This window comes from Taurulus bubalis (assembly GCF_910589615.1).
Source record: "Taurulus bubalis genome assembly, chromosome: 5".
NCBI lineage: Eukaryota > Metazoa > Chordata > Actinopteri > Perciformes > Cottidae > Taurulus > Taurulus bubalis.
In genome coordinates this window covers 15578789-15722967 of record NC_136593.1, presented here as the reverse complement: position 1 = coordinate 15722967, position 144179 = coordinate 15578789, and the positions used below count along the sequence as shown (strand labels likewise).

The 144179-nt window shown below is 41.2% G+C and overlaps 10 protein-coding genes across 11 annotated transcripts; 2 read left to right on the top strand and 8 right to left on the bottom strand.

Moving 5' to 3' along the window:
- Positions 1 to 27993: 27993 nt before the first annotated feature.
- On the bottom strand, positions 27994 to 34874 carry gata2b (GATA binding protein 2b; the record flags this gene model as incomplete). The annotated part of the gene is made up of 5 exons (XM_079218108.1): positions 27994 to 28272; positions 29106 to 29231; positions 31631 to 31776; positions 33489 to 34061; positions 34649 to 34874. The coding sequence occupies 5 exons, from the start codon at positions 34872 to 34874 to the stop codon at positions 27994 to 27996; spliced, it is 1350 nt and encodes a 449-aa protein (XP_079074234.1).
- A 14069-nt stretch (positions 34875 to 48943) lies between these two features.
- On the bottom strand, positions 48944 to 51866 carry LOC306737027 (fibroleukin; the record flags this gene model as incomplete). Its single annotated transcript, XM_079218732.1, has 6 exons — positions 48944 to 49286; positions 49609 to 49871; positions 49999 to 50111; positions 50189 to 50266; positions 50793 to 50988; positions 51588 to 51866. The coding sequence occupies 6 exons, from the start codon at positions 51864 to 51866 to the stop codon at positions 48944 to 48946; spliced, it is 1272 nt and encodes a 423-aa protein (XP_079074858.1).
- Positions 51867 to 55055: 3189 nt separating this feature from the next.
- On the top strand, positions 55056 to 64211 carry LOC306736908 (ras-related protein rab7-like). The gene is made up of 6 exons (XM_079218595.1): positions 55056 to 55362; positions 59065 to 59127; positions 60673 to 60799; positions 60986 to 61204; positions 62526 to 62654; positions 62818 to 64211. The coding sequence occupies exons 2-6, from the start codon at positions 59075 to 59077 to the stop codon at positions 62911 to 62913; spliced, it is 624 nt and encodes a 207-aa protein (XP_079074721.1). The 5' UTR covers positions 55056 to 55362; positions 59065 to 59074; the 3' UTR covers positions 62914 to 64211.
- A 1015-nt stretch (positions 64212 to 65226) lies between these two features.
- arpc4 (actin related protein 2/3 complex, subunit 4) lies at positions 65227 to 68969 on the top strand. Its single transcript, XM_079218619.1, has 6 exons — positions 65227 to 65318; positions 66959 to 67077; positions 67219 to 67330; positions 67483 to 67578; positions 67985 to 68155; positions 68446 to 68969. Exons 1-6 carry the CDS (start codon positions 65316 to 65318, stop codon positions 68449 to 68451), a joined length of 507 nt encoding a protein of 168 aa, XP_079074745.1. The 5' UTR covers positions 65227 to 65315; the 3' UTR covers positions 68452 to 68969.
- An 86-nt stretch (positions 68970 to 69055) lies between these two features.
- pfkfb4b (6-phosphofructo-2-kinase/fructose-2,6-biphosphatase 4b) lies at positions 69056 to 77770 on the bottom strand. Of its 2 annotated transcripts, XM_079217702.1 has the most exons (14): positions 77646 to 77770; positions 76054 to 76170; positions 75827 to 75923; positions 75204 to 75270; positions 75033 to 75107; positions 74886 to 74942; positions 74446 to 74567; positions 74157 to 74364; positions 73799 to 73945; positions 73594 to 73698; positions 73359 to 73488; positions 72770 to 72832; positions 72455 to 72519; positions 69056 to 70029 (listed from the first exon to the last, which is right to left on the bottom strand). In XM_079217702.1, the coding sequence occupies exons 1-14, from the start codon at positions 77755 to 77757 to the stop codon at positions 69970 to 69972; spliced, it is 1425 nt and encodes a 474-aa protein (XP_079073828.1). In that variant the 5' UTR covers positions 77758 to 77770; the 3' UTR covers positions 69056 to 69969. The 2 variants fall into 2 exon arrangements, with proteins under 2 accessions (XP_079073828.1, XP_079073827.1); XM_079217701.1 differs by lacking the exon at positions 69056 to 70029 and having other exon boundaries at positions 70704 to 72519.
- A 12920-nt stretch (positions 77771 to 90690) lies between these two features.
- Positions 90691 to 95366, bottom strand: LOC306736107 (MAP kinase-activated protein kinase 2-like). The gene is made up of 10 exons (XM_079217704.1): positions 95083 to 95366; positions 93753 to 93892; positions 92565 to 92629; positions 92394 to 92473; positions 92173 to 92299; positions 91878 to 91953; positions 91648 to 91772; positions 91310 to 91395; positions 91137 to 91217; positions 90691 to 91034 (listed from the first exon to the last, which is right to left on the bottom strand). The coding sequence occupies exons 1-10, from the start codon at positions 95332 to 95334 to the stop codon at positions 90807 to 90809; spliced, it is 1260 nt and encodes a 419-aa protein (XP_079073830.1). The 5' UTR covers positions 95335 to 95366; the 3' UTR covers positions 90691 to 90806.
- Positions 95367 to 96990: 1624 nt separating this feature from the next.
- uroc1 (urocanate hydratase 1) lies at positions 96991 to 106591 on the bottom strand (the record flags this gene model as incomplete). The annotated part of the gene is made up of 19 exons (XM_079217700.1): positions 96991 to 97427; positions 97525 to 97624; positions 97741 to 97822; positions 98115 to 98214; positions 98329 to 98427; positions 98528 to 98717; positions 98868 to 98940; positions 99046 to 99143; positions 99245 to 99424; positions 99549 to 99611; positions 99896 to 99984; positions 100089 to 100232; positions 100566 to 100632; positions 100738 to 100799; positions 101168 to 101296; positions 101387 to 101446; positions 101550 to 101643; positions 105638 to 105768; positions 106466 to 106591. 19 exons carry the CDS (start codon positions 106589 to 106591, stop codon positions 97287 to 97289), a joined length of 2028 nt encoding a protein of 675 aa, XP_079073826.1. The 3' UTR covers positions 96991 to 97286.
- Positions 106592 to 109179: 2588 nt separating this feature from the next.
- LOC306736108 (mitochondrial intermembrane space import and assembly protein 40-B-like) lies at positions 109180 to 110896 on the bottom strand (the record flags this gene model as incomplete). Its single annotated transcript, XM_079217705.1, has 3 exons — positions 110782 to 110896; positions 109656 to 109754; positions 109180 to 109532 (listed from the first exon to the last, which is right to left on the bottom strand). Exons 1-3 carry the CDS (start codon positions 110801 to 110803, stop codon positions 109180 to 109182), a joined length of 474 nt encoding a protein of 157 aa, XP_079073831.1. The 5' UTR covers positions 110804 to 110896.
- A 1123-nt stretch (positions 110897 to 112019) lies between these two features.
- On the bottom strand, positions 112020 to 118168 carry sec61a1a (SEC61 translocon subunit alpha 1a). Its single transcript, XM_079217703.1, has 12 exons — positions 118086 to 118168; positions 117383 to 117450; positions 117227 to 117292; positions 116161 to 116239; positions 115943 to 116074; positions 115748 to 115857; positions 114939 to 115092; positions 114667 to 114827; positions 114340 to 114537; positions 113748 to 113939; positions 113577 to 113653; positions 112020 to 113160 (listed from the first exon to the last, which is right to left on the bottom strand). The coding sequence occupies exons 1-12, from the start codon at positions 118090 to 118092 to the stop codon at positions 112974 to 112976; spliced, it is 1431 nt and encodes a 476-aa protein (XP_079073829.1). The 5' UTR covers positions 118093 to 118168; the 3' UTR covers positions 112020 to 112973.
- Positions 118169 to 130733: 12565 nt separating this feature from the next.
- On the bottom strand, positions 130734 to 136443 carry LOC306737312 (inositol hexakisphosphate kinase 2-like). The gene is made up of 5 exons (XM_079219031.1): positions 135999 to 136443; positions 133175 to 133406; positions 132907 to 133067; positions 132582 to 132757; positions 130734 to 132484 (listed from the first exon to the last, which is right to left on the bottom strand). Exons 1-5 carry the CDS (start codon positions 136210 to 136212, stop codon positions 131861 to 131863), a joined length of 1407 nt encoding a protein of 468 aa, XP_079075157.1. The 5' UTR covers positions 136213 to 136443; the 3' UTR covers positions 130734 to 131860.
- Between the last annotated feature and the right edge of the window lie 7736 nt (positions 136444 to 144179).

Below are 144179 nucleotides of genomic sequence, written 5' to 3'. Positions count from 1 at the left end.
AAATATATTTTTTAACAGGTTTCAACAGGCTTTTCATGCATGACCTTTGCTATATTGCACTATGTAAAGACATTGCTGTTTGTCTTTGCTGTTGTTAGGATGTTATAAAACCACACTGATAGACTATTGTCATGTAAATACAGGCTGCTGGTGGTCTATTGTCTAGTTTGTCAGATTGTCACACATCCTAGACAGAGATTGTATTTATTTAAGTAAATGTTCTTAAGGTTTAAATTATGCACATGAAGTATTACAATTGTCCACATTAGATATTTCCATGTTTTTATATTGTGTGTGTGTGTCTTCTTCATATATTATGTGTCAGAGATAGTAGTCAGTGATGGATGGATGGGCTTTGCTGTGTGGCATTTTAACCAGGTCTTTAGAAACAACTCTGCAGCTGCCTCCTGCTACATGGCACTGTGGGTTAAGCACACCCACACACCCGCACACACCCGCACACACACACATACACACACACACACACACACGCACACACACACACACACACACACACACACACACACACACACACACACGCTGCAGCCCTCCAGCTCTCCTCAGTCCAGGGGGCAGTAAAGTGGTTATCTCTCTCTTTCAGATCCTAATCTGACAGCAGCTCCTGCCTGTTGCCAGGTTACCCCTTGGGCGTCAATCTCCATTTAAATCCTTGCTGCCTCCCCGCCCACCCATCAACACCAGCCCCGTACACCCTCCACTGCCGTCCTCCACTCCCCCTTTCTCACCCCCCGGCCCTGAGGGTCCGCTCTCTCCTCCCTCACCCCTCCATACCCCCCCAGTCGGGCTGTGACGCTGGCATCAGGCTGAATTCACACGGGGCAGCAGGTGACGCATGGATGCTTTGGAATCAGCTGCTATTCAGGGAAAAGATGGATTGTGTGTTTTTACGACGTGAGCTCGCATGGTGGAGTTTGTTCGACATGCCCTGCGCTGTGGGCTGTTCCCAGTGTGCTTTGGCACAATTTCACTCACTGTGTACAACCTGGTCCTAGAGAGCAGGGGGATACGGGCTAAGTGGGTTTCTTTTAGAGAAGGGCGGCAGGCAGACAGGGGGTCTGGTAGCTGTAGGAGGATGTGGGCAGAGTCTGCTCTGCTCAGACAGATGAGGGGAAATGATGGAGAGATGGAGCGATAGGGAGTCTGATGTCTTAGAGAACTTTCTTCTCCTTCTTCTCTCTGTCCTCCCCTGACTTGTAAATGGAGGTCCATTGTGTGTGTTGGAAGGGACGTCTTGGATGTTGACCCTCACCCAGAGGTCATAAGGGGAGCTGGGTGGATGAGAGAGAGCGCATAATTACAGCACAAACACAAAGACGAGCCCACTGAGAGGCCCAGCCGTTGTGCCAGTTTGACTTTTGAGAAACTGTACAGTAGTGTCCGTCCACTATGTTTGTTTGATCAATTAACTATTGCCTGGAAATAAAGACAGTTAGTGCATTTTTTTCCTTAGAATCAAGAAGGAAGCACAGACAGCTGTTGACATGGAGGTGTGTTTACTGTGTTCTGAACTATTGTGGAGAAGGTTTTAGTGCTTTTCTAAAAGGGTTTTTATTTCTTTGTTGACAAGAAAATATTCCCAAACAGCCACAGATAAGAGACATGAAACTAAAAGAGCATGGCTCATGCAGGCACCTCTGAAGAGAGGAGTCAGGATGTGACGGATAGCAAGGATTGCCATCACTTACATTGAAGAAGGAGATTTATTTTACTACTTTCAATTTCAGCAACCAGTAACCCTTTTAATGTACATATGGACATGTCAGTTATGCAATACTCTTGGAAAAAGTGAAAACCTATCTTTTAAGCTTATTATATGCACTTGTGGATATGTGTGTCTGTTTCAATTCATGTTATATTTCTCCTTATATAAGCCGGAGCTGTGGCACATTATGAGAATTTTCCGACACGATTATAATGGCCAAAGGAATTCAGGATAACAATATAATGATAATATTAGCGCTATCAGTCAAATTCATGTTTAAGAGTCGCTGGATTATTTACACAATATTATCAGGAGGTGATTTTTTTTTTACCCAAAAGGGAAAAGTTGCTCACATGGACAGCACCATAGATTCATCAATACACAGCACATGGAGAGAAGCTTCTGGAGCACACTGCTTGGTGTCTGGTGGAATCACAAGCATTGTGCGTAGCGGCTACGTTGTCTCAGTACTGTGCGGCTACTCCAGGATAAGACTTTTAACTTGCACAAACCTGTCAGATAACCAATCAATGAGTCAGAATAGACTAACCCTGCTCTCTCTCTGCTGCTAGGGGATGGAGAGACAAGCCACGTTAACAAGAGGGATGCATTTTGGTCATTTTGCTATGGCATACCCCCTCGAATTGCCTAAGGATATTATCATATTTTACATATTAACATATTTTATGTGTTATAACATGATATCATAATTACATTTTTTCCTATATTGATATAATCATTATCAATACCGCTACACCGTTAGTCCTGAACACACATTTAATGACCAAGTGATGGTGATAATGAAAAACAGCCCGTCCCATGTCCATATTGGACAATTCTGCACCTCATGATTTATGTTCCGTGCCAACGTGGGATGTTAACGGACAAGATAACTAGCTTAGCTTAGCTAGCTAATTAGCAAGCCAGCTGTCTGACGAGCAGTGTTTGACACTGCGTTACAGACTCCTTCTGGTTCTGATTGTTTTTTTTTTCGGATGCGGTGTTTTTTTTTAATTTGTTCATAGATTATCTGTCTGGTGTACTACAGTCGGGGTATATGTTTCATACAAGTTACCATACCAAATCAAACCATACCATACCCATATTTTATTTGCCATACCCATCGTCGGTCTTCAAAATTAACCACACTATGTAGTTGCCGTGTGCAGATGTTGTTAGAAGCAAGAATTTTAAATGAATCTTCTAATTTAGCTGTCCATCAGTAGGGTTGGGAAAAACATACACGGGTAGACAAACCTGACGTGATGGTGAGATTTGTGTATATGTCCCTTGCAGCAGAGTTGACATTGAGCCATAATTGGCACTTCCAAGCCAGTGCTTGGTGCCAGCGTCCCAAAGGATCAGCGGATTTGGGTGGAGGTGTATGTGTGTGACTGCAGTCCAGTTGGCTCACTCCCGGTCAGTGTGTCATTCAGTCTGTCGTGTGGAGGGCATGCTCGGTGCATCTGAAACCTCTGGGCTGACGGCCGGCAGGCATAGCTCAGCCGCCGGTGCTCCACCTGGCTGATTGATGCGGTCCTGTTTGAAGTCCTCTCAGGGAGAATGAACTTCATTCATAAGCCGCTGCAGCCTCCACACTCCCGGCCCCACCTCTCGCTGCTATCCCTCCACTCTGTTAACAGCTGAAAGGCTACACGACTCAAAGCTCATCGTGGTATGAAACTGAGGTGGACAGAAAGCAATATGATAGATAGCCTCAGGATATTGTCCATCTGTGTGAGCTGCAGCCTGTTGTGGTTTTAGTCATCTGCTCCTCTTATTTGAATATACTGTATTCAATGTGTGTGAAAATATGACCTTCCCTAAACCTAGTTATTGTTGAAAATAGACCATCCCACAATGATTTAAGCAACAACAACAAAAAATTAAAAGCTGATTTATTTTCAATCAATCTCTACATTTCAAGATAGCCGTCACAATTTTAGCCCAATATGACATCTTTGAGTAGCTTTCTTGTAGGATCAACAACCCAATGATATTGAGTTTATCATGAAATAAGACAAAGAATAGTAAAGTCCTCACGTTTAAAAAGCTGGAACTAGTTTATTTATCACATTGAACCTCTAGCACGACTTTGACAGTTGTCAGTGCCGCTTAATGATCGATGATCTCAATCATCCGGACAATCTCTGCATACAAGAAAACAAATAACCTGAATCTATAAAGCCACAGAACTCAAAGCAATAGTTTGACATTTTGGGAAATATGCTTTTTTTTTGCAGAGAATGTCATTAAACGATTAATTAAATATGAAATATTCAGCTTAGCTTAGCATAACGAATGGGAACAGGAGGAAACCGCTCGCCGAGTTCTGCCCAAATCTAACAAACATATAGTTTACCTTCGGACAGAGCCAGCTGTGTGCCTGTTTTCATTCTTTATGCTAAGCTAAGCTAGCCAGCTGCGAGCTGTAGCTTCATTCTTACTGAACAATAACAAAAGAAAGCAACTAAGCGTATTTTATATGTAAATCCACTTTAATTTTCAAATAGCACAGCACACATGGACATGTTTCCTCTGCATTGAACCTATCCTAGTGTTAGAACCATGCAGTGGGCAGATACACGGTGCTCAGGGAGTTCAGTTGCTAAGGGTTCCTCCTGCTAACTGGCACCTCTCCAGCTATCAGCTGTACTTAGTCATTGCATCCAGCGACCATCCGGTTCCCAAGCCAAGTCCCCATGGACTGAGCTTCTGCCAGTAGTCAAGATGTCTACTATTCATTTTAGAGGAAAAGTGAAAACCTGTCATTCAAGACAACACAAGATCCGTAATCCGTTTCCTAAAGTGGAACAATTTTTAGAATGAGTATTTTTTTAATGTGTTGGCATGTGTGTGTATGTGTGTGTACATGCTGGTCATGCGTGTGTTTTTCTTGTGTCTTCTTGTATCATGCACATGTGAGTATGGGTCCCTTGCAATTTCTATCAGAGAGATCTGCCGTTGACAGGCAGAGCCAAGGTCAGTTCCTGGCCCTCTCACCACGCTTTGTCTGAGGGATCCCTGGAATGTGCAGGAATGTGGGCTCCGACAGGTGGAGAGGTCCTTCTCAGAGACAGACACCCAGACACAACCCCAAACTCCCTTCCCACCTCTTCCCCCCTCTTTTACTCCCTCGACTAGTCTTTGCCTCCACACTTCACCCGGCCTGGTCCCTCTCTTTCAAGTTTCCCCTCACTCTGTTTCTGAAGAATGAATGTCAGGAAGCCGCTCTTCTCTTTTCTCTCTGCACATGGTGAGCAGAAGAGAAAGGGAGGTAGACATACTCGAGAGGAAAGGTTGATTTAACATGGGAACAAGGGTCCAGGCATTTCCCTTTATTTTTTCCCCTTCCTCCTGCGTCTAATTGATTTGGTTTGGACACCATTGTCATCACATATAGAGAGATATTCCCATTCTTCTGCAGATGGACTGTCAGGGTGTTTCAGGAAAAACCTTGGCTCTTATTCGCAGCACTGGTTCATTCAGTCTACCTCAGCAAGAAGTTAGACAGGTATTTATCCACATTAAACTGGAGAAATAACCTGCCTCAAGTAGAGCTGGATAAAGTGGAAAAAAAAACCTTCTACTGTCAGCCTCCCTCATCCCCCATCCACCCACCACCCTCTTTCCTTCTCTCAGATTGTTATCGTCAGTTAGATTATTGCTTCCTGTAGAGACCTGGAGCTGCCTCTGCTCTTAGTTTTATGTTCCTCATGTTCCTGAATAAAGCGTAAGGTCAAATTACTATCCACACGCAATGAGATGTACCTAGAATATATGTCTTGCTGTATGTTGCATATGTTGTTCCTTCATGTGTTGTTCCTATTCTCTCCACTTCTATTGTTTTACTTTTTGTTGTATGTGTGGTCCTCTCTGAAGTTTTACTGCGGTTTTGGCTCCATTAAAAGAGGATTTCATGGGGATTTCAAATTCATCTTATATTAACTAGACACCATTTTAACAAGGCCAGTGAAGTTTTCATGTTTTATTGAATAGAAGTAGATTAAATGTGACTTGTTTAACACTGCTCAACAGAAAAAGACCCGAAAGTGGCAATGGACACCTGAGTCACCTGACTTGTGCTTTTCAATGACCTTTCTACTAAGTTTCTTGGATTGTTTTGCATCGATACTGACTTACAACCAATAGGCTGCACTCGTGATCATTTTGGTGTGTCCTGTGCACTTGCGCAAACATATTTTGTATTTTACAATAGTGATTAATTGTGATCACATTTTAGAGATTTGCTTTAACTTTGAAATTAAAGGGTCTTTTTTTCTGGTACTCAGTGTCAAAAGAAGACACATTAAATCTCTTTGGGTTTGATGATTTTAGAGAATAAAAGGAGATAACTTCCAAGAAAAATAAACAAAGATAAAACAACAACAAAACTTAAACATAGATGGACTTTGGCAAGCACTTTTTCAGATTTTTTTTTACTACTGTTTTTTATTTTCAAAGAAATTGTGATCTCAATACAAGTTTACTTCTGTGCTTTCATATTTTCCAGTAACTTTTGGGACTCTGGTGACTGGTTACAGTTGTATGTCTGTGATTTATATTTGAGTTTCAACTCTTTTTCAAATTGGAGCCATGTTACACGCTGTATAGCTACGACAGCCTGGGTTAAAGAAAAAATAACATGAAAATAAATTCAAACCATATTAAAAACAGTGTTTGTGAAATTGATGCCATCTTTCCGTTTGCATGCATCACATTTGTTTGATTACAACATAAACATAATTTCACATTATATTGCGCTGACAGAGACACTGGCATGAAACCTTTGCTTGAAAACAACCTCTGGACATATTTGCAATGTGATTTTAATTATTCTACAAATAGTTGCACACACACACACACACACACACACACACACACACACACACACACACACACACACACACACACACACACACACACACACACACACACACACACACACACACACACACACACACTCTACCTCCTCTCCTCCATACCCTAACTACTGGGTGGTGAAGTGGCCATCAGCTTCCCTGCCCCATTACTGCATCACTTCTGGGGTAACCAGAGCCATTCAGGCCCTCTGACACCCTCTTCAACACACTCTGTCCTGTAAGACTTCAGTGTCCTCTGATTAGATTTGACTCCGCAAATTGAATCTCCCTCTGAAACAAACACCCTTTTATGCACATGAGCATACACACAAACACACATGAACTGGACATTGAAACCCTACTTAGTTGATTGTTTACACGATGGCTCTTATTCTCAGTAAAAGCTGCTAATAGGAGCAAATTACTGCCAACAACTTGGAAATATCAAGTGCCTGACTGCTCGGCCGTAATAGAGTTAACTACTGACCAATCCAATTATAGGCCTGCAAGGGGCTCAATGGAGCCCGGGGAGGGACGGGTGGGATGGAGAGAGGGGCGTGTCGGCCTCAGGGGACGGGGGAGTGGAGGGTACCTGGCTCCTGGGCCGCTAACTGTCACTGTTTGGCTGTAATTGCATTTGGAGTGGACCATGGGGTAGAGTTGCCCCTGCCAGGCAGACTCAAGCAGGAGATGTGATCTGATCAGTATTTATTAGCAAACATAAAACAGCTGCTCGGCTCAGGGCATCTCTTATTCCCTGTCTGTCTCAAAATTAGTCTTCTTCTGTCTCTCTTAAACTGCTACAATTATTCAAAGTCCTTCATTAGCACTTCCTGAACAGCACTGCATGAAGGATTGACATATTTTCATTGAAGAATGAAAGAAATCTTGTCGAACTTAAATACTTGTAATGATTGAAGGTTTTATTGTGGTTAAGGACATATAACACCACTTTGAATCAGAGCAGTTGTAGCCGCTGAGGACCGCAGCGTGTTTGTTTTTGTTCTGCTCTGTGAGAGACATTAGGCTGGTCGTGACCTGGGAGGTCAGCAAGAACACAGCTCTCAGCTCGTTGGGGCAACTTTGCTTGACCTCTGGAAATGTTAGAAGGGTAACTAAAAACCAGGCCTGTTAATCAAAGCTAATGCAAGTTTGATGCAGTTGTATTTCTCCCTCTATCTCCACTTCATTTAACCACCATTACCTCGGCTTCGTTTCTTCGTTCCATGTCCCCGTCCTCCCTTCTCAACCCCTCTCCCTGCCCCCCCCCTGTCTCCTGTTGGTGCTCTGTTCAACTGGCTCCATAACTGGGACCACCCCTCCCTCCCTTTACCCCGAGTCCCCTCAGGCATCCCAAACCTCATTTACACAGATATGTTTAGCCAGCACAGGAAGCAACCCGTGCCCTTAACAAAATTACGGTCCAGCCAGCGAATGAGCCGCGGGGCTGGTCTGCAAGGACCAATCACAGAGGCCCTCGGCTCTACCACTTCCTCCTTCGAAAGAAGAAAGGGGGACTCCAAAGTGCTGGTCTTTTTTGTATCCTCCCTTTCTTTGAGACAACTTTGGACTAGACCAAATAGCTCACCTTTCCCAATGTGAACTAATGTACTCCATTACAGCTTTTATATGGGCTTCGTGTGCAGCTTTGAACGATGTTAATGATAAGGATGGTAATGATGGTGATGTAAATGCACTGAGTGCTGCGTTAACAGACCCAGGGTGCACGGCTGCGCTCTGATCACTATCTCTGCGGCGCCTCAGTAATTTGGCTCTGAAGTTTCCCTCTAATAATGGTACTCTGCTTTTCCTTTTTCCTCTCATATCCTTTAATTCTCCATGTCCCTGCATTCCTCTTTATGTCTGGTGAATCTCTCTTGCTCTACCAGCCACACGTTTTAAGTGATCACACTATTTATATTGAGGTTCCTTAACAAATGTGTCAGACATATTTTATTTATTTCAAGGTATAAAAAAAGTCTATTCATGTGCATTTATTTTTGCATTAGCGCCTCACAGCACGCCTCAACAATATTTACTTGAAACACTCCTTCATGGTTTTTATTGCTGCAGGGCTGCAGGTCTGTGGCACTGTGGGATAAAGTGTTTTGCCTTTGATTCCTGTTTAATATTCCAATGTTGTCTGTGGTCTTGGAAGGAGCATGAGGCCACTTAAAAAAGCCCCTCTTCCCACTCCTCCCCCTTAAATCTGTTTCAGTATGCATCAGGGACTCTGGAGGGTAGCCATGTGAGATATCTCTCTCTCCCTCGTTCCAATCACCTCTCCCTCCATGCCCTCTGCTCAGGTAATTAACTTCTCCCTCCCATCTCGATCCCCTCCACGCCTAGCCTCTCTCTGCTCCTTATCTGGGCTCCTTTCAGACTGTTAAAACTATCAGCCTTCTTTCCCGTCCCCCCTGTCTAATTCCTCTGACTGAAGGCGGGGAATAGGTAGAAACTAATCCAGACCTGCCCTCTCCACCACCGCCACCACCACTTCACCACCACCTTCCCATCCTGTCACTCCCCACATCCGCTCACTAACTCCGGCTGAATCACTTTCCACCTGTTTTGTCCCTTTTTTAAAAGAATCAGGGCTTTTCAAAGGTTCATCTTTCTCACCTTCAGTTTGAATGGAGATTTAAGAGCCAGAGATTGGATTAATTAGACATGTTATCCTGATCAGTGAAAGAGAGACTTTATCCATGTTCACTATATCCTGATTAGGACACACACACACACACACACACACACACACACACACACACACACACACACACACACACACACACACACACACACTCACAGGTGAGGTGAGCAAAGACAGGCTAAATCTTTGACTTTTGGAACTGCTAGGGATTAAAAGGAGATTGTAATTGCTTTTTCTCCCTCTCTCAGTTCATTTGTATTGACAACTTGTTAGTCCTCTGTCACACAGCAGAGAGCAGAAAGGTCGCAGCTCTGTGAATAGAGTCGGTCCGTCACTTGACAAAGACAGAGCACGAATGAGAGGACAAGTAAGAGTGAAAGAGGCTTTCATCTTTCCTCTAGTTAGGCTCCTTAGGCACTAATGCCAATTTATGATCTGATTCAGAGCGTCTGTAAATGGTGACGTGCACACAGTTGGCACATGTGAATGGAGAATACAAAGGCGGGTACGATCTTTGACAGATAATAACAGTCATAATTACCACAGTGTGATATTGGAAAAAGGGCTCAGATTGAATGTGAGAGGAGAGACACGTCTTCCTTCTTCCCCTTTTGCCTCTTCCCTTTTGCCCGTATCCCTCTCTTAACCGCCTATGGCTCGTAGTGTGTGGCATTGCTCGCCGAGTTACAGGTCAAGTGTTAAGCGTTGTGTGTGCCGTGAGGATGCGTTCCAGATCGTTTATGGTTAACCGAGACGAGGTGAAGTGCACTGTTGAAAATGAGCCAAACCCATGAGCACAAAATATCCAGCTCAAGGGGATCGTAAAAGTGAAGTCTGTGAGTTCTCATAAAACAAAAGGATCAGAAATCTATGATTAATGTTTGTAGCGTCATAAATCAGCATCTTAGAGGCTTGAAGATTATTATCTTATCAGCTGACAACTGAACTGTTTAATTGCAACACTTTATGTCATCTACATTATTATTAATTTATCTGATTAGAAAATTACAAACAGAAAATAGGGGTTTACGTTAAGGTTAATTGTGTAGCTCTAATGTTATGACTTATTTTAAATTATAAACTATTTATTATGTACTTCCATTTATTATATTAGCCTTCTGCCTTTTTTGCAAGAATAATGATCTAGAAGTAACAAGATCATGTTTTGTTGTACGGAAATATAATGACATTTAGATTTTATTCAGTTGAAATGTATTTTAGTAAACAAAGTTGTTTCTGATTACTTTGCTCACCAGCGAGATACCAGACATAGATGCCCATCCTTTTTGATGCACATATTAGGTCTTTGGCTACATGAAAGGTGTCAGAGGAAACATACACATACAGTATGTTATCATTGTCTACATTTAGAAGCCTGTCGTGTATATCCCCAAAGCCTTAGATATGATTACTAGTTTTGGGGAAATGTCAGGCTACAGAATCAAAGAGAATATTATTTCCAGTCAACATTCAGGCAAACCTCATGAATTCTGATCGGTTTTCTTTTCAAATAGCCTGTGACACCTTCACCAACATGTCAATTTAAATATGTATTTCAATTGTATTTTCTTGTTTGTGTAATAGTTGTGCAACTGGTTCATTAAATGAAGGGGAACCTCAGCCCCACACCTGGGCTTTTAACATCAGCTGATCAGAGGTGCTCTCTTGTTAACACAAAACCAGAGTCACAGTTCCCCTCTCAGCATTGTGTTTTTGCTTCCACTTAAAGAGCCACAAAAACAATCATGGAAAGTTTCAAATTAAACGATTTCCGTCTTGAAATCCTCCGTCACGGCCACGGCACATAGATACAGAACGGTATAAATTTCTGAATTGAGACCTCTTTCCTTTTTTACTCTGCTGGTTGTATCATGTTGCCAGGACAAAGCCGTGCAGATCCCTCCTCCTTTTACACCTCTGTCTATAGCCGGGGACAAAGAACTGATTCACACACCCTCTACACACTCTACCCTCGCTTTGAGTGTTTACTGTTTACCGCTCTGCACCGAGGTTGGCCTCTGACTCAGCCATCTTTGCTGCTGCGGTGAAAGCTGGAGGGTTTTAAGCTGTTTGGGACGGAGCTGTGCAGGTCTCGGTGGGGGAGCAGGATGGATGGAGCAAGAGAATGACTGTGATAAAAGTAGAAATGGAGAGACTGAGAGCTGAACATGAGAGGTTGCAATAGGAGAAAGGAAAGAAAGAGATTACTCGCAGTGCTTATCTCAAAGTGAAAGAAGGTTACGGTGACGAGAGGAGAGAAGGGGGGGATGGAGGGACATTTAGTGTTTTGGGCCGATTGGTAAGTGCAGTGAAGACGGTGACTGCAGCTCCATATAAGACCTGGACCACTGCTGGTGTCTGATCTCCCTGTGTGGTGATGCTGCATGAAGATGGACAAAATGACGGCCTTTCATCTTTCCCCATCACTCTTCCTCTCCTCCACCATCTCTTCAATCCTAGATAGGTGGTTGTTTGTAACGGCCGAGCAGAGTGTGCAGTGTTGTTTTTGACCACTAGTGAGTATGAGAGTGATATGCACATTCCTGCAGGTTTTTAGATTTTTTTTTTTAGGTTTTTATTTCACAATAGGAAAAGCAGGTGTAAATATTTAAATGTATTAAAGGTCCTAGTATTGTGCAGACTGGTTCACTGTTACGACTTACTGGGACACTTCAATATATCAATATTAGTGGGTTATTAAAAATACTTCGAAGCTGTTTTACCGAGAGTTAGATGAGAGGATTGATACTAGAAATATGCAGCGAGAATATTTTCGGCACTGTGAGCTTGCAAGTCAAACAGTGCAGAAGAAATAGTCTGGCACTGAACCCCCTCGTAATTTTTACTCTTTTACTTTTTCTACACATTAAACAAACAATGTATAACATGTTAATGAGTGAGCTTTAACATATTTGGGTAGATGGATTGTATTTCCTTTGGACTGGCTGGCTGTTGCCATAATTTTCCAGTCTGTGTGCTAAACTGGGAAAAACCTTTCATCTGGCTCTCAGAAAAAAATGAATACGTGTATTTTCGATTTTCCAAACTATTCTTTTGACATGGATGAGGATGCAGGTTTAAAAAAGGGTACACACATTATGTTTGAGTAAGACACACTGAATGTGAACATAACGCAACTCAAGTTATCACCTTTTTCTAAAGGCTTTCAGCCATGTCACATCGTCTTCATGCAGAATATGAAGTTTGTCCAACTGCAAACTTTAAAAAGTTAATTGGTATTGTTTAAGCACACTTTACATTTCAAGGCCAAGAATAAACTTTCATATTTATCTTTTAATAAGATGACACAAAATTAAGTTTTACAAGTGCAAAGAATAAAATCATTAAAAAAAACTACTGAGCTTGCATGTGAACAGATCCATCACTGTAACAACTGAGCAAACTGAATCAGCAGTTGGTGCTTATATAGCTGTGCATTACCGCATAACTTGTAATAAAAAGGCAAAATAAAAATAAATAAAAAGAATATCACTATAAGGAATCTGTCAGTGTTCACAGCTGTAAGGCTAAAATACCAGGCTGATATTTTATTTTCATGTTTGCTACATTTTTGTCACATTTCGTCTGACCGAAAAGGGTTCAATTACTCCGGTTCCCCATTACTCCCCACCTGTACTCAGTGTAACAACCAGCCCGGTCTAAGATTACCCACCATACCCCAGCAGCTTTGTTGGCATGACAAAGAGTGGAAGCAAGCACTCAAATGACAAACTATGTAGTTGCATAAAACAACCACCACCCCTATATACAAGCACAAAAACAGGCAGTCATGTTACATGCGCACCATATCTTTCTCTTTGTACCGGCTGTGCTGTTCTGCTCATTCCCAACTCCTTTCCTCCCAAATACTGAGTAGACCATCATCTTCCTCGCTATGCTGCATGTCCTTCTTCTGTATCCCATTGTTTGAGTAATTTATATGGAAGAATCACCATCTCGATGCACATCACTGTTTGATGTGCATCTTTCTTTCTGTTCATTCGTAGGTTACCCAAGTTACTATGTAGTATTCAATCCCATTTGTCACAAGATACAACAATGACATAAAGTGGGATGTATTTTTTGTTAAAATTTGTGAACAAAACATTGTCTCAGGGACTGTTAAAGGGCATCGGAGTAATTTAAATGCAGCCACCATCACTCATTCACTATGTGACAGATGCTACAGAGTGCCGTTACAAGCAAGTCTCAGGGGAGAGAACAGATAACAGAGCAGGATTCAGTAGGAAGGGGGAGCAATGGGAAGCATAGGGTTAGTGGACGCTATGATTTCTGTCTCAATCGACCACTAGCCATGCAGAAGGTATGACTTGTTAGCTGGCACAATCAGATTTATTTATTTTAACATTTCAATGCCCACTTAGAACATACCATATAGGAATGGCAAGATTATGATGATATTGATGAGGGAAGCTGAAGTAATGTGTTATGGATGGGTTCTCTGCTGTGCCCTTCTGGGTCTGTTTCATTGTGTCTAACTGGATTAGGATGGACAGACAGAGATGGAACCAGCAGGGAAATAATGGCATTAGTACCTGCAGACTGAGCCCTAATGATCCGTCGTCAATTCAAACCCACTCGGCCATGATTGACTAGTGATAAAGACTTTAAAATGAAGAGCACTTTGCCCTCCATGTGATAACCATACATTTTAACCTGGAGCATTCACAATCTAACGAACAGAGTACACTTTACATGTATTAGCATCGGTCGCTTTTAATGGTTTGGGTCAATGTAAATCAATCAGATCATATAATCTCATCGTAAACCAGCTTTCCATTGACCATCTTTGTTTTGAGCAGCACAATGAGAAGTGACTGACTGACTGGAATGTGTTCAGCGAGGAGTGTGCTTTGTTCCCAGAATACTCTGTGGTGGTGGCTGTTTCCTATAAATCAGCCAGAAATCCCCCTGTAAAAAGTAGAAATACCAGACACGAGAAAAGATAACAGAATGTAACGGTAATAGTGAATTTGTGGTCCCCAATCTACTGAGATCTCCATTAAGTGGCAGTAAGCAGAGAGCCAGTCTGATAACCTTGCTGTCTGGGAGCCTGCACTATCTGTTTAAAGAAGACATCATTGGATTAAGCATACCCTTCCACAGCCCAAAACATCTGATCTCTAACTGATACATGACATTATTAATTACTAAGTACAGTTACAGCTCGACAGATGGTACATTAGACTTGATCCCAGGCACATTTTAAAGTCTTACAGTAACCTGCACTGCTTTACTTTATTTTAGATCCTCCACAGCCCTGTACATCTGACTGCTGTGATGGACATTCTTGAATGAGCCGATGGACGTGCCGGTTATTCATTGCATGTAGATAACGATTATGTGTAACATAGTGGGAGTAGGAGTTCATTTGTTTTGTCAATACTTATTTATTCCGTTGAGTGTTGTCTGCAGAGTCAACCAATATTTCAAGACATTTGGAACTATTTCTTGGCATAAAAAAACAACACTCCTGCACGGAGTATAGGGTATGAAGTGGTTGCTGCCCACGTGAGTGCGCACAGGATTTGAGTTCACCGTGCTGAACTTCTGGCAGTAACCGTCTGTCACATTGATCTTGGTGTGTTTGGTAGCGCCGTATGTCCCTGGAGGGTCAAGGTGTTGGAGAATGTCGTGCTGCTGCATCATCCACTGTCCGGTTTTCCCTGTAGCCAAACCACTGGAGGTCCAATAGAAAATCATCAAATGTCAACTATTATTTAGAGTATTATTTGGATCTATGCAATTCTGGATCTAATCCTACTTTTCTGATAGTAGCACTAATATGAAAAAAATCCTAACTATGAACTATTTTTTGCATATGCTTTATCTGCGGGATTGCTCATTAGCTTTTATATTGTGGCTGTCAGTCTACACAAATAAATGAGCCAGCTGTATGGGTGCCAAATGTATGCAGGATTGGAGATGGACAGTGGCAGAGGACAAACAGACTGCAGGAGATGATTTATCAAAATAAAGTTGGAAAAGGAAAACGCCAACATGACAGCGGACTTCAGCATGAACGGGGATGTAATCTCTCATTGAGCTGTTGGGGGTAAGCTTGACGAATGAACACACCAAGTGTATTGAAGAACAAATGTGATTTGGCAGATTTGTTTTTTATTCCCAATATTACGTCTTTGAAATGTGATTGATACCCAGTATAAGTGAGATAATGTGCTGCTGGTATCAAAGCTGTTGCTTCAGTGTGGTTTAAAGGAAGCGTGCTGGCATGAATGAAGATGTCTGAATGCAGGGAGGGAGAACGTGAGCATTAACACAGTGGAAGTGGCGATGTTCATTTGTCAGGAGATGGATTGCAGCCATTGAGAGGAAAAGCTTTTAATTTGGCTCTGGTGTGGTAATTAGGTTTCAATTCGCTTCGCTCACTAAGAGGAATGGGGAGGGTAATGAAGTTAGTCATCTAACTGTGTGTGTTTAGAGAGAGAGGAAGAGAGGAGGGGGGTTAAGTACGCACAGTCTACATTTCTCAGTGGCTCTGTCTACCTCTCATACTTATTGTGTAATGCTGTTTATTGTGTTTATCACAGTGCTTTTATGCATTAGTTAAGTGGCCCCGGCACATTACTGTAATAGGGGAAACCATGAAAACACACTGAAACCTGATCCACCGGCTCTCTCCCGCTCGCTCATTTCCGTCTTAATAATGTCTCTCTTTACTCCGTGGAAAATATTTCTTCTTCTATATTGGTTGTTTGCCATCATTTCCCAAATGCCTCCTTTGCCTGATCTCCTCGTTCCGATGTCTGAACTGAGCTGATGTCCCTGATGTCTTGGTATAATATGCAGAATGAACAGAACATAAGATTCTCAAGTTACATGACTTGGGAAAAAGAGGAGAGGAGAGTAGTAGTAGTTGAAGTAGAAGAAGGCATAGACATGAGAGAAAAGGAAGTGTTACACGTGGTGTCGGTAAAGGGAGAAATTAAGATAATTATTGAATAAAATTAATGGGGACATTAGAGATGATAAGAAAAGGACATGTGTCTCATGTATGAATTATGTGCTCACCATCATGTGAAAAATAGATGTTCTGTTATCCCATTTATGTTGTTGATGTTTGTATTGCTGTCGATGTATGTCTGTTACATAAACTGTATTGTGTGCTTTAAGTGCTTTTGTGTGTCTGTGCACATTTATGCTTCATGTGTATGTGTGTTTGTTTGTATATTTGGCAGCGGGCACAGTAGCCAAGTGACGACCCCTGCGTGACCCCTGAAAAGTGTGTAGGCGCCGGGTTCAGTCTGACTTTTGTCACATGATCCCCTGCTGCCCTCCCTCTCAATTCACAAAGGAGTATTAATCTGAACAACACATGCACACACACATGCATCTATAAAAAAGATCACACGTACTTTTCACACACACACACACACACACACACACACACACACACACACACACACACACACACACACACACACACACACACACACACACACACACACACACATACACAAATAAATGCTTTCTTTGTCTCCAAGTGCAGTGTTTTATGAACATGGAGACAAATATTTGACATGCAGTTTTCTATAATCATCGTCATGCATCCTCTTCATTTATTTCTCCACAGCCTGGTTTTTCTCTAATCTCTTAATGCAGAGGCAGGTGTCCTGATATCTGGTTGCTTGCAACTATTTTTATTTTTTTAATATACGCGCACTCTTCGTCCGCAGGCTTTGCAGCGCTGCCGGGGCATTTCTGTATGTGTTTTGTTGTCTTTTCTCACTCCTCCTGTCTGCTGACTCTCCAGCTCACTCGTTTGTCATTAAGGGATTAGTGGGGTGATAGATGGATGAGATGGATGAGGTGGCCTGAGGTGGTGCTGGGTTTTGTGCTAATAGAGGACGTGTGCCGCCTGTCAGTCATGTCACTTCATCTTTTCCCCTGACTGGAATCAAAACCGTCTGCAGAATTTTGTTTTTCAAATCCTTATTTCCCTGACGGGCTGATATAAGTTGTTATACTGTTAGCAGAGCGAAGCTGACTTCCTCTTAGCTCGCCCGTCTCTCCCACGGTTGGGGCCCAGGGCCTCCAGCCTCCCAGCATCCTCGGTGTGTGGGCTGACTCCAGCTCGGCTTCCTGTTATAGAAATTCATGGAACCATGTTCCCCACACACACAGACACACACATAGTCCAGCACACAGCAGCCCTGCAGCCGTGTGTGTGTGTCTGGGATATACTGTATGTGTGCTGATTGCTCACACAATAGGGTCAGAACAAGAACAAGTACGGCCAAAATGTAGAATGAAAGGTGAAGTTGGTGTAGTTCAATGTTTCCTAATTTATTTTCTGGAGACACACTTTTTAAAAATGACAAACCATAGCGAGCGAATTTGTGCAAAAATTAACGTTCCTGAAATGTTTTACTGTAATTTCCCCATCAACTATTATCTTGAATAGGTAAACCAGCCTTTTCAAAGAGACATACGTTTGACAAATATTACCATTTTGGCGGAGTTAACAGGCTCTTGTTTTTTGCAGTCACGCATCAGTAAAACAACAGAATGTTCAATAGCTTTTCTTATTCCATTCAACGTTATACATTTATCCGAACAATACAAGCATTCAGGCTCCCTCGTTTGACTCAAAAGTGTACTGCAGATATACGTAAATGTAAAATAAAAGACTAAAGAATTACAGCCAGATATCGGTGGAGACCAAAAACAGAGCTAAAAGAAGAGTAAATATTGAACTTACTCAAGTTGATACAAACTCAACTTCAAATAAATGTTTAGGTTGTTCTGTATCTGCTAGATGTGTAGATAAGAAACTTCTGCTCGAACACTTGCTATGTGAACTTTAATGGTTGACAATAAGTCAAGCATTGTAATGGGGTCAAAAAGTATATTATGGATGCTTTAAATATTATTCCATTCTTTACGTGTTATATTATTTCTTATTAGGAAAATGCTAAGCAGGAAATGAGTCACTGTGAAAGACTACTGGAAATCTAAAGTATTCATAATCATGCAGAAGTACAGCACAGTAAGGTGTAATGTATAGGCGGAGATGAGTGGAGAAGGTGAGTAGGGTGAGGTTTCAGAAAATGGACTAATAACCAAACAGCGTCACTCAATCCACAGTGATTGTACTGGAGCTCCTTGGCTGCGATGTCACGGCTATCTGAGCGGCATTGTCCTCGTATGTGGCCTGGGGCAGTGGTTCATGAAGGAAGTATTTTCTTAAATGACAATAAAAAGCACAATATGAGGGTGTAAGCGAGCGGTTTGATCATGTTTATTTCTCAAAAGATCCAGTTTAGAGGAGACAGGCAGATTTCCTTACACCCTGTGCACTTGAGTACAAGGGCAGGATGACTGTGTGAAAATCTCAGAATGAATATTTGTGTTCACATGATGTGACGTGTGGCTGTAATTCACATGAGTGCCTCTGTCTCTGTGAGTGTTGTCTGTATTAATGCACAATAGTTGAACGGTTTATTTTTGGTATTTTATATGTTATTAGTCCTATCAGTGTATGACATTGATGTGTGTGTGTGATTGTCAAAGGTCAAAGTCTCAAGCTCAGACTGATGTAACTGGCTGAGCTTGGGCCCACATTGACTCTGGGACCCTCATAATGGTCGGGCCGCTACACAGTTACAACATTGTACTAAAACCAGTCTTCTAACCCCCACCCATCTCTGGTCGTAGTGCGGCGTGGAGGGAGGCCGCTTGGATGCTATCTAGCTCGCTCATCAGCAGGTCACGAGAACAAACCCCAACTTGAATGGAGAGGAATGTGAAAAGGCTTCAGTTGCACTGAGAGCTTGTAGATCGTCAGCTAGTAGGAAGAAAGAGTCAAGCTTGCTAATATTTGTATGTTTCAGTCGCTGATATCCTGCAAATCTAGCTCTTTTTTCTACCACCGTCTCAGCGAAATTACGTTTATCTCCACTAATTTGCAACGAAAATACTTTATATTTTTAGAAAAACATTGCAAATGTTCAATGACAACAAATATTATTTGCGTTTTCCTACAATATCTGCTCTTACAATACACCGACTCCAAACTTCAATGTGATTAAAATTTTGTATGGGTATGTCTAGGCGCTGACAGCACTTAGTTAAAGTTGTGTGTGTCTACTAGTTCTACGCTTTGTACACCCACCATTCACTAAAAAAGTAGCACTCTTGAAAGAACTTATTCAAAACTATCAAGTTGATGAAGCAAGTTGACTTTTAAGATTCTTGACTCTTTGTAGATAACACTCAAAAATAAAGTTAGTGAGAATACAGCATTTTTGTTGGCTCAATTTAAATTATTCTTAGTTTGAATGGAATTCTGGACAAAATATACTGTCGCTACATGTGAAGTTTTGCCTTCAAATATAATAAATGGACTTTCATTTGTTTTAAGAAATTAGACTCAATAACAGACATAAAATGACATGATAAGGACATGTTTTGCAGTGCATGATCCATCATTATACCCTCACGTGGCCTCATTAGATCGCAGATGTATGTAGATGTTGATGCATAGGTGTCTGTCTACAGGCGAGTGACTGGTTAATGGAGTTAAACTGTTTAGGATACACACATTATTGTCTACAGGCTCATTGAGTTGAAGCAGCTGCAAATGCCTGCAGTGATTTCTCTCCTCTACAGGTGACAAAACTGCCTGATTATATTGGGGCTGTATAAAGGAGAATACAACATGGTGTTGTGGCCGCCACAACAATAGCAGTGAAATTAAAGATGTGAAGAAGCTGTTGAGGCCGTGTGGAAATGGTTACAGAGGGTTGTAGTGGGAGCAGCGGGGTCTGCTGGTTATACGGCACTCAGACAGCAGCAGAGGCTGCAGGTGAGGCGGATCTATGTCGATCACTGTCTTTTATTTTTTCACTGCTTCTTTTTCTCTCAGCACTCATATCCATGTCTCCAGTTTCTCTTGGCCCGATTTCCACTCCTTGCCCCACCTAAGTGTGTGAAAGTGGTGTCGTTGGATGCATCTCCTCTTCCCAGAAAGCCTCGCTCGAATGAGATTGCTTGTATGTTTTTGATGATATAACTTGTGAGAAAAGAACTACTTTTAAAAGAGTATGAAGGAGTAAAGAATAAGCAGGATACATTAATTGATGGTGGGGGAAGGGTTAAACAGACACACCACGCAAATTATAAAAAAGAGAAAAGCAATAAAAAGGAGAGGAAATGAAAAGCAGCTTGATGGTGGAGGGTGATAGGAGGTGCATTCGTCAAAAAGGCAATCTGCTAAAATAATTTTAAAAAAAGTGAAGAAGAGAAGTAAGAAGAAAGAGATGTGAGGGACAAGAAAGAGATTGCAGCACACATGTCACATCGGGATACCTTTGCGATCAAAGTCTTGTGAGGAAGAATCAAAGCTTTATGGATTTGTGTGTGTAATCCTGTGTCGGTGTACTTGTGCATGTATGTCTGGTTTGCATATTTAGCTCATTATGAGTTTTGCATTTCCAGAGTACTGAGAGAGATATCAGGGCTGTGATCTGCCTGGGGGAAGTTAGTGCTGTAAAAAAAAATCTCTGGCGTTGCAACATATGAGCTGTTTGCTGTGGCATGAGTTCAATACTGAGCATGTAGCGCTGTTCATCGCTTAAATAAACTAACACAAGCCCAGCGTACTCTTCCTTCTTTTATAAACTTGCTGTTATTCCTCTCACAGCTTCCCTTGTTCGTCTATCATCAAGTCTTCTTTTTTCTGTCTGTTTTATTGTTTCGCGCCGCAACAACTCTCCTGGTACATGTTTCTCTTTCCGTCTTGTTCCTCCTTTCTGCATTTGTTTCTCTCCAGTAATTTGGTCGCCAGCCAAAGAAGGGGCCTCTGCCCTGAGCACTGCAGGTCACTGGAAGGTTAACTGAGAGGCAAATTATCAGCAGAGACACTTCACCTCCAGTTTAAAACCCTAATAATGATCATATCTATACTCTCTCTCTCTCTCTCTCTCTCTCTCTCTCTCTCTCTCTCTCTCTCTTTCTCTCATCCGTGCTCATTGCCATCACAGGACGCTGTGAATTGTACAAATCACACCGTCCATGTACAAAAGTACAAAACTGAGTATGTGTGCGTGCACCAGTGTCACATTATGGTCCATCACATGTCCTCTCACATTAAACACAATGAGGGAGATATACATCTACAGTGTGTGTGTGTGTGTGTGTGTGTGTGTGTGTGTGTGTGTGTGTGTGTGTGTGTGTGTGTGTGTGTGTGTGTGTGTCAGGATCAGCAGTCGCAGTATACTTCAACAAAGTGTTTGGCGAATGAACAGTGTGAGGAAAGGGGTTTCACACACTGTGTAACTTTGTTGGTCTCCTAACTTCTCATGTAGGTTGACACTGTATTTTCGTTAAATGTCTCAACAATCATTGTAAGGCTGCAATTTATTAATATTTTCCTCAACAAATTATCAATATATTATTTACTTGATTGATCGATTAGTTATTTTACATGTAAAATCATTGAAAAATGCCCATTAGAATTTCCTAAAACCTAAAGTGACATCCTTAAATTGTAGACGAAAAGCTAAAATAGCTGCAGAGGAAAACATCTGATCTGTGAGCTGATGAAGAGAGTTTTTGGCTCCTGATTAGAGAACTACCAGCACCAGGTTTCTCTCGATTGGGCCAATTTTCTGTGAGACTAAAGGGGACGAATGACATCAGAATTTTTGCTCCACCTCAACGTGTGGCCATCTGGTGCACTCTTGCCTTCCGTCGTGGTCTTATGACACGTTGTGCAAAGTTTGTTTCAAGCAAATCTCTGCGTTTAGGCATGTATGGGCCAGCGAAGGTGCAACGTACCTCAGGTGTTTTGTCCCTCCTTCCCTCTTTCCTGCCCTCCCGGCCTAGATACCCCGCCTCTCAGATTTCCCGAGGGCTGAGCCTTGGGCTTTTTGTCAACTCTGTCATAAGATAGTGGGGCCCAGACGCCCAGTCCCAGGGGCCCTAACACACAGGACACTCACCTAGTGCCTACAGTGTAGCTCTGTGGGGCAGACGTATTTCTCCCTCCCTCTCTCCTGGACCCTTCCTCCTTCTTTCATTGGTGCAAACTGCAGAAGAAAAGAGGTGATTGTTTGTAGACAAGAGGGATGAATTTGTCTGCCTCAGACAGGAGAAGAAAGGCAGTTTGAAAGGGACTTGTCAGTGGTTGTGGATCGGATGGTTGGAGGGTGTCCCACTTTTCAGAGAGAATGCACTGTGTGTCAGCATGTTCTACCTTTTCTGCAGAGCCAGATCTACAGTTAGTGTGTGTGCCTGTAAAGTGTGTGTCTTAGTGTGCACAACTGTGTGTGTGCATCACTGCTCCAGCATAGTTACATGAAGATACATACACCCAGATTACTCCCTTCTGTCAGAATTTCTCCTCATAGCTGTTTCCTGTAAATCTTCCTTTTCCTGTTTAGAGGAAGCTTCATCTGACTTAGTAGTGTCTACGTCATGATATCTCCTATTTTCTAAGGAACATCTGTACCTTGGAACAGCACATCTGTCGCACATCCCCATGTCCACACTCATGATGAGACTCAGCGAGAGAAGGCCACTTTGTCTCTGTGGACATGAAAGTTTTAATTCAGCGATGTTTTGTTCATTTTTCCTCTGGGACAGCAGATTCTATCACATTTTCTGCGCATCCCTGATAGCGTTCTTTTTCTCTTCCCTTTAACTGTTTTTTGTGCATGTTGGTCCTCTTGAGATCCCAGCAGAAGCAACAACTGTTGTGTATCAAACCCAGATCTCACTGAAGCTCATATTGAGTCCCGTTGGTTCAGATTGGACACATCTCGCATCCCTATAGTCCTCCAAGAGCACAGTGTGAGACCATGTTGTTGAAAATTAATTGACTACATCACAGGTTTATTTGTCTCTCGGTCCCCCAGGGACAAGAGTGTAGATACCATGCATTTTGTTTTAGTAATTGGGTTCATGTGGTCTTCTAGGAGGTGCATTGCTCCTTGACCCATCGACAATATAACTGTATATATATATATATATATATATATATATATATATATATATATATATATATATATATATATATATATATATATATATATATATATATGTGTAGTATGATTATAGCTTCATGAAAAGTTATGGGTTGCAAATAGTCTCTTCAGTTTGTTATAAAAATGCCACAGTTTTACTTGAACCTACATCAGCGAAATAATTGTTGCAGAATTTAGTCGGGGACAACTGATTGATTGGTTGTATCATCAATTAAAAAAACAAAAATACTCAAAGAAGAGACTTGTTATTGGCAGCAGAGCTTGAATTGTGCTGGACCTCCCATAACAGATAAGAAACTCTATGAGAAAATAATAATAATGATAATTTCCACTAATGCTCTTTATTACACTTTCTTAGAAGATTTATTGAAAATAATGAAATCAATACAATTCACAAACCTACAGTTTTGTCAAACAGTCCACAGTAGAGGACCTTTCACATGCAATTATTCATCTAATACCACTCAGTTTCTTAAAATTCTACTATTGGTCACCTTTATGCCACTCAGAAAATCATGGTCACTGTTACTTGAGAATATCGTATTCATTTTGATAAAACTGTTTCAACTCTCTCCTAATTGTGATTGGAGAAACAAATATCTGAATGTACATTTACATGTTTTACTCATAATGACCCAGATAATGTCACACTAAGACATGATTCAATCATTGGTTTTAAAATGATTATTAACACAACAGTCTGTGTAAACTGTTTTGTTCTGTTCACCTCTTAACGGAGTGAGACCTTAATTACAAAACCATCAACAGGAAATATTTAGTTTATCAAAACAGAGCGATAGCAACAATTTTACGTGTGTATTTGGTGGTCAGACATAATCTTATGAATATTTCTTTCTACATGTTTTACTGATCTGGGATCAGATTTTCTGTGTTAAAGGTTTTCTACAACATAGACCAGAGAATCCACAATAGTGCTAAAATATAATTTCTTAGCTTGTGTTTGATCCTGTTTTCACCACTTCCTGTCTTTAAGTTCAGTGGATGCTCTTTGACGCATGCAACCTTAACTTCTGAGGATCCAGACATCATGTGAATGTGTTGTTTTCTCCCACTTTTGGTCGACGCCTGCTCCCTTCATCATTATTAGGGCTCTGAACTGGATGAAACTATACTCCGTCCCCTTTCATCTCCGTTATCACCATCTCTCTGCTAACTCACTCCAATGGAGTCCCTTTTAGCCTTGTTCTCGATTCCTTTAATTGAGTTTGGTAGAAAAACAAATCGTCTAAGTAGCGGGCGCTTGTGCAAAGGTGGGATCCATAAATCTCACTGGTGATTTAGGGTGGCCACCCAGTCCCCAAAATTCCCCTCCACAAAGGTCCTCAAAGAGGTTCACCTTGGAAAGATACTTGGCTGCTTTCTATCTCCTTTTTTATTGGAAAATCGCGTTCTCTTGCTCATATTTACTGTGAGGACATGACATTTTAAATGTGTCTATGAATAAGTCTGAGTGTGGCGTGGGAGGTGCCTGAAAGAACGAAGAGTAAGTGCTTCCCGGGTGAGAGGTCAGGGAAGTCTTGTGAGGAGGCTGCATGCTGCACTTGGGTTGACCTTGCATGTTGTCACAAGGCCCACTGCCTTGGGGCAAAGACAATGTAGTATTTCTGTGTGTGTACTGGCATTTAATTGTCTAAGTAAAACACTTGATTATTACCAGTTTGTGTTATAGGGCGCGGTGGCCGTCCATATTTATTGTTCTTTTCTTTTACCCTACTACTGCTGCGCACATTGGTGACATCATCACAACCCAACAGTTACGTGAACAGGAAGTAGCCAAGATACGACAGACGAGACTGAACATTTTGAAAAAAAATGTCAATGGTTTTAGGTCATTTCCTAAATTGACTGTATAGTTTACATTACTGCTGATCACCAAATTATTCCACACTTGTTTACTGTGACAAAATAATTACTATGCAGGCTTCCACTGGTTCCCATGCATTTTAATCCTATTAAAATTAACATTCACATGCTTTTAATCTGCTTGGGATATGTCATATCTAACAGTGAATGTATTTCTTTTTTTTATTGTGTTTGAGGTTCAGTTATTGATGGTAATGCAGTTTAAAAATGTGACATGTGAACACCTAAGGGCAACACAGACACCGGACTCTTAAGACTGGCCTAAAAACCTTTTTATTCAGGAAGGCGTTTTTGACTTTGTGTTAAATCATTGTCAGCTATTTTTTTTTTTTTTAATAGTTTGTTTTAACTATGTTTTAACTATGCTTTTATTTGTTTTATATATTGGCTCTGTGGCACTCTGAGATTCTTTTGATAGAAAAGTGCGTTAAAGGCATTATTATTATTAAAAATGTGATATGTTTTAAAAGGTTTTGAACCACACAATGATCAAGTTTATTTGACCCTACAGCAGATGTGATGTTCACTGGGATGAATTGCTTATTTTAAATTAAGTTAAGTTTAAATTATTATAACTGAGAGCAATGGTGGTAACTGCTTGTAAAGGAGGTCATATCCAAAAGTATAAAAGAGCATGGTTAGCAGTGATGTAAAACCTATCTTTCATTGTAAAAGGACATGACTTACATCACTGTCGTAAGAGCATCATGTAACGGATAACGAGAAGACCCGTTTCATAAGAGTATTACTAGTGAGCAGATGCAACTGGTTAAGTAAGTAAGTGGGAACATATGGCTCAACCTGCTCAATTCCTGTCCGCAGCATAATCTCCAGTGCTCAGTAAAGTAACCTGTTAATTAGAAAGTGGTGGTTCGTGTCAACAAGGTTTAGAAGGGTAACTTGAAAACAGCATTGATACTGGACTGAGCATCACTAAAATGTTTTCCTGTATGACCTATTATGCAGCCAAGCAGGTTTTATGTTACAAATGCTCCTCCATGTTCAGGTCATTTTAGTAAATATAACTACCGTTGCAGCTTTTGTTAATGAGAAGATATTGCTGTATTTTTTTAGTTTAAGGAAATAAAGGTTCTCAGCCATAAGTGCTAGTTTTATATGGTTTCTTTATTATCAACAGTATACAATTGTCTCCAGATTTTCAACTTTTTGTGACAGGTAGCAGGTAATATAAGCATGGATTCTCTGAATCTGGTAGGATGGTAGAAGTGTTGATATAGAGGCTAATAGAAAGTTGTACATATATATAGTGTTTCCCCAGCTACGAAGCTGGATGTAAAGTGGCTTATACCCTATTAAAGAAATAGTCTGACATTTTTGGGGCTACGCTTCAAAACTTTCTCGCCGAGATTGAGATGAAAAGATTGATACCACTCTCATGTTTGTATGGTAACTAAGCTACAGCCAGCAGGTAGTTAGCTTAGCTTAGCACAAAGACAGGAAACAGCTAGCAAGGAGCTTTCCAAAGATAACAACATCCGCCTATCATCACCTCCAGAGCTTGTCTGTTTCATCCATTCAAATAACAAAGTGTAAACACGATGCCGTGTAGTTTTATGGAGGTTTATGTGTTGGACAATTTCCTGACCTGGAGCAGTAACGTCTGGGTCTCCAAGTAATTAGTCAAAGGAGGTTATAGGTGTTCGTTGTTGGATTTTGTTACCTTTAAGTCATTATGCTCGGCTAAACCGGCTGCTGGCTTTAGCTTTATATGTATACAAAAATGAGAGTGAAATCAAATATTCTCATCTTGCAAGAAAGCACAAAAGCATTTTTCTGAAAACGTATCCATGTGTAAACAAAGATGCGTAGAAAGCTACAGAGCAGTGTCATAATATAACCTTAAGATAGTTCTTATAAAGGTACAAAGAAACAAATAGCTGGCACTGACATTTAATCGTATTAATTAAACATTCAATGCGTTCATGACGAGGGTCAATTGTATCGGTTCAGTGTGGTACCATGTCCCATTATGGCACGGAAGACAGCACAATCAGCCAAATACATGTCTGTATGTGTTCTTATTATGAAGACTTAATTATTGAATGTTGAATATTGAATAGAAGGAGCAGTGGGGTAATGAACTTGATCTCTTTATTTCTTACGAGTATAAATGTTGACCAGCTCAAAGATAGCGCTTCAGCTAAAAATATATTCATAAATGGGATAACAGTATCCATATTATGATTCAGGTGATATAGTAAAAGAAAAAAAGGCAGGGAAAATAAATTATCTGAATAACAATAATAATTATAATAACAATAATTATAATAAACAGTGTCAAATTAGGATTTGTAAACCTTTTTTGTTTTGGTTTTTTTCTTTTGTGAAAATTCCTTTAAAATTGTCCATAAGCAAAAAAATCCAGCATATTTTCATTTAATGTTGCGAAGGTGATCTCCTTTGCCGGGGCGGTCCCCTTCAGTCTCACACATTTACAATATTCACAGTTACTATAAACCTGTTCGGCACATACTGAGCCGCACTGCAGTCCGTCAGGCTGCCAGTGGGACAAAACTATGAGGTGCAATGACATTTTTTGTGTTTACATTTTGGTGCCTGGACGACGGGAAGCAGAATACCCCTCTCTGACTTCCTCCATCAAAATAGGTACCTATATAAGGAGTACAAATATCACTTACTCCCATGATACATCTGTTCTCCAACATTCCATTGGCATAATCAATCAAGAGACAATCAAGATGAAGACACACAAACTGCATGTCTGTAACATTGCACACACTGTCCTCTAGTGAGACCCTCATCCCCGTTCACACAACTCTCTCAGGTTCGGCCAGCGGTACGTTAACCACTCTCCTCGCCATCTCAGCACATGGCCGACACCATGTTAGAGTGGTGCGGGTGCCCGAAGGAAGGGTGTATCGGGGTGGGTGTAGGAAGCATGTGTCCGGTGTGGCCGAAAGGCGGCAAGTGGCCCATGGACATGTGTCCGGCCAGAGAGCTAAACGGAGAGCTCTTCTCTTGTAGGCTCTTGGAAAACTCCTCGTAGCTGTCGCAGCCCCGCCTGCTTTTCTTGGATTTGCTGGACATTTTTCGGTTGCGTGTCTGTATTCCCTCCTTTTTCATGGTCATAGGGCGGTTCACCTGTGTAGAGAGAGAGAAGTGAGGATGTGAGTGATCTGGTTAAAGTTTGGAGTGAAAGTTAAAACCCAGAAATTATACATTTTATGGAAATGTAATCAAATACATTTTTTAACATGGGATTTCTGAGTTCTTTTATTAAGTTTGGTAAGTCCTTAAAGGGTACACAATTATCTATGTTGTTGTTTGTCAACAAATCTCATAAAAAGACCTACATGAAAAAAAACAGCTGTGGGCACTGTTTGTACCAAACATTACTCAAAGAGTAGTAAATAGTGCATTTATTGGGAACTATTTTCAGCTGCAGATTAATTTGGTGCTCTATGTATATAGGAATATGTATGTAGAGATGTGTGGCTCATCAATGATTTCCATAGACCTCCCAATGGAGGTCTATGGAAATAAATCAGCTATATCAGGCTTTGGCTACACAGCCAATAGTTTATTGATATAGGATTTGTTGACAGCAAAACATATATAAAGATGTATCCCTTATAAGTATGCGTCCCTGCACCTATTATCAACCTTGGTGCCTCCAGTCTTAATACTATTCATGTAGCCTTGTGGCTGTCCCACTCAACAACAGTCCCACCATTGTGACTCTCAAGGGGATTACGCCTACCATGGAAACAATAAAGCACAAAGAAAGAAAACACCAACGAGTCCGCCAGTGTCTGAGAGTAAAACAGCTCTCTCTCTCTCTCTCTCCCCCTCTCTCTCTCCCTTCTCTCTTTTCTGCCTCTCTTATCCCTCAACAATCAGTGTGACCTACCGGCCTACTTCCCGTCTACTTGACCCTGTCGGCCCAACTTGGCGATCTGCAGTCAAAGACTTACGTTATGCAGTTTATAGTAGAGGCCGCAGGCGTTGCACACTGGGTCTCCATTTGCATTGCGCCGCCAGAGCGTGGTGGTTGTCGTCTGACAGTTAGCACAACAGGTGCCTGCTCGTCTGGCAGCAGACTGTGGAAAGATATTCAGCTTTGATTAGAGCTCGGCACCAGCAGACATATTATGAGTCATATTAAGAATACATTCAGTCCACTTTCTATATTGATTTAAATTTGTCATGACATTGGGGCCACAAACAATAATTATTGTATAAATACATATTTTTTTTGATATGAGAATTGTTTAGCTCATGAAACCTCATGAAATTAACATGTCCATCACAAGTTCCTTTGAGGCCATGGGGACATTTGTCTTTTTGTTTTGACGGAGCAACAGTCCATGATAGTTGTTTAGTATTATATAAGAAAACAGAAAATACAGAGCCTGTAACTAGGACATTTTTTTAAAAGTTACTGAAATAATTAATTGATGATCACATTTGTTGTCACATGACACATTGATTATTCAACTAAACCTTGCAGCTCTGACATATTTGTAGACATTCTGCTTTTTGGAGTTACATCCTCAATATTTTGACCAAAGATTTAAAATGTATAAACAAGATAGAACATGTTAATTTGATACAGTTGGCTTTATTTGTTAGTACAGATGCTCAATTCACTGCATGCACAATGCTCAGTACTGTCTAAGATGAGGAGAGGAGCCCTAACAGCCAGAGGCTCATGCTGGATTCTTCACACCTGATTACTTCATGCTTTTAACTGAGTTAGGTCTAATTTCCAGGAAATTAATCTGCACCTTCAGTGGAAATGTTCTAATTAAAAATACTATCTAAACTTGAAATAACCTAATTATTTTTAGAATCATCATCAAAGCGTTTTTTTTCTTACTGTCAAACATCAGCTTCCATAACTTTCCCAATCCTCTTTTTTAATGTTCACTGTACTTTCTCTGTGGTGGACGGAGAGCCCGACCACTGAATGAGGTCTGAGCCCATAGTTAGGACTCAGGAGGCCGCAGGAGGAAACAGGCGCTGGCCGGCTCATTTATCTGGACCGGTCAGATATCCGGATAGGAAGCAACTGGAAAGCTGCTGCCACTGAACAAGGCGCGCTGGAGCGCTGCGAGCTCCGGCCGCCCAGGCCTGATATATGGCGGTTTTTTATGCTATTATAGCTGAACTAAAACACTTGAATATGTTGTGGGAGACAGGCAGCTGTTTGCGTATAGTCTGCAGGTCAGCGATAGATTGAGATCTGTTTGTCGCAGCGACGCAGACTCATCAGTTCGCATGCGGCAACACACAGACTGATTATCTGAAACTAATCTTCAGGATTGACTCTAAATTATAAGCACAATATTTGCAAAATAATGTATTTTGTCTATGAGCCTTCATTAGTTGCTCACCAGCAGCCTTTCCTCGATTGATTTGTTACGTATTTGTATCGCGTTTGCGTATTATATTAAACATTGTTTCTTTGATTCCAAAATGCCGCTTTAATTTGCACTGTTTTTGTTTATGTTGTCTCGTTGTTTCTCCATTTACATTCCTCCAGGATTCCAAAATAAAACTGTAGTCCTGGTTCAGAAGTCTGATGGCCCAGTGCAGTGCAGTTAATTGGGCTCCTGCTGATTTAATGAGCGTCTGTTGACTCTGCAAATACTGCCTTCATTTAGCTCCTGCTGCATTACGACACACCGTGTGCACAGGGTTACATGCATATACATCCAGGCTGCAAATGTATAGCTTTACTTTAAAAATGATTAGGATAATGATCAAATCGTATAACAATGATTATTTTATGTCTTTCATTATTTTAGCCATTGGCATTGGCTTGTGTGTGAAACAGTTTTAAAGTGATGAGTGAAGATGTCTGTCTGGCTTACAGTGCAGCATCAAGGACGTTTGAATCAGTTCCTTATGGGGAATAACTCCAAAGATGCTCTGTCCCATTACACTGAGACAGACTCACTGTCCTTTAATAAAACAAACACTCGTCTCCAAAATGCCAATTTTGCTTGGCATTTGTGGGTTACAAATGCACATTCATTCCTTCCGTTTATTTGATGAATTCAAAATCATGTGTTTTTCATTGGACACATTCCTGCCCTACAAATACAAATAAATAAATAAACACAGCTTTTATGAGCCATGAACTGTCAGTGCATGTGTTGTTTTGAGGCAGGGGGGCTGCTATCAATGGCCATATCAAAAGTGATAAGGATCAGAGAAGAAACTCAGACAGCCCCACTGCGAACAGCCCAGCATGAAGGAGCAAGAGGGGAGCGAGGAGCACAATTCCTGGAAACTGATTGGACAAATATCATATTTCCTGGAATTGTACCTTCTACCCCTCTCCCTTCTCCTTACACTCTTTTTATTTACTGCCACCTCCAACACACACACACACACACACACACACACACACACACACACACACACACACACACACACACACACACACACACACACACACACTTGTTCACTGCCTCTCTCTACTGGGACTCACCAGCCTGCGTTTGGGTTTGATGAGCGGTCTGTTCTGGCCGTTCATCTTATGGTACAGCCCACAGGCGTTGCACAGGTAGTGTCCGGTGCTGTCACGTCTCCACAGAGGTGTAGAGGTGGCTCCGCAGTTTACACACTCACGGCCCTCTGAAGAAGAACAAAGGTACTTTGATTACATTTGATACCTGGCTGGAATACAACTTTCTCCCGCTCTTTGCTCTATCTCTTTATATTAAATATGACGATTGTAGTCCAGATACTGTCTTATCTTAATCATCTTTTTTTCTAACAGGAATTAATTTTAACATTTACTTTTCTAAATGAGTTATGTGTGCATGCACATGTGGGCATATCAGATTATATATAATTTTAAATATAGAGAGTAAAGGAAGAAAACTAGTGTCTGCATGTAGTGTACTGGAATATAACGTTTACATTATTAAGCATGAGCAGAAACACTCAACAACTAAACGTTTAAGAAGAGTTAGCTGCACAATCAGTAATATATTCCCTCTGTGCTGTCAAGCGGCTATCTCTTAAACATCAACACCAATGCTTGACTTACATAAAATATATGTGCTGTAAAACAGCGCAGTATATTTATTGTATTTTATAAAAGTAGAGCCAATTAATTCCACTGGAAAAAATAAACAAGTATGCAGAAAGCCTTTTAACCATCCAAGCTCCTGAGGCAAACTACAACCATTAAAGACAAAAAAAATATCTTAAACTTAAATAAACTTAATAACAACATCAATCATTTAGTCATATAAACCTATAATTTTAGTAAAGTTGAAAAACAACATTTGCAGCCATTTGATATGCCAGGTCTTATTTGATAAAAACAAGTTATTCAAAGTGAGTTTAGGTTTCCCCCTGTTAATAAACAGGTTAAAGGCAGGGTTAATCTCCTGGTCTGTAGTCAAATAATCAGGACACTGTCTTAGTGTCTTATGTAACAGAGAAGTAACTCCTAGCCTAAATACTGAGGTTTTTGGCTCGCTGCACCTGCAGATCTTCCTTTCACACCTCTGGGCTGGTTCCAGTTCACTGTTCTGCTGCAGCCAGGAGTAATTACAGAGTCACGGTAACACAAAGAGGATTATCAAAGTCGCTCTGTGTCAGTGGACTACAGAGTGCAGGCTTAGGCCTCTGCAAGCATTCATTAAGAAAATTGTATTATCAATATTATTTATTAGGCTATTATTATTATCATACAATTTCCAAAATTAAAAGGATGCTCAAATCACAGCCTGCACATTATAGGTTGGCTGTGTTCATAGTCATGTTAAAATGCATTAATATTGTACCATTTGGAATATATTTACTGACTTTTACTGGATGTTTAAATTTTAAACAGTAAATTAAATTAGATAGCAGGAGAGTATTCTTCAATAATTAACATGTATTTTTCTTTGTTAATTGTATATCATCATAAAGAGTTGTGTGGTACTGATATTATATATCTGCTTAATGTTGCGCAGATTCATAAACCTCTTCAATATTAATATGCAATTTAATTGTGTATATTTGAGTGTGTATCATGTAACAATACCGTGAAATGGTCCTTTTAGGAATATTTACAGAGTAAAATGTGGCATATAAAAAACAAAACGATGCAAAGCCGCACTATTTGTACCATAAACTCATCCTTGCAGCAGAGATACACAAATAAGGTGCCATGGGATAATTAAAAATGCATTAAGTTATTTTGTATTGGCCTGAGACTGATACGCTATAAAACAACACACCGATTAGGTCACTAAATAAACTCACTAAGTCCAAATACCGTCTGACTATTTTCTGATTTTATTTACGTTATTTTTAAACTATTCTCTGGTGAGTTCTAGCGGACTCACCGATGCAGGACCGTGTCTTGCCTTTGTTCCTGCAGCTGAAGCCGGATGAAGCTCCCAGCAGGCTGCCGGGGTGGAACAGACTGCCGCCGTACTCGTGCGCCGCTGGGAGGGAGTAGGTGGGGTACGTCGGTATGGGATGGTGGGTGGAGGGGGTCTGGGCGCTCATGGAGGCCAAACTGCTCCTCAGCGGACCGCAGTCCTCCAGCTTCATCCCTTCCGATAACGACACGTGGTATTTGCTGGATTCCTTCTCGTCCATTCTGGAGGCGGAGGGAGACGCGGCCCCCGGGTCCGGTGATACGTCCTTTGGTGGTGTAGGAGGGAAAGTGTACAGATGCGGGCTGGAGTGGGACGGCGGCGTCAACGAGGAGCCGGAGACCGTGTTGGAGTTGCTGCTGCACGGGTAGACGGCGGAGAGGCCGCCGGGGGACGCGGAGCCGGGGTGGTGGAGGCTGGGCTTGCTGAAGGGGCTGACGGACCAGGCGTTGTGGTGATGAGCCGACAAGGCTGCTTTCCCTCCGTCCAGCCAGGAAATCCCCGGGCTGTGGATGAGATGAGTCCCCGTCAGTCGAGCTGAGGAATAATACAAAAGAGAAAGACTGTTTAAGATACAGATGATGTTCAGCATTTGGAGAAACGGTGCGGTGTTTTCTGTCGCATGCGAGTTTGAATGCAAAATGAACTTGTTGATTCACTGGCCTGATTTAAACGTGCAAATAAAGTAGCCTGATATGTATTCACAAAATAGACCATAATTAAACCAATATGTTCCTCATTGCACGTTATCTAAATATATGTTTTTTCTTAAATGTGGATGTTTCGTGAAATGAAAAAAAAAATGTAATCCCAAATGTGTCGGTTAATGTCTTAAAATGTGACAGCGTGAATGCAACAACCCACTTTATGAGACTCGTGAGGCAGCAATTATTCACAAGGCCAAAATTAACGTTTCAAACAGCAGAACACGGAGGGATGATGTTTGACCCTGATTGTTTTAAAATATACACAATGATCTGACAATGATCCTAAAAAATAAAACACGTAAGCAATTGTCTGCAGAAATTAATATATACTTTTTCTTAGTTAACACTTGTCATACTACAAAGCCAACAACGAGTTTGTGGCCTATATGTGAAGTTGCACCCTATAGCTCATCTCACCATGCGCTTGGCTGTAGGACACTCTGGCCCTCGCGGAGTTGTGGTAGTACGGGTTTCCTTGTGAGTCCAGGTGATTAAAGAAAACATCCACCTCATCCGGAGGCAGGAGTTGCGCCGTGGGCTCCATGTAGTTGTGTCCCAGGCCGTGGTGATGAGAGTCCGGGTGCTGCCCGTTCAGCATGGCGTGGTGATGCATCCAGCGGGGCTGATCAGCCGCCACATCCATCGTGGTGGCTTCTGTGTGTCGCGCGCTTTGGAGTACACGAATATCCAGGGAGAGGATGCTCTAAAATGTGTGTGTCCTTTTATATCTTCACTGTGTCCATTTACAGAGGCTGGCGAATACTTTGCTGTGGTTCCTCTGACTTAAATTCCCTCTGTTCTCCTGAACATCGAGTCGAATATGGAACCTGCAACAAGCAAACATCAGATGTTACTATTTTTAAAGTCAGGGGTGTTGCGCATCGGAGTATTGATGCCACTTAAGACAATCACCTCCACCCAAAGTACTTACTACTACACCACTATCCTCTCCACAACATAATACGCCTTTTTCACTTCAAACGCTCAATAACCCAACGTGACACGAACATAAACCTGCCGTACCTTTGCCAACGCTATTATATCCGCCGCGTCCGATAGGTTCGCGCGTCTTTGGGAAACTGTCCCCTTTCAGCTGCTGCAGGTCCTCTCGGTCTTCGGCTGGTGTTTGTCAGAGTCAACTCCGTCCGCTGGGACTTAAAGCAACACGTATAACTGTGGCTGACAGCGCGGGGCCAGGCTTGTCAAACTCCTGGGCGGAGTCTCCAATAATGCTTTGACTCAGCCAATTGCGCACCGCCTCTGCACAAGCTCAGAGGCGGTTCCTCCACAACAGTCAAAGATGCTTCTATAATACTCGCATGCAGAGACATGGCTGCTCATGGCCACTGCACTTTATGGAGTTGAATGTTTGAGTGTTCATCACCAGTGTAATATTCCCTCAACCATAATATATAATCCATTTATCATATTAGGCTGTATATGTATAGCTGATTTTCCCAAGCATGCCTGTGAATATGTTTTTCAAATGGGCACAACATAACAACCAGACACATTATTATATACATTATATCTGATAACATTGCATTTTAATCTACTTCTTTTAGTCTTGGCTTTTGCATATTTTGATGTTTATCGAGAGTATATGGAGACAATGGTTTATAAAAGTGACAGTTCACCATCAAATCAAAAATCCACATTTTCACCTGTACTGCTATTTATAAATCTACATTGTTTTGAGAGTTGAAAATATCGGCCATATATGTCTCAAATATAATGGCACAATATAGCATTCAACTTGTTGTGCTCAAAGCACCATACAAATACATTCAAAAACCTATAATAGCAATGTCTATCCAAATAATAACTGGTTACTCAACATAGTCCACACACCTTGTTGTGAGCGGTTCATGTGGACTATGGTTGGCAGTTACCAAAACAATTTAGATTGATAAGAGGAAAAATGTTTGAAATGTGGTGTGAGCTGTCCCTTTAATGAACCATTGTCTCCATAAGTCAAGATAAACACCATAAAGACAGACGCCAAGACTCAAGTGTATATTACTGACATAGTTCTGGTGTGTTTACATGTGTCAGTGACAATTATATTTAAATTCAATGTCACCATATAATCATTTGTATTTGTCGTGGTTTAAGTAAACTTATATCAGTGAATAACATGTGTAACAGCAAGGACCCCTAAATTATACACGGAAAATGAAGAGTTTTAATCTTCACGAAAAATTCACTACCGATGTTAAGATGTGTTCAGGGTTCATTAATCACCCATTTCCTTTATATTTACGTAAATAAACAATATGTTGTGCTCTCTCTCTCTCGCTCTCCCTCTCTCTCTCTCTCTCTCTCTCTCTCTCTCTCTCTCTCTCTCTCTGCCCTCGCGCGTGATTGACAGACAATAATTGAAGAGGGAGCGAGTGCAGCCCCGACCGGCAGACACTGCCGCCTGCTTGACGCCGTCTCCTGACGTCAGTGCTTCTGAGTGAAGAAAAAAAACAGTCAGGACATGAACTTTTTCTATAGAGAGAGAGAGAGAGAGAGAGAGAGAGAGAGAGAGAGAGAGAGAGAGAGAGAGAGAGGTGGGGTTGCCCGTAGTCTGCTTCAGTCCCAGCGGATGATCTCGAGGAAGGACACTGCAACTGATATTTACACTGGCAGCATTAATAATACATCAAGTACTTCATCCTGAACGCTGTGATTTCGAAGAATAGGCCAACAAGCACTGCGTGGCAAACTACTGCCACGGTGGACTATTCATATTAGATTGGATTAGATTAGAAAACTCTAATGTTTTCAATGATTCATTATTTTTGCGGAACCACACCTTCACGAACAGAACATTTCTGTGATCAAGAATTTATTTTTGCCGTAAAGCATATTCTCGGTTATCTTGCAGCAGCTTATGTTGATGCAGTCTGTGCTGAAGAAAATATGCTCGCTATCCGCTGTTTGTGTGAAACTGTTTCTTTAGAGTTTGTATATTGCTTAAGTGGTTGATTTAATTCGGTTTTCTGTCTTGCCTTTTGGCAAAATAACTGCCATATAGCTAAAACCTCTCTGAAGCAATTAACATTAACACTACCAACCTTGTAAAAAAAATGATGGTCAACAATGCCCAATTTCTGAAATGTGAAAACACACAACACACAATGAGTTTGAAATGTATTCTCTTTAATCAGGCAACAATTTAAAACTACAGGCCAAATCACAACGCACATCGAGTTATTAGAGCTCTTTATCCTGATGTAGCCTCCATTTGGATGGCCAAATAAGAAAACAACAAAAATAAAGAAACCACGTGTCTGATCATATCTATCTATCTATCTATCTATCTATCTATCTATCTATCTATCTATCTATCTATCTATCTATCTATCTATCTATCTATCTATCCTTCCATCTATCTAATATCGTTCTCTCTCTTTTGCTGTTTCTTTTTTTTTCTTACGAAAAACTCAGTAACATTTACTAAAACATTTATATCAACAACTTCCCGTAATGTCCCACTTAAAGTGCATAATGAACTGTAAAATGATTGAAAGGCCTATATATTTAGATACATCTGATTGTTTTTTTAATCAGACTGCAATGTAAAGAACTGAAATTCATCATTTCACAGAGACAGCGATTCCTTTCGAGCAGCATTAAGAGTAAATCCGCCGTAGAGACTGAAGAAAGCAGAACATACCGGAGGGACAAGTGTGGCAGCATTAGAGCTCATCAGCATGATAATGTGGAAATACACATGCTTTGAGTGTGAGCCCTTTTGATCTGGCGTGGCGATAAAACCTTATCGGCAGCGAACATCCACTTCCATTTTAGGATTTGACATTAATTCAATCCGCCCTTCTTTTTTTTACAGGTCTTTTTCTCACACGAGCGCAAGAGAAAGAGTGAGGTCACAGCCCGTTTCAGCTCTGAGAATCTCATTATAGGACAGCTATTGAAAGGAAGTGGTTTTACCTCATAATAAAGATGAAAATGAAATGTCACTATGGTATATAATACAAAAATCACAATAGATAAGTAGGCTAATATAGACGTGTATTATTGGTATTAATCTTAATTGAAGCCGAATTAATGTATGATTAGTAATTATTGTTTAGGCTGTATATAGTGGTTGTATTATTATTATGATGATGATATTTTGTTTTACATTTTGTGTAGTATTTTTTTTTCATTGTGTATAAAATGTATACTTTTCTGCACAAGCTTCTTACATTTACGCGTGCTTATGTATGTGTGTGTGTGTGTGTGTGCGCGCTCGCGCGCGCGCGCGTGCGTGTTGAGTCTCTCCCCAGATTGAAAGAGAAATCCAATGCTGGTAGGATCCTTGGGTCCCACTGATTATAACCCATCCCGGGATAATTTTTCATCGGTGCTGGCTAATCTTTGTTCTTTGTGAAGATAATAAATAGCCTAATCGTTATCAGCGAGCTGCTGGAGGTGTCGGGGAGAATGGGGGCTGATCGGCCCGGGAAATAGGCTCCAAAGTGCCGCGGAATAAATGGCATTTCTTATCTCCCTCTCCCAGATTATCGCCGCCTTTTCAAACACGCACAACAAATACATCTAATGCAGCGAATGCATCATTTACTGGAGCAGATCTGTGTAAATGATAGATAGATAGATTAGAGGAAGGGGGCTCAATGGAGGGGGGGGGGGGGGGGGGCATGGCATTGGCTATTATTTACAAGTTTAATGTTCTGCATGTGCAAAGTCTTTATTCAGTGTATTTAGACAGCATAAATACAGCTCACTTTTCCATTATTTTTAAGCTATCTGCAGGAGCCATCTGCGGTTCCGGTTCTTTGTTGTGGGATCTTATTTCTTTCATGTTGGATTTTATTGGATAAGAGTTAAACAGACTCAGCGCTTCCATCCAGGGAGAAAATATATTTGAATAATGTTTTCAAGTGTTGGGAATTTTGCACACAAAATAAAATCAAATGCAAGCAAGAGTTATTAAACCAGAGGTGTAAAGTGGTCTATCACAAACAGGCCATGTTAGATATACTGGATATTTGAAACAGAATAGTGGGTGTTTGATTTTATTTGCATTTCATTTTTCATTGTCTCTATATATTTGGTTGCAACCCTGCAGCATGGTGTTACTTTAAAAAATGAAAGCAGTGAAGATGGTTTAATTAGGACATTGACCAAAGTCTAATTTTACCTAAATCTCATTAACAGCATCTCCTATTTGAAAAAAACTATTTAATAATGTCCTCAAAACATCTATTGATCAAATTCTAATGAATGAAAATCGGAAAACTTTTCCAATTTCTAGCTTGTGTTGAAGAATGACAAAGATATAACTTCACAATGTATTTATTTTAAGAATGTATTTATTATAGACTTAATGTTTAAGGGGAACATGTTGATATTAAAAAATAAATCATGTTTTTCCCAACACAAAAGCTGTAGTTGTGCTTGACACAAATATGAAAAGATGTATCCTTTATGTTAATAGGCAGAAAGAATGAAGAGGAACCTCATTGTAGTGTTCAAGCATTGTGTATGAGTTTGTGGCGATTGACCAGTTATGGCAGAAAAGGTATTTTTCCATTATATACAAACTGGATGCTTAATAACTTGGCAGCTGCAGCTGCCCTGGGTGCTGCTGATGGTCTCCAGGGTAACACAGATAACAGCGCAGTCATTTTCCATATCTTACAGTCTATTATATTCAAGGATTAGTTCTCCTTCCTGAAAAGGTCAAACGTAAAGTCAAGCCAACGAGGAGTGCTGCTCCTCCTTCACCCTACAGTGACAGAGCATTTACCATTTCTTCATATTATCTAGTTAAACCAGTGCAATGACCTTTGCTGACATGCTTTGATAGATGCAAACCTCCCACAGGAGGAAACACACCTGCCTGAATTTCCTTTTAATATCATAACGACTCATGCTTGTGATGGACAGTGATTTTCTTTGGTTGTCACTGTGCACTGTAATACATTTTTATGTTGCACTTGTCTCTTATGCATCTAAAATCCTAGTTCCTTCCTTTGTTTCTTCTTTTTTCAAGAGATGGCAACAAAGATTGTATTTAATACCTCTTCAGTGGTATGCAGGATCGTGCAGCACCTCATCAAAAATATTTGAGAATTTCTGGGGTAGTCCAAGAGTCGTAATCACAAAACATCTAACCGGCAGAGTTTGGAGGAAGGCCTAAAAATAAAGAGCGCATCAGTCCAAACTTCAAGAGTAATTCAGGCAGGTTCAGGCAGGCCGAGGACTCTTCTTACAGTCATAGCTGAAGCTAATGTGCCTCATCGGTCAGTGTTTAAGAAACATATGCAACAATAATCAACCGTTAGAAGCATATTCTGATGGTCGGTGAGTTAATACAAATCAAATCAACTTAGTAACAAAACAAAAGCAATCCAATAACACCAGAGATGACAGTTTGCACATCTCTCCACTTGGACACTGAAAATGTTGTTTGTCTGCAGTGCTGATGAACTTGAAATATTTCACCTGTGTGTGAGAATTATTCTATTATTATATAATAATTATAAGTTTTACATCTGCCTGACAAATCATTGCACGTTCTAAATATTCACCAAATGAAATAAATGAATAAAGGGGATTTCATGACGATTAGAGTTCTAAGGATGTCTAATTGATCATTAAAATTTTTTTTATTCAAAATGTATTTAAATTAGATTAAAAAGTGAATTAAAACCTAATTAATTAATCTATTAATGTAGAATTATTGTTATGTATAATTTGCTTCAATTAAATTATCTATGATATTTTATAAAAAAATATTTGTTTGATTTAAATCAGTAATTTTTCTTTTAATCTCTTGTATGTTTGTATTTAACATTCACTGACTATCTAAATATCATAACACATCTATAAAGTGGCCTATCTTGCCTAACGGTAAAGTTTTCCCCTGAGTTTTTATCCTGAACCAGAGCGTACTTCACTGGTGTTTCTGACCATGATTATCCATGACTTGGGTATGTGACGAAACTATGTCACGGCAGGTGTATTGCTAAGAATCCAAGGAAGCGCAGTGTTGAATATGATGTTGTGTATGTGAGCCGTTTGTATGCAAGCAGCAACACCACAGGTGCAGCATGCAGTCCGTTCTGGACTGGCCTGATCTGAAAGGGTGCTACTGAGTAAAGAGTAAAGGTCATCCAGAGGACGCAACATATTAACTGGTATGAAGTAACTAAGTATACCTTTACTTACCTTTAGTTACTGTTTAAGTACAACTTTGAGGTACTTATACTTAACTTCAGCATTTCCATTTTCCGTTTTACTTTGCACATTTTCTCCAAAACAAGCTTTGGCTCAAGAGGTGAAGCGCTGGTCCGCTGATCCGAAGGCCACAGCAGTCTACATGTGGATGTGTCCTTGGGAAAGATACTGTGTGTGTGGATGTTTACTGCTCCTGATGAGCAGCTGGCACCTTGTATGGTTGCCTTTGCCACCAGTGTATGAACGTGTGTGAATGGGTGAATGCTGGCTTGTGTTGTAAAGCGCTTTGAATGGTCCCTAATAAATGCAGTTTGTTTGCCATTTACAAGTTTCAATTCTGAGGCAGTTATGGTATTTTACTGTGTAACATTCATTTGGTGACTCTACTTACTAGGTATGAAACATAATCAACAACACACATTATACAATATATACTTTATTGATTGCAGGGGGGGGGGGGGGGGAATCACAAGCTAACCAGAAGTATATAAAGTTATTCAAACTCTACACAGAAAAACCCTGCCGGAACTGGGGATGGTACCCAAGACCTTCCTGCTGTGAGCACCATGCCGCTCTATTTTCAAATTATATAATATAACGTCATTCGGAAATTGTGGAAGGCAGGGAGGTTTTTACATAGTCCGTAAAATGAGTAAAAGGAGTCCATGTTTTTTCAATGTTTCTCGGTGAACCTTTTGAGGAAAATCAAATCTTCTCTAGCTTGATGTGATATAATCTATCCTTGATCAATATGGGTGGCGATACACATTTTAAGAAGTATGAGGCGTCGAGCTAGATCAGAGGTAAAAGACATAATTTCATGAACATACAGGGGTTTATTATTCCCGGGGGAGGGGCGATGTTGCAACCATCATTCCTTTCATTAACAACAAGTTCCATATTATGAAGATTAAATTATACTTTATTCATACTTTTTTCCAAACTGGACTCAAACTGGTGCATACATTATATTCTCCTGTTACTGCTGGTTTACACATGTCTTGCTGAAAGTTTCCAGTATCTTCTGAATGTCCCTACTGGATCCCTGACTTCACTGTGTGTAGTCTTGAGCAGAAACTTTACAAAGTCATTAGAGGTCAGAGGTCCACTACTTCACTTCCTACCCAGAGAGCAGCAGGAAGTGAAAGTTTACAACACCTTGTCACTAACAACCTGTCAGTCAAACTCGCTGGAGCTGTCCAGGGAGTTGTAGAATTCAAAACACCTCATTTTTTTCTCAACCTGTGAGTGTTCATCAATTTCAGACATTGTGCTTTTATTTTGTCTTTATGTGAATCCAGTTCCTATGGGAGCAGGACTGTGTGAGCCGGTCAGCCATGTGTGCATGTTCAAATGTGTTTAATAGTGTGTGTAATAAGGATTACTGGTTGTTAAAATATGTGCTAACTGGCTAGATAACTAGAAAAGATGCATATGATCACTTGAACTCAAATGTTTATGCAAGTGTTTGTGCTAATTCATATTGAGATATTTCACAGGATGAACAACATGTTTGACCTGCTGGTGGCACTAGATACAAAGTCAAGGGATCGCTTGATGGTGGAAACCATGACTTGAATCGACCAGACTGACTGACATACCGACGTCCATAGAGCCATGAAGCCATCATAGAGCTCAGATAGACATTGTCGCTTGCTTTTCCTCATGTTTTCTTTCAGTCATCCATATTATTTTAGTCCATGTCACATATGGAAAACTGGGTGACAGCGATGGCCGCCAGCAAGAGCTTCAATATAAGGTGTCCACATCTTAATTGACAACAACTTTACTGCAATATGTAAGAGCATCCGTGTGCTTTATATGTTGAAAGGTTTAGTTTCCGTGTGTGTGCATCTCTTTGTTCTTTCTGTGTTTGATCCTCAGTGATTGCGAGTCTATAAATCCCCTGACTTTCCTCTTCCTCCTGTGAAGAAATGTTTACCTCTTTGGTTTAGCTGTTTCTCCAGAGCTAACCCGTCGTCTGTCTAACACACACACACACACACACACACACACACACACACACACACACACACACACACACACACACACACACGCACACGCACGCGCACACACAGAGAGAGAGAGAAAGAGAGAGAGAGAGACGACGAATAAACAGGATCTAATCCATCTCTGCCCTTTGTTCTGCTCTGTCTCTCGCTCTGTTCAGTCAAAAGATTGCAGTTACAAAATGTATGTGTGGTGTGTGTGTACAGCATGAAGGATGTGGTAAAGCAGCCTAATGGTCAGCTTCTTCTCTTCTGTTGCCTTCTCTCTTGCACCTGCATAGTCGAGGCAGGGTAAAACACACACACACACACACACACACACACACACACACACACACACACACACACACACACACACACACACACACACACTTTTCATGTTTCACAATTTTTCACAGACACAGTTTGCATGTTTGTTGATTTATTAATTGTCAAATGTTTTCCTGGTGTTTGCGGATTACTATGAGCAGCTTCTGACCTGGTGGTTTCCTTTCATCTGTGTTTATGTCAGTCGGCATTATCAGATTAGATAATCCTTTGATTTCAGAAATGGAGTTTGCCTGATCAGCATTCTCAATCTTGTCACCTTTCCTCTCGCTACAGTGTTTTCTCCTTCTCCCCTCCGTATCAGAGTGACAGTTTAGTGGATTATAATGAAAACAGTCAACACCACAGACTCTTATTCAAACGGGAACAAAAGCGGGCAACTGATGATTATTTTCAACAAATAATGTCTTGGGCTTGAAGGTTTTATTTTGTATTCTTGGCCTCAAAATTATTTTTGAATCTGCACATATTTGATTGTATAGCTTGTTTTTTGCAGACATAACATTGACATTTCATCACCTTACAAAGTTGAGAAGGATCATATTGATAATGATAGTGGGTGGGAAATTTGCTAAGAAATGGCAATAAAGATGAAAAGCTGTTGCACCAGGAAGCAGTGAAAACCTAAACAGTTATTGGTTATCTGTGCTCCAGAGAAAGGTTTTATGAGATGGTTTAACACTTTGTTATCTTGTCTTTTCAAACCTTGACAACATTGTAAGGCTTCTTAAGGCGTCAGTCTATACGGCTTATGTTGAGGGTCAAAGTCACTGCCGTTTTATGCCACTTTCCCTTTCTGGTTTTCTGTTGTTCACAGTCATTGCTCTCATAATGAACTGCTTGTAATCTTATTATTTTACAGGTATCCAAGCCCTGATCATTCAAGTATTCTAGCTTTGTCTCTGCAGTGGCACGAGTGTGTGACACTGCAGGGACTGCCACATGCAACTACAGAGGGAAAAGAGCACACTAGCATCAAGCAGACAACAACCAGATGATGCACATGCTAAGTGTGAATTACATAAATGTATTTTCATTAAAATGTTACTCAGTGTTGCAGATCTTCACACACAAAAGTGTCTTTTCACCTCCCTGGAGAAAAAAAAAAAACTTTTTCACTTTCTTATGCAGATCTAGAAATGACACGAGATGGAGTGAGGCCTGCCACATGGCGCCCTGTGCGTCCTCCCTACTCCCCCCTCCTCACCACATCAGGATACACTTGTTCTGGTGAATTCCGGTTTCAAACGGATCGCTGCTTTGCTCTGGTTTTCTGCAGGACCAGTATTAAAAACAGGCACAGGCTGTCTCTTGGTGGCCCTGTGGTCAGGGAGGGGGAGCCTCCAACGGCCTGTTGCACTCACACACCTTTGAAACCTCACCCACTCCTGCTTCCTCCCCCTGAGCCTTCCTCCCATACTCATCCTCGAAAGCCCACATGCGCACCCTTATCACCATGAGAGCAGATTAAAGAATGAAAAGTTCCTTCCACAGGACGCAGAGGTCACCACCTGCTTCTGCCTCTTTCACGCTGTCACATCACTGATTCCTTTGCTGCTTTAGACACATCACTTTTTAACCTGTATGGAACATATTCTAGATATTCCATATTATAACTGTATTTTGAAGTTATGAAAACAATTTTAATTCCTCTAACTCTTCTTGTTGTCGTATGTTTTTTGTCCTTTGACCTCTAACCTCTTTTATGCTACCCTAGTGTTGAAAAGAAGAACTGCAAAGAGTTTTGGGGGTTGAAGCTAAAACCCCGAAAAAACAGTATTTTAACGTTTTGTAAATCAAAACTGTCTTGTTTTTGCTCTTGTTCGGGTACATTCATCCGCCTGATGTATCAAAAACACTGAAATATATCACGTTTTACTGAAACATATAGCTTTGACACATATAACATCATTCACCTTCTCATGCAGTAGTTTTCACATAAACTTGACCCAGTTATTCTTTTCAATTGTTCACTTTTACATAGAGCACAATATATATTGTCCTGTAGTTTAAGTGTGCAGAATGTTTCTGACTCTTTGTGTTTGGGATGGAGTTGCAGTTTCTCTTGTGAAAGTGCCAGCAAGACGTGAGGAAAATCATATCCCAGATCACCTCTTTGCTAAGCAACATTGCCACCTGGTGTTAATCAGAGACACACTGGCTTTCTTACGTCTCACTCTAAAAGTAGTCAAGATGAAGGCAGATGTGTTTCAAACTGTTTATCGGTGAAAGTTGGACATATTCATGCTCTTTATGAAATGCCCGAACATCTTGTAGGTCAGCTTTTGATCAATGCAGGTCCTCTCTAACTGAACTAAGTCTGAGGAAGGACTGGAACTTGTATTTTACTAAAGTGAAATTGCAAAGTGTTTACTGAAGTCAAACTAAGCCTTCACATATGATGTTTATTTATATTTACACACAGTGAGGCTGATAGATGATCAGCTTTAGTGGATTTATGGATGGATATTGCTTGGGTAAATAAATGACGAGACCAAAAAATTCAAATAAAATGTTTCGCAATGGCCATTTGGGGATTTTGTTCATTGTCTCCAACGTTTCTGTGACCATCATGACTATACAGATCAGCCTGTGCATCAAATGAAGCAGATATGCAGCAGATAGCCAGATAAGACATCTTGTGAATGTCTGCATCCAGACTGCTCTCGGCACGCTCATGAGGGCCAACAAAAGGGGTCAAAGATGAGTTAGACGTATGTTTTTAATCTGATGTCTTCTGTTGGCACACTGTAATGAATGACACAGGTCACAGGGGAACTTCCCTCAGAGGAGCGCAATGTTTCTCAGAGGGATGTGCTGGCTAACCGCTGCCCAGGCTGGGCTTCCGGCCCTGGGGCAGCAGAGCCTGCCGGTACCCCTCACACCCTGCAGCACCACCTCTATCACCCCACTCCAGACACTGTGCCAGGATACTGTGGTGACACAACCCTGGGCCTCTGTTCCTCCCTTGTCAACAAGACTGATGGATGCAGAGAGGAGGAGAGGAGAAAAGAAGAGGTTGCATTGATCTATAAAGTGACTGCAGCTCAGAGTAAGAATTACATTCATGAATGTATCTATTTATTTATTGGGGGGATGAATTGAGAAGGAGGGATGTAATGCAAGAAAGAAGGAAGGTGACCATGAGTAGAGTTGGAACAAGTGATTTATTTTCATATCAGTGATACATTTGATTAGGCTATTGCGCCTATTGAGCTGCATTTGAGAGATTGATCATGATGAGTATTTTGCAAATACTTTATTCAAACCAACAGCACAATGTGTTCATTCTAATTTGACCCACTGCAGATGATACCAGCAATCTTCAACAAAAAAAAGATTTTCTCTGACTATCCATTATGATCAGGAGCCACCAGGGGGCACAACATGGAGCCTTTCACCTTGCATTGTTTTCTCTAGTATTACAGTGCACACACACACACACACACACACACACACACACACACACACACACACACACACACACACACACACACACACACACACACATACACACACAATCAAATGAGAAAGCTGATATGTATAATGGGTTTTATGGATGATTGGTCTTGATTACTTATGATTAGCTGTCTGCTGTCTGTGTGTTTGCATGTATGTGCAAGTATATATGTGTAAGACAAAGAAAAGTGGAAAAGGAGCTTGTGACTGCATAACAATAATTAAGGCGGCATGATCAAACTGTCCGCAATGAAAGCCATTTTATTTCTAATGTGTACTTGTTTTAATGAAGTCAAGCACATCATGCACCTCCTTATCTGCGGAGAGAACAACTGAGTCTTCTGTTTGTGTGTGTGTGTGTGTGTGTGTGTGTGTGTGTGTGTGTGTGTGTGTGTGTGTGTGTGTGTGTGTGTGTGCACGCACATGATTACGGGATGTTCCAGTCTGTGTATAAGTAGTGCATGTGAAATACCGTGGCTGGTCTGGAGTCTACCCGCGGTGAGTCTGTGTGTTTAGATCAGAGCCTGCTGAGCCCCCTCGTTGGTTAATATTAGACACCCCTGCTTGTCGGAGAGAGACTGACAGCTCACCGTGAACACTGCTAAAATAGGTGCAGCCATCCACACACTCACTGACAACACCACCTCCACACAAAGACACAAGCATCACACATGCACGGCCAAAGTCAGTGCTCACACACCGACTCTAAACTCCCAGAAAAGCCTTTGTGAAGCACAGCCAGAGAGGGAGCAGCCTGCCTGACGCCAACTCCAAAAAGCAGGTGAATGTGTGCTCCGTGTGTGTTTGAGTTGATAGTGGTGGCTGCAGGGCAGTTTTGTGGTATGACGACAGAGTAAAGCTCCTAACGGCCAGCATCAGTGTGTCAGGCTTAGACTGGGAAAAGTATGAGCAAGGCAAGGTGAGAAAAATGGCCTCTACAAAACTGGGCTTCTCTCTTATTAGTGTAAGCTTTTAGTGTGTCTCTATTAATACAGTTGGAGGCCTGTGAGTAGACAGAGACAGGTTTAACAATCCATATCAGCTCCCTGAATAACATGGTGATGAAGTTTGATTTAAAAAACTGCTAGAGCCCCCTGCAGAGTCACAGTGACCTCTTTGCCTCATAGAGTGAGACATTTTCTCTCATCTGACCTAAAACACATGTGAGCTGTTGCAGACAGTAGCCTATTTTAATGGATCATGGAGCTTAGGCAGGTAGGGGCCCATGCATTCTTGTAGGATCCCTTTTATGAACAGTTTATGTTCTAATAATGTTGTACATGAATGTGTACTATCACTATAAAATCACCCTTTACATCTAAACAATGATTGCATGTAGACACAGCCTCAGCGTCCTAGGGATTCATTAAAGTACAACAGAATATTACTTTTAATGCACAATAAAGATTCTCAAAATGTACTACGATAACAACTTTTGCAAGCGGTATTTTCACGATCTATTTCTTTCTATTACTGCTATGGAGAAACGCTATAAATGTGGTTTTGCAAAAGAGAAGCCTCTTAATAAACAAAATAATGTTGATATATTGATTGTAGCTTCAAACAGTCTGCTAGTGAATGTTTAGACAATATCTCTTGTATAGTGTTTTCATCTATTAGCTGCCAACTGCATGTAACTGATACGTGACATGAAAGCTGCTCTGTCCACACAGCGACTTTAAAGAAAACTGACATGATTATCTGTGAGAATTGTTGCCATTACTTAGGATTTTCCAACAAAGTTTCTGGGTCTCGTCTTCATCTCCACCCTTTTGAAAGAGTAGCGTTCTCCAGTTCGTCCATCTGTCAGGATGTACCATGTCCCCCAGTAGATCCCGTTGGTCACCCCACTGTAGCGCCCACGGTAATACCGTCCATTAAGGTTAGCTGCAAGGCAGGCATCGAACCACCAGCCTGCACCGTAGTACTGACCACAGTTTCCAGCTGCATAGCGGTCGTGGTCTCGGTCAGCCGTGCTGAAGGCTCTGGTGTCGTGGTTGTAACGTTTGCTGTAGCTCAATGCATTGCCTGCATCGCCAGAGTACTCACGTGCTGTTAGACGGTATCTGGAAGAAAGGGAAACAACATATGGAACATTTATGAGGGTTGTGCATAACATCCGAATCCTTTTTTTGTGTGCTGGGGAACCAGGTGGATACACATCAAAGCCTAACGACATACTTGATGTTGTTTCCTTATCTTGCAGCACTGTCAATAAAACCTGATACAACTACAACCAAATAATCCTAATGAAGCTGTTATAAATGATAACCAAAACATATCTTTCTAAACTTTGATTGTTGCCCCATTTCAGGGGTTTCAATAGTTAATTCCACCCATCTAACTGTTTCAGAAAGTGTGTGTTTGTGCCTCAGCAGTGTGTCTCACCTCTGTGCCTCTGAGGCCACTTTGAAGTGGTTGTAGATAGCATGGCGTTTCTGCTGGTGCCAGTCCTCCAGCTCGATGCGAAGTTGGTGTTGGCCAGCGGAGGAGAGGGCGTGCAGCGCTGTGTTCCCCAGCCAGTGCTCTCCCTGCGGACTGCCAAAGCCCTCCCGGTATTCCTGCCATGTCCTGTTGAAGTTCAGTGAGCCGTCCCGACGATTCTGGATCACCGTCCACCCACCACCCGCCGTCTCCATGTCACATTTAGCCTAAGCCAAAACAAAGTCTTTGATATTATAAAGCCTAGATTTTAGTGATCCACAGATAGCACATGCATCTAAAAGAATAGGTTGGGGTCCGTCTTTGTGTTTTATGAGTGTGGTGAATCTGAAATACCTCCAATGCCGGCCTGTGCAGGTCAGGCTGAATGGTGTAGATTCCATTCTCTCTGATCCCGAGCCTGTAAATCTCTGCACAGTCCTGAGGATGTAACCTCTCCAAGGGGGCAACTGAGAACCACACAGTATATTTTTATTCAACTTAATAAGCAACAACTTTTTCATGTGGGCCCTCCTGATGCCCTTACCTGTGGGTGGATATTGTGTGATGCTCTTCAGGAAAAGCAACAGGTCTCTCTCCCCCTCTCTTCCCACGGCTGCACTCTCTGTCAACCCAGAGAGAGATTGACTTACCAGTAAGACAAGGGTGGGAAATAAAAGCTTTGCCTCTACATACAACACAGAGGGGTTCAAGTTTGTATAATGCATCTTCCTCACATATGAGCCATACAGTATGTGTGTGTGTGTGTGTGTGTGTGTGTGTGTGTGTGTGTGTGTGTGTGTGTGTGTGTGTGTGTCTTTGTGTGCTTGTAAATTCAGTTTTTGTCATCCTCCTCAGTGCAGTTAAATTCCTATGCACTCACCTATGACCGACACTTAGCAGGCCTCATTGAGGTTGTGTTTACTATGAGTGGGGGAGTGACTTTGCTGGCATTTCTTTGTGTGTGTGTGTGTGTGTGTGTGTGTGTGTGTGTGTGTGTGTGTGTGTGTGTGTGTGTGCGTGTGTGTGTGTGTGTGTGTGAGAGTGTGTGAGTGTTTGTGTGTGTGTGTGTGTGTGTGTGTGTGTGTGTGTGTGTGTGTGTATTTGTCTGATTGTTGCAGAGGTGGAGGATATAAATGTGTACTACTCACCGAGTCGTTTGGCCATCGCCCCAAGGGCCAGGCTGTGACAGTGGAGGTCACACTCTGTCAGCACAGCTGCCATTAGTGCCAGGATGGCTCCTAGAGAGTTGTTCTCCTGGCCCCCGTGACTCCAGGGGCCTCCTGTTTCCTGGAGAGAGCGCATGCAGCGCTGCAGTTGAACAAGGCGCTCTTTAACGCCTCCAGTCTGCAAAGACAGGGCTCACAGGTGATTCTTGATAAGACACCAAATCCTCTTTATTCATCAAGGAAGATTCATGTCGTTGTTGAGTGAAATAATGCTGGGATTTTAAATAACGAAAATGAAGCTGTGCATGTGCATTATCATGCATCCTACCGTTTGAAAGGAAAATTCATAGCTCAGTAGCATGTTTTGTGTCACACTCAATCTGTCTCTTACACTTACATCAGGCATTGTAGTCATGTCCCTCACACACCTGTTTCTGCATGAGCTCAGCACAACCATATGATGAGGACATTTTTAAAGCAGATCTAATTTTATCCCTCCTTTGATTGCTGACTGTCATTGCTCCATGTCTGTTCAGTGGTGCCAAGTTTAGTGTGCCGACTGTCCCGTGAGAAAGGACCTGCTGACCTGTGCCAGATAGTACGCTGTTCGGTCTCCCTGACATATGTGCAGGAGTAGACAGGGGTCTGAATCATCTCACTATTACATGTCTGAGATTAAAAGTTGCCTTATCTGGCTTTTCTTAGAATAACATTTTAAAATGTGTAAACAATATGTCTAATTAGGACTGCCACTACACTGTAGGTGATGTCACTCACCTTAGGCTGAACCTGGGGAAGCTCGTATCTGTGCTCCACCATCTGAGGAACGTCTGAGATTGCTGGAAGTGAAACCCTTATCTTGCAGGCGGTTGTGCCAGTTTGACCCTCACAGGCCCCAATACCCACTCCTGCTCCCGTCCTGGGCTGGATGGGTGCAGCCACCAGCATGTCTCTGCAGGGAGGGTGCGTGCAGTCCGGAGACGCATCCGGGGACAACAGTGCTCCCACATACAGGGACAGCAGAGGGAGCAAACTGAGAGAACCGAGTGGAACCATGGGAAAATGCAGAAATGCAGGATTGACCTGTCCTTTGTCTTAAACTCTTGAGCAGTGGTCCAGAAGGAACACCTTCTTTCTCTGAGTTGCAAGTTGTTTGTCCTTTTGTTTTTGATGATTCTTAGAAAACTTTCACTTCATTTTCCTTAATCTCAACAACTGCCTCTTCAGGTGGAAAGTGTTTGCTGACCTGTCCTTTTTGTTTAGATCTTTCTATTGTCGTCCTCGTCTGTCTTGTTTTCTACTATTTGTGCTTCATTCATCCTCTTCTTCCTTCTTTCCTCAGTTCATCTCACTCCCCGTCCTCCTCTTTCTTCTGCTCTCTGTCTGTTAGTGAGGTTGCTTTGGCTCAGATTCCTAGATAACTGCGGCACTCTTTGCTGTCTGACACAGACTAATGCACCCACCCCCTGTTGCGCACACACACACATACACACACACACACACACACACACACACACACGATCTGTCCATCTCATTAACTCATCTCATGCTCTCTCTCTTAGACTCCCACACAGCCACACACAGAGGTGCATGTTTACACACACGATTACACCCACCCACATGCATTGTAACATTAAGCAAATGTAAACCAGTCTTTCACAGATGAATTGGCTTGTTGTAATGCTGTGGATGAGCTCTTCACCTGCTTCACATGCACGAAGAATACCTTTTTATTTCTCTGAAGAATCCCATGCCAATTCTGAACAGACTTTCACCTTCTTAGCCTTACCCCTTAAGGGGCATACGCAGCAATGTTTGTAGAGATAGAAAAGCAGCAGATGCCTAAAGTATGTGGCTCTTTCCCTCCTGTGCACCAGTTTCTCACTCACATCCTTTTGTGTCACAGTGTTTGTGTTTACAAACGGAGGTCCAAAGAGACCATAAAGACTCTACATTCAAAAGGAGCGAGAAGGCAGGAATTCCTCTATAAACACCAGTCATCAGGAATCTGCAGAGGCACACTCCTACTAACAAGGAGCGCAAACACATACATGAAGACACACTCACACATGAACATGGAGCAGGACAACATCAAGATGAGGTCTTTGTTAGGCTTGATGAGGAAAATAGCCTCATTATGTGAAATGGTTGTTCTGATGAGCCAATAGCAGCGCTGTGTTCTTCAGAAAAAAAATTTAGTTTAAATAAAGATGTTAAAGAAGACTCAAAAGAGAGTCAATAATCGTATGTTTCTATATTCACACACTTTTCTCTTGGCAAATAAGTCTGCTAAATAATCATTGCAACACTGAGAATATGATCAAAAATAAGATCTCTATGGACGCAACAGTTCTGAAATTCTCAAATAACTAATTTTATAGGGGTTTATTTGTATGTATTCATTGGGCAACAGAAAATAACTGTAAATTAGTTAACTTATATGACAAATGTCAGTCTGTTGTCTCTGGCTAGATGTTAGAAATGTGCCCTAAAAATAGAACATAACAACATATAGAGCCACTATATACGACATTATAAATATCACACACAAGCTAGTAAAGTTCACCAATACAGCCACAATAAAGCCAATGAAAATACTAGCGGACTATTGTGAGTTATTTAATTTTAATTTTAAAAAAAATTGAAACTTATGTAGGGCAAGTTATTCTGTGTACTTCTAATGTGTAGCAGAGCAAAAAACATTGTTGTAAATTTAAGGCATCTATTATTGAATCCTGAAGCACTTGTGACTCATTTCAGATGTTTTGAATACAGTTATCCTTTTGAAAAGGTCTGTATTCTTCATTTAAAGTGTGTCTGTGTACTCAGAATATTTGCACCAAGTGGAATTTATGTCATCTTTTTTTTTTACATCTTGGTATCATTATTAGATGTGTATATATCAATACCACACATTTGTTATCAATTTAAAGTTCTGTAACAATTTGAAAGCTATTTTTGTGACATGTCATGGTATCCTTAAATGTTTTGTCATATTTTGTAAGTATACATACATGTGTGTTTTCATTGGACAAGAAAACCAACATAACCTTTCTGTAATATATATGTCAGACAAGCATTTTTTTAAGATATTACATGACACACATACTGTAAAGGCTGGCCTGCATCCTAATCATCCTAATCTAACCTGTAACACTGTTTTGTTGTGCTTATAGAGGAGAGAGACAATCTTTTATGTATCAGACAGAAGCAGCTCATCGGGGCCTCATGATGGCCCCCAGACACCAGTTCACTTGATTCATTCATTCAAAGTGGGCTGATTCTGTCCTCTAGTGGTGGATCCTCAGAGCTCATCCGTTTGGCTTTGATTTGCTGCAATTAATCACACAAAACCATCTTGTCTCTCTCTCTTGTTCTGTTGATCACATGAAGTTGAAAACGTGTCACTGGTCGGGGTATTAAAGTAAGAGGGGCCCTGAGAGCGGTGAAGTAATGTGCACACACATATTTGCTGATGAAAATCATGTAATATGCTCAAAATCTCCAGAAGGGCAACTAAATGTACCTTGAGGTTGTTTTCTTAGTAGCTGTTTTCAGAGTCAAGAATAAAGTGTCAACCGCTGCTTTTAAAGTGGAGTATCGTGTTCATGTGGAGTGCTAGCACTCAGCCAAAGTCTATGTGTATAATCGTGATGATGTTGCCAGAGTTATCTCAGTTTGGGCTAATGGCATAAATATGTTACCAGACCTGTGTTTTAAACTGGGTGTGTGAGGTATGAAAACAGTGGGCATTTAAAAGGCGGGTGCATTGTGTTAATTGTTTGGTACCTGTGTTTGGATATCTCAGCCTATGCTGCTTTGATCTTGTTCTATCTTTTATTTTTAATCTGTTTTTGTGAACCCTCCATCGTGTATTGCTGCAATACTACTACTTTTACATCCACATGTAGAGGGACCAGATAACACTGCACCTCCATACTAATCATGATATAATGGAGGTCAATATCTCTACATGCCTTCTTTAACTGTGGCATTGATGACAACCCCCTGGAAAGCCTGAACATTGAACTGTTTTCAAGGGTTCCTCTATCCACCAAAGACAAACATGCAATTATTTCTGCAGAAATAATACAGAAAGTTTAGTCTATGCTAAATCTAAAAAAAACACAAGTGGGCTGAGCCAGTCGATGCTCTGCGTCTGACGGAGGACGCAGGCGTTGTTTTGGAGGAGGAAGTGAAAGGGGAAGACAGGCGCTGGGGGTAGCACATAGTTAGCTCGCTGGGAGACTATAGCCTTGAAGAAAAGTGCCAAATTTACACACCAGCTGTAGATAATCTGCTTCGTCAATTTACGACAAGAGTGCTGTTGGTGTTCACGCAGAGGGCAACATCTTCTCCTCAGAATTTGAAACGTGGTATTGCCAAATTAACGCTAGCTAACGAGTTCAGTGACAGCGAGCTAGCTAGCTAGCTAACGCAACGCCTAGTGAGCCAGTAACGCCAACTGCCCTGAACAACACCAGCTCGTCCGCTCGCCGCCGGATCGATTCCCGTCGATAAAGTCGTCGTTTCGGTTTGTTACAAGTCGAAGGTAAGTTCTCAACACGACAACTGTCTTGACTATATGCATACTATGTGCTCATTCATCAATTCAGCCAGTGTCACGTTAACGCTGTGACGTTAACGGGGCGAATGGTGCAATGTTGTTCGAGAAGCCGGCTGACAAAAACAAGGCCGGCCTGGGGCTCCTCTGGGTCGGCTCCAACGAGGAAGGAGAACCGGGCAGACGAGGTCGGATAAATCGTCGTAAACAACGTGTCAACTGTTGACAGACTGAATATTGTTTTATCTCAATACTTCAGAGGAGTAGGGCGCGTGGGGCATACGACTACCACTTTGTGTGTTTTATTGATCATGTCTCGAGGTGTCATGGTCGACTTGACTCCTGTCAACAGTCTGTCTGAGAGGGACGTCCCGTGTCTCTGCCGGTGTGTTGTCAGGCAGACATCGTGACACCATGTTGTTCTCGTGAAACAGTTTTGGTTATGACTCACACATCACGCAGGTACATGTCCTTTTAGATTATTTGTTTAAAGGAACTTTGTACAACGCCCATTAGCCTTCTTTTAACAACTTTATGTTACCTGCAATCTATTGCTTTCCTTATTCAAGTTGTAACTTTTCCCTCTTACTTCGTTTTCATTGGCTTTCAAAATCATACTTATTACATACAATGTAGATAGAGTATGATGACTGAACTGCTATTAGATAGATAGATAGATACTTTATTCATCCCCAGGGGGACATTTGTTTGCAGCAGCAGCAGCAAAATTAAGGTTTGATGCAATCCTGAAAAACATCAGATGTTCACATTTTACTGTGTAAATGAAGGTAAACAACTAATTTCGAAAGCATCTAGTTAAAACAAAATCTGCACATGATATTGTGTAGCATTTACGCTGTAGTATAGTGCTTTAATCCCACATTATTGTTTACATGATTTGTTTATTGTTTTCTATTCTATCAATATGTTTTATTTTGACTATACGACTCTTCTCTTTTTGTTGACTCTGGTCAAAACATGCATCTTTGTTAGTGCCCATGTGATAAGCAAAAGGTTCAGTGCCTTTTTGCTTATCAAAGGGGCACTAACAAAGATGCATGTTACGTAGCTAACCAGAAAACTTAAATATGGTCTGATTTTATATGTGGAGATCGGTTTGAGCATTGAGAAACTTCTGAAGCAGTCAAAATCTATTTTCAGTCTGGAGTTTGTCTGTGGGTGTGCCTGCATAATCCATATCAGAAGTGATCTGTAAATTCTAGCTGCTTGTGTGTCAGACAAAGAGGGAAATAGGGCCAGACTTTTAATTTAGTACAACACTCGTGAGTCTAATATCAAGTTGTGTAGTGATGGGTAGTTGCCTCAAAGAAAATCATCTTATTGGTGATGCCAATTTTTATATTATGTTTGGTTTATTTTTAGGGAATCGAGCAGAGCAGCATACATTAAACTCCTAATACTATACAGGAAATTAAATAATACCTGGAAGAGATGGTGTTGGTGCAGAATAACTGACTGTTAAGTGAGAGGCATCCACTGATTTCTGAACCTCTTGTCTGAGATGATAGTCATGCACATTGGTGCTTTTATCAATGTCTAAAGCTCTGCTGTTTGTCACAGGTTAAATACCTGAGTTGAGTTTCTAGACTTTAGTGTTGTGCTGTTGTTCATGCTTCTGTCGGCTAATCAGTCACTCGTACTGTTCACATGCTGTGGCTCACAGTATGGTGGCCACTGGAGTGCTGTGCTCGTTCCTTTCAGAGAATATTCAAGTGTACTTTCCAGCTTGGGTTTGTCGTGTTTGTGTTTTTCAAACTTAGTTTCGTAATCTGAATTCATTTTGAGGACTTAGGTTACAAAAAAACTGTTTGAGCTGGCAGATTGGCATGTCTAAAAATGTTTTTGTGCATGATGATGTTTACTTACGTGAAGAGCTGAGAGGAAGTGGTCATGTCTGTTAAACTGTTGTAAAACAGGTTATCGTTCCTCACTGCCAAAAAAGGATGAAAGTAATAATTTGTATTCCCCCAAATCCAGGATTTTTATTTGCAAACAATATTAGACTAACAAATACATTTGCTTATATACTGTAAATACCTACCATATATTATTATGGCCAAAGTGACAGTTTAAACATTTTATCATAGGCTACATATGTTGTATACTCAAACAGCCACGAGCACTTTCACATCACTCCACGCAGAATATCTCATGGCACAAGCAAAATGTAAGCTTTATTTCTTCTTGACAGTAAGCGGGCGGACCCAGTCCCCATTGTATCACTACATTTCTAATCCTCGTTTTTTGATTGGCCAGATAGCACACCCGGCACAGTCGAGGTGATTTTCTCCTTGCGGGCTTCAATAATAGCATATTTTGTAATTCTGCACAAAGTGATGTGAAAGTGCTCGCAGAATTAATTTGCCGGCGCGTCTGTTTGAGTTGCACGCACAGGATTTCTACAAACACACACTAAAACACACACAAGTGCACAGATCTCATTTGTGTTTGTGGATTTTGACATTGATTTACCTTCATATGATGCACACCTTTAGCAGGCTTTCTGAGTGTTTCTTCATTAGCAATATGCTGGACTATTTACTTGGCACAGTTGAGACAAAAGTGTGAAAAAAGATAAAGCAGCCTCAGGAGCAAATCAAGGGAATATCTTCACATTTTGCACAAAGCTCGATTTGGAAGCAATTATGAATTGATTAAAATGTGGTGGTCTAAGGTCACTGTGACCTCACAAAACTCGATTTGGGCCGTAAGTCAAGATGTCATATGCTAATGTATTTTTTTATTTAACTTCCACACAGTTCATTTTGTAATAGGCGTTTACTCCATGAAAAGATAAGTCATTATATGTTTGTCTGCCATGATGAAGGTTGGGAGAATACTGTAGATGGGTTGTCAGAATAAATAATAGGAGGATGGACTAAAGAAGAGCCTCTGTCATCTTTCCATAGCAGACACCAATCAGCTAATTTTATTTTAACAGAACATCAAGGAGTGATATATAATGCATCTCATTGCTTTTTTTCTGTTATTCTACAATTGTACTGTTAACTTCCTCTTGTGAAAAAGCGGTCGTATGAATCATTTCCCATCTGCAATTTAGACATTCTCTAAATGAATCGCATCAGCTAGAGGAGGGTACTATATACTTTACTCACTCATTTAAAGTCTCAAGCGATCACTTCCTTAATTTTGATGAGATATGGAAGAAATGATTCAATCCACTGCTCACCACTGCATTGGAGAGCGTGTGTGCGCGTGCGTGTGTGTGTCCTAGCTAGTGTTGTATTTGAAGTTGTAAATTTTACGTAAACATTTAATCAGAATGATTGAGAGTGTACTAACATCAACACATGCAGTAGTAGGTTTTATTTGTGTTGCGATAGCAAAATCACCAAAAACTGCTCCACTTGGTTTGGAGTTGTAGTACAGAGAAGCAGTCCGTCGTCTAAAGGGGAACTTCCTGGTGTGCATGAAAGAGAAAGAATGATGTGTTCCTCGTGATTTGTCCAACGGCTTAAAAAGCACATGACTGGAATGAGTGGTATTCAAACCTGATTGGTCAAGAGGCATACAACAGATTTACCTTTGTATCAATTTTATTGTCCCTGAACAATAAGAAACAAGGTTTGACTTGCAATGAAGAGGCTAGCAAGGCATTGTCTAGTGCTGTCTGTATGCTGAACTTTTAGTTTTTTCGTCTTTCTGCAGCTGTGGAAAAATGACATCCAGGAAGAAAGTGCTGCTGAAAGTCATCATCCTGGGAGATTCTGGGTGAGTCACAACACGGGTTTCTCTGTAAAAAAAACAGCAAAGGGTATGAAATAATTGTTTGGTTTGTTCTAAAAATTGTTAGGTGGGGGAAAAACCTAAATGCAAAGGTATTATTTGAGTTTTGAGTCAAATCATTGAGACTGTTCTGATTAGTGTTACTCCCTTGAAGGAGTTATTACTCCGTTATACAACTCCGGGCCGAACAGCCTTACTGTTTTTCAACCACAGGTTTTTATCTGCAGACCTAATGAGACATAATCACTGTCATTACCTTTAATGCTAAGTACTGCATGCAAAGACTATTGTATCCAAATACTATCACAAGGACACTTGAGGTTTCACAGCATTTTTTAAAAAAGTTTTACAAATGTTGTGATATTAGGTACTAGAGCTGTGTGATAATGGAAAAAGCTAATGTTTTTTTTTTTTTATTATTTCCTCTTCTGACTATGTGACAATGTTTTGACTGTGACATGTTCCTAAATTTAAACTATAGCGTGGTAATGTTTTCTTCATGGCTAAACAAAATGTCAACAGCAAAGTGAAAATGATGGCCAAGAGAGTGAAAACATTTACTGTTCTGAAAGTCAGGAAATTGCATAACTTGACAATATTGGAGCCTTTCAGACTTTAAGAATGGGAGATTATGCCACAGTATATTATGAAATTACTAACTAAGATCCCAGACAGTATCGCTCACAAGATTGGACCTCTACAGTGCAGCTACAGTGCAGTATAAGATATTTAAAAAGTCCAAGGTTTAACTGAATTTATTGTCCCTTTAACCCCTTAAACCTCTTCAGACCCAACATCTTCAGCAAAGATGGCAGCCTCTGACTCATATTCTCTATGTGGCCAAAACACATGCATCTGCTTCTTTATTCTTGTTTACAATCATTTACATAATATGTTCAGAAATATCCAACATGTATGGGAGCTGACAAAATAGGTCACGCTTAAAATGTATTACTGTGGGGGAAAAAGACACGGTCAAAGATGTGGTGCACCTAAATGAAGAAGTTGAGCATAACAGTACAACCAATGTAAAAGGTTAGTCTGGAGCCAAGCACTGAATAGTTTAGGGCATTGATCTATTTACGCCTCCTGCATGTACCGATCAATGCTCTACCACCCACACAGATCATTCAGTTATTGCACTGATTAGGGATCAGATTAAATTAGCTGGAGCCGGTTTCAACCTATGGCTTTATAGGTGACAGGGAAAACTGATAATCTCATTGTAATTTCAGGGTAATTGGCATTATCACATGATTGAAGTTGTTAAACTTGGAAGGTGGTGAGAGAAATCAATTTGTCTGTAATGCGTCTTGGTTGCATTTATACTTATTTGAGATGACATGGACATCCGATTCTTTCAAGACGCATGAAACGATTAAAAAGTGTACATAGACTCTTAATTAAACTAGGTAATCTAATTACTGCCCATTTCATACAAACTCGACCTGTACCACCTTTTTTATTTTTGCACTTTGTCTAGCATCTACAGCATCTGTTACCCTGCTGTCTCTTGTCTTCTGTTCTCAGTGTTGGAAAGACCTCTCTAATGAACCAGTATGTGAACAAGAAGTTTAGTAACCAGTACAAAGCTACAATAGGAGCAGACTTCCTGACCAAGGAGGTGATGGTGGACGATCGGCTCGTTACAATGCAGGTACCGTACACGTTCAGCTGGAAAGGTTACATCTGGGAGCATTCAACTTGTATTTGTTCTTTTACTAGACACATACCACAGCATCAGTAATTTGCATTATTTCCACAGTTATTTGTCGCAGTCGTCTCAACTGCTTCTGTGATTTTGTCCATTTACTAAAGATGTTGTCTCCTCGTGGTTATCTAGATCTGGGACACAGCTGGTCAGGAGAGGTTCCAGTCTTTGGGTGTTGCGTTCTATCGTGGAGCCGACTGCTGCGTGCTGGTGTTTGATGTGACCGCACCCAACACCTTCAAGACACTCGACAGCTGGAGGGATGAGTTCCTGATCCAGGCCAGCCCTCGAGACCCTGAGAACTTCCCCTTTGTGGTGCTCGGCAACAAGATTGACTTGGAGAACAGACAGGTTGGTGTTGGTGGACAACGGCTCCATGTGGACCTCATTTTATTTTCACACTATGCTGCAATTATTTATATTTTATATGGACAAATGTTCATTGTTAATGGCTATTGAGAGCGATGTTGAAATCCTTCTCAGCACAACAGCGTGCTGGTTTCGGTGGCTGATGAACAGAAGGAATGAGAACTGAGCCCTCAAAGACTTAAGTGGACATCACAGTTATAAGCGAGTGAAGTGTACGCAGGCTCAATCTTAGAGCACTTAGTGAAAACACAGCTGCCACTTTATCTTCGGCAACTTAATTTCTATTTGTAAAGTTTAAGGCTCAAAGTCGTGTAGGTCAGTAAAGATCCGTGTTTATTACTCCCTCGAGTATGGCTCAATAATAGCATATTAGTAGTGTTTGATAGAACAAAGAACTTGGCACAGTGCTAGCTGGTAGATCTTGCCATCTTTTTCTGTGTCTCCAACATCTGTGGCCAGAGGCTTATGTTTTGTGTTCGTCCGGTCCATTCTCATGAACACGATTTCTCAGAAACACCTTTAAGGAATTTCTTCAACTTTGGAGATCTGGAAATGTGAATGAACTTTCTGAGCTTAAAAACTGAAAAGAAAAAAAACCTTAGTTCCAATGTTATCGCGGGTAGTTTGCAATGCGCCCTGAATCCAAATGGTTAAATCCTACTTCTTGTGTGTCTTGGAGGCCAATGGAAGATGACATGGAGCACCTTTACAGGTTACAGGATCTGATCTACTCCAAGATTTCACTCAAACAATCAAGAAAGAAACTTATTACTGAAGTAATCTCCACCTCCCAATCTTCACTCTCCCGTTTTTCATAGCGATTCACAGAACATGCGTCATTCCCATCAAATAAAATTAAATCTTTACCATCACCAAACTGCATCATATGCACTCAAAATATGTTGGGTATTTTCATACGGTGTGGGAGTGCACAAAGGTTGCAGAGTTCTAGGAGAGGGTTTCAGAGATGCTATTGTCCAAAACTATTTCTTACTTGCCAGAAGTTATGTTACCTAACGACAGCTCCAATTTAGTCGTATAGACATAATGGAGCATAGACGCGTTTGGCTAGCTGGCATCTCTTAAGAGTCGATAAGGATGGACATTGCAACTTAATTTTTTTATCTGGAAATACTTCTTATGGTGTACAATGGTCTTAAACTACCTCACTCAAAAGAGAACAATGTGAAATAACATTAAGTTTAACATCTCTGACTTCATTATGTTTTTATTTATTTTTGTGGAAAGATCCATCCTTGTATATTCCAGCTCACTGTATTCATGCATCTCTTCATACATGCAGGTAACCACCAAAAGGGCTCAGGCTTGGTGTCAGAGTAAGAACAACATCCCCTACTTTGAGACCAGCGCCAAAGAAGCCATCAATGTAGAACAGGCATTCCAGACAATTGCACGCAACGCCCTCAAACAAGTGAGTTAAAGTTGCTGGAAATGAGAAACAGTGCAGACGTGTGCTTTTGTTATTTGAATATTTTAAGGCAGTGATCGCTAAATTATTTAAAACCCAGTCTTAATGACTTAGTTATATTTTCTCCCATTCTGATTTTATTTTTATTTTTTCTGCTGCCTTTCAGGAAACAGAGGTGGAGTTGTATAATGAATTCCCAGAGCCTATAAAACTGGATAGGAATGACAGAGCTAAACCTTCAGCAGAAAGCTGCAGCTGCTGAGGGACAACTTGGACCATCTTCTCTCTTGGCTTTCTGAAACACCCTGTCACCGGTTACATCACCTGCACCTTGCTCCCTGGAAGAGGACTTCCTCCTTCACGCCACTGTTTATTCCATCGACACAAACCCTCACGCAGTACACTGCACATGGATGTACCCCCACCCCCATGCAGTACACCAATTAATACACTAGCGTACACTCGCTGATAAATCCAATGCCCAAAGATCACACGAGAGAAGAATGACACCCCTTCTGACCACAGAGTCCCTGACTTGATCGTGAGTGATCTCCTGTCCAGCTCACCCATTTTTCTGACTTTGGCCCCTGACTCTCACACTGAGGGGGAAAGATGAAGCCATGTTCAAAGAGTACAATTGGAAACTCTAGATAGCCTGGCTGAAGCGCTGTAATGTGAGATGATGTTTGCTAATCTCAGCATCCCAAGTATCTTATTCTCTCTTTATGTTTTCTTTTTGCTTTCTATTGCCTGTCTGTTAAACGATAATCAAGTTGAACTATATATACATATATATATTTTAATTGGCTGATGTTATTTCTTAAGCCTGAAAAACAAACGTTTTTTGCACTTTCTTTTCATGTTTTTGCCTTTTTAAATATTATAGAGGGATGACTGATTTTGGACAACATCTGCTACCACATGCGTTTTGGTAAGCTTCAAATGATACGCCTCCTCACTCGTTTTTCCTGTCAAAAATGTCCCCTGAGAATCTGTTGAACACTATGGTGATGGTACTGCCTTTTCCCTTCCAGTTTGTGTGTTAATGGGTTTATAATGGCCTCACACTGCAGAAGAAATGTTCCTAAGTACACATTAAGTAAAAGCTGATAACGCAGTCACGGTGTAAAACATGGATTCATTCCTTGATATATTAATATTTGCCTTTTATGTAACATTACTTGTTCTGCTACTATTACTGCTGTATATGTTATGTCCTTCATCAGACATCTTTCAACGCTATGGAATTATTATACGTGTCACCAACACCGCATACACCTGTCTTCTGTCATGTCTTTGTTATTGCTGTTCTCTCTATCTGCTTGTAGCTCAGGTCGGCTAAGTACTTCATATTTTTAACGGATTGTGCATTACGTTGTATAGATGGTAAAGGTAAATAGCAGATGGATCCAACTGAAATGGATGTTCTCGCTTCCATTCAAAGAAAAGATCCAACGTGTTGCCCAGGTATTACTCTTTCTTTCTCCTTATAGAATAAAATCACTGCAATGCCAATGATGTTGTCAAAGAAAATTGGAACGTCAAATAATAAAACTCTTGAATATATCAATGGTGTAGCATTATGTGTCTCAATTTGTGTTTGACTGTGAGGTTAATCTCATTATTTATAGCTGTGCTGTTACTGATGTGAGATATATTCTGTGTCAAAGGCCAACAGCCCCTTTTCTCAGCAAACCTTTCTGATTGTCATAGCAGGAAACCTATTGATAATATTGTCTGCATTCCATTTAGATGAGCTAGTTCCAAGGCCCTGGTTTGTGTATGCTGGCTCACTGGTATGACTTACTGGTATGACTTACTGGGACACTTGATGAAAGTGAGTCATCAATGTTACTCCCATGTGTTTCCTGCTATGACAATTAAAAAATGTCTTTCATGAAAAAGGTCTTCCCATGGATGTTCAAGATGAATCTGTTATCCTGCACTTTGTCTAACTATTGAATTTAAAGTCAACATTGGCAGTAATTAGAAATACTGAGGTTATTAGTCCAGAATCCCCCATCACAACTTCATACTTGAGAAACGTATGACAATCCAGTGCCATTAACAAAACTGCACAATATGGTCTAAGTGGGTTTTTAGAATTTAAAGGTTTTTTTTGTTTGGATTGCAACGTTTTATAAGTGTCCCTACAGAGAGCTACATTTCTGTAGATGCATAATCTGTGGCATGTTTATACTTGAGAAAAGTAATTCTGGCACACAGCTAAGCACTGGCATCTAAAAAGAAAACCTGACTCATCTCAACGTCCTTCAATTGTTAATTTCATAATAATTTAACTATGTGCAAGCCTAGTACTCAAACAACCTCAAACTGAAAAGTTAAATAACCTGTTCAACAAATATTTGATTAGAGTAATAAGCAGGTAGACTGGTATTGCACGTTTTGTCTCCAATGCTATTTATTCTGTGAAAGGAAAAAACGGAATTATTCGGTTTTTTCTTTCATTATAGTATTACTGAAAAGCTCACATTTTAATGACAGGGAATTTTGAAATATCGGTGTTTTATTTTTCATCTTGCTAATTGTGCCTAAAACCTGAATCCCCTCGGAGGCGGAGTTGAGTTCCGGTATGTTCTCGGAAAAACCCTGACCGACAAGTGCAGCTACTTCCGCCTTTAGCCGCGTCCATCACACAGAGAAATGGTAAGAGACATTTAGACGTAATGTGCTGATAAAACCGACAGAGTTAAAACGTTACACATACCTGACCTTGCTGACACGAGCCCGGCTTCTCGGTGACGCTTCGTACACGCGGGAAGCCGCGGCTCGTGTTTCATTTCGGCTTATTTGGAAGAGCTAAGCAGGTAGTTAGCTAGCCAGCATGCTAACGCTAGCTAGTCTGTTTCCAAGCAGAATTATTATTATTATAGAATTATCATTCGAGATAATACATCCACACTGCGTCACTGTGCAGTCATGTGTTATTATGATTGACCTTAGCTCCTCAGTAACATGGCTCAGTAATGATGGACACATCTGTGGAACCAGCTAACTCTGGACCCAAATTAACTGATACACTATGTGATGCTGTGCTGCCCTGTCTGGAGCTGTGTAGTCCATCATGTGTAGTTTTTTAGGGACATTTTGCAGATTGTCGTGGAATCATATAGTTTTATGTTTTACATGACAAAGTGCTTCAGGTCGAGTACAGAAACAAATTAGGTTTAAAACAAGATGGAAAGATGTTTGAGTAAGTTCTTTGCATACGCCATGTCCAGGGATAAACACTGGTCTCACACTCAGCACTTCCACATGTGCATCTATACACACTCTACTACTGTATGACATACAGTATGTGTGTGTACATAGTGTATGTACACACACACTGTCTGTACACACACACACACTCATACTGTATGTACACATACATAATACACCCACCAAGTGAGAAGTTGATCAGATGAGTGGTTGTTTACAGAATCAAAGAACAGACATGCATACACAGACAGAGACTACTCCCATTTTCGTTAGACATATTTCTGTATACACATATATTCTTCTACTGTCAGGACAGGCAATGCAGTTATATATTTGTACGTTAATCTGAACCCAAGTTTTGTGAGATCTGGTATATAGAGTTAGACAGATTTTGTATTCATGTTGTTGATAGTATTTCAGTAAGTGGCTATACTTCTTTATAAATCCAACAGACCCAATCTTTTTATTTTTTTTTTAAGTGTGGCTGAATGTGAGTTGCTACAACTATCCACTAACTGGAGTTTGTCTCATAGCGAAGTAGTCTTCTGGTGGTCGGTAGGGCGACACAAAATAATTATTATCTCATTTCCCCCACTTTGAATGATAAACAAACTTTAACACAGATGTACTCAGACTCTATTCCTTCATCGTGATTGCCTGTGTCTTTTGCACGTGATTGCCTGTGCCAGGCTGCTGCTTGTGTAACAACTGACACAGTGCGGCATTTCCATGCCCAGTGTGAACCCTGCATTACAAGACGAGCCGGGGCTCGCGGTTTAGCATGCTCATAATCCTCATAATCTCTGTTATCTGAATATATTATATAGTGGAACGAGAGGGATGTCTAAATATGGTTTTGTGTTAAAAGCAATTTCCTGGCACCATAGAATTAAGAAGAATTTCTGGTTGGGTCATGGAAAGTCTCAACAGAAACAACTAGAAGCACTCTAGGTTGAGACGTAAAACAGTCAATGCCCTGTAGACTGTAGACTCATCAGGTGAAGGCCAGTCGTACCTGCCCCTAGATTCAGACATTCTTCTTTAGGAATGTTTCTCATCTCCTCTTTCTCGCTTCCCTCCCTCAGACGGCTACCTTGCGCCCATATCTCAATGCCGTTCGTGCTACCTTGCAGGCCGCCCTCTGCCTGGAGAATTTCTCCTCGCAAGTGGTGGAGAGACACAACAAGCCAGAGGTGGAAGTGCGGTGAGTCTGTCAACGCAAACATGTAGTATGACCTGTGAGCGGTGAACAACACCCAGCAGTGCATGCAATTTGAGTTTCACCTCTACCTGCCAGTTGACTGATAGTGTAACCAAATGAATTGTGTGTTTCTCTCGCTTATAGAAGTAGTAAAGAGTTGCTCCTCCAGCCTGTGATCATCAGCCGTAATGAGAAGGAGAAAGTTCTGATCGAGGGCTCCGTCAACTCGGTCAGAGTCAGCATCGCTGTCAAGCAGGTCGGTCAGGCTGCTGTCTGGGTGCCAATGGTTGTGTTTAGTACCCAATACAAAACGGGTGGTTGCTGAGCAATTAGTGAGGAATATGATTGATTTAAAGATTAGAACTGTATCTGTAATCCTGACCAATTTTCAATATTCTGCTGCTGCAGGCAGATGAGATTGAGAAGATTCTGTGCCATAAATTCATGCGTTTCATGATGATGAGAGCGGAGAACTTCTTCATCCTGAGGAGGAAACCAGTGGAGGTAAGTGTGCGTTGAAAGTGTGTCACATTTACGGGGTCTCCACATATACTTATTCAGTGATGGAAAATCCTTCAAAATAGCCTGATAAGCAATACATTGTTGTGTAAAAGATAATGTGGGAAAGCAATATGTTTAATATTGACTGTTGGAAACATAACAAATAGTTAATATAGTGTCCTGAATTACCTTGAATGGTTAGGGCTATGCTTCAGTTAGTGGAGAAGAGAGCAGAAACAAAACAATGTCGACAGTTTCCTTTTTATATTTATTCTACAAATGTTTCCTCAAATATTCCGAAAAAAAGATTTGTCGCAAGTAGTGGGAACCTTGTTTTACATTAGCATCAGTTATTGCTGTTTAAAGTTTAACATCCTCTTTTTTTTTTTTCTCCATCTTCATTTCGCAGGGCTATGACATCAGTTTTCTCATCACCAACTTTCACACGGAGCAGATGTACAAACACAAACTGGTGGACTTTGTCATTCATTTCATGGAGGAAATTGACAAGGAGATCAGTGAAATGAAGCTGTCCGTCAACGCCAGGGCTCGTATTGTTGCCGAAGAGTTTCTAAAAAATGTAAGTCGTAGTTTATCTCAATTCTTCTGTGTTTAAATGCTTACATTGATGCAGCATTATGAACAAGTGGTTTAGTTTTAGCATTTTCTTTTTACCTTTAGTGTCTGTGTTTTATATGGTAGGACTTTGGTTCATGTCATGTATCATGCTATTATTTTTGGGCTATAATGTTCTTAATGTTGGAGGGGATTGAAGTTACATTATTAGTAGAAAAAAGTGTATATGATTTCTTCTTTCTTTTAGATTTACTGCAGCTTAGACATTGCTTTTTTTTTAATTTACTCTTGCAGTTCTGAAAGAGAGGGAACACCGGGGAAAACATTTCTTTTGCAATCTTGGCCGTCACTGGAGCCTTCACATCACAGAGCAGAGAGGAGGGAATCCAATCAGCCACGACAAGTTGAAAAACATAAGACACAAATGGGGTTTGGCCCTTTAACCTTAACATGCCCTGTTGCCCAAAAATATAGTTTTTTGTACATAATGAGTTTTTCGCACCAGATATTCATTTCTGCCTTTTAGAACATTAGAAGTCAGGGCAGGTCCTTTTAAAAAAGCAATTTGTAATCAATATTCATGAGCACAGGGTAAAATGGATTTCATTTTAAATGTTTTTTTTAATATATATATATTATATGAACATAAATTTAATTTAGCTATGTTTTGTTATGACTGACTTTAAACAACGAGGGCAATCAATTGGTGCATGTTTCTTGTATTAGTCCAAAAGTCCACAGAATAAATCCTATTGTAGATGGAAATAATTAAAATAAATATACTTGCTTAAAGTGAAGATAAATAAAGAGCATTATTCTTTGTATTATTGTGTGTTTTTTGTGGGGGGGGGGGGGGGTTATGTCATGAAGAGCAGCTGTCTTAACCCCAAACATTGAAGGTTTATTCAGATTCTGACAGCTGGAGACGAACAAGGCATTTGGAATGATATTTCCGGTACAGTAATATACAATATCAAATGTATAACATTACATAAAGTGTACAGCGTTCTTAAAAGAATGGCATACCGTATAACACGTGTTGATTTACACACACACACAACTTACATCAAACAACCATGTGTAGTTTGCACAGCACCAGGCAGGCATTCATTTGAAAGAGAAAGTCATTGGTCAATCAAACGCCTTTTTAAAAGACAGACTTACGACTGCAGATTCGTCATAACATGTCATTGTAGGTCTTAAAAACTGAACCCCACAAAGTCCATCTTAAAATCTTTTTTGGTTTAAATAAAAGAGGGAAGATCTCATCCCAAGATTTCTGATTACAGAACGTGAGCTACATATGTGAACCAGCTGCATTTACAATGCTATTTCTATCCCATGTGGAGAAAGGATTTTATGTTTTAAGATTTATAATTAATCTGTTTGCATCTGTGTTTCTCAAAGGAAACTGTCAGGAATTAAGGACTGAAGTAATCTCGAGTTTTTTCCAGGTTTATGATACTTGTTTTTCTTCTCAGTAAATTCTTCCAAAACACTGAGAGCATATGGCAGTATACATAGTGCACAATATACAGTAAATATTAAATATAATCATGGAAAAGGTGCTGAAAATGAAGGGAATATTATCATTGCAACAATAACAGTAGACACACTTATCAAAAATATTGGCATTTTTTCTCTCTTTCTTCACTAGGAGTTGAGCGACAGAACAGATATATAAAAATGGATTACATTTAGTGAAAGTGCTTTACAGTTTTAGACTGGGCAGTTGAAGAGCACCGCTCCCATAATGCAGTTCAGAGGTCTGAGCAGAAAGTCGGACAAGGTCGCAGCTGGAACAGGAAGTGCAGGATATTAGAGGTGAGCTGGGACCGTCTGCAGAGCGTCTTCAGTGGTGCGCTTCACTTTCACATTCTGAAACAGCAAGGAGAGAGAAGGATCATTACTTAACTGACATTTACTTATTGTTTTATTTCCTTGAATCCTCCCTTGACAGTCATGTGTCTACAGTAAAATGACTCCGATATAATTAGTTTAATGAAATCAGAATTCATGCTTTCATCTGGTATTCCGAGAATAAATTAATAGAACGTATAGTCACAGAGGATATGTAATTCCTTTTTTTTTGTCATAAAATACATTTCTTAAAATGTAGTTTGACACAGAAGCATCTAAAAGACTTTAGGGCATAGTGGTGTAGTGCAGGTGTATGCACGTATACACGCCTGTTTTTCTGGTGGTTTACAGTGTACCATGAGCCAAACAGACATTGGACTATATAGGAGATAATACCCACTTTCTCCTTGGTAACCTAGTCATCTACCCAGAAGTACACCCACCTCATCAACAACCACTACACCACGGTTTAGGAGGAAACACAGAAGTCAGCATTTTACTGTAGATTACTATTCAGACATGATTTACTGCTCTACTAAGACAAATCATGTAATGTCTACTTAAACACCAACTGATGTGTGACATATTGAGAGCTGTATAATGTGTTTTTAGATACATTATAATCATTGTCTGAGAGACAAAATATCTGAGCATTGATGTGTTCACCAAAAAAAGTAACAGGAGAAAGAGAATGATTTTTTTCCCAATCTGGATTTTTATATTTACAATGACCTTCACAAAGACAAAAAAAAAAGTTACACTTGATGAAATGATTCAAGCATGGGTATTCTCCAACTACCAGTTTATACTATTAGCGGTAATTTAAACAGCAGACATCTTGAAAGTGGAGCTTTAGGGATCAAACTTTTGGTAGGCCATTGCAGATTAAGCCTTAACATTTGAGCAGTAAACAATGGTTAATATCAAAATGAAGTTAAGTAAAAAAACAAATCTATTACGAGAATGAAAATTACATTTCAATGAATGTGCAGAAACATGTTGAGGTTAAATGTATTTGTCACTTGCATACATAATGTATAAAAGAAACAGACTTTACGATAATATAATTAAGCTAACATTCATTATGTAACCGAGTCTCAATCCTCAAAAAGCCCTTTGAAGGTCCAGCTCAAATGACCTAAAAAATGTCCTCACTCCAAAGGTTTAAGTCGAATTGAACAAAAATAAATAAACTGTAAATGCACAAGTGTATGTACACACATACGCACAACTGAGTAATTTGTTCCGTCTCTGGATTCCAGTTATGGAGTCCCAACAACGATGTGAAATGGATTGAAATGCGGTGGCCCTGAGATTTCAATGCACTGCAACTCATCAAAACCGTAGACTTAAAGAGCATAAAATATGGACGTACTCTCACTATCGTCACACATGGGTTTTTGGGTGGCTCCAGCTGTTGCCATCTTGGCAGTGACGACAGAACTCAACCTGTCACCTAAAGTGGCCACGCCTTCAATTAGGCCTACATTTAAGACAACAGGTGAGTTATATAAATATCCACGCCATCAACAGTCGTCGTGAATGTGAAAATAAGCCATATAGACAAAAAACATTTTGTACCAGGGTTAGCATACGTGTTTACAGACATTGACTCACTTTTGGAGCCAACCTCAAGTGGTTCCTCAAGAGGAACTGCAGTTTTAGGCACTTCTGCGTTGGCATTTCTTGGCACAACATTTCAATTGCATGATTCAGATAATATTTCAGAGTTCTGCTGTTAATCTAGCGATAGGCTTTCGCCGATTACTAGTTTACCAATACAATTCTGAAGCATGCAATGAGAATGTGATGGTTAAATAACAAATAAAATAAGACAAAATACATTTGTTTATTTCTATTAAGTGAATAGAACAGTTTTTTGTTCTACTTATTTTCATTGTGTTCTGTGTGATTTGCAGAGTTTCTGTATTTGGTTGTGTTTTCTTACTTTGCAGAATTTTGTCTCATTTCAACTTCAGTCGCAGTGCATTGAGCTCTCAGGGCCGATGTAGAAAAAATGTAACAAAAACTCTGCTTCGACCTAAAAAGTAAATGCTGACAGGACAGAGGTAGCAGTATCAATGGTAAGTCACAGCTGTCTTGATCACTGGTGGGCGGAGTCTGAACACAGTTTCCTCTGCCATGTGTGAAAGATTTACATTCTCTGTGCGATAAGAAGAGCGGGGCGGATCAGCACCGACGGCTTTAGGACGGACACACACACACTTAATGCGATGGAACACATACAATGTGCCTCTCTAGAAATCATTAAAGAAAGTTACACACAGCTTTCACAGTTTAAAGGTTCTCCTGAATCCAAAGGAGTCCCCGGTCACAGACGAACTGGAGGAAAACGCAGTGAGGGGAATCACCCCTGAGGTGGATTGAAGTTGTCTATGTCGTCTGCTGAGAGACATTTCTGTGTGCTGCCTGGGATACCTACCTCTGGTCTGTCTCTGTGCGTGTTCACAGAGTCCACGCCTAAATAGACAGACTCCACTTTACATCCTGAGGAGAAGCAAACAAAGCAAAGATTATTAAGAGATAGACAAAGTGGAGATGATTTATCATCGATGGTCATAATATCTGTCTCTAGGTGACAAGTTTACTTTGATTACCAAATAAGAATATTTTAAAAAGTTATCCTGTTATGTTTCCAACAGAATTGATGCATTTTTGGGGTTAGTTTGAAAGAAGAAGAATAGTCAATACTATTTATGAAAATAAGCCAAGAAACCAATAATAAGAAATCACTCACCGTAAGCCATGGGAGTCAACTTCAATACCGTGTGCAAAGGGCACTTAAGATAAGGCAACTCATCTGTGGAAGCAGAGATAGAAAGTTATGCAACATGCTGCAAGTTCAGGGTTTAGGTGTACTGCATATTTTCATTTTAGGCTCATTTTCAATATGGTTTTTAATGTCTTTTCCATGACTTAATATGTCAGTAACAGCCGTGGTTAGAGGCATTATGTTTACAGGTTGGTAGTACATCTGTCCCATTCTCCTTAACGTAATATCTTAGAATTTCTTCAAATGTGGCGCAAACATCCACCTGGATTTATCAATTAACTGTGTAGAATTTGGTGGCCAGAGGTCACTGTGACCTCACAAAACACATTTTAAATTATGACAATTTCACACAAATGTCATGTAGAATAAGCGGATGAAGTGATGACATTGTAGACACACATGAGTGTAAACTACAACTTTATGGACAGAGGCATACAACTGCACGGTGATATTTCTAGTTTAAAAACTATCCTGATTTACATCCTAAATCAGCAAATAATCTAAAAATGCTTATACAATTGTGTTTATATTGTCTGCTGCAAGTCCTTCATACCTGCAGTCTTGTCCAGGAAATATGCAAGAAGACAACGCATGACGGCCTGGTGACAAACGACCAGGACATTCTCCTGTCTCTCCAACTCCATGATCACTGGCTCCAGTCGCTGCACCAGGTCTTCATAAGACTGACGGAAGAATCACAGAACGATCAAAAACGCACAGTTTACAGGAAACAAGCAAATCCATTCACCTCTAAAGAATAGATGTGACACATTTGCTCCCATTCTCACCTCTCCTTTAGGATAGCGGTAGCGGTACTTGTCTTGGTCTCGCAGTGCAAACTCCAGAGGGTAACGCTCCTGAATATCCTCGTACCTCATCTCCTCACACACACCCTTTGTAAAGAGAGGAGAGAGTGTGCTTAGCTTGAGTCCAATTTTTTTTTTAAAGGCCGTTATTCATTATTTATTTTGATGAATACAGGAATCAACATACAGCATCAATTTCGTTGAGGGACTTCCACTGTTCGTATGGTACTCCCAGGCACTCCGCTGTCTGGATGGTCCTCTTCATCTGGCTGGTCCACACTTTCAGATCATTGATGTTCTGGTCCTCAATGAATTTCATCAGACTTTTGGCATACTGGAATGCAAGAAAACCAAACCCATCCAATGAAAACAATAATGTATCTTCAATACTTATATATATTTTAGACCAGAGGTTCTCCATTTTTCTTCATTTTCGTAAACAGACGTTTTATAACTACTGTTGTTTTAGACTCACACATGACAATTGCTTTAGAACGGACTCACCACACACACACACACACACACACACACACACACACACACACCTCTTTTCCTCTGGGGGATAAGCCAGAGTCTCCTCCAATCCGGCCCTTGATGTTGAGGTCGCTCTCCCCGTGGCGACACAGGTAGATGGAGCGTGGCGTGATGTGGATGTTCATCAGGTAATAGACGATTCGGCTTTGGATGTGGTCAAGGACACGGTTCACCAGGTAACGACAGCCCACGTCAATGATCTTTATGTAGGAGAGATCCCTGGAGCAAGAGAGTCAGTCAACCACCAGCGGTCTTGATGAGGTCGTTAAATCTGATCATTTTGCCATTGTGTTTCCTCACCTGTCCAGGACCTCGTCCAGAGGCTGATAGGAGGACTCGTAACACTTGATCCTCTTCATGAAGTCCTCAATGGCCTCCTCTGTGTTGCAGTGGATGTAGTCTGGGCTGCCCAACTTAACTTGCTACACAGGTAGAAACAGAGGGAGAGGATGTGAGCCCCTCTGAGTTTGTTTGTATAGATCTGAACAAGTCTTCTTGGTCTTCACAATAACTCTGAGAAAGCCTTCTTATGAGCACATTTCAAGGTAAACTGCTCTTGGATTGAACTTGGAATGAGTGAATTGGAGTGTGAACATGCCCAAAAAAAACATACAATGTCACACTATCCTATGTAAGAAAGAGGGATTTGTGTCTCTTTAAATAATAGTAATAAAATACAATACATGACCTGCTTATAGTATTTTCAATTAGCTGTACTCTCAAAAAGAGAAAAGACTTACCACTATATTTTGTGCAATGACATCTGGGTCCTCACACACAGACTCCACAAAAAATACCTGCATTGACAAGACAATTTAGTAAACTTAGAGGCCATCAAGTCAACATGGCTGTTCGAATGAAATAACACATTGCCTTGGTTAACATACCTTGAACCCATTCTGCTCAGCAAACTTGACAATAGTTCCTCTTCTTTCTCTTGTTGTATTTGTGGCATCAAACACCTGAAAAAGCAAGAAAAACACTTCTTCAGCTCAGTTAATGTTTTGATATGATGATAATTTGCCGTGTAGAATTTAGGGACGAAATCAAGGACTCACCGCCACCTGTCCTCCTTCGACGCTCAAGTACTGCCGGACGTCATTAAGCGCTGCCAACGCACACTGACTGTGAAGGACAGCAGGCTCAGAGTCAGTGTACAGTTCAAAGATTTCTAACATTTGTAACCTAACTACATCGACTGCTAAATTTTGTCAACCTCCAATATCTACCACTAGATGGTGTTTTTTGGTAGAAATTTGTGACGTAAAAAACTATATGAGGCATCCTGGAATTAAAAATAGTTTACAGGTCCTAAAACATATGTTTTCTAAAAGGTGCAAGAACCGAGTTTGTTCGCATTTCGTTAGCCTCCTAACGGCTCTCTACATGGTGACGGCAAGCCGGCGGCTCATAGCTAACAGTGCAAACTACGGCGAAGGTGCAGACAGAGCGACAGTGTTTCACTGACAGGGAACCGGAGGGTGGGTGCTACCTCATTCTCTGCTCAGGTACACATTACTCCTCTACATCTTTACGTAGATAATAGTTGTTTGTTGTTATATTAATGCTCTGAATCGGGGGGAGCCAAAAGTCTGCAGGTTTTCACTCCATCTGATTACCTGAAAACCTGCCTACCGTTGGCTCGTCGTTGCTTTTGGTTGGCTGATCAGTATAGACTTACCGTCTGATCTTCAATCCCTCTTCATTATCTGGACGGAAGAACTCAAAGGACTTGTAGATCTTCAGACACTCCCTCCGGTACTGGCCAACATTGAACTCTGTTACAGATGAAAATATTGTATTTTTAAAAATATTGGAGTATATCTGGTTTCTACTTAAAGGTAATATGTATTATTATGTATTACATGTTATGTGTGTGTGTGTATGTATTGAGGGTGAAGCTGGTACCTTTTGTTGGGACACCAATCCAGTTCAAATAGCGAGTGAGCTTCTTTGAAATGTAAGTCTTCCCTCGAGCTGGAAGTCCAACAGTCACAATGAGGGTCGGGCAGTTTGTCATACACACTGTGAGAGAGGGAGAGAAACACACTTTCAATGGATTTAACTCACACATTTAATTGACTGAAAATGGCTTGTTGATAGTATTTAATTCAACAAGAGTTTAATTATGCTTGAAGGTTGCTCATAATTTCACTAGATAGTCCTCTCCTGTGGGTCCTGATCCAGTCTTTGGGAATGACTGATCTGGACCATAAAACAACTGATCAGCATTTGGGATGTATTTACTTTCAGGGCTCGTAACTAGCGCTTAAGGAGAGTAAGAAAATATGATGGGATGACAAATAAACAAACGACTGAATACAAGGATGAACTTGGCATGACAGCAGAGAGTGAGGTCTCCAATTTGTACACCCTCACGTTCTTATTTAAAAGCTGGCCGGAGGAACACGCTGGTTCATTAGGGCAGCACTGTGCTGCAGAACAAGGTCAGGTTGAACAGCACGCTGCTGGGGCCCAGGTTTGGAGAAATTTGGAAGCTGTATTTCTGAATGTTGAGGATGTACATTAAATCTGTTATCACAGTATTTTTGATTCTGTAGACACATTCCTGTAGCCCTTTATTGTGAAGGTAACCATATATGGCAATTTCCCTCACAAAGTATTTCAATGAGTGCCCTATAAAGGGTTAATTTATTTATTTTTGTATGTTTTTTTTTTATTAATACTTAAATGTTTAGCAATGCCCCTTTTAGTTGATTAGTCACCTAAACATTACTTGTTGTCTTGGTCGACTAAGATTTCTTTAGTCAATTAGTGTTCTTTATGCTTGTTTTATGCTGATTGGTTTAGTTTTAAGAAATGTATGAGCACATCTCTTGTAAACTAAAGACTTAAAGTGGTGCTTTTGTGGGATTCTTTGCGGAGAAACTCAGTGTTACAGAGCTGCAAACTAAATCATCTAATTGACAAAATCCTGTGTTAGTCGATTAAAAATGTTTTTCTTTTAAACTGTTCCTGAGTAATGCTTGTTTCAAAAGAAACGACAATGAAACAGCACTGAGGAAAGCCGCCAAGCTTGACTCAGCAAAAAACAAGTCGACCTGCAGAGAGAGTGCAAACCAGACTGGCTGAAATAAAACACAGCTGCTCAGCTTATCCTCCCATCCCCGAAGATCAACACCCATCACACATGTTGGCTGTGGGAGGATTTTGGGGTAAATTGATGCATGTGGGTCATGTGTGTTCATATGACACAATTAAATTCATCAAGCCCCTTGACCCCTCCAAGTGCGATTCAAATGCACGTGATGGGGGGGGACCAGATAAGCTGATGCAAGCACCAAAAGGCACTAATATTCATGACTTTATTTGTGCGCAACATCTAAAAACAACCGCGCGTAAATGTCAGAAAACGTAATATCTTTAAGTTCAAAGACAGACCGCACTCAAACCAGGAAACATATAAAATATAAATTAGCAGGTGCCCATCGACTCCCAGTCGCATCCCTTGCGGCTCTTGCCGGCCGGCTGTGTCTTACCCCCTCTCTGCGCTATATGGCCGTTCTTGCACGGCATCCAGGTCTTCTTGAGCGGGTTTTGCGTCAACTCCCGCGGAGATGTCTCTAACATGAACTCTTCGTTGTCTAACATCCTGGCTGTTGGATCCCTGATGTTCCCCTGCCTGTGTGAGAGTGAGGCGGTGGGCTCTAGCCCTGCTAGTCTGATTCAGCAGACTGCGGATGGGATGGATGTCATCAGCTCGTTACCGTAACGACTGGAGACGAAGCGCACCGCAGAGTCAGGGAGCAAAACAAAGCCAGGATGTAACTTTGCTTAAACAGCATTTCAGCGGTGTCATTTGAACCTCAACTAACTGCCTCATTTTGCATTTTATATTATTCTACTAATTTAATGTTACACTATCCCAGGCATTTGTTCCAGAATTGTCGTCAATTTAATTATAACAGCACACGAATGCACTAGTATTTTAAGACTGGAAAGGCTCAGGAAAATCACAGCAATTACTTATTTACTCCAAAGATAAATAGATACTGTATATGTTTGTCTAAATATTCAGAACTCAAGTTACTATACTTTTTAGAGCTTTGCAATACAAGGGAAATTTGACTACTACATGGAATATGTAAAACAACAACAATGCTCAACTCACAAATAAAGGTTATTTCATTTGTCAATCATATTAATCAAACAAATATACAATCATTCATTGGGAAATATATGTTGAGGGCATTGCTTTTGTTATCTTTGGTATTGTTGTCTTTTGGACAGTCTTGTTTTGCTTTATATTTTACTGAGCTTTCTGTGGGGTAAATGCAACAAAAAACAAATCTTTGAATTGTTTTCAATATTATTTCTAGAGTATAATAAAACATCCCTATAGCTCACTCATTTCTAAGAAACCGTTAACACATTACCGTAATGACACAAGAGAAGCGCAAAAGAGCAGATGATCGAAAACAAGCCTTCAGACGCTCACATGCAGCACACATGGGCAGCGAATGCAGCTGAGAACTGAACCAATCAGATACAAGACGAGAGGTCCAGCAGCCAATAGGAAGAGGGGGCGGGGATAGAGAGGTCGTGCAGGCTGCTGGGAGCATCGAGACAACGGTCGTGGCCACAACACCACTCAGTCACGAGTCCCACACATCACACTCAACTTCAACATCACATAATGTAAATGTTTTTCAACCAAGGATTTCAATCAGTGGCTGTTAGCGTGGTCTTCTTCAAGCCAAAACACGTGAGATTAACAAAATAATAGATGCAAATTTACAAGAAAATAAGTCCAGTACAGCAGCCTTGACCAACACGTACCAGAGACTGGTTCAAGTTTCATTTCCAAGTAACGACTGAATCATGTCAAATATAAAACATCCTAAGTTGTATTGTTCTTGTTACAGTTTTCTCAATTGTTCACACACTAACACTGGTACTTAAAACACAATGATCCAAACCTGAAACTCACTTTCTTCAAAACTATTCACACATCCTAATCTTAACGAAAATCAAGATCACATGGAACACGCTGACTCAAAATGCAAATACCTAAATGTCCTCCATTTCTCCTGACTCCTTACACGGGCAAACACAACACAGTATTTTAATAAAAAATCAAATAAACAGTAACAGTGTGTACACAGTAAATTTGAGTTTCTTTATTTAAGTATAAAAATATGTAAAATATTTTTACAAAAGACTCCAGTACATACGTATGTGTAACACTAAACATGCAAAAGGCATCTTCTAAAAAGGCATTCATACGAGAGTTGTACATTCATAAACATGTTTTAAATTGAGCACACCCGGGGCGGCACCTTTTCATGACACGTGGGGGGCGGCACGACCACTTAAAAAAAAAATAAAAAAGTCATCAGGGCCTGAAGCGGTTTTCCAATATCTATCATATCACTGTGTGGGGAATTGGCCTGTACTCTAATGCAGTGGTACCCAACCTTTTTTGAGCCACGGACCGGTTTTGTGTCAGACAATATTTTCACGGACCAGCCTTCACGGTGTAGACGAAAAATATGACATAATAAATATCTCACCACAACGCTGCATTAGTGGAGCCGTGAGCTTGTTTCTCTGCTACGAGCCGGTCCGTCTCGGGGTGACGGGAGAAAAAGACCGAGCCCCTACGTCTGTTGTTTATGTCGAGTCTACTGACTCTACTCCGTACCTTAAACCTTTATATGCAATCTGTCACTTCATTAAAACCTGCTTCACAAAGACAGGATGTTGAAATGGAGGCAGGGTTTCAGAGCTTTTTTGCCGATCTCAGTATACTCTGCCTTGATTTCAATCCAGAACACACCGGGGTGTAATTACATGTAGAACCGCTACTGAGTGGAGCTTTACTTTGTGTGTCTTTTGACTGTTTTTGTAGAATTCTAAGAATATACGGTTTGTTTTTAGAAAAAGTCTGTAAAAAAAAGAGAAAAACTATAATACAGTAGCTTGTTCTTGGCCCAATGAAACATAATGCAATGCCGACTTTGTAACACCAGGTGGCGCTGTGTACTCACTTTTAAAGACCATTAGTTTGGACGGCAGCAATGCAAAGGAAATTAATGAAAATCTAGTTGAGACAAAGATGCATCTTACAGGCTGCTGTGTTATCAACTCAGCATCTACGACAGTAAACACATCCAGAGGTCAGAGGTCACCAAGTCAGAGAGAGTCAGCATGTCAGCAGGACTAATTCCATCAGCAAGACACCTCACTTCAGAGCTGCTAGTGACACACACACACACACACACACACACACACACACACACACACACACACACACACACACACACACACACACACACACAGTTATGAAAAGGATAAGTATACGACACAAAACATATCCAGTATTGAGCATTAATTATATTAAAGGCCAACAGAGCCAGATCCCTTCAGCTGCAATTCAAACCTTTGTGTGTTGTTGTTGTCTATAACCACTGCAAACACTGCTGGGATTTTCCAGATACTGACGTTGAACAATGAGGCCTGGCTCACAGTCAGCATTTGACCTCACCCTAAAGGTGTTGGATGGGGTTGAGTTCAGGCCTCTGTGGAGGCAGTTCAACTTCCTCTGCAACAAAACAAACACATTCATTTAACCCTCCTGTTGTCTTGGGGTCAAAATGACCCGTGTACGACTGTATATGTATGTGTGTTGATGGGTCATTTTGACCCCAAGACAACGGGAGGATAATTTGGTTTTGGGGCAGAAGACCCCAAAAAATACAGCACACTATTGCCTAAATTATAATTAAATACTGTACCATTTTTATGTCCATTAACAAGAACCAAGGGATCTAGCACTAACCATGAAAAACAAACTCAGAGTAAAAGTATGTGCACAGGGGTGTTCACAGACTTGACAACATACAAAATATGGTGTTGCCCAATCAACAGTCCAGAACACAAAGATATTCATTTTACATTTGTATCACTCAGAAAAAGAGCAAACCCCCAAACTGAAGAAGCTGCATACAGAGAATCTTTAGCAAATTTTGCTTTAACGATTACTTGATTATCAAATAATATATTAATTCTGTGTTGATCAACTATGAATGCATAATTTATCTATAGGCCACGTTTATGTTGCTTCCGACAGAGGATGGCAGAAGAGGCGGTTTCATAGAGCCTGAACAAGCAATATTCATTTCTCCATCGTACAGAAATGTTGCTACTTTTGCCATCATAAACAAACAGAAATAACACAAAGAATGCTGCACTTGAATGCTTCCAGATGCAAAACATCAGCAAGATCAGTGCACTGAGCAGGCGTACAATGACTGCATAGACATCACACACACACGCAGGCTGCAGCCGCTCTGCCTGAAGCCTATAATGAGATTCTGAGCGAGCGGGTGAACTTTCCCCCAGATAGAGAGCAGACACAGGGAGGGAGGGAGCGAGGGAGGCGCAGTGAGCCAGCCAGCGATACGATGAACAAGGATGAGAAAGAGTGATTTTTTGTGTGGTTATTCAGAGAAGGGATCTGGAGGAAATAAAGACAGAGAAAATAAGGATTGCTAGGTAAAATAGAGAGGATACAATTAGTGGGTGGGAGAAGGTAGATTCACTGCAGCTGGCAGCATCTGAGGCATGGTGGTAAATATTGTGTGCGGTGCCATCGTGAAGTACACGCAGGGATATAATCTGAGTTGGGTCTGCTGCACCCACTGAAGCATATTTCTCTCCGTCTGCAGTGATAAACACATAAGTGGGCCCTCCAGAGACAAAGCTAACTCAATGCTTTCACAGCCAGTGTCTTCTTAACATCATGTTTACATCACTGTTAATAGTGACGTAAACATGTTTAAGTGCAGTTTAATAAGCTTAATAAACTGTAAACACCATACTGAATAGCTGAAATACAAAGTTTCTATCTGTGTTTGTTCTTAAAATAACTAGCTCAGCATCCACAAATACACACGCATGCTAGCACGTTTTTCTTGTTTTTCTGCTTGGCCCCACCTCTCTGAGTGTTGGCAGGCAGACAGCTCACCAACACAGCCTGAGATCTGTTCATCCCTCATACATCTGCCACAACATTTAAACCACTGTGGCCATATTCGTACAAGAGACAGTAATGAATCCGTCCCTCGAGATGCAAAGTCTATCAAAGACTTGGTAGAGTGTGTCCTCTCTGCAGGCCGCCTATCGACATGACAGCACAGTAACACAATGTTAAACAGGCCATGGCGTCATGACATATAGAGTTACGTAATAACATATTTGTATGAACACTGAGTCACCGGATTATATCGGCAATAGTATTAGCATTGGTTTAGATCCGATTCGTATGCTCATAATCCTTTGTAGCATGTGAGGTAGTCTCCATAAGAGACAAAGTATAGTTGGCTAGGATTGACAGCATGCAAAAGATAACACACACAAGTTCAAGCTGAAATGTTGAGAGCAACATTAAGGCACATTTGACACAAGCCAAATCTCAATCTGTCCCACTCACTTCTATCAGTGGTTACTTACAATTGTATTCAAATCAATCTTCGTGATACACACATTTAGTGGCTACAAGAATCTCCAAACCAATAATAAATGGAATTTAAAAGCAAGGCTACAATATCCTCTGAGAACCAAACTGGCCTGGAGGTCAGGGTGTGCAGAGATGACCACCTGACCAGAAGCTTCACCCTGTGGTCCCACCACCTGACATGACCTTTGCATCGTTTGAGCAGACCCAAAGCAACAACTAGCTCTGAACATCTCTAGAACATTCTGGAGAACCAACTTGACCTCGCAGATCAGGTTGGGGCTCTTTGACACAGCATTACACTGTAATACGTGATTATTACGTGTTTACTTCCTCTTATTGACAGCCAGTCCACCAGTTACGTTAGCTTACAGGCTAGCTAAGCAGCAGCCATGCAGGCTCATGAGCAGACAGGAAGATACTAGTCCACCACAAGCATCTCTTTGCATTTTGCAAACTATTTCTTCGTGACGTGAAAGCTGAAATATAAACAGTCTGTCCCACATGTCCCGCCTGTGTCCCGCAGGCTGCCCCACTTCTCCCCGCTCGCAGCCCCTGTCCGCTCTGAAGCGTGCCTACGTGACACAGACTTGTTTACTTCATCCGCTCGCTCGTCCAGCTGCTCCGTAGCACTCACTGCACACACAACTAGTGTCACAAACACACACATCATCAGAAAGAGACACGCGCGAGAGCTCCGCAGGCCTTTGCACCCTACCTGCCCTGTCCCGGATGCTTCTCGGGCAGCAAGAGCCCCTCATGGTCCGGGTTTAAAGCCTCTTCCCAGCGTGCTGTGCAGCGCGAGTCCCTCCAGCAGCACACCAATGAATGAAGTGAGTGTGACGCTGTGAGAGGCGCGCGCGTGCGTATGGACGAGCGCGCGCCCAAGCACGTCCACTTGTTATTGTTCAGCCATGCTCATGAAACTCCACCTTTACCTCTTCGCCTGTGTATGTTTTAATCCCTTTTATCCAAATGAGCCATCGTTAGACACGTACTCACCACCAGCCCAAGACCACAAATGAGCCCCAAGTTGGGGTTTGGTCATTTCATTTATTGTAAATATTGTTAGAGAATTTGAATTACGTAAACTACAGAACCAACCAAGAGGAGTCCTGCAGTAAAAAACGATCTTCAGGTCGTGTCTTGCTGGGGGATCATGTGTAAAGATATGATTTATTATTTCAGTTTATAAATCGTGCTCACTTGAATCGTACAGATTCTTAAATGACTGAATAGTTGTTTCAAATGTTCTTGTATTTACCAGTTTGACGCCCCATGAAGGAAGAAGAGAAACAACGTTAACAGCATCTGTACAGTACACATCTGTCCAAGTGTGATATAGATAGATTTGAGCTCTTTTTGTGACCAACTAATAATGCAGGAATCAATGACCATGCTGTATTAAACATGAACAAAATAGCCATTTAATCTTCATCACTGGCTCTTTTTTTATTGTGTGTGTTTGTTTGTTGACCTATGGCCAGTTGCCTAAAACTGAAATATAGTTGTAATGAGTAAACACAGTTTTGCACAAACAAACTGACACAAAGCAAACCATGGCCTCACAGCTGTATCACACCATTTTTATTGAGTGCATCGTACATAGCACAACTGAAACCAAAGTTTATTTAGATGTGCTCCATATGACTCACTGTACCCATCTGGAGCAGCTCCTTTTGTCTGAATACTTCTCTCATTGCAGTCAGAATACGCTCACCTCTTGCTGCAGCTGTTGATGAGCCCACCTGACATTGCAAACAAAAGATCATTCAGACCACACATTTTACATGTTCAAATTTAAGAACTGTAACGGCATGTGTCCTGGTCCTATTACAGAACACAAGCGTGCACTCCTTCTGATCCTCTCTGGGAGAGCTGGAGCAGGCAGGGGACGCGGAGGATTCTGAGAAGGACTCTGCCTCTGGTGTAGTGAGTCTGTTTATTGCGGTACTGTGCTGGGAGGTGGTGCTGGCAAGAGGTTCTTTATTCAGAGCAAAGGAGATAGATGATCCTGCAGCTCCCAGCAATGTCTGAGATACTGGACCTGTCAAAATTATATAAAGTACTGCCTCAAAAGATTCAATATTACTTTGACATGTTTATGTTTGAAGCATTAAAGACCAACATAAAAGGAGCATCCACTGCTCAACATTTAGCATTTCACTGTATAGTTTGACATACTGAACTGGTGGTTGGTGTAACTGTTGTAAAAGCGGGAAATGTTGCTCTTTGTCCAAATGGTAAAGTGGCTTAATGCTTCAGAAAACAAAGTAAACCATAATGATTACTTTAAACCTCTGCTCTCTTCTATTTTTTACGTCTATGGAGTCTTAACATTTTTGTCCCCCTGAATCAGGTGGTCCACTTGTTTTCGTTCACATAATTTGTTATTCCCCTCATCATGGTCATACTTTCTGTGAAACAGAAGAAGTAGAATTAGAGGAAACAAGAGCCATTAAAAGAAAAGACCAAACACACCATTGAAATGTGTTGATACATATGAGTCATATATTTATTGTTCTTCTAACCTTGGTTTCTTTGGACATCATCCACCGTCAGTTAAATTCCTCTGCCTCAGTCTCTTTTGCAAAGTTAAGACCTACCTGGTGGCTCTATGCAAACACAGTAAATCCACCTTAAACCAACTCTTGCTAAATCTCTGATGTTGCATATACTGATACTTTTAAACTGGATTGCTTACACCTACACCTACACCTACAGTATGGAAGAATGTGCGAGTTGCAGTGTACTTGAATGGGATGTGCAGTTGCTGTTCCCATATTAACTTGGCATGCTGTGTTCAAGGAAATACAAAGGAAATATAAAAGGAAAGAAAGAAAGGAAAATCAGCTATTATAGTAGTTACATCAGGAAAAGTACAGGCACCGAGCAAGACAATTGTTACTAGAGGAAACTTCAAATCAAAGGAAACTATAGCTGTCCGATACATGCAACCACTCCTACACACAAAAGGAAGCTAACACATTAAGGAAAATAGATGCAGTGTTGGGGTAGTTACTCAGAAAAAGTAACTCGTTACAAGTTACTAGTTACTTCTGAAAATTGTAACTAGATTACTTTACTAGTTACTGCATTTGAAAAGTCACTTCACTACTAGTTACTTTACTTTCCATTTTTTTAAGCAAATGTCCAAATTAACCGCAAAGATACATGGACAAACATCATGGCCCTTTCATCACTTTATTTTCAATGTTCAATAAAGGGCATCTCTTAGCCTTTCCACATAGTGTATTGTAAACATGTAAAACAAAATGGCATATAAGACTCAGCCATTAACTTGAACGAACATTAACCCTGTTCACACTGTCTGACCAAAGAAATATGCCTCACTTTAAAATCCACAAACAACAGGATACAAGAGGCTGCGTATGGTGGGGACATTCAGGTCAAACAGCATAACACATTAAAAACAGGCTTTTGGAAACATGAGACCCCACTAAACCAAATGGGGGCCGACTCCGAAGAACAAAACCAGCTTGTTATAGGAATCATTGTAGTGGTTTAAGAAAAATAGAAAAATGAATGGCACTTTTCCCCATAAAATAGAAACAGAAATGCACTTAACCCAAAAAATAGAAACTGAAAATGCAATTAAATAAACAGAAAATCCACTTCATCATTGCCTAAATAAACAGAAAGTGCACTATATCCTATGAAGTTTATCATTTTTCTCTATTCTTCAAAATAGCAATTGTATCGCATGAGTAGAAGTCTCTTGAATCTTTTATCCGACAGCCTGTTCCTCTTTGGGGTCTTAACAATACTGCCCAGGCTGAAAAGCCTTTCGACAGTGTTGTAACTTGTTTTATTCCATGATTTACTCTTACTGTGAAGAGCATGTAAACAGGAAGTGCTTTTACTTTGAAGGCAGACAGTACAATGATACGTGCTTGTTGACGCTAACTAATGTTGATGTTACGTGTGGAAAATATATACATGTCGGGTGCAAGAGCGCGTTCTCAATCGCTTTAACAGTTGTAATACTGCAGTGCACCAGTAAAGTGATTCCGTTCATACCAGACGTGTCTTGTCCTCATTAGAAGCTCCACGTCATTACAGACAGGTGCACTTGATGGTATTGGAGTGTTGTATTGCTTTGCAATATCCTTAATCCTAGGGAACCTGGAGAGAACCTCCCAGTTGGATCCGGGCACTCCGTCTCCGTCTCCGTCTCCTCCATTCCCCGCTTCCCTTCTACGCACCAGCAGCTACGTCACTCAAATCACTCAGATCGAGTTCTGTGATAGACTGTTCATGCAGGAAGTGTCGTGTGACTCGCGCGCCGCTAAAAGAGAACTTTTCGGACTGGTACAAATGTCTTGAGTAACGCAGGAACGCACGTTTCTGAGGTCTAGTAAAGTAGTGTAGTTACCAATATTTTGAGTGTAATGCGTTACTTTACTTCGTTACCTATAAAAGTAATTACGTTACTGTAATCCGTTACTTTGTAACTCGTTACCCCCAACACTGAATAGATGTTAGTAGAGTCAATGAAGTATCTCTAATCAGTTTTGCAGTTCCTCTTACAGTGACACAGTAGAGCTGCAGGAAGTGGGTGTGAATGGACTTATCCTCAATGAGACACACCCAAACAACTCCAGCCCGGACTCTTTGGCCACTAGTATCGTGCTTCTGTAGTTTTGAAATGCACCAGTACAGATCTAAAAAAATGGAATACAATTCAGACCTGTTTAAAAATATATATTAATCAATATCGTGGTTGTAAAAAAATAATGGAGTTTTACACATTATCTTATATTAACAAAGCAGACTATTGCACTGTGCTGAGATGTTTTAAAGCCTCTTTTCTGCTGGCAAATACTTTCAAGTCCCAACAAACTTTCTTGATTAGGTATATGGCTCAGTCAGTGTTTGTGCACCTTCCCCTTTTTCCTCTTTTTCCTCTAACCCTTCTTTTAGAAAGTTTGCCACCAAACTGCTCTCTGAATGTATGAGAAGTTTTTTATTATTATCTAAACCAACCATTTCTGACTCAGAGTAACCTTTGAGACATTCTGGTTTAATTTCAGAGTGTTACATAGAGAGAGAGGAAGCTCCTCCGAGAGATTGTGACCTCTTTTTAGAGGCTGATGATGCTGGGAAATGATCCATTTAACTTTCCATTATATTTCAGACCTGAAAATTCACTCAGGTCCTATACACCATCCCCATAGGTGCAATTGCAAATCATCGTCATACACAAAACTGCTGGGTCACCGGATTAGAGTCTCTTTTCCCTATTAATGATACACTTTAACATCTAATGTTCACCTTCATGCTGACAACACACAGTTATCCCTGCCTATAAAACCACCAGCAATCTCTTCTTTCATTTAGGCCAATTTTTTTCCCCAGTGATAACGTGCATGTTGTATGTTCTCCTCGTGTCAGTGTGGTTTCTGTCCGGGTTCTCCAGCTGCCTCCCCCAGACCAAAGACATGCAATTTAGGTCAATTGATGACTCTAAATTGCACGTATAAATGCAAGCTTGAGCATAAATGGTTGTCTGTCCCTATGTGTCAGCCCTGCGATAGTATGGTGACCTGTCCAGGGTGTATCCTGCCCCCCATGAACGGGATAAGTGGTTTTAGATAAGATGGATGGATGTTTTATCTTTTTACAAATTAGTGCAACTCTCTGTAGTCTATGTGAGTCAAGCTTTTTTTAAGATGGCAGCCACCCTCACGTTTCTTGATCGATTAGAAAATGAATCATAGATTCTATATCCAATGAAATCAAGTCATATGCATAGACTGTATATACAGCAAGTATAGTTGACCAAATGTACATTGCTTTTTACTTTCCAAAATTAACATCTTATTGTAGTAGTACTGTTACCAACCCCCTCCCCCACCAAATGTTTCTTTATATGTTTTCATTATTTGAGTCTTTGCTCTATTTAAGTGCTAAAAAAGTTGTTTTGCAACTTGCAGCACCTGCTTTTGGAACAAACAACGTGGTCGTGCCGGAAATATACGAGCAGCAGATACTAACTGTAAACAAAACAGCTCTCATAGAAAGACCATTCATCCACCAAGCTTCCTCTGATAAATGCTACTGATAACACGTAGGTAATACAATACCCAGTACATTCAGCAGATGAAATCTTACTTTTCAAATATTTTACATTTACAACACACAATCAGTTTTTGTTAGCAAAATTGTTTCATTTATACTTGGTGGTAATGGTTATTTATGGCAATGACAGGTATATAACAGTCTCAGACAGACTTCATTTGGCCGATCACTGATTCAAATTTTTATTAATACAGAAAAACCCTAGTTACATTATTTGTATATTGTATTTCAAGGATATTCATTTAAAGTGACAGTAATGAACATACCTTACTCTGAGGTTCGAGCAGAGTGTAGTGGACACTTTTCTCACGGACAGTCAGGAGATCACTCATCACTTTACATCAGGAAACAGACTTGACGGCAACACGATATCTTTGTTTTCACATTCTACTCACCACCACTGTCACTACCTCGTCCTTTCTTTAGTTACATTCAGTCCTGACTGTAACTGTTTTGAATGGAAATATCTCCAGCTGGTTATCATGCAAATGTATTTGACTTGTTGTACGCTGTGTATGCACTGTGGCTTTCCTTCCCTAACTGAACCATACAGTCAATGAGACATTTGTTAAAAATATGTATTCAAAATGTATGAAATGGGGGCAGAATCCTTCATCAGGAGCTCTTCCTCACTCTCCAAGTCCTCGTACTCCCATGAATCGATACCAAAGCCACTGATGTGACATAGCAAAAAGAACTGCAATGACTGGCATTACAGGAGCATATAAGTCCATTTTACATGTTTCTAATGCAATTCAACCATAAATATTAACATAAACCGTAAATATGACTCGAAGTACTCGAAAGTGCTCCCGAAGTTATAAAAAATGATACTTTTATATCAGACAAATCCTCAGCAAAATATTAACCACATTCCAGGCAAATAACTGAAATATGACTTACTTATGGAATAAACGATACTTGCTTGATATGTATTGGTGCATCTGCTTGAGCATAGACCCTTTGTTGTGGAACCAGAGGCATCCAAGGTCCAGGAAGAAAGTTAGGGCATTTTTGCTTTCAGCTGACCTAAACCTACGGTTCCCGAAATCTGCACTAAATTAATTACTAAAAATATTTAACTCCACTTAATCAAAGTCAAACTTTGCAGAGATACTGGTAACATATAGTGCTATTTTATAGTAGAAGAAAAAAAGTTATGATATGCATAATTAAAAAGAGGAAATACATCCTGGAAGTTTAAAAGGTTAAAGAAGATAAAGTAGTTATAATTAGCTGCATCCCAACCAGTCAATATTAAAATGATGATTATGTATATTGCGAATGATATACAATAATACAACAATCTTCTTCTTACTTGACACATTAATTATATTTGTTCATACTATATAGTTGTACGGAAGTAAGACTTTAACTGCAAGACTGTTACTTGTAATGGATTGTTTTGATTTTGTTCTTCCACCACTGGTTACTTTTGCTGTGCACATGAAAAATGAACAGTGGGTGTTGGGTTTTCTCACTATAGCTACTACGCTTCTATTTTCCTCAACAGTCTGACAAAAAAAGTGAACATTTATCTTGCAGCTATAAACTCAGTGAGGGAGTATTAATGATGTATCAGAGGCTCTCACAGGAAGAAATGTTAAAGTGTGTGGAAATGTCTGGTGAGGTTGATAGATTATACATGTTATCACCTTGACCTGCCAATGTTGAAATGCTCCTTGAATGCACATGTTACAATACTCACAAAACTAGTCCACGAGAGGACTATTTATAGTTGGATGGAATCTTGCCTTCTAAATATACTTTTGGACTTCCACATACAGTCCTTCTTTGTTTACAGCAAGAATAACCAATTTTCACTCTGATGCAAAATCTCTGTACTCAACTATTATAATAATAACAACAGTCTCCAAAGAGGTTTTATAATTATTTGTGTCAAATACAGTTTCCTATCCACAAGAACCACAACATGTTGAAACATAAAAAACAATGTAGTTTTAATGTGAAGAGTGGTGACATGATTAGACTGAGTGCAGTGATACAAAGAAGGGAAGTAAAATACAATCAGCAATATGTTGGTGGAAAAACTGCTCACTCAGGCTTTCGTGGTTTTAGACTACTTTTGTGCAATAATCATTTCCCCATGCTCTTCAGAAAATGTAACTTCTTTGTGGCTATTATACACCTCATCTCCTCTACCATCGTCTCCTCCACTGTCGGCTCCTCCAGGCACCGGCCTCTTCCGCCTCTTATTGAGCAGAGGGTTGTTGGACGTGTCCAGGTCCTTGATCTTAACCTGGTCGTAGTCGACACGCATTGTAGCCAGGGCGCTGGTCATTTCCTCCTGTTGGGAGACGAGATGTTTCTGTGCTGTAAATCTGGTGCTTTACTGCCGACTTGTGGTCATATTCTGCAAATAAACGGTTCTAAACACAGCGTGTCCCACCTTCACATCGTCCCACAGCTCCTTGTCCTCTGTCAAAACACGTGAGGTGTGGAGGGGGGTCGGAGGGACCACCATTGATTGCTGCAGCATAAAAATAACACACACATTTTTTTTTTTATAAAATGGGATAAAACATACAGTTATATAGGCGAGGTGACAAAGGGATAATTTACACTAATCCAGGGATGGTTCACGAACTGGCCGATGGTCATCCTCTCATTGGGGTCCGTCTTCAGTAACTGAATGATGAGCTGTTTTGCTAAAAAAAACACAGTTAAATAATATAAATATTGCAATATGAACCCTTATAGAAATCATTAAATTGACACAAACTAATGATTTAGAAATTATTTTTTGTTTTAGACATTGTTTTGCAAAAAATGCTTGATATGATTTATTGTATGCTGTGTTTATTCCTGACTTTCTGCTGGTTTTCATGCAAAGTAAGAACCCCATTACCATTTTGAAATTTTTCCCTTGATATTTATGAATTGTATGCCCAAAGTCTGACCTTCCTCCGAAACGTCAGCCCACTCAGGGTTGGGGAACTCATATTGGCCCAACCTGATCCTCTGCTTCATGCCTGGAGAGATGGCCTGACCTGTGTTTGAGTAGAACGGAGGAAACCCACACAGACTAGAAACAGAAAAAGAGGCTCTTTTACTTTGATGTTTTCTTTAACCAAACTAGTTGTATATGTTTAATTAAGTCCAATCCGTTGCAGACGCACATGATACTCACAGAATGTACATGATTACGCCCAGAGACCACATGTCACATGATTTGTCATATTTCTCTGGCCCAAGCACTTCTGGGGCTGGATGGACAAATAGATACAGAGAAAACCAACGCAATGATGGGGAGGATGAAAGGCACATTCACACAAAAGCAGGTAAATATGCAGACACACATGGACAACATGTGAGGGAATGACTTACCAAAAATATATCTCTATAATGGCACATTTATAATACTGGCACAAACACAGTGCAGCAGATTTCACTCAAACTCAAACAGCTGGACAGTAAACACTCACCAACATAATACGGAGTGTAACAGGGGGTTTGGAGGGAGTTTAGCAGTGTCGTCTCCTTAGCAAAGCCAAAGTCAGTCAGCGTGAGTGTGGTATTGCTCTCCTTGGTCGTATAGAGCAGGTTTTCAGGCTGTATGTGTGTGCATGGGAATAAAAAAACAATAAGAAATTCAAAACAATGTAGTTAAGTTAGAAATGCTTTCTGACTATAGCAGTAACAGCACCTTCACATCCCTATGAGCGATGTCCATGTGGTGGAGGTACTCTATGGCCGTGCCGATGTCATGCATGATCTCTGACGCCTCTGATGGACAGACATGACATAGATGTAACACATACAGAACAACGTAGAGAGACCCATACATTAAATCTGCTTCAATTGAACTCTAACCCACCTCTTTCTGTAAAAGCCTGGTCCCCTCTGGCCTGAATGCGACTGAACAGCTCCCCTCCCTCCATACTGTGACAAGATTAACAAAGACATCAGAGTTGGGGGAGCGAGGGGACTCTTGGCAAACAAACGCAGTTCTCCACTGCAACAAAGCAAGTCATTGTGAGTCACAATTTACTGTTGAGATGAGTCCAGTCTTCTGAGCCACTGCAGACCCAGAGGACTCAAGCAGTAGGGAAGACGATTTAAAGGGAATATAACAAACTATTCATTTCATACTTATAAGGTTTAAAACAAATGCTGTGACGTTTTTTATTCAGGACATTACAGATTCAAATGAGCTTTATGTCAATGTGCACTTATAATGTAGCTGTGCATCAGAAAATGTTTCCTGATATAACCAAGATGTAATTATGTCTGACTGGTGATGTGAAAATGTGTTATCATTTGCTGTGGTTGTATAAATAAATATATATATATATATATATATATATATATATATATATATATATATATATATTAAAAAAGATATATCACTGCAGATGTGAACACAGCCCAAAACACAACAGGGTTATAGTGGCATTCAGTCACTGAAGCCACTTTTACCAGAGATGCAAATGGAGTCTGTTGCTCTGCATTGTCATGTCTCACTTCAGTTTACACTTTGTCTTTTAGTCTCAGTTTAATTATTTAGAGTTATTTAAAAGTAGGACAAAATAACAATAGAAAGTAATGTACATAGACAGGAAAAAATACCTAAAAGGGCATATTTGTTATCACTACACAAAGAATATAGCAAATACATTTATATGTGCAGGTTATGTAAGAAATACAAGTATAAACAATATATATATATATATAATAAATATATATAATTATATTCTGATCCCAAGTGATCACAGATGTATTTAATTCGCATTCTTATGCCACATGTGTGCTGAAGTTAAGCGCAGCTGGATCTAGATACCATCCAAACATTTCTAGATACAAGATAGCCTGAACATCATTGTGGTTGTTCCATTATTCACATATAAGGCAGCTTTTGGTTGTAAGACTTCACAAATCTGTTTCTCTTCCTATATGAATGCAAACCTCTACCAATTAGAGAAAAAACACATACAATCTATTTGAGCTTTCCTGTAAAGGCCTAAATCAAGCAGACCATACATAACGTAGTGCTGGTAATGCTCACCACTCCATTATGATGAGGAGACATTTCTTCCCCTGGTGCATGTTCTCATACAGGCTAAGTATTCGGACGACATGGGGACCTCCGGAAACTCGCCAGTGCAGCTCGACCTCCCGTCTGGCTTTAGGAGTATCATACAGGATCTGCTCCACATAACGAAAACATGAATAAATTAAATGCCACCGTTTCATATTTGTCTAAAGGTATCTGCATGTTTGCAGATCACAATCTCTAAGGTAGATAAACCCTAATGTATTTGTAAAATACTTAGTGTGACATCTTTGTCAAGAAATCAATAAACCGACACAGAGAAACAAATGATCTGTTGTGAAGACACTCACGGTTTACAGCACTGTTAGTGGCCGCTATTAAAACCATTAATCTACATTTTCTGGGAAGAACATTAAGAGTGAATTGTAAGAATGCATTTGGCGATGTGCTTTATCTTTAAAGACACAGTGCTGCAGTTCTGATATCACAACCAGGGGAGGAGGATATCCTATTTTCATAGACATGCAGACCCCAGCTACATCCTTGTGGACATAACAATGACTTTTCAGCACTGCAGGAGGAAAGGGGCTCATATATGAGTGTTTGGCTTTCCTCCAAAGCCTCTAAGCACAAATCACAGCTTTACCCCTCACAGAATATAAGATTATTTCCACAGATTTTCCATTTCCTTGTAGCTTGGTTTACCACGAACAACATTCCAAATAAAACATGCAGAGACACTCATGGGGCTGCTCTTCCTGTTTGTGTTTTCTTACAGCTTTGCAGCAACCCTACAGCCAGCTGTTGGTTGACTTAGAGCACTGCATTTCTCACAACTCATTTTTCCCAAATTGGCTTTTAATAATCACTGTAAAACATTTAATAAACTGGATACTAAATGTTACGTAGAGGAGTAATCCAATCTTTTAAATGTCAGATGATTATGTAAAGTATTAACAGGGGAGATCATTGTCCATACAACAGTCGTAGAACACAGTGGAAACTGTGTCAGAGCATCACAGACAGCACATCACTGTCTGACAGACACGTCCACTGTCTGGGTAGCTCAGGAAGTGCATTTGCAGATACTTGCTTCATCCACCCATGGTTGAATTCATGTTTCATCTGCGTCACATCAGATAACTAATCATACAAATTAAAAAATCCTCACTAGACCTTAAACCTTACATTAAGTAGAAAAAACACATTTCCAGTATAAGACACTGTAACATGGTGGAGATCGAACACATGAATAATGGATGGCTGCCCTCTTTCCCTCTGACAGCAGCCTCCAGAGAACTCAGCTCACACAGATAGGGTTAAGAAGCAGAGAAACACACACCTTGAGGGCACACTTCTGTCCCGTTTTCTTGCAATAACATTCCAGCACTTTGCCATTGATGCCCAGGCCAAGAACCTGAGCTGTGATCTTATAGTCATCTGTCACTGCATGCCTCCTGAAGTCCAGTTTGGAGTAAGCAGGCGGCTGGAGGTCAGTGGGGCTGCTGCCCGGGCTGTTGGAGTCACTGAGGTGCCCTGTCCCGTGCTGCGCAGTGATTGCATTTACCGACTGTTCCTCCTGGTTATGATGCATTTTTGTTGTGTGAAAGCAGAAGAGTAAATGTCATCAGTGTCTGCAACAAGAAGTATCCGGTGTCATCCTAGTTCATTCGCGTACGTCCACAGGACTTTCGTGCTGCCCGACAGAACATCTCGCCACTTTTGCCACTGCACGAACAAACTGAGGTAATCTAGAAAACCTCCTTGTAACAAAAAAAAAGGGCGGCGGTCTGGAGCCACGCCGTTATACCGGCGTAGAGAAGTTCTAAAGATTACAACTGATCTGGATGTAATTTGATACGATATAGTGCAGCACACTAAACGACTGAGAGATAGAAAACAAGCTTCCCAAATCGGTGCCCCTGCCTGGTCCTCATCCCGGTTATCTGCGTCTTCTCCCTGCAGGGTTCTCTGAATCTCTCCAACTCCCTTACGTCAGCGCGGAGCGCCGAGAACGCGTTTTCTTAAAGGAACAACCACGCGTAAAGACGCACGGCAGGGTACCAGTGAGACAGAAAGGACTCAAAGCCATGACCAGCGATGTATGTATTTATTATGTACATGGGCCTCCGTCAGAGAGTATCGTTGTGTACCTTTCATAATGTTTTTGTGGAATCCCCCAAGCTGTAGTGTCCTCACTCCCTTATTGACGCTGAATCACACAGATGGTCAGTAAAGTTATTAACTGAGCAATCGAGATGACGTAGGGGTTGGCCCTGTTTTTGTTTGTCTTTTATAGTTGGCTGTGCTTTTCTTCTTCCACACACGGATATACCACACACGGATATACAGTCTACAGTTAGCCTTACAGTCTCGCCTTATTTGTACTTCATGTAATTAATTGAAATTATTGCATTATGTAGGACATGGTCTCTCCTCTTTAAATGTTTTTAGCCAGGTTGTGACAGCAGAGGAAATACTGAGCGACTTGATAATATAAATCCTTATATTCTGCAGATATTCTCCATTACTCTTCATGAATATTAAAGTTCAGGTTAGCGAGGTCAGTATAACACAGCTATGCAGCTGGAGTTGGTTGTGTCTATGAAAGGTCCAGTTCTCAAGGGAAGTCAGTCACACGCCTGCGCACTTCAACACTCACAACTGTTTATCAGTATATTGACATTAGGGAAGCAGACGGGTCGTTGCACGGTCTAGTCTTGTGAGAAAAGATGAGAACACGGGATTCTCCTCCTCTTGACAGGATAGAGCGAATCAGATGTTAGGACGAGGCGAGACGAACCTGTGACGATAACCTGTGTATGAAAGGCCCCACTTCCGTTTGTGGGGCAGTTGTTCTTGACCCAACCTGCGTGTTGGCTGTACCACTCACTGCTTTTGCAATTGCAGCGCTGACTACTTTGCTTGTGATCATTTTGTAAATAAATATAGAGAACGAGAGAAGTTGTTGAACTGAGTTCTTCCGGAGGCTACACCAGGCATCCAATAATTAGCACGCATTAACAGACTGTCAGTGATCGGTTTCTGGTTGATTAATAGCATGTTCCTTTTTTCAGCACTGAAAACTTGGCTGAAGAGGTTGTCAAAGCGGAAAAGAAACAAACAAACCAGGTAGCTGTGACAAAAGATTGCTTTCACATTCTGATTGATTTATTTTCCCTTTTTCACAACATAAACTTATTTATGTCATTGACATTTTTGGACAAACAATTGAGTAGATTACTGACATACAAATGACTGTATCATGGCGTTATCATGTATACATACTTGTAGTTTAATTTTCAGCACACAAAAAATAAAGAATATACAGCCTATCACAATGTTGTACTCTACTTTGCATGTTGTGTATTCATTGCAAATAATGTATGTCACAACATTGCCAGTGTTTCCTTAACTAGTACTGAAAGTCTGCAGTGTATCATTTCCCCAGCTGGATAAGCCCCAACTGAAGGGATGACAGCTTCAGGTGTCCTTGCTGTGTTGCTATATGTAGCTGGCTGTTGCTAACCTGCGCTAAAATGTTGGCTAGCCCTGCAGGGCACGGTCCAGCACGCACTCATCCTGCACAGGAAAGGGCATCGTGACACGCAACTGCCCATTCTCCTCCATGGTGTGCTGGATGGTCTCATACGCGTTTGAGTTTCCAGACCAGCACCGACGAGCCACCTGCAGCACACAGAAACAGATTGGAGCCATTAGAGCACATTGTAAACAAAAAGTGAGGCTGGAATCCATCATGCTGCTCTCCTCTCAGCACTCCCACCCCATTGGAGACGTCCCAGTTGAGCACCAGTCTGGCACGCTTTGATGCCTCCTCCGAGCCGTCCAATAGCAACCCAAACCCTCCATTCATTACCTCGCCCCTGTAGGTGAGACAATAGATACAGTAATAAACACACTGATTTGGTGACAGGTAAGTATTGATGAGTAAAACACTTTTAAACATATTACTGCTTACTGGATGACCAGACAGACTTACCAGCCAACCCCACCACCGTTGTGCAGGGCTACCCATGTGGCGCCCCTGAATGCATCACCAACAAAGTTCTGGACCGCCATGTCTGTAAGGGGGAGACATTGTGAGCTCTGAATTTCTAAAACGATTTTTGCAGTTTTACTGGTTTATATGAATGAAGAGTGCATTTTTACGTTCGTGGTAGGAACAAAATCTGTGTGGACTGTAGTGACGCTCTCTCATTTTGATCGTCTGTCACAATGTTGGCATTGCGTCCACTTTCAAGTCAAGTTTCATTGCCCACAGAGCAAAGGATAAAACTGACTATGAATGATGCACGCTACAGTGTTTTTGTCCTGTGTAACATCTGAGCCACTGGTTTCCAACCCACCACATACCTGCACAGAAGGCAGATCCGTCATACACATTGGAGGTTTCTCTGAAGGGGCTGTCTGTGCCACTAACATCATGATGGTCTCTGCTAATGACCACAGGAGCCTGAACAACAAAAAGAACATTGATGAGACTTCAGTGAAAACTTTGTATTACTATTATTATGCAGACTGTAGTAAACATGAACTGATTTATTTAGCTGACAATGTATCCCCTTACTGTAACTCGTCCATCAGCAATAGCCTGGTTGATAGCCAAAGCAATGCAGACTCTTCCCTTCTGGTCAGAGTAGAGGATTCTGGCTTGAGATCCCACAACCTAAACAAAGAGGAAATCCTGTCATTGCAGATGCATATCTTTTCGTCAGATTTTCATTTTTATTGAATGACTGGCATTGGTTGCCCAGAAAGTTACTCACCATTTTGTGTTTTCCAGCCTCTCTGATCCAGCGGATGTTATCATTGTACTGCTGTCTGATGGGATCAGTCACATTGGCACTAATTTCCTCCAGGACAGTAGCAGCGATATCATCCGTTGTAGCAAGATCTTTGGGGTCGCCAGATGTGCACACCCAGCGAAATGGGCCAAACCCCAGAGAGAAAATGTCCCTGCGGCCGAGGTGGAAGGTGAGTCATTAAAAACTATTAAGAGCAAGAGGAAAAGCTCTGATCACAATTCACAGTCATGGCTTTTTCTAGACTTACACATTTTCTACTGTTCTATTACATGATCAATGCCAGATTGAATAAATGTCTCACCCCATAATGTGCTGGACATAAGAAGGGTAACGGAATTCTGTTTCCCCTCCGCCAACCTTTTCTACCTCGGCTCCTATAAAAAACAAGAAACACAAGCCTCTCTATAGGTCTGACATGTACTGAATGATAAGCATTATATATTGAGTGAGTGAGTTTGTATAAGTGTCAAATTACTGACCGGCTCTCTTGGCCTCCAGTAGGAACGCGTTGCCGTAGTCCCAGAAGAACATACCAGCATCAGACAGCTTGTTGATGGCCTTAATGTGTCTGCGGAGGCTGTGATCACATATAAAACACATTATTTCAACTCAATAGACTCATTTATTGCAGAAGGTTTACCGTAGAAAAATCCATCAGTGTGATTTAAAATAGATTACCTTTCTTGGACCATGGTTAGGAAACGGTTAGAATCGGTCGACATGAGCTGATTGGCCTGCTGGAAGCTGAGCTGTACTGGGTAGTATCCTCCGTTATAGGGGTTGTGGAGGGAGGTCTGGTCTGAACCCAGATCCACTAGGAGGTCCCCTGTCCTCTCATACTCCAAAAGCAGCCGCTCCCTGGTCAGAAAGATAGAAAGTTAGGACAGAGATGTCAAGAGCGTGTCACAAACGGTATGTCTTTCACTGCAGCTGCAGACCTGAACCGCGTCTCGGCAGCCGAAGGTTTTCACCTCTCACTCACCACAAGTCTACAATGTTGCCATGGAAACCAACACTGAGGGGGGTCTTGGAGCTCTTGGCCTCTCTGGAAAAAAAAATGCACATTATGATATACATCTTACCTTCTGTGCAGCACAGCAAGGTGCACATAGCAATAGACTGAGACAGTAGGTTTATTCAAGTACTGTACTTAGTGGAAACTGTAGATTATTGTACTATACTGGAGTACTGAGATTTCATGTAACTTTGTACTTCCACTCTTCTACATTTCAGGGGAACTATTGTACTTTTTACTCCACAACATTCCTTTGACATACTTAGTTACTAGTTACTTTTCAAATAAAGATGATTTGCAGAATGACTTGTTACCTGATGCGTTTAATGCAGTGATCCAAGCTACTGGTGACCTCCATCAGCCAGCCCTGCTCAAATCTCTTTCTAAGAGGAGTTTCATCCACCTACATAGAAATCAAATTCACAGTCACATTGACACACAGGACTTTCTTCATTCTCGCTCAGCCAGCAGTGAGTGTTTATGGGGATCAACTGGACATCAACCGACCTCTGCAATCACGCCGATACAACCGGCAATGACGGCAGCTTTAGCCTGAGCTCCACTCATGCCCCCCAGGCCGGAGGTGACAAAGACACGCCCCCTCATGTCATCAGAGCCCAGGTACCTCCGGCCGGCATTCAGCACAGTCAGCTACACAAAAAAACAGAAATAGAAAATATAACTAATAATGGGTTCAAGCAGCATTTTATTTTTTTTATACCTTTGTCTGTATAAATATATATAAAAACAATATTGCTATTGTGGATTCTTTACAGTTTATTTATATTGTTTTACTATGTGTCTCTTGTGTGCACGTTACCCCACTGCGGGACTAATAAAGGATTATTTTATCTTAAGTATATTTTTGTGTGAAAGAATCTCTCTTACACACTAATCTTACAATCTCTTTGACCCTCAGTTTGGGAACCACTTAAAGTATTTTGGAGTGTTGTGCGCTCATCTTTTCTTAATAAATTCACAAACCAGAGTGCCATGAACAATCCCTTGAGGTCCAATGTAGCAGTAGCTACCTGCTGTCATCTGACCGTACCTAAAAACAATAAACAAAAGAACAAAGATTACATCAAGACATCTGGACCCACATGAGGTTTAATTCAGCAAAATTTTCTCCCTGAAAAGCACCTTTAAAACTTACATTGATACACCGAGAGCAAACATCTTTTCATACTGATTTCTAGATGAGTAATTTGGAATAACCTGGGGGATACAAAAACCAGAGAGAGGAGCTGAAAGTTTAATCAGATAATAATAATAATAATAAAACAACTTTATTTATATAGCACCTTTAAAAACAAAGATTACAAAGTGCTCTACAGAGAAGCAAAGCATAGTCATACAAAATGTCAATACCGGTAAACAAAATACAACAAAACCAAACAAATAACCAAAAAGAGCAACTGGAATAGAAACCAAATATATAAACAAACAAAAACAGGAGAACCAAAGAATTGCATCAAAAGATATAAAAAGGACGACATCACTTAAAAGCAATTCTATAAAAATGGGTTTTAAGAAGGGATTTAAAAGAAGTTATCGATTCTGCAAGATGTGTGTTTGGCAGTTACCATGCCGTTGGTGATGATGGCGCGAGGGGAGGAGGGCAGGCTGGGGAACAGGCCCATGGGATGACCGCTGTACATGACCAGCGTCTGTTCCTCTGTCATCTCGCTCAGGTAATGCATCACCAGGCAAAACTGCTCCCAGACACACACAAGTCATTAATATGTATATATCCATTTAGACTCTATACATTGTTTCTGAACACAAGCTAACTCAAGGCTGACCTGGGCCCAGTTACTGAACACCTGTCCGTTCCCTCCGTAGGTGACAAGCTCCTGGGGGAACTGAAGGAAAGAGAAAGAGGAAGCCGACATCGAGACAGTGAGTTAAACAAAAGTCTTTCCACACTTTGTCACTAAGAGAATACAAGCTGTGTCTGAGGCTCACCTGAGCAACTGCTGGGTCCAGGTTGTTCATGATCATGAGCATTATGGCGGCAGCTTGACGTGTGCGGCACGGGTACTGATCTATGGGATACGCTCTGAGGAGACATCACTGTTGTTGAGGAACGAGACTAGACAGTACATCTACTTCCCGTGCTGAAATCCCTCCAGCTAGACCTCCGTCACTGGTTCTAAGTGCTTTGACACAAACACCGAAGTTAAAGCGCCGTGCCCCTCCCCCGCCTCCACAACCATCCTCTATCTCCCCTACCCTACTCTATCTTTTGGGTCCGGACTACAAGGTTAATGACACCACTGATTATCTCCAGGAACAGTCGGGGCCCTGTAAGAAGTTAGCCTTCTTAATTCCTGTCCTGACTTATCGAAAAGGAAAGGTGAGGCTGCGAAGAAACATTAGTAAATCTGCAAATTTATCCAATTTAACATTCATTCCTCGTCAGCCTGTCCAAAGAAATAGGGCAAATATAGTTTTAAACGAATTAAACTTAGCTTTATTAAATGTCAGGTCTCTGTCAGGAAAAACATTTTTAATCAATGATTTCATTATTAGGCACAAACTTGATTTTTTGTTTTTAACCAAAACTTGGTTAGACCAAGATAACAGTGCAGCTGTTCTTATTGAAGCAACACCTCCCAACTTCAGTTTCATGAGTGAAACAAGAGTGCATTAGAAAGGAGGTGGAGTTGCTATTTTATATAATGAGTCTCTTCAATGCAAGTAAATGTCTTTTCGTCATTTTACTTCCTTTGAATATGTGGCTCTCAATTCCACGCCAGTTTTATTCCTCAACATTTACAGACCACCTACATACTGTGCAACCTTCTTTGATGAGTTTACTGAATTGCTGTCTATAATCTGTATTGATTTTGATTGTGTTGTCATTGTTGGTGATTTTAATATCCATGTTGATAATCCCCAGGACAGAGGGTCTATAGAGCTATGTGGTGTCCTTGATAACTATGATCTGACTCAGCATGTAACAGGTCCCACCCACAACAAGGGGCACACTCTAGACCTAATCATCACCAAAGGTCTGGACATTTCCAAGGTTGCTGTGACGGATGTTGCACTCTCTGATCATTCCTGTGTTTTCTTTGAGAGTGCAATCTCCCTGCACACAAATGTCCAAACCAAGGTTGTGACAAAGCGTTACATCACTGAAAACACCAGTGAACTATTTATTCAGAAGTTCTGCTCCACACCAGGCCTCTCTTGCATCTCAGTCAATGAGCTTGTGGATGGCTTCAATTCTAAAGTTAAAAATGTTATTGACGCCATTGCACCCATTAAGGTGAAGGTTGTCTCGGGTAAGAAAAGATCCCCTTGGAGAAATGCCACACTGGTCAGAATAGAGAAAAGAGAGTGTCGGAAAGCTGAACGCAGGTGGCGAAAAACTAATCTCCAGGTTCACTGTGGTATCTATAAAGAGAGACTTCACAATTATAATTTGGAACTTAGAAATGCAAGACAGGCCTTCTTCTCTGACATCATAACCAAAAACAAAAACAATACACGCGCCTTATTTGCTACCGTGGACAGGCTAACAAACCCTCCGGTGTCGGTAACTCATACGCTCCAATCCACCTGGGCATGCAATCAATTTGCCTCCTATTTTGCTGATAAAATTCAGAAAATTAGACAAACAGTCGCTGGCTCCACACCAACCACAGGATATGTGTTGTCCCCATCTTTAAATAGCATCCATTCAAATATCATGAACAATTTCCCTCAATTAACCAAAGAAGCCTAGAAGACATTACACAACATCTGAACACATCCTCCTGCTGCTTGGATATTCTACCAACACACTTTTTCAAAAATATTTCACACTGCATGACCGCTGATCTTTTACGAATTGTAAACACATCCCTTCTCTCAGGTGTCTTCCCACAAGCCCTAAAAACTGCAGTTATTAAACCACTTCTAAAGAAGGCTAGTTTAGACCCCGAAATATTGAAAACTATAGACCAATATCAAACCTCCCATTCTTAAGTAAAATAATGGAAAAAGCGGTTTTTCAACAGCTGAACAACTTCTTGGCCGAAAATAACTGTTTCGATGTCTTCCAGTCCGGCTTTCGTCAGCACCACAGTACTGAAACTGCTCTTGTTAAGGTTTTCAACGACATCCACTTAAACACAGACAGTGGCAGAATCTCAGTCTTAGTATTACTGGATCTCAGTGCTGCATTCGACACGGTTGATCATGACATTTTACTAGACAGACTGAAAGTCTGGGTAGGACTCTCTGGCGCAGCACTTAACTGGTTTGAATCCTACTTGAAGGGCCGACAATACTTTGTGTCGGTAGTTAATTACACATCAGAGCTGACTAGGATGACATGTGGTGTTCCCCAAGGTTCAATACTGGGGCCTCTTCTGTTCAACATCTACATGCTTCCACTGGCTCAGATTATGAAAAACAACAAAGTGTGTTATCATAATTATGCAGATGACACACAACTCTACATAACTATATCACCAGGGGACTATAGTCCCATACAAGGGCTGGCTAAATGCATTGAAGAAATCAATAGCTGGATGTGCCAGAATTTTCTTCAATTAAATCAAGATAAAAGAGAAGTAATTATTTTTGGTCCCAAGGACGAACGATTGAAAGTCAGCGCTCAGCTTCAATCACTAATGATAAAAACCTCAAACCAAGCCAGAAATCTAGGTGTAGTTATGGATTCAGACCTCAACCTGAACAGCCATATCAAGACAATTACAAAATCAGCCTACTATCACCTGAAGAATATATCAAGGGTTAGAGGACTTATGTCTCAACAGGATCTGGAGAAACTTGTCCATGCATTTATCTTCAGTAGACTTGACTACTGTAACGGTGTGTTCACAGGCCTCTGTAAAAAGTCAATCAGAAAGCTGCAGCTGATTCAGAACGCTGCAGCTCGAGTCCTCACTAAGACCAGGAAAGTGGATCACATCACTCCAGTTTTGAGGTCTTTGCACTGGCTCCCTGTCAAACAAAGAATTGACTTTAAAATCCTGCTGCTGGTTTATAAAGCACTGAATGGTTTAGGGCCTAAGTATGTTTGTGATCTGCTGCTACCTTATGAACCATCCCGGCCCCTCAGGTCATCTGGGACGGGTCTACTTTCTGTTCCAAGAGTCAGAACTACAAGGTCAAGAACAAGGTCGCTGAAAGCTGCAGGTCTGCTGAGACCCTCAGCTCCTTTAAGTCCACATTGAAGACTTTTCTGTTTGCTGCTGCCTTTAACTGAACCAGATTCAATTACTGCATCTCACTACTGCATTTTATTTCTTAAACTGCACTGCAACTTTTATTCAACTTTTATTTTTTAAGTTGCTTTTTCTACTTTTATTTTGTTTTTTGACTGTTTTAATGTTTTCTTAACTGTTTTTAAATCTGCATTATGTTTTGATGCTTTTAATGGTTTTATGTGAAGCACTTTGAATCGCCTTGTTGTTGAAATGTGCTATACAAATAAACTTGCCTTGCCTTACAAGCAAGACTAACTTTTTCTCAACCGAAGCCACTGTGGCCGCAAGTTTTATATCCAAGATGACACATTGACTTGCATTTATGTCTAGTGAAGATATGGTGTGTTTACTTCTTGTTTTCAGCTACACCCATTAAAATGTTCATCTAAAGTCACAAGGTCAGCCTGGGCTGGTTATACAGCAATGTCCCTCTCGAGCTAGCAAACATTACCCTCCTGGTCATACCAGACCAGTAAATCTGTAGCAGCAAATCATTGTGTAAATGCAAAAGGTTTGGCGAAAAGCTGACGCAGCAACATTGTCATTGAAAGCCCTTTAACAGATATACAAGCAGTGAAAAGACATTTCAGTATCTGTGCTCTAGTTTTGTTCTATCAATTATTTTCATTGAACAAATCACTAAACTCATCTTTCATTTACAGTTACCGTCAACTCTGATAATAAAGTCTACTGTTCACATGTCAAATATTCTTCCTAAGTATATTTATTTTTATTGTCAATATAATTATATCAAAAGATACAAAAAAAATAGAAAGGAATACCAGAAAACACATATCAGATTCATGTGACACTCGAATATTGGGTCACCTCATGCGTAACGCGGGGCAGAAGCGGTACATGTAGATGTGTCCATACTGCCGCAGCTCTTGAGCAAATTCGGTTGCAAGTGTTGCGTGGTGGGATGGAGGGAAATAACGCAATGCATTTCTCAGCGCCAGCTAGAGGGAAGAGGCATTTACACTCGATTAGTGAACACACACTGCAAATCAGTGTATCAGTACAGTCAGATGGATGAGCAGATCCTTTACGCCTTTAAGATAACAGGCAGAGCAATCACTGAGTCTCTTTTAATTATTGACTGAAGCCGTTGCTCTGAGTTTGGCCAATCAGTTGAGGACCTTAGAGAATAATCAATTTTTTGGGGCGGTTTGTGAGACAACATTGATGAGGCAATAAGTCAGTACAAAGCACGGCATACAAAGAAATTGTGCTTCCACACAGATACATTTATAGTAAAGCAATTGACAGTGAGCCGTAACCTCCTTTAGCTCACTTACACATTGCTTCATGTTTAAAGGTTGTCTACGTTTTCCTTCTGGTGGCTGTTTGACAGCTTTAACTGCAGCCAAGATGGTCCATCAACAGTGTTCCAGACCATTAGATATATGATGTCTTTACTTTATTTATTTTTTTACAGAATAATATATATTATATATTGGGAAAAGTATAGGAGTACCTATTCATGACACCTCAGTTTCATTTAGGTGTGCATAAAATGGAATTCAGCCATTATTTCACAAATTAGTTGCACCTGTATTTAAGGGGTATAAATGTCATAAAATGTACTCGGACTCCTGATTAAAATACAAACTATTGAGTGTCCTCTGGTCAGACATTGTTTGCATATCGACTCACCCGCTCCTCCTCCGCTGTAAGGTTCGGGGTCCGCATAGGTGCATGTGGCACATTGGGGTCTCTTCCCGGATTCAGAGGCAAGGGATCCAGCGGTAAACCTCTGCATATCTCTTTTAAAGAAGACATCCTGGCTGAGATTTTCTGTCACACGCTTGAGCAAAAACCTGAACACGGCGTTCACGCTGAAGATTTTCAGGCTGCTTTCACCCTCACTGCAAACCGTCCACTATGGGGACAAAGATGGTGTACTTTCAGGAGAAGATTTGAAGGCGATGTCTCATTGGCTTTTCGGTCGTCTTTGCCCTTCGCAATCCACCAATGGTGCAGGCCAGATAAAAAAGCTGTGTTTGGTAATTATTGATCGCTGAGGGAGTTTGAAGTGGCACATGCTTCAGTGGACAAACACTGTCACCGGCCTCTGACCCCTGATGCTGGAGTGCATTTCAGAACCTTTGGACAGGTCAACAACTGTTAAATAGAATTATGTTAATTCCCAAAGATACACCCATTTTTAACTGATCACATCTCATGTAAAAATGCACATTTACAGCTCAATGATAAACTTTTGTTGAGGTCTAGTGGGTTAATTTTTAGCCTAATAATGTAATTGTAAAGAAAAAGGGAAATGCGTTCCAGAAAAAGATCCTCTCAGAAAGTATAATAGCTTGCGTCCTCATTCTAACTTTTCAGAAAGCTAACATAGTCAATATTCTGTGCCTGAGAGGTTGGAAAGTACAAACAAAGCGACAGAGGGGCTAATTATATTTACTTAATTATTTATTCCCTACACTTCTTGATCTTTGCTGATTCAAGTCACTGGTGGAGAGCAAACAATGTATTTGGAGATGCTTTGGAGTATTTTCTTAATTCTGAAGGAATAAATTGAAACTATAATTCAAAAGGAAGTTTCTTGTGCATCTCTTTTATAGTCAACTCAAAGTTACCCTCTGTTATAGCTGCATGCGTTAAAACATTTGGTCTTTATGACAGAGCAGACTTGGAAGATGGGAAGTTCAGAAAAAGGTCATTGTTGCAATGTCAGGAGAAAAGAAATACACTGGAGGTGTATACTCAGCATATCGTCAAGGCTCATGATTGAATTAGATTCTTTAATCTAATTTTGCCCACTTGAATTTAAACACTCATTCATTGACAGCATTGATTTACAAAAGTATAAGCCCATCTTAAATAAATAGAATGAATGTTCAACTGAACGTCATGTTTTTTGTCTGCTGAAGCACATACTGTATATCTACTGTGTAAATCACATGAAATGTATCATATCTATATATACATATCATGGTGTATGTATATATATATATATTTTTTTTTTTTTTTGTTTAACACATTTACCTACAAATACCCCTTTGGTCAGTTCAGATGTTGCCTTAATGCTAGCAAAACACGGTCGGCAAATGGCTTGAAATTACAGTGCAGGTTTGATACCAGCCACAAATAAACAACGCTGTTGTTGTTTGTGTCTTAGGACAGATTTTGTGACTGAGATAGTGTTGCAACCGTGCAAGATTCAGTCACGAAACTTTACAGATGTGTAGTTGATCGAAGGCCCAATCCCAATGTCTTCCAAAGGCCTTAAAGCTAAACCATGAACCCTCAGGGACTTAACGGACATCACCTGGTAAACGAGAGGCTGCAAGGGGTTGAAATGGTGTAAATACAAACGGGAAAGCGCTCAACGGCGACATATCTCATTACCTTCATAACTCCACAACATATTGTGTATAATTGTGGGGATTTATTTTAAATAGTTCACTGTCTGATTTGAATGTCCTTCAGGCTCTTCCTTGCCTTGCGAGATGAGGTAATTGTCAAACAATCTATTATATTTTTGTGTAAATGTAATAACCCAGGCTGAACAGCCATTTGCCGGCCTCTTTCTTGTTTTTAAACCTCTGAAGTTCCACGGGAGAAATGTAGACTTATGGAAAGTGTGAATAAGTGAGTGAGCTCTCAAACACTAGAACATTTGACAGTAGGCCAGTCCTAAGGACTTTGCAGGAAAGCACTTTAAAATCTTAAGAATCTGAGTTTGGACATTGGGATTGAGCCAAAAAAAGTCAAGTTTGAAGATGGACCTAGTGCGTTTAAATTTACGCGCCTGGCCGGATTTGGCTGACGTGATCCCATCATAAGATGGTCTCTAGTTTTCTTTGTCTTCCCTTCTGGCCCACTAACCTGCTGCAATCTGCTGGTAATCAAACACAGACACGGACGCACCTCTCAGGCACGAAGCAAAATTAGCATTTCTACTATTTCTCAAACAAAAAACTATCAACAGTAAACGTGTAAAACATGTTATTTTTTGACAACATAAAGCGATGACTGTGATTTCACTTGGACTTTAAAAAAGGTGCTACATTCCAAATTTAGAGCATTAATATAGCAGCAAACAACTATTTGCAATGTAAAGATATATAGTGGAGTAATGTCCCCCTGAGCAGAGCATTATGTCACTCCCTCGGTGTGTGTTGAAATAGGAGCTATTACGGCGGACGCAGCTGATAACGTTGTTCCGACTAAAGTCGGAAGTGTAGTGCCTACCTTCCGTTACCACTGTTAGCTGCTCGCGACCGGCTCAGCTATTATCATGTTGAGAGCCTTGTGAATGCAATCCCTCAATCATATTTATGCTCTGAATTTGGTATTCAGCACCTTTAAAGCCTTTTGGCTCACGTTGCCATCAAGGCTCATCATTAACTTTCCACTGAGCCCTCTGTGCTGCGTTGTGTAGTATCAGAGTCTTGCTTGGTGGCAGATGTTGAGTTTGCACCTGACGTCTCTGCAGATGCAGAGTCTTGTGAGGTCTGCTTTGTTTCTGAAGATTGTTCTTGTACCTTCTCAGCTTCTTGTGGATAGAGCTCCGGGTAGCGCTGAATACACTCCTGCATAGCCCTGAACTGCTCCAGGCATTCAGAACCCTTCATCTCCTCCTTACTGTAGTGGAAACAGGAGAAGGCATCCTTAAATTCTGTCCCACAGGGTCCACTGGCCATCCCACCTAGACAGGGGCAGTTCCAGTTTATATCCCCACTGGGGAGAATCAGACCTAGGATGAAAGACGAGAGGTTTAAATGAATACACTGGTTGTAATTTTGTATTTTTCAAACTTAACCCGAGCTACAAATAAGTCTGATGACAGGATTATATTGTTAGTTTTATGGTTTCTCACCTCCTTCCTCATCTGGGTCATTAGGATCTTCCTCTATGAGCTCCGCACTGCTAGGTATGGCATGATCCTCTTTGGTGACAAAGATAATTCGGTCTTTACCTGTTGGGAAAAATGTCAAAGGACAACCCAAACAAACGGTCAGCGATATGAACTGCTGCACCATATACAAGCTAAAGGCTGGCTAACTGACATCTACGCCCTCAATTTAATTTTAGATTCTGAGATTAAAAAAGTAAAAAGAGGTTAAAATGTTGCAATCGCCATTTGAACAGTGTACTGCACGTTCCTCACTCGAGCCTGGCAGATACATCAGGCATGGTATGGTATGGCGTTTCATGCTGAAATCAGTGAACTCTTTAGTTAATTAATCTATTGGTCATCAGAAAGAAATTTGATGTTCCCACCTTTTCAAATGTGAAGATTTGCTGCCGTTTTAATGTAACATCTTTGGGTTTAGTTTGTTTGTTGGACAGAACAAGCCATTTGATTCCCCTTTTTGGTCAGGAACAATGTGACTAAAAATATATATCCAAAATATAATTAACAAATCAATATATTGTGGTAATAGTCATGGCACTAAACAAAATAAGACATATTTGATATACATGAACAGGTTGTGTCTGTGATTGTGGCCTGGTGAATATGATCAGTTCAGTGATGAAAGAAGTACGAGGGATCCTTTACATAACTAAAGTTGTCAAATGCATGATGACAATGATGTAATAAGTACAAGCAGTATACATATAAATATAAAGCAGCATGTACTTTAAAATCGTACTTTAATAGAGTACTTGAGCAAATGTAGTGAATTGCTTTCCACCACTGGACCAGATATCCACCGACACATGACCAGATGTGTTTAAGATGAAAACCTTGACGTTTAGTGATGACAAGGACAATGTGTAAGGAAAGGACTCAAGGTGACTGAAACACATCAGTGTGTGAGGAGTCGTTGTAAGAAACCTAACAGTCCACTTCCAGTTCACTCACGATGGGTCAGGTACAGATGTTAACAGTCCTAGTTGTCATTATAACAAGAGGGTAAAACTGGATAATACACCGAAATCTTTTTCTCATTCAGACTAAACTCAACTCCAGGGTTAGCCGGCTAGCACATTGTGGTTACCTTCCTCTCGGAACGAGCTCATTTCTTCACGCTGCGACGGAAATAATTCCTCTTTTTCAAAATGACAGCAGCAACAGCTTAAAGGAAAAATACTTTTTTTCTGACAGGTAACACCACACATTAAAATGGCACAAGTTTAAGTCCAGAATCAGCTAGCTTGTTTTATAACCATGGAGTCTTCTTCTTCGTCTTCGTCTTCTTTTCTATTTCCGGTAGCGCAGACGTTCTGTGGCGCTTTGCTGCCCCCAACGGTTTATCATGTGACATGCAAATTCTTGGAATTTCTCACAAGCAAGCTTTTTCCCCTCTAACTTTCTGATATGATTTTATTTCTATTCTATACCTCAGTAAAAATACAATACATCAACCTTGTGACAAGAAATGACAACCAGGAAAGGAGGATTAATGTGATATCTAGAAGGAAATGGGTCCTCCTTCCTATTAGTTACAGTCTATTTATTTGTATGTGCACTACTGTGATACTTGGGATTTCACACTTTAATAAACCGACTTACTTACAATAACCCTGCAAAAAATACTACCTGTTCAATAATTATATAAACTTGTATAATAAATTAAATGTTTTCATTTTAGGGGATAATGGGATAAAAGTAGTGTTGCCATAATAACACAATTCTTAATTTTAATTAAAATGTTTACCTTAAATTTGAAGTTTATTGTAATTCTGTGTGGAAGAAGGACCTAGCAAAGTACGTTTTTCATTGTACGGACTGTCTGTTAACTGTGTATATGACAATAAAAATGTATTGAATCTTGAACAATCTATCTTTATACATCTTGTAGAGATATTTACCAGCATTCACTTAGTTGGATAAACTCATTTTGTTCAGTCAAATAGCTCATTGGTGATTTATTCACACTTAATTATAATGTACTGTAAATCACAGTGTATGAAATGGCAATCCTCACTTAAAGGGGATATCTAATTAACCACCCCCCGTAGTAGCTACATTATCTCCTCCTAAAAAACAACTACAATGTCGTGGTAAGTAGACGGAAGTGTTTAGTGACGTTTTTTGTCAACAACTATAATTCCACCTGTGAGCATATGAGGAGGCTGAAACACAGAAGATGGATGCCTTCAGTAATAATATAAAAATAGGTCTTCAAAAGAGGATATGATCGTTAACAAATATTGTACATTAACAAAGACTTAAATATGTCATTATAGCGATTGCTAAAATTCCCCTGGGACACATCAGACAAGTACAACAGGCAAAATATTAAGCCTTTTCCCACAAAAAAGGTTTTATTGAGTGTTTTTTCTATAAGTTTGTTCTGAAATGCATTTATTTTTTACATATTCAAAAGATTGTATTTTACACTTGAGACAAATTCAAAGTTATTCAATGCATGGCCTATGTACAGAAAATCCTTTTTTTTTTCAGGTATGAAAGAGCAATTAATGCAAGTATGCTGAGAGCAGACAATTAAAAAACAAAAACATCTTAGAAAGTGGGAGACAAAAATGAATGTGACATGTGAGTTAATACTGCTGTTCCCTGGGAATGCCATATATTAAAACAGCGACAGGTGGACTCCATTGTGAGCTCCACATCCTCTTCTTACAGGATTCTGTTCAAATAACAGCTATAACACACGGTCACAAATCAGGAGAAAGACAGTACTTGACTCAGCATTTGACAGTTAAGCTTCGGTTCCACACCTTGACATAATTGGCAGGTTGTGGGAAACATAAAATAAAGCTGAAAGTAAAAGTATAAACTAAGATAACACCAAGCAGAACATTGAGCGCACTTCTGCAAACAGCAGGCAGTTGACCTCTACATCCGTGTTGAGTATGCCTGCATACTGAAGCGCTCTCTTGTCAGTCTGAAAAAAGGACCGAACTCCCGCAGGACTTCATCTCATACAAAAAAGGAAGCCTTTAGACTAATTTTGGGAAACTATAATCTTAAATCAGTTAGAAAATCAGATGATGTACAACTGAAATGTCGGTCTTTGTGTTGCTTTGGAAGATTTAAGGTGGGAGCAACAAGCTGTGTAGCCCCACCACCACATACGGTCCAATTTAAGTAGAGATTCCTTAAGATTCCTCAGTCATCTTGAAAGCGGAGAGCTGGCGTTGCAGGAGCTTCATAGATGTAAAATGAATGCAAAGTTGGTGATCCTAATAAAAGTTGGTAAAGGGTGGGAGGATATTGGCTTTTCTAGAAGAGCAGAGCCCCCATGCTGCCTACTTCACTTTGTTCTTTCACAAAGATCTCAAAGTACTGATAGATGATGGTGACGGCCAGCAGGATACCGGTGCCTGAGCCAATAGCTCCGAGGAAGTCAGCCATTACTGATAAACCACCGATACACAGGCCACCGAAAGCAGCAGCAGTAGGAATGTACCTAGAACACAAAACAGGGAGATTGAGATATTAATACACAGAATTTCAACTCGCAGTGTTTCAGCAGAAATACTAAGTGACAAGAAGGGTAGATATTCAAATACATTAACCATGATTGTAAAGTCGCAAAGAGTTTGATTAGAAGTGCTGCATATTTTGTTTGACAAAAACTTTAAGAGTATGAAATTATTGAGTGTCACTGTTGAAGTGATTAAACAAGGCAATACCAAGTATGGAGAAATATGATGTCAATAAGTTGCTTTGATTGAAAGATGATAATTATTTGCTTGTTAGTGTCAAAACCCATAGATCACGTAAATTCATGATGAAGGCTTATATCTATTCTAAATGTATAGTTTGTGCAGCTAATTAGGTATGTAAATGAAAAGCATAAGAGATGGGACAAGTTTTTTTTACCTGTTCAGTTCATGGACCATTGAGGTTTCTCTGTGTCCTCTCATTACCATCTGCTGCTCCTTCAGCTGTTTTGCCACCTGGATAAAAGTATAGAACAGAACAGAACTTTAACACACAGTCTGTTTGACATAAACTCATAACACCACCTGCCTGAAAGTGGCTACAACTTACATCTTTCGCAGAGGAGCCTGAGACTTCAATCCAGGTCTTGGAGAAAAAGGCACATGATCCAAGCATGAAGACAATGTAGATGCCTGCGTGGACTGGGTCGTCAAGGACAGAGCCAAATGATTCAGGCGGAGAGAAGTAGTAGCAGAGTCCGCCTACAGGGTAGGCCCGAGCTGGACCACCTGACGTTGCATCCTATAGACGAGAAAAAAAAGACAAGCTTTAAAAACAATGTTCAAGCATCTTGGGGTAACAAACACAAATTAAAAAATAACTAACCAAATACAATCTAATCCAGGCATGCAAATTTAAAAATGATTTATTTATTTTTTAAACATACACACTTTTATATTAAATATGAGTGACGGCACATGTAATTTGACTGCACACTGACAATCTTTACAAATAGGCCAGTAGAGCAATTGTCAAAGCCTGCTGGGGACTGACATAGCATTTGCATTGAACATTTGGTAAATTTATTATGAAAATAAAGAACAGTTTGCAAGCCTGCTGAAAATTCCGAAGTCATTTTCAAAAACTCGTTCTTAGAATAAAGCTCAACAAATTGAACAGAAATATTGAAGTGTATACTTACAGACCAAGTACCAAGCAGATTAACCAGGAAGTTGCCACTGAAACGTGTGGAAAGCATCTGGGAGATGACATACAAGTTAGAGACCAAGGCAGACTGCAGGATGATGGGGATGTTGGAGGTGTAGAAGAGCTTGATGGGGTAGGTGTTGTACTGGCCACGGTAGCGGGCCGACTTGATGGGCAGATCAACTCTGAATCCCTGTTAGGAGGTGAATGTATGAGAAAATCATTAATAGTTCACATTCCCAAACTTCATCATCTTGTCCATTAGGAATTCCTATTATAAGCTTTGAGAACTGTTGTATGTTAAGAAAGGCCAGAAACTCACCTGGAAGTATATCACTACAGCAAAGACGAACACTGTGGCAATGAGGTTCATGAGGTTGGGCAGGTTCTGTCTGTAGAAAGCCTCTCTTAAAGCACGCACTTTGTCCGTACGAGTGGCCAGCAGATGGAAAAGCGCAATGATTGCTCCCTCAAACTCTGTGCCTAGAAACAGACAAGGTCACAAGTACAGTATGAGACACAATCCTGTAGAGTGCAGAGGAATTATATTGATCAATTAAAAATCACATTTATTGAGACCTTTGTGGTTCTTACCTCTTCCAGTGTTCACAGTCGTGGGGCTGAAGGCCTTCCAGACAATCGTCTCACAGATGTTGGTAGCAATGAAAAGCGAGATCCCGGAACCAAGACCATAACCCTTCTGGAGCAACTCATCTAGCAGCAGCACAATCAGTCCAGCCACGAAAAGCTGGGGAGAACACACAAACACACACACACACAAACACACGCACAAACACACACGCACACAAACACACACACGCACACACACGCACACAAACACACACACACACACAGTTTACTTTGCAATTAATTCATATTTCTCTGGAGAGTCAAAGCTGTTTATTTTGACTATGGGTTTCTTTAACTGAATCTATTAAAGTAATCTCAATTAATGTAAACAAACTTGTTGGTCATGTAATTCTAAAAATTAACAATTTGAACTTTTTCTTGACATAATGATATGTTTCAGGAAGATACTCTGAAATGACCTTAATGCACATCTTGCACTTTAGTAAGATTGCAGTTTAATGCCTTCTAATTGGAGAATGATATGCTTGATACCGACTACTTTAAGTGTCAACATCACTGTAGGGGATTTGTCTATGATAATAAATCCACAATATGTGAGTAATAATATTACCCAAATGGTATATAAAATATATAAAAGACCCCAGAAAATAAAAATGTAACCACAATCTGCATCGGTTTGTTCAAAATTATACATTGTATCATACTATCTTCATTTTTTTTAAGTGTATAATGAAAGACAGTTTTGATGAGTATATATTTTTAGTCAAAGTACACAATGGTTATGACAAATTTAAGAAAACTCTCATTCGCACCTGGATGATGATGAGCAGACAGATTCCTGCACCCATCTCAGAGGGATCTCCATACATTCCGGTCATTACGTATACAATGGCCTGGCCGATGGTGATGATCATTCCAAATACTGAAAAACATTAAGAGTGGTAAGACAATCTATGGACAGACTTATAGATACCAACCATATGTTCACAGATCACCCAGTGACTTACATTTCTGAGCTCCATTGAAGAGGGCTCTGTCCTTTGGTGTGTCTCCAACCTCAATGATCTTAGCTCCAGCAAGCAGCTGCATGATCAGGCCTGAGGTGACGATAGGCGAGATACCCAGCTCCATCAGGGTACCTGGAGGTTAATGTTCAAGTTAGGATATACCAGCGAAAAGCAGACACACATTTGATCTATTACTCAGTTATTAGCAGGACAAATACCTCTGTTTGAGGCCAGAATCACTCTCATCCAGTAGAATGGATCTGCCGAGTCTGACGACATAATGCCAAAGAGTGGGATCTGCAGGAAAACAGTGTGAGCGATTTAGATTATTTTCAGTTATTCAAGAGTTTCATTGCTTCTATGAACTTACAATGCTATAAGTCCAACTCTAAGCCCTTCATTCACAGTTGGGATGTGTCAGGACACAGATAATGAACTTGCTCTCCCTCTGTGTGTGTGTGTGTGTGTGTGTGTGTGTGTGTGTGTGTGTGTGTGTGTGTGTGTGTGTGTGTGTGTGTGTGTGTGTGTGTGTGTGTGTGTGGGGTAATCCCAGTTTCTCTCTGCTTTGTTAACATGGCCATGCGTGCCTTTGAGTGTATGTTAAAGTGCCCTACTGGCTAGCTCATGGCTACCGCTCTGCACTAATCACTTACTGCAGTCACAACTGATAATGCTGTCCCAACAGACGCCAATGTTGCAGTAGCGTAGCACCCACCCTCCGCTTCCCCCTCAGGTAAACACTGTTAGCTCCGTCAGCACTGTTGCTGTTGTTTGCAATGTTAGCACTGATAGCTGCGAGCAACCGGCTCAGCCGCTGCCATGCTGCCATGTTTAGAGCCTTTGAGAGACATTAGCTATGCTCTCAATTTTGCATTTAAAAGCACCATGCATTCTCTTGTTGCAAATATATGATTAGTTGTGATGAGCATTTGTCACAGTTCTTTAATTTTTATATACAAAATAAGGAATATGAATGAATATATATATATATATATATATATATATATATATATATACATATATATACATATATATACATACATACACACACACATACATACACACACACATACATATCAAAAAAATGCTGCACACTGGGACCAGGTGTACTCATTTTATTAAGACTATGTTAATAATAATAATTAATGTTAATATGAATAAGGTCATTCATTTTTTTAAGCACTACATGTTTGCTAAATGTTACAAATAAAATCATGTGGATTTGCACATCTGCTTTGATTAGCTGAGAAACAACTAAGACAGTAAGGTAATTATGACACTTACCTGGCAGCACACAAGGAAGATGAAGAGAGTGATGGCAGTCCATAATACCTTCTCCCTGAACTGGATCTGTTAGACAATGACATTATAAGAATATTTATAACAAATATCCGTTTTTATTGCAAAACGCAAAAAGGTGCCAATAAGGGTAAAACATACCTTTCTTTCGGGTTTTTGGATCTCTGGCAGCACAGCACAGAACGGCTTTATCACCTCCAAGAATTTGACTGGAAAAGAGAAACCAGGAGCATTAATGTGAGATCTGTGTGAATAATAGCTGGTCATCAGTAAGACGTGGCAGTGAATGGTGGGCGGACTCGAATTCACTACAACTAAACGTAAGGATTTATGTCGAATGCTTTTTTGTTGTTGTATTACTGTGTTTCTAGCCATGTTCCAGGGTCTTAATAGCAGTGCTCTGTGTTTCCCATTAGCGTTTGGCAGATGACTTAGGGACAGCAGGCTGAAGATAACACCGGTTGTGTTATGCGTCGTCATCACTAGACTGTCAATGTATTTGAATGAGTGGCTAGCGAGTTAGCTTTGGGAGATGTTCCTGCCAACGAAAACCACCGTTACGGTCCTAAAATATCAATCCAAGCAGGAAATCCAGTTTACAAAAATACTGCCCGACTGTTTATTTGAATCCACCAACGATTCCCCGTAGCAAAAGTCTCTCAGTAGCCAACTAGCTAGCTGTTAGCAGCGGCGCCTGCTATTAACGCTAGCCTGCCAGAGCTAACACCGTGAGCTAACTGAGCTAGCTTAAGTTGAACAAAACAGTTAGAACTATATTTAGGGTGTTAATACACAAACTGTAGATAACAGTCTGGCGCAACTCGTGTGTTAAAATCATACTCACTGCCCATGATGTCCCAACTGTCCTCCGACGTGCTCCTTTACTGTATAAATCTGACCAGACTCAATCTCACTACTCACTGAGCCACCGGGGGGAGGAGGAAGAGGAGGAGGAGGAGGGGGAGGAGGAGGAGAAATGCAAGAGACACGTCACCACTACAGACACGAAGAACAACGATTTAAAGAACCAGCCTCTACTGCTCGACTGCAGACGTGTTACTCTTTATTTAGAACACCCACACAAGAGTAGAGAACACATAGTCAATTTAATTTGTTAATAATAATAACAATAATAATGCAAATATCATTTAACAATAATAATACGTTTGATAGTCTTCTTTACTTTGAATGTAGGAACTGTTTTACGCTGCATTCCTACATTTGCTTACAGTGGAGGATCTGAGGACTTCTTTCTGTTTACTATAGATACCACTGTTCTTCCCTGCAGGAATACATTCATGTCTCCACCAGAGAGCAGCAGTGGCCCGAAGAGGATCTCTGGTCGAGATCAGGAAATGCAAGCTGGTAAGGATAGTTTGACAGAGACAGTTTCTCTCATACCAGACTGGTAACAAAGTCAGAGTCCCACAGGCATGAAAGGGTGCACAAAATAACAAAATGTCAATAAATGCAAAAGCCCAGCCATTAATATTGTATTTGTAAAGATTATCATGTGACATACATTATTGTTTCTAAGAGACGCTGATTGGTGTCAAATACTATTGAAAGTTATAGGCAACACCATAAACCTGCACCAACAGCCGACGAAGCGGCACAGACAGCAGTATGATATGTCCAACAGATGTTGCAGTCTGAGCCCTAGTCTTTTTGTTTTAATTTCATTTTGGTTTATACTTTATTGATGGATATGTACAATATTACATACAAGGATCAGAGAACAAGTATTTAAATTTTTTATGTATGTGTTAATCAGTTTACAATAGTAAGGAAGAAAATAACAGGAAAGTAAAGCAAACAAACACAAAATAAAGTAAAAAACAAGTGGAAATACAAATAAAAAATATAAATACAAATAATCAATCAAAACACACCCACCCACAAAGCCACCCACACACATGGCCTTTACGTTTGTTCACATAGGGTTTGTGTAATACAGTATTGTAAAACTATAGTTAAGTAGTTCGGTTTGGTTATAGTTAATTAGACAGATAAGGGCAGAACAGAGGACCAGGCAGGTCTCATTCAGTGGGCAACACTGACAGATTTTGAAAATATGAAATGAAAGGCTGCCACTTCTTATTGAAATGGTCATTACAGCCTCTAAGTGCATATTTAATGTTTTCGAGACTCAAGAAAAACATTACATCCTTAAGCCAGGCAGACTGAGATGGTGAATTTGGAGACTTCCAAGCAAGAAGTATTCTACGACATGCTAGAAGAGTGGCAAAGGCAATGATACCGTTCTCTTTGGTACTATATAGGATGGGTTTGGCTGGGATTCCAAAGATTGCCAGAAGAGGGCACGGTTGTACCTTGATCCCTAAAACTATAGTTAAGATATTATAAACATAGCACTGGCATTGAGCCCTTGTCTTTAGCTGAAATGGGTTTATGATGTGAAGATTTGCTTGAAGTACCTTCCATCCATCCATTATCAGCCGCTTATCCGGGGTTGGGTCGCGGTGGCAGCAGGTTCAGCAGGCCGACCCAGGCTTCCCTCTCACCCGCAACACTTTCTAGCTCATTCTGGGGGATCCCGAGGCGTTCCAAGGCCAGCCGGGAGATATAATCCCTCCAGTGTGTCCTCGGTCTTCCCCGGGGTCTCCTACCAGTTGGACGTGCCTGGAAAACCTCTAATGGGAGGCGTCCAGGAGGCATCCTGACTAGATGCCCGAACCACCTCAGCTGACTCCTTTCGACACGAAGGAGCAGCGACTCGACTCCAAGCTCCCCCCGATGTCCGAGCTCCTTACCCTATCTCTAAGGCTGAGCCTGGCCACCCTACGGAGGAAGCTCATTTCGGCTGCTTGTATCCGAGATCTCGTTCTTTCGGGCACGACCCAGTGTTCGTGACCATAGGTGAGGGTTGGAACATAGACCGACCAGTAAATGGAGAGCTTTGCCTTCCGGCTCAGCTCCCCCTTCACCAAGACAGACCGGTACAGCGCCTGTTTTACTGCTGCAGCCGCACCGATCCGCCTGTCGATCTCCCGCTCCACCTTACCCTCACTCGTGTACAAGACCTCAAGATACTTGAACTCCTTCGCTTGGGGTAGGCAGTTTGTCCCCACCTGGAGGGAGCAATCCACCGGTTTCCGGCAGAGCACCATGGCCTCAGATTTGGATGTGCTAACTCTCATCCCTGCCGCTTCACACTCGGCTGCAAAACGCCCCAGTGAATGCTGGAGGTCACGGTCCGAGGAGGCAAACAGGACCACATCATCCGCGAACAGCAGAGAGGCGATCCCGAGACTCCCGAACCGGATCCTCTCCGCCCCCTGGCTGCGCCTAGATATCCTGTCCATGAAGGTCACGAACAGGACCGGTGATAAAGGGCGGCACCCCAGCACCCTCCACAACCCCCCCCGAGGGACCCGGTCGAAAGCCTTCTCCAAGTCTACAAAGCACATGTAGACTGGTTGGGCAAACTCCCAGGACCCCTCCAGTAATCTTGCGAGGGTAAAGAGCTGGTCCACTGTTCCACGACCTGGACGGAATCCGCACTGCTCGTCTTGAATCTGAGGTTTGACAAGCGGTCGGAGCCTCCTTTCCAGCACCCTGGCATAAGCTTTTCCCGGAAGGCTGAGCAGTGTGATAGTTACGATAGTTCGAGCACACTCTCCGGTCCCCCTTCTTGAAGATGGGAACCACCAACCCGGTCTGCCAGTCCATGGGCACTGTTCCCGACCCCCATGCGATACTGAAAAGGCGTGTCAACCAAGACAGCCCAACAATGTCCAGCGCTTTCAGCATCTCAGGGCGGATCTCATCCACCCCTGGCGCCTTGCCACCAAGGAGCTTTTTGACTACCTTAGCGACCTCTGCCAGGGATATGGGTGAAACCACCCCAAAGTCTTCCGGCGCTGCCCCCTCTCCGGGGGACATGTTGGCCGGGTTTAGGAGTTCCTCAAAGTGCTCTTTCCACCGCCCGACAATGTGCCCAGTCCGGGTCAGCAGTTCCCCCCCCCCCCCCCCCCCCTCTGCTGAGAACAGCCTTGGGTAGACCCTGCTTTCCCTTCCTGAGCCGTCGGATGGTTTGCCAGAACTTCCTTGAGGCCAACCGAAAGTCCTTCTCCATGGCCTCCCCGAACTCCTCCCATGTCCGAGTTTTAGCATCCGCGACCATCGCAGCTGCAGCCCTTCTGGCCTGCCGGTACCTGTCAGCTGCTTCAGGAGACCCCTGGACCAGCCAGGCACGAAAGGCCTCCTTCTTCAGTTTGACGGCTTCCCTCACCCCCGGTGTCCACCACCCGGTTCTCGGGTTGCCGCCACGACAGGCACCGATGACCTTCCGACCACAGCTCCAAGCAGCCCCGTCCACAATAGAGGCTTTGAACATGGTCCACTCGGGTTCCATGTCCCCAGCCTCCCTCAGGATTTGTGAGAAGTTCTTCCGGAGGTGGGAGTTGAGGACCTCCCGGATAGGATCCTCCGCCAGACGTTCCCAGTTCACCCTCACTACACGTTTGGGCTTGCCAGGTCTTTCTAGCCGACTCCCCCGCCATCTGATCCAACTCACCACCAGGTGGTGATCAGTTGACAGCTCTGCTCCTCTCTTCACCCAAGTGTCCAAGACATATGGCCGCAGATCAGATGATACGATTACAAAGTCAATCATTGATCTCCTAAGGTGTTCTGGTACCAGGTACACTTATGAGCCACCTTATGTTCGAACATGGTGTTTGTTATGGACAAACTGTGGCTAGCACAGAAGTCCAACAACAAAACACCATTCGGGTTCAGATCGGGCAGGCCGTTCCTCCCAATCACGCCCCGCCAGGTTTCTCTGTCATTGCCCACGTGAGTGTTGAAGTCTCCCAGGAGAACTATGGAGTCGGCAGGCGGCGCCCTTTCCAGGACCCCTCCCACCGACTCCAAGAAGGCCGGATACTCTGAAATGCTGTTCGGTGTATAAGCACAGACAACAGTCAGAGCCTTACTCCCCGCAACCCGTAGGCGCAGGGAGGCAACCCTCTCGTTCTCCGGGGAAAACTCCAACATAGCGGCGCTCAGCCGGGGGCTCGTGAGTATCCCCACTCCCGCCCCGGCGCCTCTCACCCTGAACAACTCCAGAAAAGGACAAAGTCCAACCCTTCTCCAGGAGCTTGGTTCCAGAGCCCATGCTGTGCGTGGAGTTAAGCCCAACTATATCTAGCTGGTACCGCTCAACCTCCCGCACCAGCTCCGGCTCTTTCTCCGCTAGCGAGGTGACGTTCCACGTCCCTAGAGCCAGTCTATGCTGCCGGCGATCGGCTCGCCCAGGTCTCCTGCCTGGCCCGCCGCCCGGTCTACATAGCTCCCGACCCCGATAATTCTCCCCGCGGGTGGTGGGTCCACAGGGTGACTGCTGCTCCATGCTGTTTCTTCGGGCTGGGCCCGACCGGGCCCCATGGGCGAAGTACCTTCCTCTCTTTTTGTCTTTCTTTCTTTCTTTGAAAAATCCAGTAAAAAAAGTAAAGAGTAAGAGTATCAGTCAACAGGAAAAAGGTTGCCAAAGTATTTCTCACATAGTTGAAAGAGGATGATGGCACACACAGTAGAGAAAGAGCTCAGTCTTTCACAATACCCCCTGAAAACAGAGTGCCCATAGAGCTGGGACAGCAGGGAAAAGATAAGGGAGTGGCTCCTCCAACCGAATAAAGCTGCAGATAAGGCTGTGTCTGTTCTCACACTGCAGAACACAGGTGTGTGTCACTGATGCCCAGTAGTAAAGTATTCAGATCCTTTACTTAAGTAGCAATACCACAATATAAAATAACTCAGTGTCAGTCTTACTATTGTCTATTTTCCATTTAGATTCATACTACTTCTGTATAAATACACATGTTGGTGGTGGTAGTTTTAGACACTTCATATAATGTTAAGATAGATGGACATATCAATAGATAAATGGATATACTTAATTTAACTCCAGGGGGAAGTTGTCTCATGTCACAGCAGCAGTACACAAACGAAACCACACAAGACTAGTGCAAAGAAGCAAATATCAAAAGCAGAAGTAGAAGTATAAAGTTGGAGAAGATGGAAATATTCAAGCAAAGTACAAACACCTCAATGTTGTACTTAAGTTGAGCACTTAATTTAAATTAACTTAATTACGTCCCTCCACTGCTGGAGAATATTCCACCATGTCATACCTGAAACCCGTTTTTGAGGACGTGAACTGAAGGAGCAAACACAGAACTGACCCAAGGCTACATTGTTAATACTGATGCGATCGAGTCAAGCTGCAGGAGTCTCATCACCAGAGTGACTGTATGAGTAAAGTGAAAATATGGAACTTGCAGTTAAAGTAAGACTCAAGACAAAGGTCTAAATGAGACCACAAAATCTAAATAAATTCATAATTTTTTTTTTTAGTATCCCTCTTTTTTAAAGAATCTCATTTGGGTAAAACAAATGCTTGTTCACACTTGCTGAGATGAGAAGATAGATACTCTCATGGCTTAGCTGTAAATATGAGGCTCCAGCAAAAGGTCAGCTTCGCACAACAATGACTCGGAACATGGGGAAACAACCCGTCTGGCTCTGCTGGCAACCAGTGGACACTTACATAACCCCTTGTAAAACAGCCAATTGTTGTTTGCTCCGGTTGTTTTTTAACAGATCAATATACAAGATATAATGTGTTGATCAGTGCGCTTTAGAGGTGTCAGTATGGACAGATACAAATTTTACTTGTCAGCTGGCATTGCATAACAGTCTTTGACTTTACTGTAACGTGAAGAAATGTTGAATTTCTTTAAATGTTACGATTGTTCTTCACCTCCTCAGCCTTACTTTTCCTCACATTCATTTCATTCTTTGTTTTGTCACAGAGAGTTCACTCTTCTCTTATGAAAGAGATGAGTGTTTCACTCTCTTGTTCTGCACACCGGTTAACACTCTCCATCTAAACCAGGTCACTTACCACACACAGTCAAACTCTGTTCCCATTAGCGAGTTAAAAAGGCCCACTTTCACCTCTAATTTAAGCTGTTTTGTGTGTGTTTGGTTTACACACACATGGATTTGTAGTTAACAGAACTATTCAGAGTATCACGCTGGTAGATTACTGGGACAGAGGACGTCAGGGGCTTGGGAAAGACCACTATCTGATGTTTACAGTGACTGGACAATAGTATGTTCTCTACCACCTCCCTTGATTGTCCATTAGGATCTTGTAAGGGATATGGTGACAGTGGATACATAAGCAAGAGTGTGAGTACAGAGTCACAAGATCACCATGAGACGGAGCAGAGTGTGAGACTCTACTCATTTCTCATCCCGCTTCTCCTTGGTTGGTCTGCTTCCACTGTACCACACTGGTCTGTCCAGAGAAACTTGTTCAGACTGCTCTGCCTCTACATCTCTCTCTCTCTCTCTCTCTCTCTCTCTCTCTCTCTCTCTCTCTCTCTCTCTCTCTCTCTCTCTTTCTCTCTCTCTTATTAATCATTGAATGACTGATTCTTCTTTTATGGTGGATTGTTTGCATTCATTGGTGGCTCACTGTTGACCAGGACTATACGCTCTGATGTCTGAGCAGCATTCACTGCTGTGAATCAGATGTTGTGGTAAACAGCTGCTCTGATCTCTTGGCGACCCACAGACTACTGATACTCTTTCACAACATTCATACAGTATATCAGCTGTACAAGAGGTCGGGGGTTAAGGTTGAGGGTTTTAACTGGTGGATTTAAATGTGATCCAGCAGACAGAAGAACATTGTGTCCTCGACCTCATGCACAAGGTTACATAAACATCCACAGATCAGAGACCCATAACTCCTCCCTGCAGATATTTTCTTACACAGCATTAGAGGGTTAATGAAGAACAGCTTGGCTCTTCGGCTTTATATAATCTGGTGGGCCTGTTACATCAAATATGGAGGAAAAAAACTCTCTAAAGCTGGCAATCTGAACAATATCCATACATTATAGTTGTTTAGTTAGTTGTAAATCCTAGAGATCATGTTAATATGCTCACAATGACAATGTTTGCTTGCTGATGTTTTTTCTAATCGCCATCTTAGTTTAGCATGTTAGTATGCTAACATTTAGCTAATTAGCGCTAAACATGAGGCACAGCGGAGACCGATGGAAATGTAATTAGTTCAGCAGGTTTATGGTCATAATCCAAAGTATTGGGCAAATACATTTTTTATCTGATGAAGCCGCTAGATAAAAAGCCAATCACTAAAATGATTACATCCCGAGGGGGACATGAACCTCTGGACAAAATGCTAATCCATTCTATAGATGTTGAGATATTTCTTCGAAGATATTACCTCCCATATAGCCACACTGCTAACATAGCTAACACAGGTATCACCATATGCCTTTAGTCCTGCTCAATTTACAGAAAGAGGAAGGAGGGAGGGTGTGATACAGAAGAAAGGGACATGGAGTGTTTAAATTGTAGACCAGGCTTTGTAAATAATAGCACTTTCATATCCTAGCGGTGTAGAGGCTGTGTTTGCTTTTGTCATCCTGCTAATCCTACGCTAACAACTGTGCTCAGTGCAGCTTCAATGTAACTGTCTTATGCAACCCGTTTAAAGGTTCCCTGACGTCCATACTCTTAACGTAAACACAGCCATGACAGCCAAAAGGCCCCATCGGAGATGAGTAGTCTCTTGTTTTTACACAATGAATTGCAAAGTGTCTAAAATGCTCAAAAGATAAGACAGCTAAAGCTTTGCTTCTGCTAAACTTAAATACATACAGCTTAAGGCCAATCAACTGAAGACAATCAACATGAACAGAATAGACAAAATATTTCTAAAGTATCACTTAAAACAATACAACTCATAGTGAAACTTAGTACTTTGTCTTAAAGCAAGACAATTCCTGTAAGAGAGATACATGTGCCAACATGACAAGTATCCAGCTATGGAGGACTTTTCATTGAAACATCCTGCCTACACCTCCTCCACTCACTCATTATCATCCATCTATGGGCACTGCAATTACTTCAGGGGAAAAGTCTGGTGTCGTGTCATGTATGAAGTGGAAAATGTATGTGAGGAGGATTAATGCAGCTATGTTTTTAAGAGCAGGGAACCGGAAAAAATCTCACTGACAGGAGAATGTGGTGTGAGTGACAAGTCACAACATAACCCTGCAAGAGTTAACCGTGCTTAACTGGACTGTAGTCATCAGGCTTAATCCTGATTATTCCTGGCTACTAAACGTACACTCATAGCCTTCTTTGCCTGTCTTGTCCTGTCTGGGTTATTTTTAAAGCACACATACTTGCACACTTCACTGCGGTTGCTGCAGGGAGAATGAGTTTGCGTGTACTCTAATGTGGGTACAAATATCTTTCTATTGTCTTGCAGTTTTACTGGCTGAGAAAGTCCTCACATGCTCACACACTTACTCTCATATTAAGTTTTACAGTGGCTGTGTTTGACAGATGATAAAATCCAGCTCAAAGCTTCAGCAACACACACACTACATCTAACTATTTAATCAATTAGATCACAATTTAAGGGAAAACCTGAATAATTTAGTGGAGAAACATAACACAAATCCTTCCATGCATGTGTTCTGCATGATTCAGTGACATCAATTCATGTTTAAGATTGATAGAGGAAAAGATTTAAGTGACTTTAAAATGTGGTTGAATTACTTGGGCACAGAAGTGAAGACGCTTCACAAAGACTGGTTGACTGACGTGGCACCTGTATTCAGCTCTATCTCAACCATAGAGGCCTGAATGTTTGGCTTCTGGAGTGAGGAGTGTTGGACTGGCATGATTTGGGTCCACCTGACACTGCATTTATCACCCATCTTTATAAATATGGGAAATACACGTTGTAACACTTTGTGAGACTGTTTAACAGACAACAACAGACTCATGTGGATTTGGGGACATGAATAAACTTTGAGAGCAGCTGTTGAGGGCCTGACACAACCTTGGATGGCAGATGGTGAGAAATGAGACAAAACAGTCTGTGACACCACTGAGGAGTTACATAATCCCAGCTCTCATTTGGTACTGTCCAACTGACAGAGTACCTACCTACCTACCTAAGGTTCGGAGGTGATACAACTACATTAAGACAGTGCCATCAGAGTTACTTCTGCTATCGAGGTAAAGCTGTGATAAAACTGGCCTCATATGGAAATGGCACAGTGTGTTCAGGTTTAAGGTATCCTAAATTCTTCCTCTGATCAACTGTTTCATTCGTCCTCCTGGTGGCTGTGTTGTTATCTGATCGTTCTGTTGATCATAGTTCAAGGAGGATTGCCTAATATACTGTGACACCAAAATCTTTGGACATGATATGTTGTATAGGATCCTAACATGTATACAAAGAAATACCGACACACACATTCCCTTTTCCAATTATTTCATATTTAAACTGTTCATGTAAATTATCCCATTTCCTGTCAAACATATTTTCTTTGTCTTGCAGCAATTAAGTATTTTTTTCTTCTATTGCATAAACTTCTTGAATAATCTAAAAGCATTGCTTTTTCCCTGGAGGATCAGCTTCACACCATTTTTTCTGTCTGTGAGCAAAATGTGTGCCAGGTATCACAGCACAGTTGCTTGGAATAACATGTTCTGTAATGTCTTTTATAGTTACATTGTTCAAGAGTACAATCGATTTGGTGGTTAGTGGCCTGCTTTTGATCTGGGGTGTTATGAAGAACCTGGTTCAGTTCTTCCAGCCAAACTATTTCAAAACGTTTCAGTTAGTGATCGTGCACGATGTTAGTAGGATGTGTTTGTATCATTTTTCGTCAAAGATTTCAATATTTAGCGCTGTTTTAGAATTTTTGTTTTGTTTTGTTTTTATTGCATTACGGTTCCTCTGATCTCCTCCTAGTGCAAAAATGACACAAAGTTTATATTGGGCTCAGTCATCCCCTCTTTCATAAAATAGTCCTTCAAGTACCAAAATAAATATTTGGTTTTCCAGATCATATTTCAGCTTTAGTTCTTGAAAGCTCTTACATTTCCAAACATTGAGGATACTATATAGAGCTGTGTCTTTGCTCCTGTCTGGGTTATTTAAAGCTTACTTACACTTCTCTGTTGTTGCTGCAGGGAGAGTAAGAGTGCATGTGCTGTACTGCAGACTCAAACATGTGTTTTCACATCCTGTTTCGTTGGTTTGTTTGATGGAGAAATGGCTTCTCTTTTGCAGCACGAGATCATGTCTGCAACATAAGGTATTTTAAAGCCATCAGACAGAGAAGCTCAGGTTGCCGGAATGAAGATAAGAAATTTCATAAACTTTGATCTGTAACGACTGTCATACTTTTTTACTACAGGCCTCAATTATGCAACCGCATACATACAAACCGTTGCGTGTGTACCGCCGCCTTGCATTAGTGCGCTATCATCAGAGTATAAGAGTAATCACACCAGCTCTTACATCATGATGCACCTTTACCCATGTGCATTGGCCTTCAGGCTTCACTAGATATTTCAGTACATAGCAAAAATCACTATTTTGATACAATAACATTGAGTTGGATCACACTTACAGTAAAAGTGCAACGCTGGGCTAACTGATGTTTTGTTGCGAGAATTTTTATTCAAGCAAGCTACCGAATACATTGAAAACAATTTGATAATTTTTTTTCATTTTACTCTTGACATGAGCTTAAATTCAGTTAAATGCCAGGTGTCATTAGTTCAGGATATGTGAATAGTTTTGTATGAGCAATGAAGCCAAGCCACCCCTGCATTTTGTGGTGCAGAAACGCTAAAAATACCAGTGCTGTTGCCAAGGCAACTGTCAGTGTGGCACACATACATACAACACAGACAAAACAAACAAATGAGCCCACTCATCCAAAGAAAAGACACAAAATGAGCATATCGAGTGAAGAAATGCCTCATTGCACAGGATACAGAGAGTGGTCCTCTTCCCTCAATCAAATACATTTGTGGGCTTCATCCTCAAAACCATATGAACCAGCTTGATTCTAATCTATGCCATACATAAGAGCAGCATACTCAGCTAAATCTGTTTTGATGCAGCCAGCAGATGAGCAAAACAGGTTCAGTTATTTTTAGATGTAGAAAGAGGAAATGATAATCCCTCTCATCTCGTGCCATCATCTCTCTGCACCAAACCCGACAGATAAGAGACAGAATCACAAAGCTTCACACATGTAAACACACGGGAACATTTGCAGCCCAAACTGGATTTGCACACCGTGTGGGTATGTGGGTCATCTGAAGGCTCTGACTCAGTCTGTTCCAGCCAAGTGAATGATGTGTGGCTGTAGCAGGGGAGTGCTGCGTGATGCTCCCGAGGGCCTACTCGACTCAACTCACGTCAAACAAACGTTTTGGGTTGAAAGCAGGTCGGTACTGCAGCTACGTCATCACCTAGCCTTTAGAAATGATACTGATAACCCCACCCATCATGTAAAACAGGTGTGTCAAGTTGCTGCAAAGCCATGCAGCATACAAGACATACTTTCCACACAGCCAGTTTTTGTGGACTTACCCTCCTTAGCCCAGGGCGTTCTCTGGTGCTGGGAAGCCAATTAGGCTCACGTATTTAACCAGGGAGTTGAGAGCTCAGGGTATCAAACAAATAGTGGTCATCTGAGGTTACGGCTTCGGATCTGTTGGTACATGTGGCTGCTGGCTAACATTTTGCAATGCTTCCTGCTTAGCATTACAGCTCAACAGGAAGTTGTTCATGTTTTAAGTGTATAATCTGGGCCCTAGTGCAGATCAGTCACCGATGTCACCGCTAAATGGCAACCAGGCCAAAAACCTCCACTAAACTGCTTAAAAATGAACTCTGCGGCTATGATGACGCATGCAACGTGAGGTTTGCAATCTTTACATCTACACTATCTCAAGCATATTGTGCAAACTAAGGTAAAACCTGAACGAGGAAAGCCTGATCCTTTGGTAGGGACTTTCCTGCGGATGGATTTTGTCTTAAGTATTTCAATTACCCACAAAAGAAGCAACCGGCACATCACATTGTAACTCCTTGTTACTGCATAGAAACACACATGCCATTGTTCAGTAATGTCCTTAATACTACCATCACCTGAAAACCAAATTGTTGTCTTTATTTTAGATTTTTGATCATGCACATCAACCTCAAACAACATCATCAGTCAGAACCCACGTCGTGGTTTTGTCTCACGCTTCATTTCAGTGTTTGGGCTTCAGATTTCATCTTACTGCAGAGAAAAACAACATTTCTGATCTAAGAGCAAGCAGACATAATATTTTTCCTCAGTTGTGTGTAAACAGAGCTTTCTTCTGCCAGGTGAAGCATTACAATGGACTGATCTACAGGTGATTCATAGGTGGCCTGAACATGACATTGTTCACACAAAGCTTACATTTTAAATCAGGAGTCAACCTGGTTAGATATCATAAGCTTGGACCACTGTTTCTATTGATCCGACTGAGTTAAAGCAATTTCATAGTAGAAGCTGTAAGTCTATAATGTACACTTTGTAAGATATGCGAGGTACATAAATTACCACAGACAGTAGATTTTACAACAAATGAATGTCTTTATTTTTCAAGACACTGTTAAACACACAGATATACAAGAGAACCATTGTCTCTTGCAATAATAAAATAAATCAAAGTTGGTATCAGAACGGATAAGAGTGGTAGCATGGAATGTAGAGGTTTCCATTTAATTTTATTATTTAACAATCCTTTTAAATAAATAATCTCTATATAGTCTTTGTAGCTAGTGTTTTTAAATCAATATATTCTCTTTGTTTAGTCAAAGTTTCAGGAATGAAGAGGAGAAAAATCAGACAAAAACAAGGACAGTGACAAAACAAGGATATTACCCTCTCAAAAAGTCTTTTGTATACAGGCAAAAAAGGTACAAGGGAGAGCAACAGCTGAAAGAAGGCAAATCCCTTCTTCTAGACCAAAATAATCTTGTTCTTCCACCAAAAAGTGTAAATACGAGTGCCCGGTGGACACACAAACCATGTTTGTTGCAAAGGTCTGAAGAGAGACCAACAACAACAGAAAATGTTCTCCGAAGCTTAAGTTTTCAATTGCTACAAAAAGGTACTGACCTAGCCAGCCAAGGTCAGCTTGTACAGTCAACTTCCCCACTAGTGATGTGCTGTTTAGGACCAGCAGTCCAAACTTCATTAAAAATAAAAAATACATGTCATATCACAGGTAAAGCACCACGTCAGGCTCCTAGAACTACACTCGAGCTTCAATGATCTCTGCCTCGCTCTTTCTCTCTCAGAGAGAACTTAACAATAAAGAAACTCGTCTGTACCAGAGGAGGAGAGGGGAAGGGCGGTCCTAGGGTGCTACAGGAGTCCCTGTGTTTGTTGAAAGACCGCCGTCTCATACAACGTCTCTCCTGCTATGTATAACAAAGAAAAGGAGCAGTCCCAGAAAGAGAAAAGTGCAAGTAAGGGCACAGGACGCCCTGTCCTCGGTCAGGTGAGGGAGAGCGCGGGAACAACCACACAGACTCTCCCCTGACCCCGAGGTGTCTGAGGTTCCCTCCAAGCAGAGAAGTGTCAGACCCCCGTGTAGGCGTCAGGGCGATGCACCTTGGAGTAGCATGGTTTCAGATCAATGAGCTCTTCCCATGCTGGAAATTTAGACCATGTTGGATCCGGTCCAGCCTCAATCAGTACTGTGATCCTCCAGCTCGGAGATAATGGTTATCAAGTTCTGGAGGCCGAAAATGAAACCACTGTCCTGGCCTTCATGCACCACACTGTCCTCTCCATAGTGCCGACAGGTAGTGTGAGCAAAGTCAATCATGCGCACGTCTACCACAGGGCTACTGGCCTCTGCTGTGCTGTGGGAGGAGCGACTGCTGCCACTGTTGCTGCTCCCTCCGGCCACACCAGCACTGCCACCTGCTGAGGAGGATCGAGGGAAACCAAAAGCCCCTTCCCCTTCCTCCTCCTCCTCCTCCTCCTCCTCCTCCTCATCATCATAATCAGATGGCTCGTCCTCGTCACCTTCTTCCCCACCATGGTGTCTGGGTCTAGTACGAGTCCTGGGAGGGTCTCCATCGTAGATGATGAGCAGGGAGCTGGAGTAGAAGCGGTAAGACTCGCAGGACGCCAAGGCAGCTTGCATTTCCCGGAGTCTGCGCAGCACTGGGGACAGCAGCTCTCGTCGAAGACGACACCCGTTGTGGAAGAACTGATAGAGTGCCTCCTTGAAGCCGGCGAGGGTCAGTTTACGGCCGTGGTACTTATTCATGAACATCAGCTGGCCTGAGTCTGACTGGTACACCTGCAGGTTACATAGAAACATGAGCACAACAGATCCACGTGTAACCAATACGGGAAAAACTTGATTGCAAAGGAGTTGTGTTGCATCTCTACCGTACCTGCATGCCACAAAGTCTCACTCCAATAGAAGCAGATGTGCTCTGTTGACACTTGCGAATCTGATTGGCTTTCTTCTCCTCTGATGCATCATCTCCATGTTGGCGAGTTCCCATCTTCAAGTCTAAGACACATGGTACAGTGTAGCGCCACGTCAGGTTCTCCAAAAGAATAAATTCTGTGAAAGGGGGTTAAGGATCACACAGTAAAAAAAGACCTTGAAACTAACAGACTTTGTGCATGTTTATTTTAACAGCTAAGACCCATCTGTCTATTTCAGTGCACACTTAGACACCCAGTACTGGCTGTTTATTGATGAAAGGATACTGTATTGGTTACGGTGCTTTGCATTCTCCTTCATCCTTTGTAAGTGCTGCTGATGACATTTGAGACTCCAGGGGTTGTGTTTGATCTGTGGCACAACGTTGCCTTTTTCCAGGCTGAAGTAGAGAACCTCGGCCTGCTGCTGCATCTCCTCACGATTATAACTGCAAAAGTGACAACACAGAAAAGATGTCAGCATTGGCATTACAGAACATTAATAAAATGTCTTATCGTTTATGAAACAATATGGTGTTATGACAAGCACCCTCACCTCATGATCTTGTCTTCTTTCCGGCTGTGTCGAGCTCGGTCTTTGCTGAAGTTGTCGTTCTCCAGAAGCAACGAGGACTGCTTCTTGTTGCTCAACTTCAGCATCTTGCTCTTGGGCTCACAGTCAGCTGAGGGATCTTTGTTTTCCAGGTCCCCAGATTCACTGTGGAGGGGATAGGCGATGAGGCACAGGTTCCCTTCTTCATCTTCTTCGAAACTGACTGACACTACACCTGAGAGAGGGTGAGAAGGAGCACCAGAGAGCAGTTATTAGTACAGAATTCTTAAGCCAATTCTATTTAGGTGATCATTCATAACTTTGGGAACCATATTAAGTAGTATTTCATTTAATTACAGAGAACATGCCTCACCAAATCGTTTTTTATTCACATATAAAAAACACATTTCGACAAAGATATTGACACATTCATACACCCATCTTTATGTTCACATTTCCACATGCATAAACACACAAACATGAACCTGTTATATGACGGTTTAGACTATGGATGTGACAGACAGATGAAAGTCGGATAGTAACAATCAGAGCATTTGAAGAGCAACATGTTTTGATAACTCATTCAGGAAACGAGAGACAAAATACCACACAAGGCTGAAATGTGTCAAACTCAGCAGGACATTTATTAAGCAATTGCTAAACATCCTTATGAAACACACAACAAGGCATTATACAGAGTTTCAAGCAGTCTGCAATGACATGAGAAAATGAAGTACAGATCTCTCTCCACAACATACATCAAAGAACAGCGAAATAAGCAACAGAGAAGAATCGCTTAACCACATTACAGACAATCAGTACGTAACCATGATTCAGTGATAATCAGTCGGTCTACACAGTTCATAATACAAGCCTTAAATGAAACAAGAACATTTAAAAGAGGTTTTGCAATTGGTTGAGAGTGGAATACCAACCAGTTTCACAAACCTCAAAACAAACTAGAGAGAGGAAGGGATATAATCACCATAATGATCAATGAAATACAGTCTACCTTAATGCCAATGCTAATTTATAACATGATCCACAGTAGACCCCCTGTCCCTAGCAAAAGTCCCTAAAAGGGCCTGTGTGTGTGTGTGCAGGGTGGGGGAGGTGCAACACTTAGAATAAACATCACAGCTGCAGCGGCTGATACAGATAAACCAAAGACAGGAAGGAAGGATAAAGCCGAAACTGCCCGGCAGAGAAAGTGGCAGAGATATGGACACAGCATCAACGTCAATACATGATACCATTTGCATCCAACAACACAAGTAGTGGTTTATAAAACAGCTACTAGATAGCAGAGAATTAACAGCCATTTAGACTAAGAACAACCTCACCAAACAGCCAATGTTTTAAAAATTGCATTGGATAGCGTGTTAAATGGTGGGCCTGAGGACATAGTATCTATGTTTCTTCCGCAGCCCTGTACATGGCTGATGTCATGCGCTCTGACATCACCATCCTGCAGGAGGCCCTGCCTCTTCCTCGTGGACTGTGCCATCCATTCAGAGCTGCACCGTCATCACACCACCTCAGTGAGTGTGGGAATTTGTGAGTCACTCTGACTTAATTCACAAGAGAGGCTCATAAATTAGAGAAATGGGTACCTCAATTAATATGTTTATAGCCTGATTGCTTGTACTATAATAGCAGGAGTTTGACATAGTTAAAGATCACTATCAGTGCATATTGTTTTATTAGGTTCAAAAGTTCTGGTAGCCAAATCTGACTTTGATCTGTATCTTGGAAATAAAACCTTCTGCCCCATCACCATGCTTAACAGTAGATGCAGACAATGTTACAACTACCTTTTACTGATGTCTCAAAGCTTTTAACCATTTCCCCAACTGGTCGACATCTATGAATTTATTCTTTATTCTCATCACAGGCCACTACAAGATGACACTGAAATGTTCATTTAAATGTCTTTAGTTATAAGCTAATAAACACCACACATTTAAAAAGCAAAAGCACAACTCTTCCTCTTATTATTGTATGAAATGTAATAAGAGTGTCACAGGCTGCAGAAGTCTTCTACGATCTACTCTTCATAACCCTACTCCTCATTCTGGAACTTTATATAATTTGTAATAGTGTGTCTTTCCTCTGTCACATGGCCACCTTAAAACTTCTGTATCAGAACGTACGAGGTGTCATTGTCTGTGTCTGTGAGACACAATCAGAGGAACACTATGTTTTAATTACATGTGTGTAGATGGAACTGTGTATTTGTGTACATGTTTCTGTGACGGACCTGGAAATCTCAAGTGAGGTGTGAATGACTTTACTGGCGAGCTGTCCCGTTTATTTGTGTTATCCCTGTGTAACTCCATCTCATTCTGAAACTGAAGCCGTCTATAAACCCTGGCACAGCACATGAGAGTCCTCTGGCTTACTGGTCCCAGTCAGGCCCTCAAGCATGGCTGCTACTCGAAAGCCCCCCCTCTCCCTCCAGGTGACCGTCAGGGTCTCATCCAGAGAACTGGCTGAGGTGCCTGCAAATTGCTCCAACATGACATATTATGTGGCCATTTAAAAAGATAAATGTATCGACCTATACATATTTGTGGAAAACAACTTTCCATATTGCTGTGTTTATGGTGTACACCATGTTCTTTGAGCCCTTGCCGTAACCCATTAAACCCACAGCAAAAAATATCCTTACAATATGAACATATTTACATTTTTATGCAATGTAATATTAAATTCAGCAAAGAGTGCCTTGAATATTACACGTTAAGCACAACGACAAAGAAAGGGGTTGAAGATGGGTACCGTTACTTATACAACGCAGATCGCAGATGTGTGATGGTGGTCTTACCTTTGTACTGAGGGGTGAACTTCCTCATCTCTGGAGGGAGGCTCTTGTAGAACTGGTGCTCGCGGGGTATGAGCGGCTTGCATATTGTTTGTTCCCCAAACCGGAGCACGCAGGAGTGGCCTCCCACCTGGTGCACGAAGGGCTTAAGCATCACCCCTTTCCCGGGATAAGGAGTCCCGTCCGCCTGCATGAGGGCTTCCAGAGCCGGACTCATCCTCACTCCGCATCGGACTACTGAGCTGGGGGGACCCACGTCGGAGGAGGCTCGGCCGCTGGTTTGGCTCCCTATCCTCGAGCACTTCTCTGTTAGCTCGCGCGGGGGCGCTACTGGTCGCCTGCACAAGCACAGCAGTGGGAAAAACAAAGGGCTGGACAGGAAGGACCGAGGCAACGACTAAATCCCGTATTTCCCCCTATTTTCCTTTACGAAGGACACATTTTAAAACTCCTCCGCTCTGTTGGATAATCTCCGTATTATAATGTGTAATAAAAACGCTACTCACGCAGCTTTAGAGCTGCTTAAAACGTTTGTCAAGCGACGGTCGTTTCCGTCGTGTGGCTGCTACCGAGAGTGACGCCAGAGCTGATCCTCAAGCGAGAAAAACAGCAGAGGCAGCCAGAAAGTCCCGCCCTCTATTCGCAACTGGCCAATCACAGAGCCGGAGCTGTCGCTGGGAGGAGACAAGGCACCGAGGAGAGGATCAAGCAGAACGAGCAAACAAAGAGGAAGGAGAGAAAACAGGGGGGAGGGTTGAACAGGAAAAATACTCGACTCAAAAACAAAACACTCGCTGAGGACATTTTTTTCAATGTACTTACGAGTTACTTTGTAAAAATCAAGAACAGGCTGCAGGTTGCATTGCTAGTTTATTCATATTCTTGCAACATCAAATGGTAGTGGAGACAAAAGGCAGCAGGGATTTTAAAATGGTAAGAAGGAAATCGAAACTGCACATTTATTTTTGATTACGACTTTCGTTTTCATGTTTCAGCAATAAGATGGGTAAACCTGAAGGGTGAGTCTAGGTGCCATCCTAGACGGGAGGCATATGTAATTGCAGTGGATGTCAACTGAATGTACAAGTTAGATTTAAACAAAATATAACTGATAATTAAGGATGTTGTATGATTATGACTATTGAGAGAACCTTCGAGAAAACAGCCTTTGTTTCATCGGCACAACAAGCCAGGAATTAATTTAGAGACTATTGCCATGTTCACATCATATCAAATGGAAAGATTCCCATGTTTACGAATTGGAAAGTGTGACCTCACAACCCAGGCGGAGTCAGTCATGTGAGGGTTGAAACCAAAACCCTCCCATTATTATTGTCCATCACATTTAATGGTTTAATTATGAATGCAATGCAATCTGGTTGGACTTGAATATTATTAGGGTGAACACCCTTTACGAGTTGGACACTTGTCATTGCAGCAATATGAGACATGAGGTTGTGTTCAGACCAATAATGGAGCTGCATCAAAAAAGCACAAAGGGCTGCTTAAGTGTGGCACATACTTGTGAGAATATGGCATATGGTTCAGAAATTCCAGTTGAACTAATACATCTTTGAGTTTGAAGCATTTATCTGCTGTATCACAAGATAATTCCATTGAAAGCTGCTCACCCATATGGATTGTTAAACTTACTGTCTCCGACCTTGACCCCACCTATAAACTACACATGTGAGATGACACAACACCCATAACATATCTTTTCTTGGCTCTGGGAAATATTAACTAATATTACCTCATTGATCGACATTTCATACTACACAAAGTAACTGCCCTTGATTACTGTTTGAGGTGACTTTTCTTTTACAACGATGGACAATCCTGCTAGCCACATGTATGCAGCTCTATACACCCATGGTTTGAAGACAGTTTATTCTGCTATCAGGCCGGAACATACATACCTGGAAAGCTATCAAGGTTGCACCTATAATTGCCAGACAGAAGTTAACAATAGATGGGTATCATCAGACAGTAGGCACAGTTCTAGATAATACAAGGTTTTCTACTGGAAAGTGCACTTACATGGAGTTGACTGACCAATACATATCTTTCCCAAAGATGTTTCACTGGCAACCGCTGAGCCAGGTTCAACGTTTTTGTTGGCCAGTCATATTAGTATAGTATTAGTAGACACATCAGTTTATCTTTTTGGGTGTGAGATTTTTGATGATTTGAACCTGAACAGGATCACATTTATTAATGCAAATAAACTGCTTTTATGTCTTAAAGACATTTAGAACACACAAGCTGAATACAATATTGGAATTTTTCAGAGCCCTAAAGCTAGTTTTTAATATTTTTTTTCAGTATGATAGAATGCCAAAATACACACATGTCTGGGTGGAGGCTGTGAGTAATATCTTTACATCAGTATATGTACAGACAAAACTGTACAACTGGTGTGCCAGACCAGACAAAGCTGAGGTACAGTAGACAGACCTAGGTCACTAGACAGCCTAATCATGCACTAATCTCTGATGTTCCAGTTCTGCACTGGGATTACAAATAGGAAGAAAGGATCCCAGAGCGGGAAGGGGATTAAACGATCAGCACTTGGACAGGGCACTCTCTTCCCACTGGTCTCAGAGGTAGAGACTCCCTGGTGGTCTGGTGTGAAACATGGATCAGAACAAAAGAGAAGAAGTGTGTGTCGTGTGTGTAGCAATGTGTGTGTGTTGTGTGTGTTGTGTGAGCGTGTGTGTGTTGTGTGTGTGTAGCAATGTGTGTGTGAGTGTGTGTGTTAGGAGGTACACCCTGGGCTTCCCAGAAGTTCTGATGCCAGGATCAACAGAACAATACTGACTTAATCACGGCAGTCCATTTTTCGGGAAGGACAACCGAGGCCGTGTCATGTTACCATGTGAAGGATTTACTTGTGTAATTGCAAATGTGTAGAGTGGGCCTCAAGACTGGCATCGGGATGAAAGCCTGTTTGTGCTCTACATTTCGTAACGTCCAGGATGTTCAGTTGGATATTAAGAAGCCAAGAGATCTCATTCTAAAATATATATCTTCAACACAGAAAAGGCCTCTTTTCATAGTGCTTCTAATCTTGAAGTTGAAAGCGCTGAATTCTTCAACATTGTTTCTTTGGTCAAACTCTACAAATCCCACTAAGACTACACAGTATGAAAGATACAAGAAAGTGTGTGTTCATGTGTATGAGTTGCCAACTTTCTAGCCGAGTCACCATGGCCTCGTTGATGCGTTGGTGTTATGTCAGCTCAGCACGGCTTCCCCTCTCATGTCATGGGTTCGTGCCCCAAGACAATAGATCCAGGCTGCACCACAGGGCCCTCAATCCAGCCATGAAGCAGAGCAGTGATGCAACGTCCAACAACCTCCTCCGTGCACATTGTATAATGGTGGCCTTCTACAAACACAGGCGTAATTGTAAACTCTACCACCGAAGACGCAGCAGAGGCCTCTGGAAATGCAGCATCAGCACTTACAAAAACCTAACTGTGAAATGTGTTCTTCTTCTTCGAAATCCAGTACACCAGACATGGTACTGGTACCAGTCACAGCCAAACAATATGTTGTGTATGTGATTGGTACTCTCCATCGATCAGATATTGGAATTGGTATTGTGTTCTTCTGATTAGTATCAAAGTAAGTTTTATATTGTCTTATTTGCCTCATTACTGTCACCTGAGGCCAAAAACATTCACCACTTGAAAGTTGATGAGATGCTGTTTTTCCCCATTAACCCCAAGGGGCGAGGCCCAGGTACCACTAAGTCACCAACTACCGCCAGCTAGCGAGCCTGGTGAACAAGGTGCATCCATAACTGTGACTCTTGAGAGTGTCTTCTAGTACAACCGAACACTAAACAAGACATGTTTAAGCGCCCGAAGTGTTTCAATTAACCTTCATGAACTGAAAAATAGTGTGAAAGGGTATACGTTTTAGAACAAAGCATGGACCACTCCCAGCTTTTTGTTCCAAAGTACAGTAGCTAGGCCCTAAAGCAATCTTTAGGGTGCTTTAAATCTAAATGTGACCATCATTTACTAAATGAACAACATGCTGTATTGAAGAAGACTTGAAACTAGCAATTGAGACCATAAACTCCAGACTTACAGTACAGCCGAAATGGGGGCGGGTAAAAGTTGTACTTTGAGGAATGTCTTGAAATTCCCGTGTCGGGGAAATCTCAACAGTGTTATTCAACCAACTTCACATCCCATTTTCCAGTGCATCCATAAGCCCTCACCCTCACTCCCCCTCACTGGAGACACGTGAGGAAGTGAAACATGGGTGAGTACGAGCGCTTGCCTTAGAAAGGGGATGGGCCTACATGCTCCGTCATTTAGGCGACGGGTGTGTTGATAGTGATGAGTGTAGCTGGCACTATTGAAACTCAATGCTAACTCAAGGACAGCCTTGTTTAATTGCAATACCCACCAGCCCGCATGTTCCACATGTCATTCCTTCCGCCTTTTATTTTGTTAATGGAAAAAAGGCTCATCTGATAACAAGACACTGACTGCTTGATGATAAAATCTCCCCAATAAACAAAAAACTCCCCAATCATACACTGAAATAAAATATTTGTAAACTGCAATTTACTTGTATTTTTTCCTTCTGAATAAACAAATGACCCTTAATTACATATAATTTGTATAACAACAGTTTCTTTTGTCTCAGTCTGTGACGGACATAAACTATTCAGATTCTTGGATAACAATGAGGATGTTTGTTTGAACAGTATATACAGTCATAAAAAAAGGAGTCAGGGCAATATACACTAAGCCTAGTTAAGCCTCCTGTATTGATGCATGATATTATCTTTGACAATAAACCCTCTTGCAGCCAAACGAGCATATTGTTTACACAGTGAAGGTTATCAAAAGCAGAGGCTGGAAAGTGAAAAAATAGACAGGCACTTAACACAGGTTGATAGTATTGGGCCAGTTGGTTTAATATATCATGTTGTTACTTTATTCCATTGCTCAGAATATTGTCATATAAACAAACAAAAGTTAAGATATTGGAAAAAGTTAAAACTGCCTAACTGCATGTCTAATAATGTGAACATGAATTTCACAGTTGTAATAGGCTTGTAAGTTTAACTTCAGATTCTTCAAATACATTGACACATTCCTGAAGCCCAATACATTCTAGCACATGCCTGTGATGCACTTGGGAAGAGCTATGGAAGAGCCTGACTGATCACAATAAACCAACTTCCTCTGGGTTACAGGCAGTGAGAGAATTGGAGATGCATTTGTGCAACCTTGGCTAAAATTCAAGCAGCTCAATATTCCAGTGAGAAGCAAACACTAGAAACACTGATACTGCAAAACGAGCGGCTTTAACTACTCCATATCATGAGCATTTGAGTGAAAGTTGAGGACGTGCATAACCTTATGGCATTGTGCCAATACAAACTGAACTTGGTGTATTGAGCAGGGGCAGGAAAGCCCCCAACAAGTGACAGAGATAAATGCATGCAGTGCCGAGATGCCTTGATACGAGACGATTGCTGTGTTTAAAGTCGCTGCAGACTCCTTAGGTTGTGGGAGATAATACTATGCTATCAGTCGGACACTTTCAGCCTGTCACTGAACAACAAGCTTGACTCTGACCCACTTTAAAAGAAGCCGCTGATTGCTTCTCTTCTCTTCAGTCTATGGGGGGGGGAAGCCACCAATGTGGAGCCTCACAGGTTATCTGTTTGTCAACAAACAGGGAAATTATTGAGTTTGCTTGTGTAGGCAAACAATTTGCCGGGAATGACAGTTTATGTTTCTGTATATTGTGTTGGCCATTGCTCACATGCCTGTGTTGAAAATAATGAAACGTATTGAACTTCCTTGGTGGGATGGCCCAGTTTCTACACCCAGTGGATCAAGCCTAGTTATGCACAAGCACATCACCATGGGAACAGTCTCTAGAGGACAGCGTGTATATGAGCAGCGTGGGAAGTTGGAATTGGTTGCAGACTTATTCAGAAAACTAGTGCCTCCATTTCCAGAGAGAAGTGTAATACTACAGTACAATATTCAACAAACGGTGTGATGTGCCGCTACTAATAAGCCAGTTGAACCAGCCTTTGATTACTTCTCTGTATTTCATTCTTCATGTCAACATGAACAGGACACACATCATACGTCTGCCACAGGTTATATATAGTCACTGTGGCTCCTGTCTGGTGGTCTCTTGTAGCTCTGCTGGTACATTTTTACACAAGTAGACCTGGCCAAATTATCCCCCCCGCTCCAACCTTACCCGGGACTCCTGACTTCTGATAGATGACTAAAAGTGAGTCGCTGTGCATTGATACTGGCTGCCCGAGCTCTGATTTCATCTCGACCTGGAGGCAACATTGGGTCAGATTCTATGTCCAGGATCTTGGTGGCCAAGTGCTTGTCTGAATGTGGCCTTTGGGTTATTTCCAAGCCACCGCACCAAGTCTGTTTCACGTGCCCTGCCTAAGGCCGATGCCCAAAAACCCACCCCCTCCTGCCCCACATCCTGTCTGGCCAACCTGTCACATCGAAGTCAAAGACATAGTAGGTGTCACTCTCTGACAAGTGGACCAGAAGGAATTGGTGCTGGCAATTGCTGAGCATATCTATGGCTAGTGCAACCTTTCACACATGTCACACATCGGTTGCAGTGCTGTGTAAACCCTTTGGCATCGTGTAAATCTGCTCAGCGGCTCATTTCAAACGATGTCCGTCTTTATAGGTTATGTAGCCTGAAAAAGTCTCTTCTTGTTATGCCTGTTTCAGGAATTTGCAACAAATACCAACAGCCAACATTTTGAAACAAAAAGGTGAAAGCAATTGATTTTATATTGGAAGAAAGTGCGGTTTTCTTTATCTGAATGCACATTCTCCTACTTTTTTTTTTTTTTATAAATATCAGTCAAACAACCAGTCCCAAATTAAATGAACGTATAATGGACATTTCGGGAAAGAAAGTCGCGATACACAGATTGCTCTTCCTTTAATCAAACAACGTTTCCCTTTCACCACAGTAATCCTTGTTCTGTGACTTCTCACTGTACCCACAGTCCAACTCGCTGTCAACACATCCACTATTTAGCTGCAGGCTACAGCCTGAGAGTAACACACACTCACACACACACACACACACACACACACACACACACACACACACACACACACACACACACACACACACACACACACACACACAGGGATAACGCAAAGCAAGATTTAAACTCAAAATTCCCATTCTTCCCCTAATACAAAAAACAAGAATAAATGTAAGCACTGCAATCACAGAACACACTTTCCTGAAAAGGAATAAATCAACATATTTTATTCTTTTAAATGTAAATGAACTATGCACATTTCAGTAGCAGCACTGTGGTAACAAGTTTAAAGCCAAGCAGTCACTGAGCTTCTCAACTCTGTCAACACAGCCAAACTATACAGAGCACAGATCAAATAATTGAACAAACACAGCACAAACTCAATTCATTCAGCGTATTAACAAAGTAATGGGTATACATTTGCCTGAAAAGGGTGTGGTGGAGACTGTTGAGAAAAACAAAACAAACTTTCCAAACTCATGACCGTTTGTTTTCCATCAGGGAGAAACATGAGCAGCTTTATCTCCGATATCTTCCCTCCGGTTTTCTAGGCTCATGAATGCAGTATGTGGTGTTTACTAGGAAATGGAGTGAGGTTTATAATGGAATATAATAGTAAAAATGACATGATTTTAGCCACGAGAGTGTGCAGGTCTTGCAGCTCTGCGTTTCTCCCTGCAGCTCACTGTACACTAATGAGTTCCATATGACCCAAACTTGCAGAGAGTGAGCACAAAATGTTTTCCTGCTCTCCACATGTTATTCAGGACATCACGTGTCACCTAAGACTGCCAAAATTTAGAACCATAATATTTAGATTTTCACGCACACACACATGCATAGACACGCACACAAAATATCTATTCAGACTGAGCTCAGACTCATGCATGTTGGAGATTCAGCCCAAAACAAACAGAGCAGGGAGACATTTACCGTTCAAGGAGTTCCATGAAACTGAAGTTCATTGGGTCACATGCAAATAATACTCATGGTTTAAACTTTAGACGTTTAAACCAAGGAGCAAAACTGACCTTTACAATTCCCATTCCCCACTTTCTGCAGTGTAGCTAAACTCAGAGACTAAATTATACATTCTA

Excerpts from the sequence above, each read along its gene's own strand:
- LOC306736908 (XM_079218595.1), top strand. The coding sequence starts at position 59,075 with ATGACATCCAGGAAGAAAGTGCTGCTGAAAGTCATCATCCTGGGAGAT. Across the intron at positions 59,128-60,672 it reads ATCATCCTGGGAGATTCTGG|TGTTGGAAAGACCTCTCTAA; the intron begins GTGAGTCACAAC and ends TTCTGTTCTCAG. Across the intron at positions 61,205-62,525 it reads TTGACTTGGAGAACAGACAG|GTAACCACCAAAAGGGCTCA; the intron begins GTTGGTGTTGGT and ends TCATACATGCAG.
- LOC306737312 (XM_079219031.1), bottom strand. The coding sequence starts at position 136,212 with ATGAGTCCGGCTCTGGAAGCCCTCATGCAGGCGGACGGGACTCCTTAT. Across the intron at positions 133,407-135,998 it reads GTTCACCCCTCAGTACAAAG|GTGTAGTGTCAGTCAGTTTC; the intron begins GTAAGACCACCA and ends ACCCTCTCTCAG. Across the intron at positions 132,485-132,581 it reads TGAGACTTTGTGGCATGCAG|GTGTACCAGTCAGACTCAGG; the intron begins GTACGGTAGAGA and ends TGTAACCTGCAG.
- sec61a1a (XM_079217703.1), bottom strand. Across the intron at positions 114,828-114,938 it reads GACTGTGAACACTGGAAGAG|GCACAGAGTTTGAGGGAGCA; the intron begins GTAAGAACCACA and ends GTCTGTTTCTAG. Across the intron at positions 114,538-114,666 it reads CTGTAGTGATATACTTCCAG|GGATTCAGAGTTGATCTGCC; the intron begins GTGAGTTTCTGG and ends ACCTCCTAACAG.
- pfkfb4b (XM_079217701.1), bottom strand. The coding sequence starts at position 77,757 with ATGTTAGACAACGAAGAGTTCATGTTAGAGACATCTCCGCGGGAGTTG. Across the intron at positions 73,699-73,798 it reads CCCTCAACGAAATTGATGCT|GGTGTGTGTGAGGAGATGAG; the intron begins GTATGTTGATTC and ends CTCTTTACAAAG. Across the intron at positions 73,489-73,593 it reads ACCGCTATCCTAAAGGAGAG|TCTTATGAAGACCTGGTGCA; the intron begins GTGAGAATGGGA and ends TTCTTCCGTCAG.
- LOC306736107 (XM_079217704.1), bottom strand. The coding sequence starts at position 95,334 with ATGCATCATAACCAGGAGGAACAGTCGGTAAATGCAATCACTGCGCAG. Across the intron at positions 92,300-92,393 it reads TCGCTCATAGGGATGTGAAG|CCTGAAAACCTGCTCTATAC; the intron begins GTGCTGTTACTG and ends ACACACATACAG. Across the intron at positions 91,218-91,309 it reads TGAACCATCCCTGGATTAGT|CAATCAATGGTGGTCCCTCC; the intron begins GTAAATTATCCC and ends TTTATGCTGCAG.
- arpc4 (XM_079218619.1), top strand. Across the intron at positions 67,078-67,218 it reads AAGCCAGAGGTGGAAGTGCG|AAGTAGTAAAGAGTTGCTCC; the intron begins GTGAGTCTGTCA and ends TCTCGCTTATAG. Across the intron at positions 67,331-67,482 it reads TCAGCATCGCTGTCAAGCAG|GCAGATGAGATTGAGAAGAT; the intron begins GTCGGTCAGGCT and ends CTGCTGCTGCAG.